At 54.9% G+C, this 135260-nt stretch overlaps 1 protein-coding gene and 4 pseudogenes across 1 annotated transcript; all 5 read left to right on the top strand.

Annotated features, from left to right (window-relative positions):
- The first annotated feature begins 23801 nt into the window (after positions 1–23801).
- On the top strand, positions 23802–24614 carry LOC140400223 (uncharacterized; annotated as a pseudogene).
- Positions 24615–33194: 8580 nt separating this feature from the next.
- LOC140400222 (uncharacterized) lies at positions 33195–34033 on the top strand (annotated as a pseudogene).
- Positions 34034–36180: 2147 nt separating this feature from the next.
- On the top strand, positions 36181–83932 carry LOC140400221 (uncharacterized; annotated as a pseudogene).
- A 5279-nt stretch (positions 83933–89211) lies between these two features.
- On the top strand, positions 89212–103304 carry LOC140400220 (uncharacterized; annotated as a pseudogene).
- A 142-nt stretch (positions 103305–103446) lies between these two features.
- Positions 103447–104761, top strand: LOC140400219 (uncharacterized; the record flags this gene model as incomplete). The annotated part of the gene is made up of 3 exons (XM_072489689.1): positions 103447–103793; positions 103827–104345; positions 104419–104761. Coding segments are annotated over 3 exons (1209 nt in total), but the record flags the coding sequence as incomplete, so codon positions are not given.
- Between the last annotated feature and the right edge of the window lie 30499 nt (positions 104762–135260).

Raw genomic sequence — 135260 nt, 5'->3', positions numbered from 1 at the left:
ACCCCCCCCCCCCCCGCCCCCCGCCCCCCCCCCCCCACCCCCCGGTGGAGGCGGAGCATCCCGGAGGCCCCGGAGAATACCGGGCCCGCGAATGATACGCCAACGGCGTTTGCTCTGCCGGCGCTGTGGAGATTTGAGCGGTCGCCCACTTTGCGAGGACTGGGCGGTACAAGGTTTGCGCAGCGGAACCGGGGGGGGGGGGGGGGTGGAGGCACGTCATTCCTCCTGCAGGGAAGAGCTTTAATTCAGCGGCGAGCGATTTCAAAAGGAAGCTGGGTGGGGGCTGGAGGGAAATAAACCGGCCGGGATTGAGCCGGAGGGCGGGGGAAAGGATGGGAGTGACGGGGTTGGTGTACAGAGGGCTAGCACTGACAGGATGGGCAAAATGGCCGCCTTCTGCATTGTAAGGGCACCAGGAATCACTCCAAACGTCTCACTGGGATTACTGAACACTGGACAGCACAATGCCACATTTGAAGGGATTTAGTTTGTATCAATGCATTTTCAGACAGTTCAAAGAAAGAGTGCGGTATTTTAAACTGAGCCACGCCCAGTAGGTGGGGATTAGAGAGCCGATGACAATATATTACTCATGACGGACTTGTGGGATGATGGGTAGGGCTGGGCGAGTGGGGTTTAAAATCCCCCCCCCCCCCCCCCCACCTCACGTCACTGACCCGAACCCAACACCGGTGCGAGTTCACATTTACAGCAGAGAACCAGGAGGGGATACAGGGTACAGGCAAAACTCTTTTGAGGCTCCAGCTGTCACCAAAACCCAAGGCCTGCGGGCGGGTGGGCCCTGCCCCTGGGGATTCTGGGGGCGGGGGGGGGTCCCTGAGGAGGGGCCTGCTAACCGGGGCTGGCTTGCATCATCGTACGGTCAGTCGATGCGAGAGGCCATGGAAAGGCGGTCAAGGTGATCTGTTCAAACGAGGTGTTCCGACCACATATTACAACAGGATACGAGGTGAACATCGTAATGTTTGGAATGTCCTTTAGGCACATCGCGAGTGGGAGACAGAGCTCCCTCTACACTGTTGGGCTAAACGACTTGAACTTGTGCCCCCTTGTAATTATCAATTCATCCCAGGGAAAAAGCCTCCAACTGTTCACCCTATCCATACCCCAAATAATTTTATTAACTTCTATCAGGTCGCCCCTCAGCCTCCGCCTCTCTAAGAACAATCCCAGTTTATTCAATCTCTCCTCATAGCTAATACCCTCCACACCAGGCAGCATCCTGGTAAACCTTTTCTGTACTCTCTCCAAAGCCCCCACGTCCTTCTGGTAGTGCGGTGACCAGAATTGGACACAGTCTTCCAAATGTGGCCTAACCAACGTTCTATATAACTGTAACATAATTCACGAGCACTTATACTCGATACTCGTCCGGTGAAGGCAAACATGCCATATTCTTTCTTTACCACCACTTCCACCTGTGCTGCCACTTTTAAGGATCTGTGGACCTGCCCAGCTCTCTCTGGGTCTCTCCGCTCCTGATGGTTCTGCCATTTATTTTATAGCTCCCACCGGAATTGGATCTACCAAAAATGCATCACCTCACATTTGTCCGGGTTAAATTCCATCTGCCATTTCTCTGCCCAATTTTGCAGCCTATCGATATCCTGTTGTATTCTCTGACAATCTTCATCACTATCCGCAACTCCTGCAATCTTCGTATCATCCGCAAACTTGCTAATCAGACCCGCTACGTTTTCTTCCAAGTCATTTATGTATATTACAAAGAGCAGAGGTCCCAGTACCGATCCCTGCGGAACAGGGGAGAATAATCGCTCTCTTGGTCCAGCAGTGACCCGTTGATGGAATACTAGTCAACTGGGACCTAAACCAGTATAAATCGCCAATGCTCAGAATCCTACAGAACGGTGGTTCCTCGGATGCAGACTCAATCCCTCGAGGGTGACAAGAGCGGAGGGAGGGCAAGAGGGAGGGGTGGGTTAACCACCCTCTCAGACAGACCCCAAGCGACGAAGAACCGTCGCTCTTCCTCAGTGCTACACCAAGGCCCAACACTGCCAACACCGCCAAGGCCCAACACCACCTGCCGCCTGAAATTCCCAAGCCTCTCCTTTGCCTCCCACCCCACCCCCAATCGTCCCAGCTCCCTCTACACTGTCCCCATCAAAATTTGGTTGTTGTAATACCAAAAATATCTCAATAAAATGTTTATTTAAAAAAATAGAAGATTTGGTCGAGCTGTCCGAAATCGCGAGGATCCTGGGATTATATTCACTGGAGTTGAGGAGGTTGAGGGGAGATCTAATGGAAACTTACAAGATAATGAATGGCTTAGATAGGGTGGACGTAGGGAAGTTGTTTCCATTAGCAGGGGAGACTAGGACCCGGGGGCACAGCCTTAGAATAAAAGGGAGTCACTTTAGAACAGAGATGAGGAGAAATTTCTTCAGCCAGAGAGTGGTGGGTCTGTGGAATTCATTGCCACAGAGGGCGGTGGAGGCCGGGACGTTGAGTGTCTTTCAGACAGAAGTTGATAAATTCTCGATTTCTCGAGGAATTAAGGGCTATGGAGAGAGAGCGGGTAAATGGAGCTGAAATCAGCCATGATTGAACGGTGGAGTGGACTCGATGGGTCGAATGGCCTTACATCCGCTCCTAGGTCTTATGGTCTTTTGGGTGGGGGCAGTCTGGGTAGGGAGAAACTGTGGGATTGGGTGAAAGGGTCGGGAACGAGGGGGCACAGATTTGAGGTAGCAGGAGCAATGGAGACATGGCGCGAGGGCGGAGATGGTGGCGAATTCCTCTTTATTGATGGGCCTGCGCACCCTTAATCTTCACAGACACCAGCCTGCTCTCCGCCAGAGGTGTCGGGGCAACTATCCTGATGTTCCCTGGACATGGCACCCATCTCATTATCGACCAGGGTGCAGCAGCCGACACGCCCCAACACTCTGTCGCCACGCCCACACACGGTCACCGCGCCATGGCACTGCCAGCACGCCGAGTGTGAGAGTGCCAGGATCGGCAGAACGAACAGTCACCCTCACGGGACGTTCACACAGGGCCTGCACTCACACTGGCTGAGAGAGAGAGAGAGAGGGGGGGAAGAGGGAGAGAAAGAAGTGCCTCAAACGGAATATCCAGGAAGGCAGCAAGCGGAATTACACACAATCGACAGATGGAGCCTCATCTGCGGCAATCCAAAAATAAAACTGTCACCAAGAGTGGGATTGTAACCAATCCGCCAGGAAATTAAAAATCAGGAACCCACCCACTTGCACGAACACCCACATCCAGACTGCAGAGAAGGAAGGTCTCCTGTCCTGGGAGTGTTTGATGGGGACAGTGTAGAGGGAGCTTTACTCTGTATCTAACCCCGTGCTGTACCTGTCCTGGGAGTGTTTGATGGGGACAGTGTAGAGGGAGCTTTACTCTGTATCTAACCCCGTGCTGTACCTGTCCTGGGAGTGTTTGATGGGGACAGTGTAGAGGGAGCTTTACTCTGTATCTAACCCCGTGCTGTACCTGTCCTGGGAGTGTTTGATGGGGACAGTGTAGAGGGAGCTTTACTCTGTATCTCACCCCGTGCTGTACCTGTCCTGGGAGTGTTTGATGGGGACAGTGCAGAGGGAGCTTTACCCTGTATCTAACCCCGTGCTGTACCTGTCCTGGGAGTGTTTGATGGGAACAGTGCAGAGGGAGCTTTACTCTGTATCGAACCCCGTGCTGTACCTGTCCTGGGAGTGTTTGATGGGGACAGTGCAGAGGGAGCTTTACTCAGTATTTAACCCCGTGCTGTACCTGTCCTGGGAGTGTTTGATGGGGACAGTGTAGAGGGAGCTTTACTCAGTATTTAACCCCGTGCTGTACCTGTCCTGGGAGTGTTTGATGGGGACAGTGCAGAGGGAGCTTTACTCAGTATTTAACCCCGTGCTGTACCTGTCCTGGGAGTGTTTGATGGGGACAGTGAAGAGGTTTGTGTACATTTGTCAATTCGGAGAAGTCTGGACATTGTCTAACAGACTGAATTGTTACTTTGGGGTCTCCGTTTTTTCCTGATCACCTCCTCAGGATCTATTCCCGATTAAAAATTGGAAGTGAGCACCAGCTGTGTTGCATTAATGGAATGAAGGCGAGATAAGTACCTCAGTAAATAATGCAAGCACAATGTAGGTCAGCTGCATAGTCACCTGCTCACCAGAAACCACAGATGACTGCAACGTTCAAAACGATGAAAAAAGCAAGGCCGGGAATCAGACAGGCATTCATCCTGCCAGGTCCAGATCACTGCTTCGGCATTCCCAAACTAATCCCACTGCCCCGCTCTCTCCCCATAGCCCTGTATCAATCCCAAACTAATCCCACTGCCCCACTCTCTCCCCATAGCCCTGTATCAATCCCAAACTAATCCCACTGCCCCGCTCTCTCCCCATAGCCCTGTATCAATCCCAAACTAATCCCACTGCCCCACTCTCTCCCCATAGCCCTGTATCAATCCCAAACTAATCCCACTGCCCCACTCTCTCCCCATAGCCCTGTATCAATCCCAAACTAATCCCACTGCCCCACTCTCTCCCCATAGCCCTGTATCAATCGCCAAACTAATACCACATCCCGGCTCTCTCCCCATAGCCCTGTATCAATCCCAAACTAATCCCACTGCCCCGCTCTCTCCCCATGGCCCTGTATCAATCCCAAACTAATCCCCCTGCCCCACTCTCTCCCCATAGCCCTGTATCAATCCCAAACTAATCCCACTGCCCCGCTCTCTCCCCATAGCCCTGTATCAATCCCAAACTAATCCCACTGCCCCGCTCTCTCCCCATAGCCCTGTATCAATCCCAAACTAATCCCACTGCCCCGCTCTCTCCCTATAGCCCTGTATCAATCCCAAACTAATCCCACTGCCCTGCTCTCTCCCCATAGCCCTGTATCAATCCCAAACTAATCCCACTGCCCCGCTCTCTCCCCATAGCCCTGTATCAATCCCAAACTAATCCCACTGCCCCGCTCTCTCCCCATAGCCCTGTATCAATCCCAAACTAATCCCCCTGCCCCACTCACTCCCCATAGCCCTGTATCAATCCCCAAACTAATCCCACTGCCCCGCTCTCTCCCCATAGCCCTGTATCAATCCCAAACTAATCCCCCTGCCCCACTCACTCCCCATAGCCCTGTATCAATCCCCAAACTAATCCCACTGCCCCGCTCTCTCCCCATAGCTCTGTATCAATCCCAGACTAATCCCACTGCCCCGCTCTCTCACCATAGCCCTGTATCAATCCCAAACTAATCCCACTGCCCCGCTCTCTCCCCAAAGCCCTGTATCAATCCCAAACTAATCCCACTGCCCCGCTCTCTCCCCATAGCCCTGTATCAATCCCAAACTAATCCCACTGCCCCGCTCTCTCCCCATAGCCCTGTATCAATCCCAAACTAATCCCACTGGCCCGCTCTCTCCCCATAGCCCTGTATCAATTCCAATCTAATCCACTGCCCCGCTCTCTCCCCATAGCCCTGTGTCAATCCCAAACTAATCCCACTGCCCCGCTCTCTCCCCATAGCCCTGTATCAATCCCAAACTAATCCCACTGCCCCGCTCTCTCCCCATAGCCCTGTATCAATCCCAAACTAATCCCACTGCCCCACTCTCTCCCCATAGCCCTGTATCAACCCCAAACTAATCCCACTGCCCCGCTCTCTCCCCATAGCCCTGTATCAATCTCAAACTAATCCCACTGCCCCGCTCTCTCCCCATAGCCCTGTATCAATCCCAAACTAATCCCACTGCCCAGCTCTCCCCATGGCCCTGTATCAATCCCAAACTAATCCCACTGCCCCCACTCTCTCCCCATAGCCCTGTATCAATCCCAAACTAATCCCACTGCCCCGCTCTCTCACCATAGCCCTGTATCAATCCCAAACTAATCCCACTGCCCCGCTCTCTCCCCATAGCCCTGTATCAATCCCCAAACTAATCCCACTGCCCCACTCTCTCCCCATAGCCCTGCATCAATCCCAAAATAATCCCACTGCCCCGCTCTCTCCCCATAGCCCTGTATCAATCCCAAACAAATCCCACTGCCCCACTCTCTCCCCATAGCCCTGCATCAATCCCAAAATAATCCCACTGCCCCGCTCTCTCCCCATAGCCCTGTATCAATCCTAAACTAATCCCACTGCCCCACTCTCTCCCCAAAGCCCCGTATCAATCCCAAACTAATCCCACTATCCTGCTCCCTCCCCATAGCCCTGTATCAATCCCAAACTAATCCTACTGCCCCGCTCTCTCCCCATAGTCCTGTATCAATCCCAAACTAATCCCACTGCCCCGTTCTCTCCCCATAGCCCTGTATCAATCCCCAAACTAATCCCACTGCCCCGCTCTCTCCCCAAAGCCCTGTATGAATCCCAAACTAATCCCACTGTCCCGCTCTCTCCCCATAGCCCTGTATCAATCCCAAACTAATCCCACTGCCCCGCTCTCCCCATGGCCCTGTATCAATCCCAAACTAATCCCACTGCCCCACAAAGATAATGTTGTGGAGAATGCTGAGCCCCAGGCTAATAGAATAGATGGCATTGAGGTACGTAGGGAAGAGGTGTTGGCAATTCTGGACAGGCTGAAAATAGATAAGTCCCCGGGACCTGATGGGATTTATCCTAGGATTCTCTGGGAGGCCAGGGAAGAGATTGCTGGACCTTTGGCTTTGATTTTTATGTCATCATTGGCTACAGGAATAGTGCCAGAGGACTGGAGGACAGCAAATGTGGTCCCTTTGTTCAAAAAGGGGAGCAGAGACAACCCCGGCAACTATAGACCGGTGAGCCTCACGTCTGTAGTGGGTAAAGTCTTGGAGGGGATTATAAGAGACAAGATTTATAATCATCTAGATAGGAAAAATATGATCAGGGATAGTCAGCATGGCTTTGTGAAGGGTAGGTCATGCCTCACAAACCTTATTGAGTTCTTTGAGAAGGTGACTGAACAGGTAGACGAGGGTAGAGCAGTTGATGTGGTGTATATGGATTTCAGCAAAGCGTTTGATAAGGTTCCCCACGGTAGGCTATTGCAAAAAATACGGAGGCTGGGGATTCAGGGTGATTTAGAGATGTGGATCAGAAATTGGCTAGCTGAAAGAAGACAGAGGGTGGTGGTTGATGGGAAATGTTCAGAATGGAGTACAGTCACAAGTGGAGTACCACAAGGATCTGTTCTGGGGCCGTTGCTGTTTGTTATTTTTATCAATGACCTAGAGGAAGGCGCAGAAGGGTGGGTGAGTAAATTTGCAGACGATACTAAAGTCGGTGGTGTTGTCGATAGTGTGGAAGGATGTAGCAGGTTACAGAGGGATATAGATAAGCTGCAGAGCTGGGCTAAGAGGTGGCAAATGGAGTTTAATGTAGAGAAGTGTGAGGTGATTCACTTTGGAAGGAATAACAGGAATGCGGAATATTTGGCTAATGGTAAAGTTCTTGAAAGTGTGGATGAGCAGAGGGATCTAGGTGTCCATGTACATAGATCCCTGAAAGTTGCCACCCAGGTTGATAGGGTGGTGAAGAAGGCCTATGGAGTGTTGGCCTTTATTGGTAGAGGGATTGAGTTCCGGAGTCAGGAGGTCATGTTGCAGCTGTACAGAACTCTGGTACGGCCGCATTTGGAGTATTGCGTACAGTTCTGGTCACCGCATTATAGGAAGGACGTGGAGGCTTTGGAGCGGGTGCAGAGGAGATTTACCAGGATGTTGCCTGGTATGGAGGGAAAATCTTATGAGGAAAGGCTGATGGACTTGTGGTTGTTTTCGTTGGAGAGAAGAAGGTTAAGAGGAGACTTAATAGAGGCATACAAAATGATCAGGGGGTTGGATAGGGTGGACAGTGAGAGCCTTCTCCCGCGGATGGATATGGCTGGCACGAGGGGACATAACTTTAAACTGAGGGGTAATAGATATAGGACAGAGGTCAGAGGTAGGTTCTTTACGTAAAGAGTAGTGAGGCCGTGGAATGCCCTACCTGCTACAGTAGTGAACTCGCCAACATTGAGGGCATTTAAAAGTTTATTGGATAAACATATGGATGATAATGGCATAGTGTAGGTTAGATGGCTTTTGCTTTGGTGCAACATCGTGGGCCGAAGGGCCTGTACTGCGCTGTATTGTTCTATGTTCTATGTAATCCCACTGCCCCGCTCTCTCCCCATAGCCCTGTATCAATCCCAAACTAATCCCACTGCCCCGCTCTCTCCCCATAGCACCGTATCAATCCCAAACTAATCCCACTGCCCCGCTCTCCCCATAGCCCTGTATCAATCCCAAACTAATCCCACTGCCACACTCGCTCCCCGAAACCCTGTATCAATCCCAAACTAATCCCACTGCCCCACTCTCTCCCCATAGCCCTGTATCAAACTCAAACAAATCCCACTGCCCCGCTCTCTCCCCATAGCCCTGTATCAATCCCCAACCTAATCCCAGTGCCCCGCTCACTCCCCATAGCCCTGTATCAATCCCAAACAAATGCCACTGCCCCTCTCTCACCCCATAGGCCAGTATCAATCCCCAAACTAATCCCACTGCCCCACTCTCTCCCCATAGCCCTGTATCAATCCCCAAACTAATCCCACTGCCCCGCTCTCTCTTCATAGCCCTGTATCAATCCCAAACTAATCCCACTGCCCCGCTCTCTCCCCATAGCCCTGTATCAATCCCACTGCCCCATTCTCTCCCCATAGCCCTGTATCAATCCCAAACTAATCCCACTGCCCCGCTCTCTCACCATAGCCCTGTATCAATCCCAAACTAATCCCACTGCCCCGCTCTCTCCCCATAGCCCTGTATCAATCCCCAAACTAATCCCACTGCCCCACTCTCTCCCCATAGCCCTGCATCAATCCCAAAATAATCCCACTGCCCCGCTCTCTCCCCATAGCCCTGTATCAATCCCAAACAAATCCCACTGCCCCACTCTCTCCCCATAGCCCTGCATCAATCCCAAAATAATCCCACTGCCCCGCTCTCTCCCCATAGCCCTGTATCAATCCTAAACTAGTCCCACTGCCCCACTCTCTCCCCAAAGCCCTGTATCAATCCCAAACTAATCCCACTGCCCCGCTCTCTCCCCATAGCCCTGTATCAATCCCACTGCCCCATTCTCTCCCCATAGCCCTGTATCAATCCAAAACTAATCCCACTGCCCCATTCTCTCCCCATAGCCCTGTATCAATCCCCAACCTAATCCCACTGCCTCGCTCACTCCCCATAGCCCTGTATCAATCGCCAAACTAATCCCACTGCCCCGCTCTCTCTTCATAAACCTGTATCAATCCCAAACTAATCCCACTGCCCCGCTCTCTCCCCATAGCCCTGTATCAATCCCACTGACGCATTCTCTCCCCATAGCCCTGTATCAATCCCAAACTAATCCCACTGCCCCATTCTCTCCCCATAGCCCTGTATCAATCCCCAACCTAATCCCACTGCCCCGCTCACTCCCCATAGGCCTGTATCAATCCCAAACTAATCCCACTGCCCCGCTCTCTCCCCATAGGCCTGTATCAATCCTGAAACTAATCCCACTGCCCCACTCACTCCCCATAGCCCTGTATCAATTCCAAACTAATCCCATTGCCCCGCTCTCTCCCCATAGCCCTGTGTCAATCCCAAACTAATCCCACTGCCCCGCTCTCTCCCCATAGCCCTGTATCAATCTCAAACTAATCCCACTGTCCCACTCTCTCCCCATAGCCCTGTATCAATCCCAAACTAATCCCACTGCCCCGCTCTCTCCCCACAGCCCTGTATCAATCCCAAACTAATCCCACTGCCCCGCTCTCTCCCAATAGCCCTGTATCAATCCCCAAACTATTCCCACTGCCCCACTCTCTCCCCATAACCCTGTATCAATCCCCACACTAATCCCACTGCCCCACTCTCTCCCCATAACCCTGTATCAATCCCCAAACTAATCCCACTGCCGCGCTCTCTCCCCATAGCCCTGGATCAATTCCAAACTAATCCCACTGCCCCGTTCTCTCCCCATAGCCCTGTATCAATCTCAAACTAATCCCACTGTCCCACTCTCTCCCCATAGCCCTGTATCAATCCCAAACTAATCCCACTGCCCGCTCTCTCCCCATAGCCCTGTATCAATCCCAAACTAATCCCACTGCCCCGCTCTCTCCCCATAGCCCTGTATCAATCCCAAACTAATCCCACTGCCCCGCTCTCTCCCAATAGCCCTGTATCAATCCCAAACTAATCCCACTGCCCGCTCTCTCCCCATAGCCCTGTATCAATCCCCAAACTCTTCCCACTGCCCCCCTCTCTCTCCATAGCCCTGTATCAATCCCAAACTAATCCCACTGCCCCATTCTCTCCCCATAGCCCTGTATCCATCCCCAACCTAATCCCACTGCCCCGCTCACTCCCCATAGCCCTGTATCAATCCCAAACTAATCCCACTGCCCCACTCTCTCCCCATAGCCCTGTATCAATCCCAAACTAATCCCACTGCCCCGCTCTCCCCATAGCCCTGTATCAATCCCAAACTAATCCCACTGCCCCACTCTCTCCCCATAGTCCTGTATCAATCCCCAACCTAATCCCACTGCCCCGCTCACTCCCCATAGCCCTGTATCAATCCCAAACTAATCCCACTGCACGGCTCTCTCCCCATAGCCCTGTATCAATCCCAAACTAATCCCACTGCCACACTCTCTCCTTCATAGCTCTATCAATCCCCAAACTAATCCCACTGCCTCACTCTGTCCCCATAGCCCTGTATCAATTCCAAACTAATCCCACTGCCCACTATCTCCCCATAGCCCTGTATCAATCCCAAACTAATCCCACTGCCCCGCTCTCTCCCCATAGCCCTGTATCAATCCCAAACTAATCCCACTGCCCCGCTCTCTCCCCATAGCCCTGTATCAATCCCACTGCCCCATTCTCTCCCCATAGCCCTGTATCAATCCAAAACTAATCCCACTGCCCCATTCGCTCCCCATAGCCCTGTATTAATCCCCAACCTAATCCCACTGCCCCGCTCACTCCCCATAGCCCTGTATCAATCCCAAACTAATGCCACTGCCCCGCTCTCTCCTCAGAGCCCTGTATCAATCCCAAACTAATCCCACTGTCCCTCTCTCTCCCCATAGCCCTGTATCAATCCCAAACTAATCCCACTGCCCCACTCTCTCCCCATAGCCCTGTATCAATCCCAAACTAATTCTACTGCCCAACTCTCTCCCCATAGCCCTGTATCAATCCCAAACTAATCCCACTGCCCCGCTCTCTTCCCATAGCCCTGCATCAATCCCCAAACTAATCCCACTGAACCGCTCTCCCCATAACCCTGTATCAATCCCAAACTAATCCCACTGCCCCGCTCTCTCCCCATAGCCCTGTATCAATCCCACTGCCCCATTCTCTTCCCATAGCCCTGTCTCAATCCCCAAACTAATCCCACTGAACCGCTCTCCCATAACCCTGTATCAATCCCAAACTAATCCCACTGCCCCGCTCTCTCCCCATAGCCCTGTATCAATCCCACTGCCCCATTCTCTCCCCATAGACCTGTATCAATCCCAAACTAATCCCACTGCCCCATTCTCTCCCCATAGCCCTGTATCAATCCCCAACCTAATGCCACTGCCCCGCTCTCTCCCCATAGGCCTGTATCAATCCCCAAACTAATACCACTGCCCCACTCTCTCCCCATAGCCCTGTATCAATTCCAAACTAATCCTATTGCCCCGCTCTCTCCCCATGGCCCTGTATCAATTCCAAATTAATGCCAGTGCCCACTCTCTCCCCATAGCCCTGTAACAACCCCAAACTAATCCCACTGCCCCGCTCTCTCCCCATAGCCCTGTATCAATCCCCAAACTAATCCCACTGCCCCACTCCCTCCCCATAGCCCTGTATCAATCCCAAACTAATCGCACTGCCCCGCTCTCTCCCCATAGCCCTGTATCAATCCCAAACTAATCGCACTGCCCCGCTCTCTCCCCATAGCCCTGTATCAATCCCAAACTAATCCCACTGCCCCACTCTCTCCCCATAGCCCTGTATCAATCCCCAAACTGATCCCACTGCCCCACTCTCTCCCCATAGCCCTGTATCAATCCCAAACTAATCCCACTGCCACACTCTCTCCCCATAGCCCTGTATCAATCCCAAACTAATCCCACTGCCCCGTTCACTCCCCATAGCCCTGTATCAATCCCAAACTAATCCCACTGCCCCGCTCTCTCCCCATAGCCCTGTATCAATCCCAAACTAATCCCACTGCCACACTCTCTCCTCATAGCTCTGTATCAATCCCAAACTAATCCCACTGCCCCACTCTCTCCCCATGGCCCTGTATCAATCCCAAACTAATCCCACTGACCCACTCTCTCCCCATAGCCCTGTATCAATCCCAAACTAATCCCACTGCCACACTCTCTCCCCATAGCCCTGTATCAATCCCAAACTAACCCCACTGCCCCGCTCTCTCTTCATTGCCCTGTATCAATCCCAAACTAATCCCACTGACCCACTCTCTCCCCATAGCCCTGTATCAATCCCAAACTAACCCCACTGCCCCGCTCTCTCTTCATTGCCCTGTATCAATCCCAAACTAATCCCACTGCCCCGCTCTCTCCCCATAGCCCTGTATCAATCCCAAACTAATCCCACTGCCACACTCTCTCCTCATAGCTCTGTGTCAATCACAAACTAATCCCACTGCCCCACTCTCTCCCCATGGCCCTGTATCAATCCCAAACTAATCCCACTGACCCACTCTCTCCCCATAGCCCTGTATCAATCCCAAACTAATCCCACTGCCCCACTCTCTCCCCATAGCCCTGTATCAATCCCAAACTAATCCCACTGCCCCACTCTCTCCCTATAGCCCTGTATCAATCCCAAACTAATCCCACTGCCCCACTCTCTCCCCATAGCCCTGTATCAATCCTAAACTAATCACACTGCCCCACTCTCTCCCCATAGCCCTGTATCAATCCTCAAACTAATCCCACTGCCCCACTCTCCCCAGAGCCCTGTATCAATCCCCAAACTAATCCCACTGCCCCGCTCTCTCCCCATAGCCCTGTATCAATCTCAAACTAATCCCACTGCCCCACTCTCTCCCCATAGCTCTGTATCAATCCCAAACTAATCCCACTGCCCCACTCTCTCCCCATAGCCCTGTATCAATCGCAAACTAATCCCACTGCCCCACTCTCTCCCCATAGCCTTGTATCAATCCCCAAACTAATCCCACTGCCCGCTCTCTCCCCATAGCCCTGTATCAATCCCAAACTAATCCCACTGCCCCGCTCTCTCCCCATAGCCCTGTATCAATCCCAAACTAATCCCACTGCCCCGCTCTCTCACCATAGCCCTGTATCAATCCCAAACTAATCCCACTGCCCCGTTCTCTCCCCATAGCCCTGTATCAATCCCCAAACTAATCCCACTGCCCCGCTCTCTCCCCATAGCCCTGTATCAATCCCAAACTAATCCCACTGGCACGGTCTCTCCCCATAGCCCTGTATCAATCCCAAACTAATCCCACTGCCCCGCTCTCTCCCCACAGCCCTGTATCAATCCCCAAACTAATCCCACTGCCCCGCTCTCTCCCCATAGCCTTGTATCAATCCCCAAACTAATCCCACTGCCCGCTCTCTCCCCATAGCCCTGTATCAATCCCAAACTAATCCCACTGCCCCGCTCTCTCCCCATAGCCCTGTATCAATCCCAAACTAATCCCACTGCCCCGCTCTCTCACCATAGCCCTGTATCAATCCCAAACTAATCCCACTGCCCCGTTCTCTCCCCATAGCCCTGTATCAATCCCCAAACTAATCCCACTGCCCCGCTCTCTCCCCATAGCCCTGTATCAATCCCAAACTAATCCCACTGGCACGGTCTCTCCCCATAGCCCTGTATCAATCCCAAACTAATCCCACTGCCCCGCTCTCTCCCCACAGCCCTGTATCAATCCCTAACTAATCCCACTGCCCCACTCTCTCCCCACAGCCCTTATCTCAGTATTTCTGTATCAATGTCTGCAGGTCTCAGAGCATTGCACTGGCAAACCGGTCGGATCGTGAGCCACAAACCGCAATGGGGAATCTGCCAGAAGACCATTAAACATAGCAGCAGAATGCGGCCACTCGGCCCATCGAGTCTGCTCCGCCATCCAATCATGGCTGATATGGCGATTTGACAGAAGTGGAAATGGGTGGCGATGCAGGGACAGTCGGCCAATCCAGCACTCAAACGTCAGCCAATCGGATGGTCGCGGGGAAGCTGGGTGTCATTGGCTCTGCTGATTCCGAGGGCCCCTCTGCATTCAATCCCGGGATGTGGGGATCGCTGGGCGAGGCCCAGCATTTATGGCCCATCCCTAACTGCCCCTTGAGGAGGCGGTGGGTGAGCCGCCATCTTGAACCCGCTGCAGTCCCGTGTAGGTACACCCACAGTGCTGTTAGGGAGGGAGTGACCCCAGCGGCAGTGAAGAACCAGGGGGAGGCCATTCGGCCCCTCGAGCCCGTCGACCATTCGAGCCGATCGCGACTGATCCCACCTCGGCCTCGCCATCGCCACCGTGCCCGCTCCCCGTGACCCTTCACCCCGTGACCCTTCACCCCAGCTCCTGATCCCACAGATTCACTGCCCTTGGAGTGAAGTAGCTCGTCCTCACTTGGTTTGAAATCTGCCGCCCCGCAGCCTAAAACCACGGTCCCTCACCCTGGAATGTCCAACACGGGGAGACATCTCCCCACGTCGATCCCATCTCCTTGCACGTCAATCAGATCCCCTCTCGTACTCCCGAGCGGAGATTTAGTTCCAAGTCAGGACGGGTGTGTGAGTACGAGGGGAAAGTTCAGGAGGTGGCTCTCCCGCGTGTCTGCTGCCCTCGTCCTGATCGTGGCCGCGGGTTTGGGGAAGGTGCTAAGGGTAGCATGAACCTTAATAATAATAATCTTTATTGTCACAAGTGGGCTCACATTAACACGGCAATGACGTTACTGTGAAAATCCCCTCGTCGCCACATTCCGCCGCCTGTTCGGGTACACTGAGGGAGAATTCAGAATGTCCAATTCAGCTAACAGCACGTCTGTCGGGACTTGTGGGAGGAAACCGGAGCACCCGGAGGAAACCCACGCAGACACGGGGAGGACGTGCAGACTCCGCACAGACAGTGACCCGAGCCGGGAATCGAACCTGGGACCCTGGAGCTGTGAAACAACAGTGCTAACCACTGTGCTACCGTGCTGTGCCCACAGCAGAACCTCCTTACTTTTTTCGCTCAGTATTAACGATCTCAGAAAGCTTTTAAAACAGTTACCCTCCCCCCTCCCTCCCCTCCCGTCTCAACGTCCAGCGGGTCCCGCGCCTCACGACCTTCCCGGAGGCCGTTTGTCGCGGACACTTGTGTCCACGTGTCCAAAGAGGTTCACCCCCACGCCTGAACAATCAGGCGCTGGAGGGTTTGAGTCACACACACGCCGGGGGTCTGTGTGGAGTGCGACGGGGGTGGGGGGGGGGGGGGAGAGAGAGAGAGAGAGAGAGAGAGAGAGAGCGAGCGGTGAGGCCGGGGAATGCGAAACCCGGCCTAACTCCTTCTGACTTGCCACTCACCAGCCCTGCCCAGTTCCTGACAGGTTAGTCATCGGCTGTGAGGCAATCTCGACCGTCGCACACTCAGCCCGTTGCTGGGAGCAGCTCTGGCCTCCGGCCTGTGAACAGGATGTAGAGGCTCTGAGGGAGGTCGAGAGAGTGGTGGGGGGGGGGGGGGGGGGGGGGGGGGGCACGTCAGGTAGAGCAGGTGGGCCGAACGGCCTGTTTCACAGCGCTCCCTCACAGTTGAGAGCGTCCGATAGCCCGGCGAGGTCGTATCCAGGTGACTCCCTGACACCCGGATCAACGCTGGAGAGACGGACCCTCGGCTTAGTCGGGGCAGAGGGTGAAGGACTGGGCCCGAGCACCCAGCCTGCCCCTATCCGGCACCCAGGCCACTTCCATTAAATAAAGCAATTTTCAAAGAAAAAATACACACAAAGGGAGAGTAAACTTGTAAACCTTGGGCAACGCACTCCCCAGTTTTGTCCCACGGCCTTCAAACTATCTTGCATTGATATAGCGCCCACCTTCAACAGACTCAAGCAGCCCAAAGGTGCTTCGCAAGAACGTTAAACAAACACAGAGTTGACCACGAGCGATGCGAGGAGATAATGGGGCGAGGCGAGACGAAAGGTCAACGGGTTCAGGGACAAGGAGCAGCTGGAAAGAGGAGATGGGCGAGGAGGGAGGGAGGGAGAGAGGGGCGGGGAGGGAGAGAGGGGAGGGAGAGAGGGGAGGGAGGGAGGGAGGGAGAGAGGGGAGGGAGGGAGAGAGGGTAGGGAAGAGAGAGAGGGGAGGGAGAGAGGGGAGGGAGGGAGAGAGGGGAGGGAGGGAGGGAGGGGCGGGGAGGGAGAGAGGGGAGGGAGAGAGGGGAGAGAGGGGAGGGAGAGAGGGGAGGGAGAGAGGGGAGGGAGAGAGGGAGAGAGGGGAGGGAGGGAGAGAGGGGAGGGAGCGAGAGGGAGGAAGGGAGAGGGAGGAAGGGAGAGGGGGGGGAAGAGAGAGAGGGGAGGGAGGGGAGGGAAGAGAGAGAGGGGAGGGAGAGAGGGGAGGGGAGGGAGGGAGAGAGTGGAGGGAGAGAGGGGAGGGAGAGGGGAGGGAGAGAGGGGTGGGAGGGAGGGAGAGAGGGGAGGGAGGGAGGGAGAGAGGGGAGGGAGGGAGGGAGGGAGAGAGGGGAGGGAGGGAGGGAGAGAGGGGAGGGAGGGAGGGAGAGAGGGGAGGGGGGGAAGTGGGGAAGGAGGGAGGGAGAGAGGGGATGGAGGGAGGGAGAGAGGGAGGGAGAGAGGGGAGGTAGGGAGGGAGAGAGGGGAGGGAGGGAGAGGGAGGGAGGGAGAGAGGGAGGGAGGGAGAGAGGGAGGGAGGGAGGAAGGGAGGGAGAGAGGGAGGGAGAGAGGGGAGGGAGGGAGGGGAGGGAGGGAGGGGGGGAGGGAGGGAGGGAGGGAGGGAGGGAGGGAGGGGAGGGAGAGAGGGGAGGGAGGGAGGGAGAGAGGGGAGGGAGGGAGAGGGAGGGATGGAGAGAGGGAGGGAGAGAGGGGAGGGAGGGAGGGAGAGAGGGGAGGGAGGGAGGGAGAGAGGGGAGGGAGGGGGGAGGGGGGAAGAGGGGAGGGAGGGAGGGAGAGAGGGGAGGGAGGGAGGGAGAGAGGGGAGGTAGGGAGGGAGAGAGGGGAGGGAGGGAGGCGGGGGGAGGGAGGGAGAGAGGGGAGGGAGGGAGGGAGAGAGGGGAGGGAGAGAGGGAGAGAGGGGAGGGAGAGAGGGAGAGAGGGGAGGGAGAGAGGGAGAGAGGGGCGGGGAGGGAGGGAGGTAAAGGGTGCGAGGGATAGAGAGAGAGCAGGAGGGAGTGAAAGAGAGCGGGACAGGAAGAGGGAAAGAGAGAGCGAGAGAAAGAGGGAGAGAGTGCGAGAAAAAGAGGGAGAGAGCGAGAGAAAGAGGGAGAGAGCGAGAGAAAGAGGGAGAGAGCGAGAGGAACAGGGAGAGACAGCGAGGGAAAGAGGGAGAGAGCGAGAGAAAGAGGGAGAGAGAGCGAGAGAAAAAGGGAGACAGCGAGAGAAAGAGGGAGGGAGGGAGAGAAAGGAGAGCGAGAGAAAGAGGGAGAGAGAGAGAAAAAGAGGGAGCGAGAGAGGGAGAAAAAGAGGGAGCGAGCGAGCGAGAAAAAGAGGGAGAGAGAAAGAAAAAGAGGGAGAGAGAGCAAGAGAAAGGGAGAGAGAGCAAGAGAAAGGGAGAGAGAGCGAGAGACAGAGAGAGACAGAGAGCTAGGGAGAGAGAGCGAGAGAAAGAGGGAGGGAGAGCGAGAGCAAGAGGTAGAGAGCGAGAGAAAGAGGGAGAGAGAGCGTGAGAAAGGGAGAGAGAGCGAGAGAAAGGCGAGAGAGCGAGAGAAAGGAGAGCGAGTGAAAGAGGGAGTGAGAGCGAGGGAAAGAGGGAGAGAGAGCGAGGGATAGAGGGAGAGAGTAAGAGAAAGAGGGAGAGAGTAAGAGAAAGAGGGAGAGAGAGAGAGAAAGCGGGAGAGAGCGAAAGGAGAGAGAGAGAAAGAGGGGGAGACAGCAAAAGAGGGGGAGAGCGCGAGAAAGATGGAGAGAGAGCAATAGAAAGATGGAAAGCAAGAGAAAGAGGGAGAAAGAGCAAGAGAGAGCGAGAGAAAGAGGGAGAGTGATAGAAAGAGGAAGGGAGAGTGATAGAAAGAGGGAGAGAAAGCAGAGAGAAAGTGGGAAAGGGAACGAGAGAAAGAGGGAGAGAGAGCGAGAGAAAGAGGGAGAGGGCGAGAGAGCAAGAGAGAGTGTGAGAGTGCCGAGAAAGAGGGAGAGAGAGCGCGAGAAAGGAGAGAGCGTGAGAAAGGAGAGAGAGCGAGTGAAAGAAGGAGAGCGAGAGAAAGGAGAGCGAGAGAAAGGAGAGAGCGAGAGAAAGGAGAGAGAGCGAGAGAAAGAAGGAGAGAGAGCGAGAGAAAGGAGAGAGCGAGAGAAAGAGAGCGAGAGTAAGAGGGAGAGAGCGAGAGTAAGAGGGAGAGAGACAAGAGTAAGAGGGAGAGAGACAAGAGTAAGAGGGAGAGAGACAAGAGTAAGAGAGAGAGAGACAAGAGTAAGAGGGAGAGAATGAGAGAAAGAGGGAGAGAGACAAGAGTAAGAGGGAGAGAGACAAGAGTAAGAGGGAGAGAGACAAGAGTAAGAGGGAGAGAGACAAGAGTAAGAGAGAGAGAGACAAGAGTAAGAGGGAGAGAGACAAGAGTAAGAGGGAGAGAGACAAGAGTAAGAGGGAGAGAGACAAGAGTAAGAGGGAGAGAGACAAGAGTAAGAGGGAGAGAGACAAGAGTAAGAGGGAGAGAGACAAGAGTAAGAGGGAGAGAGACAAGAGTAAGAGGGAGAGAGACAAGAGTAAGAGGGAGAGAGTGAGAGAAAGAGGGAGAGAGACAACAGTAAGAGGGAGAGAGACAAGAGTAAGAAGGAGAGAGACAAGAGTAAGAGGGAGAGAGACAAGAGTATGAGGGAGAGAGAGTGAGAGAAAGAGGGAGACAGCAAGAAAAGGAGAGAGAGCAAAAGAGGGAGAGAGCGAGAGAAAGTGGGAGAGAGAGTGAGAGTAATTGGGAAAGAGAGAGCGAGAAAGAGGGAGAGAGCGAGAAAAAGGGAGAGAGAGAAAGAGGGAGAGAGATTGAAAGAGGGAGAGGGCGAGAGAAAGAGCGAGCGAGGGAGAAAGAGGGAGAGAGAGCGAGAGAAAGAGCGAGAGAAAGAGGGAGTGAGAGCGAGAGAAAGAGGGACAGAGCGAGAGAAAGAGGGACAGAGCGAGAGAAAGAGGGACAGAGAGGAAGAGAAAGAGGGAGAGAGAGGGAGAGAAAGAGGTAGAGAGCGAAGGAGGGAGAGGGAGAGAAAGAGTGAGTGGGAGCGAGAGAAAAAGAGAGAGAGAGGGAGAGAAAGAGGCAGAGCTCGCGAGAGAAAGAGGGAGAGGGAGAGAAAGAGGGCAGAGAGCGAGAGAAAAAGAGGGAGAGAGAGCGAGAGAAAGATGGAGAGAGCGAGAGAAAGAGGGAGAGAGCGAGAAAAAGGAGAGAGAAAGAGGGAGAGAGAGAGAAAAAAGGAGAGAGAGGGAAAACAAGAGGGAGAGAGCGAGAAAAATGAGAGAGAAAGAAGGAGAGGTTGAAAGAGGGAGAGGGCGAGAGAACAGCGAGAGAGAGAGAGAATGAGGCAGAGAGCGCGAGAGAAAGAGGGAGAGAGAGCGAGAGAAAGATGGAGAGGGAGAGAAAGAAGGAGAGAGCGAGAAAAAGGAGAGAGAGAGCGAGAGAAAGAGGGAGAGAGAGCAAGAGAAAGAGGGAGAGCGAGAGAAAGAGGGAGAGAGAGAGAAAGGAGAGAGAGAGAAAGAGGGAGAGAGATTGAAAGAGGGAGAGGGCGAGAGAAAGAGCGAGCGAGGGAGAGATAGAGAGAGCGAGAGAAAGAGGGAGAGAGAGCGAGAGAAAGAGGGAGAGAGAGCGAGAGAAAGAGGGAGAGAGAGCGAGAGAAAGAGGGAGAGAGAACGAGAGAAAGAGGGAGAGAGCGAGAGAAAGAGGGACAGAGCGAGAGAAAGAGGGACAGAGCGAGAGAAAGAGGGACAGAGCGAGAGAAAGAGGGACAGAGCGAGAGAAAGAGGGACAGAGCGAGAGAAAGAGGGACAGAGCGAGAGAAAGAGGGACAGAGCGAGAGAAAGAGGGAGAGAGAGGGAGAGAAAGAGGTAGAGAGCGAAAGAGGGAGAGAGAGGGAGAGAAAGAGCGAGTGGGAGCGAGAGAAAAAGAGAGAGAGGGGGAGAGAAAGAGGCAGAGCTCGCGAGAGAAAGAGGGAGAGTGAAGGAAAGAGGGCAGAGAGCGAGAGAAAAAGAGGGAGAGAGAGCGAGGGAAAGAGGGAGAGAGCGAGAGAGAGAAAGAGTGAGAGAGCGAAAAGAGATGGAGCGAGAGAAAGATGGAGAGAGCGAGAGAAAGAGGGAGAGAGAGAGAAACAGGGAGAGAGAGGGAGAAAAAGAGGGAGAGAGCGAGAAAAAGGAGAGAGAGGGAAAGAAGGAGAGAGATTGAAAGAGGGTGAGGGCGAGAGAACAGCGAGAGAGAGAGAGAATGAGGCAGAGAGCGCGAGAGAAAGAGGGAGAGAGAGCGAGAGAAAGAGGGAGAGAGAGCGAGAGAAAGAGGGAGTGAGAGCGAGAGAAAAGGGACAGAGGGAGAGAAAGAGGGACAGAGCGAGAGAAAGAGGGACAGAGCGAGAGAAAGAGGGAGAGAGAACGAGAGAAAGTGGGAGAGCGACAGAAAGAGGGAGAGAGAGCGAGAGAAAGAGGGAGAGAGCGAGAGCGAGAAAGGAGAGAAAGCGAGAGAAAGAGGGTGAGATTAAGAGAAAGAGGGGGAGAGCAAGAGAAAGAGGGAGAGAGAGCGAGAGAAAGAGGGAGAGAGAGCGAGAGAAAGAGGGAGAGAGAGCGAGAGAAAGAGGGAGTGAGAGCGAGAGAAAGAGGGACAGAGGGAGAGAAAGAGGGACAGAGCGAGAGAAAGAGGGACAGAGCGAGAGAAAGAGGGACAGAGTGAGAGAAAGAGGGAGAGAGAGGAAGAGAAAGAGGGAGAGAGAGGGAGAGAAAGAGGTAGAGAGCGAAAGAGGGAGAGAGAGGGAGAGAAAGAGCGAGTGGGAGCGAGAGAAAAAGAGAGAGAGAGGGAGAGAAAGAGGCAGAGCGTGCGAGAGAAAGAGGGAGAGTGAGAGAAAGAGGGAAGAGAGCGAGAGAAAAAGAGGGAGAGAGAGCGAGGGAAAGAGGGAGAGAGCAAGAGAAAGAGTGAGAGAGCGAAAAGAGATGGAGCGAGAGAAAGATGGAGAGAGCGAGAGGAAGAGGGAGGGAGAGAGAGAGAAACAGGGAGAGAGGGAGAAAAAGAGGGAGAGAGCGAGAAAAAGGAGAGAGAGAGAGAAAGGAGAGAGATTGAAAGAGGGAGAGAGCGAGAGAAAGAGGGAGAGAGAACGAGGGAAAGTGGGGGAGAGAGCGACAGAAAGAGGGAGAGAGAGCGAGAGAAAGAGGGAGAGAGAGCGAGAGCGAGAAAGGAGAGAAAGCGAGAGAAACAGGGTGAGAGAGTGAGAGAGTGAGAGAAAGAGGACGAGAGAGCGAGAGAAATAGTAAGAGAGAGCGAGAGAAAGAGGGAGAGAGAACGAGAGAAAGAGGACGAGAGAGCGAGAGAAATAGTGAGAGAGAGCGAGAGAAAGAGGGAGAGCGAGAGAAAGAGGGAGAGCGAGAGAAAGAGGGAGAGAGAGCGAGAGAAAGAGGGAGAGAGAGCGAGAGAAAGAGGGAGAGAGAGCGAGAGAAAGAGGGAGAGAGAACGAGAGAAAGAGGGAGAGAGCGAGAGAAAGAGGGAGAGAGAGCGAGAGAAAGAGGGAGAGAGAGCGAGAGAAAGGGGGAGAGCGAGAGAAAGAGGGCGAGAGAGCGAGAGAAAGAGGACGAGAGAGCGAGAGAAAGAGGGAGAGAGAGCGAGAGCGAGAAAGGAGAGAAAACAAGAGAAAGAGGGTGAGATTAAGAGAAAGAGGGAGAGAGCAAGAGAAAGAGGGAGAGAGAGTGAGAGAAAGAGGACGAGAGAGCGAGAGAAATAGTAAGAGAGAGCGAGAGAAAGAGGGAGAGAGAGCAAGAGAAAGAGGGAGAGAGCGCGAGAGAAAGAGGGAGAGAGAGCGAGAGAAAGAGGGAGATAGAGCGAGAGAAAGAGGGCGAGAGAGCGAGAGAAAGAGGACGAGAGAGCGAGAGAAAGAGTAAGAGAGAGCGAGAGAAAGAGGAAGAGAGAGCAAGAGAAAGAGGGAGAGCGAGAGAAAGAGGGAGAGAGAGCGAGAGAAAGAGGGAGAGAGAAAGAGGGAGAGAGAGTGTAAGAAAGGGGGAGAGAGAGCGAGAGAAAGAGGGAGAGAGAGCGAGAGAAAGGTGGAGAGAGAGCGCGAGAGAAAGAGGGAGAGCGCGAGAGAAAGAGGGAGAGAGAGCGAGAGAAAGGAGAGAGAGGGAGAGAAAGGAGAGAGAGGGAGAAAAAGGAGAGACAGCGACAGAAAGGAGAGAGCGAGAGAAAGAGGGAGAGAGAGCGAGAGAAAGAGGGAGAGGGAGGGAGAGAGAGCGCGAGAGAAAGAGGAAGAGAGAGCGAGAGAAAGAGGGAGGGAAAGTGAGCAAAAGAGGGAAAGGGAGCGAGAGAAAGAGGACGAGAGAGCGAGAGAAAGAGGACGAGAGAGCGTGAGAAAGAGGGAGAGAGAGCGAGAGAAAGAGGGAGAGAGAGCGAGAGAAAGAGTAAGAGAGAGCGAGAGAAAGAGGGAGAGCAAGAGAAAGAGGGAGAGAGAGAAAGAGGGAGAGAGCGAAAGGAGAGAGAGCGAGAGAAAGAGGGGGAGACAGCAAAAGAGGGCGAGAGCGCGAGAAAGATGGAGTGCAATAGAAAGGTGGAAAGCAAGAGAAAGAGCAAGAGAGAGCGAGAGAAAAAGAGGGAGAGAGCGAGAGAAGGAGGAAGAGAGAGTGAGGGAAAGAGGGAGAGAGCGAAAGAGCGAGAGAATGAGGGAGAGAAAGAGGGAGAGAGCGAGAGAAAGAGGGAGTGAGAGCGAGAGAAAGAGGGACAGAGCGAGAGAAAGAGGGACAGAGAGGAAGAGAAAGAGGGACAGAGAGGAAGAGAAAGAGGGAGAGAGGGAGCGAAAGAGGTAGAGAGCGAAAGAGGGAGAGAGCGCGAGATAAAGAGGGAGAGAGAGCGAGAGAACGAGGGAGAGAGCGAGAGAAAGTGGGAGAGTGAGAGAAAGAGGGAGAGAGAGCGAGAGAAAGAGGGAGAGAGAGCGAGAGAAAGAGGGAGAGAGAGCGAGAGAAAGAGGGAGTGAGAGTGAGAGAAAGAGGGACAGAGGGAGAGAAAGAGGGAGAGAGAGCGAGAGAAAGAGGGAGAGAGAGCGAGAGAAAGAGGGAGAGAGAGCGAGAGAAAGAGGGAGTGAGAGTGAGAGAAAGAGGGACAGAGGGAGAGAAAGAGGGACAGAGCGAGAGAAAGAGGGACAGAGCGAGAGAAAGAGGGACAGAGTGAGAGAAAGAGGGAGAGAGAGGAAGAGAAAGAGGGAGAGAGAGGGAGAGAAAGAGGTAGAGAGCGAAAGAGGGAGAGAGAGGGAGAGAAAGAGCGAGTGGGAGCGAGAGAAAAAGAGAGAGAGAGGGAGAGAAAGAGGCAGAGCGTGCGAGAGAAAGAGGGAGAGTGAGAGAAAGAGGGAAGAGAGCGAGAGAAAAAGAGGGAGAGAGAGCGAGGGAAAGAGGGAGAGAGCAAGAGAAAGAGTGAGAGAGCGAAAAGAGATGGAGCGAGAGAAAGATGGAGAGAGCGAGAGGAAGAGGGAGGGAGAGAGAGAGAAACAGGGAGAGAGGGAGAAAAAGAGGGAGAGAGCGAGAAAAAGGAGAGAGAGAAAGAGGGAGAGAGAGAGAAACAAGGAGAGAGGGAAAACAAGAGGGAGAGTGCGAGAAGAAGGAGAGAGAGAAAGAAGGAGAGAGATTGAAAGAGGGAGAGAGCGAGAGAACAGCGAGAGAGAGAGAGAATGAGGCAGAGAGCGCGAGAGAAAGAGAGAGAGCGAGAGAAAGATGGAGAGGGAGAGAAAGAGGGAGAGAGCGAGAGAAAGAGGGAGAGAGCGAGAGAAAGAGGGAGAGAGAACGAGGGAAAGTGGGGGAGAGAGCGACAGAAAGAGGGAGAGAGAGCGAGAGAAAGAGGGAGAGAGAGCGAGAGCGAGAAAGGAGAGAAAGCGAGAGAAAGAGGGTGAGAGAGTGAGAGAGTGAGAGAAAGAGGACGAGAGAGCGAGAGAAATAGTAAGAGAGAGCGAGAGAAAGAGGGAGAGAGAGCGAGAGAAATAGTGAGAGAGAGCGAGAGAAAGAGGGAGAGAGAGCGAGAGAAAGAGGGAGAGAGAGCGAGAGAAAGAGGGAGAGAGAGCGAGAGAAAGAGGGAGAGAGAGCGAGAGAAAGAGGGAGAGAGAGCGAGAGAAAGAGGGAGAGAGAGCGAGAGAAAGAGGGAGAGAGAGCGAGAGAAAGAGGGAGAGAGCGAGAGAAAGAGGGAGAGAGCGAGAGAAAGAGGGAGAGAGCGAGAGAAAGAGGGAGAGAGAGCGAGAGAAAGAGGGAGAGAGAGCGAGAGAAAGGGGGAGAGCGAGAGAAAGAGGGCGAGAGAGCGAGAGAAAGAGGACGAGAGAGCGAGAGAAAGAGGGAGAGAGAGCGAGAGCGAGAAAGGAGAGAAAACGAGAGAAAGAGGGTGAGGTTAAGAGAAAGAGGGAGAGAGCAAGAGAAAGAGGGAGAGAGAGTGAGAGAAAGAGGACGAGAGAGCGAGAGAAATAGTAAGAGAGAGCGAGAGAAAGAGGGAGAGAGAGCAAGAGAAAGAGGGAGAGAGCGCGAGAGAAAGAGGGAGAGAGAGCGAGAGAAAGAGGGAGAGAGCGAGAGAAAGAGGGAGAGAGAGCAAGAGAAAGAGGGAGAGCGAGAGAAAGAGGGAGAGAGAGCGAGAGAAAGAGGGAGAGAGAGTGTGAGAAAGGGGGAGAGAGAGCGAGAGAAAGAGGGAGAGAGCGCGAGAGAAAGAGGGAGAGCGCGAGAGAAAGAGGGAGAGAGAGCGAGAGAAAGGAGAGAGAGGGAGAGAAAGGAGAGAGAGGGAGAAAAAGGAGAGACAGCGACAGAAAGGAGAGAGCGAGAGAAAGAGGGAGAGAGAGCGAGAGAAAGAGGGAGAGGGAGGGAGAGAGAGCGAGAGAAAGAGGAAGAGAGAGCGCGAGAAAGAGGGAGGGAAAGTGAGCAAAAGAGGGAGGGAGCGAGAGAAAGAGGACGAGAGAGCGAGAGAAAGAGGACGAGAGAGCGAGAGAAAGAGGGAGAGAGAGCGAGAGAAAGAGGGAGAGAGAGCGAGAGAAAGAGTAAGAGAGAGCGAGAGAAAGAGGGAGAGCAAGAGAAAGAGGGAGAGAGAGAAAGAGGGAGAGAGAGAAAGAGGGAGAGAGCGAAAGGAGAGAGAGCGAGAGAAAGAGGGGGAGACAGCAAAAGAGGGCGAGAGCGCGAGAAAGATGGAGAGCAATAGAAAGGTGGAAAGCAAGAGAAAGAGCAAGAGAGAGCGAGAGAAAAAGAGGGAGAGAGCGAGAGAAGGAGGAAGAGAGAGTGAGGGAAAGAGGGAGAGAGCGAAAGAGCGAGAGAATGAGGGAGAGAGCGAGAGAAAGAGGGAGTGAGAGCGAGAGAAAGAGGGACAGAGCGAGAGAAAGAGGGACAGAGAGGAAGAGAAAGAGGGACAGAGAGGAAGAGAAAGAGGGAGAGAGGGAGCGAAAGAGGTAGAGAGCGAAAGAGGGAGAGAGCGCGAGATAAAGAGGGAGAGAGAGCGAGAGAACGAGGGAGAGAGCGAGAGAAAGTGGGAGAGTGAGAGAAAGAGGGAGAGAGCGAGAGAGCAAGGGAGAGCGAGTGTAAGAGGGAGAGAGCGCGAGAGAAAGAGGGAGAGAGAAAGAGGGACAGAGCGAGAGAAAGAGGGACAGAGCGAGAGAAAGAGGGACAGAGCGAGAGAAAGAGGGACAGAGCGAGAGAAAGAGGGAGAGAGCGAGAGAACGAGGGAGAGCGAGAGAAAGAGGGAGAGAGCGAGAGAGCGAGGGAGAGCGAGTGAAAGAGGGAGAGAGAGCGAGAGAAAGAGGGAGAGAGAGAGAGAAAGAGGGAGAGAGAGAGAGAGAGAGGGAGAGAGCAAGAGAAAGAGGGAGTGGGAGCGAGAGAAAGAGGGACAGAGCGAGAAAAAGAGGGACAGAGAGTAAGAGAAAGAGGGAGAGAGAGGAAGAGAAAGAGCGAGAGAAAAAGAGAGAGAGAGGGAGAGAAAGAGGCAGAGCGCGTGAGAGAAAGAGGGAGAGAGAGCGCGTGAAAGAGGGAGAGCGAGCGCGAGAGAGAGCAAGAGAAAGAGGGAGAGAGAGCGAGAGAAAGAGGGAGAGCGAGAGTGAGAAAGAGGGAGTGTGAGAGTAATTGGGAGCGAGAGTGAGAGAAAGAGGGAGAGAGAGCGAGAGAAAAAGGAGAGAGAGAGAAAAAGGAGAGAGATTGAAAGAGGGAGTGAGAGCGAGAGAAAGAGGGAGTGAGAGCGAGAGAAAGAGGGAGTGAGAGCGAGAGAAAGAGTAAGAGAGAGCGAGAGAAAGAGGGAGAGAGAGCGAGAGAAAGAGGGAGAGCGAGAGAAAGAGGGAGAGAGAGCGAGAGAAAGAGTAAGAGAGAGCGAGAGAAAGAGGGAGAGAGAAAGAGGGAGAGAGAGCAAGAGAAAGGCCGAGAGAGAGTGAGAGAAAGAGGGAGAGAGAGCGAGAGAAAGGTGGAGAGAGAGCGCGAGAGAAAGAGGGAGAGAGAGCGAGAGAGAGCGGGGGAGAGAGCGAGAGAAAGGTGGAAAGAGAGCGCGAGAGAAAGAGGGAGAGCGTGAGAGAAAGAGGGAGAGAGAGGGAGAGAAATAGTAAGAGAGAGCGAGAGAAAGAGGGAGAGAGAGCAAGAGAAAGAGGGAGAGAGCGCGAGAGAAAGAGGGAGAGAGAGCGAGAGAAAGAGGGAGATAGAGCGAGAGAAAGAGGGAGAGAGCGAGAGAAAGAGGGCGAGAGAGCGAGAGAAAGAGGACGAGAGAGCGAGAGAAAGAGTAAGAGAGAGCGAGAGAAAGAGGGAGAGAGAGCGAGAGAAAGAGGGAGAGAGAGCGAGAGAAAGAGGGAGAGAGAGCGAGAGAAAGAGGGAGAGAGAGTGTGAGAAAGGGGGAGAGAGAGCGAGAGAAAGAGGGAGAGAGAGCGAGAGAAAGAGGGAGAGAGAGCGAGAGAAAGAGGGAGAGAGAGCGCGAGAGAAAGAGGGAGAGCGCGAGAGAAAGAGGGAGAGAGAGCGAGAGAAAGGAGAGAGAGGGAGAGAAAGGAGAGAGAGGGAGAAAAAGGAGAGACAGCGACAGAAAGGAGAGAGCGAGAGAAAGAGGGAGAGGGAGGGAGAGAGAGCGAGAGAAAGAGGAAGAGAGAGCGCGAGAAAGAGGGAGGGAAAGTGAGCAAAAGAGGGAGAGGGAGCGAGAGAAAGAGGACGAGAGAGCGAGAGAAAGAGGACGAGAGAGCGAGAGAAAGAGGGAGAGAGAGCGAGAGATAGAGGGAGAGAGAGCGAGAGAAAGAGTAAGAGAGAGCGAGAGAAAGAGGGAGAGCAAGAGAAAGAGGGAGAGAGAGAAAGAGGGAGAGAGAGAAAGAGGGAGAGAGCGAAAGGAGAGAGAGCGAGAGAAAGAGGGGGAGACAGCAAAAGAGGGCGAGAGCGCGAGAAAGATGGAGAGCAATAGAAAGGTGGAAAGCAAGAGAAAGAGCAAGAGAGAGCGAGAGAAAAAGAGGGAGAGAGCGAGAGAAGGAGGAAGAGAGAGTGAGGGAAAGAGGGAGAGAGCGAAAGAGCGAGAGAATGAGGGAGAGAGCGAGAGAAAGAGGGAGTGAGAGCGAGAGAAAGAGGGACAGAGCGAGAGAAAGAGGGACAGAGAGGAAGAGAAAGAGGGACAGAGAGGAAGAGAAAGAGGGAGAGAGGGAGCGAAAGAGGTAGAGAGCGAAAGAGGGAGAGAGCGCGAGATAAAGAGGGAGAGAGAGCGAGAGAACGAGGGAGAGAGCGAGAGAAAGTGGGAGAGTGAGAGAAAGAGGGAGAGAGCGAGAGAGCAAGGGAGAGCGAGTGTAAGAGGGAGAGAGAGCGAGAGAAAGAGGGAGAGAGAGAAAGAGGGAGAGAGCGAGAGAAAGAGGGAGTGAGAGCGAGAGAAAGAGGGAGAGAGCGAGAGAGCAAGGGAGAGCGAGTGTAAGAGGGAGAGAGCGCGAGAGAAAGAGGGAGAGAGAAAGAGGGACAGAGCGAGAGAAAGAGGGACAGAGCGAGAGAAAGAGGGACAGAGCGAGAGAAAGAGGGACAGAGCGAGAGAAAGAGGGAGAGAGCGAGAGAACGAGGGAGAGCAAGAGAAAGTGGGAGAGTGAGAGAAAGAGGGAGAGAGCGAGAGAGCGAGGGAGAGCGAGTGAAAGAGGGAGAGAGAGCGAGAGAAAGAGGGAGAGAGAGAGAGAAAGAGGGAGAGAGAGAGAGAGAGAGGGAGAGAGCAAGAGAAAGAGGGAGTGGGAGCGAGAGAAAGAGGGACAGAGCGAGAAAAAGAGGGACAGAGAGTAAGAGAAAGAGGGAGAGAGAGGAAGAGAAAGAGCGAGAGAAAAAGAGAGAGAGAGGGAGAGAAAGAGGCAGAGCGCGTGAGAGAAAGAGGGAGAGAGAGCGCGAGAGAGAGCAAGAGAAAGAGGGAGAGAGAGCGAGAGAAAGAGGGAGAGCGAGAGTGAGAAAGAGGGAGTGTGAGAGTAATTGGGAGCGAGAGCGAGAGAAAGAGGGAGAGAGAGCGAGAGAAAGATGGAGAGAGCAAGAGAAAAAGGAGAGAGAGAGAAAAAGGAGAGAGATTGAAAGAGGGAGAGGGCGAGAGAAAGAGGGAGTGAGAGCGAGAGAAAGAGGGAGTGAGAGCGAGAGAAAGAGGGAGTGAGAGCGAGAGAAAGAGTAAGAGAGAGCGCGAGAGAAAGAGGGAGAGAGAGCGAGAGAAAGAGGGAGAGAGAGCGAGAGAAAGAGGGAGAGAGAGCGAGAGAAAGAGGGAGAGAGAGCGAGAGAAAGAGGGAGAGAGAAAGGCCGAGAGAGAGTGAGAGAAAGAGGGAGAGAGAGGGAGAGAAAGGAGAGAGAGGGAGAGAAAGGAGAGAGAGGGAGAGAAAGGAGAGACAGCGACAGAAAGGAGACAGCGAGAGAAAGAGGGAGAGAGAGCGAGAAAAAGAGGGAGAGAGGGAGAGAGAGCGAGAGAAAGAGGAAGAGAGAGCGAGAGAAGGAGGGAGGGAGAGTGAGCAAAAGAGGGAGATGGAGCGAGAGGGAGAGAGCGAATGAGGGCGAGAAAGAGGGATGTGAAAGAGGGATGTGAAAGAGGGATGTGAAAGAGGGATGTGAAAGAGGGATGTGAAAGAGGGATGTGAAAGAGGGAGAGAGCGAGGGAGAGAGCGAGGGAGAGAGCGAGGGAGAGAGCGAGGGAGAGAGCGAGGGAGAGAGCGAGGGAGAGAGCGAGGGAGAGAGCGAGGGAGAGAGCGAGGGAGAGAGCGAGGGAGAGAGCGAGGGAGAGAGCGAGGGAGAGAGCGAGGGAGAGAGCGAGGGAGAGAGCGAGGGAAAGCGCGGGAAAGAGGTAGAGAGAGCGAGAGAAAGAAGGAGAGAAAGCGAGAGAAAGAGGGAGAGAGAGCGAGAGAAAGAGGGAGAGAGCGAGAGAAAGAGGGAGAGAGAGTGAGAGAAAGAGGGAGAGGGAGCGAGAGGGAGAGAGCGAGAGAGAAAGAGGTAGAGAAAGAGGGAGAGAGGTAGAGAAAGAGGGAGAGCGAGAGAAAGAGGAAGAGAGAGCGAGAGAAAGAGGAAGAGAGCGCGAGAGAAAGAGGGAGAGATAGAGGGAGAGAGCGAGAGAAAGAGGGAGAGAGAGCGAGAGAAAGAGGGAGAGAGCGCGAGAGGGAGAGAGCGAGAGAAAGAGGGAGAGGGAGCGAGAGAAAGAGGGAGAGAAAGAGGTAGAGAAAGAGGGAGAGAGCGAGAGAAAGAGGGAGAGCGAGAGAAAGAGGAAGAGAGAGCGAGAGAAAGAGGAAGAGAGAGCGAGAGAAAGAGGAAGAGAGAGCGAGAGAAAGAGGGAGAGAGAGCGCGAGAGAAAGAGGGAGAGAGAGCGCGAGAGAAAGAGGGAGAGAGAGCGAGAGAAAGAGGAAGAGAGAGCAAGAGAAAGAGGGGGAGAGAGCGAGAGAAAGAGTGAGAGAGAACGAGAGAAAGAGGGAGAGAAAGCGAGAGAAAGAGGGAGAGAGCGCGAGAGAAAGAGGGAGAGAGAGCGAGAGCAAGAGGAAGAGAGAGCAAGAGAAAGAGGGGGAGAGAGCGAGAGAAAGAGTGAGAGAGAACGAGAGAAAGAGGGAGAGAGAGCGCGAGAGAAAGAGGGAGAGAGAGCGAGAGAACGAGGGAGAGAGAGCGAGAGAAAGTGGGAGTGTGAGAGAAAGAGGGAGAGAGCGAGGGAGAGCGAGTGAAAGAGGGAGAGAGAGCGAGAGAAAGAGGGAGAGAGCGAGAGAAAGAGAGAGTGGGAGCGAGAGAAAGAGGGACAGAGCGAGAGAAAGAGGGACAGAGCGAGAGAAAGAGGGACAGAGCGAGAGAAAGAGGGACAGAGCGAGAGAAAGAGGGACAGAGCGAGAGAGAGGGACAGAGCGAGAGAAAGAGGGACAGAGCGAGAGAAAGAGGGACAGAGAGGAAGAGAAAGAGGGAGAGAGAGGGAGAGAAAGAGGTAGAGAGCGAAAGAGGGAGAGGGAGAGAAAGAGCGAGTGGGAGCGAGAGAAAGAGAGAGGGAGAGAAAGAGGCAGAGCGCGCGAGAGAAAGAGGGAGAGTGAGAGAAAGAGGGAAGAGAGCGAGAGAAAAAGAGGGAGAGAGAGCGAGGGAAAGAGGGAGAGAGCGAGAGAAAGAGTGAGAGAGCGAAAAGAGATGGAGCGAGAGAAAGAGAGAGAGAGAGAAAGAGGGAGAGAGATGAACAGGGAGAGAGGGAGAAAAAGAGGGAGAGATCGAGAAAAAGGAGAGAGTGAAAGAGGGAGAGAGAGAGAAACAAGGAGAGAGAGGGAAAACAAGAGGGAGAGAGCGAGAAAAAGGAGAGAGAGAGAGAAAGAAGGAGAGAGATTGAAAGAGGGAGAGAGCGAGAGAACAGCGAGAGAGAGAGAGAATGAGGCAGAGAGCGCGAGATTAAGAGGGAGAGAGAGCGAGAGAAAGATGGAGAGGGAGAGAAAGAGGGGGAGAGCGAGAGAAAGAGGGAGAGAGAGCGACAGAAAGAGGGAGGGAGAGCGACAGAAAGAGGGAGAGAGAGCGAGAGAAAGAGGGAGAGAGTGAGAGCGAGAAAGGAGAGAAAGCAAGAGAAAGAGGGTGAGATTAAGAGAAAGAGGGAGAGAGAGCGAGAGAAAGAGGACGAGAGAGCGAGAGAAATAGTAAGCGAGAGAGAGGGAGAGAGAGCGAGAGAAAGAGGGAGAGAGAGCGAGAGAAAGAGGGAGAGAGAGCGAGAGAAAGAGGGAGAGAGAGCGAGAGAAAGAGGGAGAGAGAGCGAGAGAAAGAGGGAGAGAGAGCGAGAGAAAGAGGGAGAGAGAGCGAGAGAAAGAGGGAGAGAGCGAGGGAAACAGGGAGAGAGCGAGAGAAAGAGGGAGAGAGAGCGATAGAGAGAGCGAGAGAAAGAGGGAGAGAGAGAGAAAGAGCGAGAGAGAGCGAGAGAAAGGGGTTGAGCGAGAGAAAGAGGGAGAGAGAGCGAGAGAAAGAGGACGAGAGAGCGAGAGAAAGAGTAAGAGAGAGCGAGAGAAAGAGGGAGAGAGAGCGAGAGAAAGAGGGAGAGAGAGCGAGAGAAAGAGGGATAGAGAGCGAGAGAAAGAGGGAGAGAGAGAGAAAGAGGGAGAGAGAGCGAGAGAAAGGGGGAGAGAGAGCGAGAGAAAGAGGGAGAGAGAGCGAGAGAAAGGTGGAGAGAGAGCGCGAGAGAAAGAGGGAGAGTGCGAGAGAAAGAGGGAGAGAAAGGAGAGAGAGGGAGAGAAAGGAGAGAGAGGGAAAGGAGAGAGGGAGAAAAAGGAGAGACAGCGACAGAAAGGAGACAGCGACAGAAAGGAGAGAGCGAGAGAAAGAGGGAGAGAGAGGGAGAGAGAGAGAGAAAGAGGAAGAGAGAGCGAGAGAAAGAGGGAGAGAGAGCGAGAGGGAGAGAGCGAATGAGGGAGAGAAAGAGGGAGAGAAAGAGGGTGAGAAAGAGGGCGAGCAAGAGGGATGTGAAAGAGGGAGTGAGCGAGGGAGAGAGCATGGCAGAGCGTGGGAAAGAGGTAGAGAGAGCGAGAGAAAGAAGGAGAGAAAGCGAGAGAAAGAGGGAGAGAAAGAGGGAGAGAGAGCGAGAGAAAGAGGGAGAGAGAGCGAGAGAAATAGGGAGAGAGCGCGAGAGAAAGAGGGAGAGAGAGAGCGAGCAAAAGAGGGAGATGGAGCGAGAGGGAGAGAGCGAGAGAAGGAGGGGGAGAAAGAGGTAGAGAAAGAGGGAGAGAGCGAGAGAAAGAGGGAGAGCGAGAGAAAGAGGAAGAGAGAGCGAGAGAAAGAGGGAGAGAGAGCGAGAGAAAGAGGGAGAGCGAGAGAAAGAGGAAGAGAGAGCGAGAGAAAGAGGAAGAGAGAGCGAGAGAAAGAGGAAGAGAGAGCGAAAGAGGGAGAGAGCAAGAGAAAGAGGGAGAGAGCGAGAGAAAGAGGGAGAGAGCGAGAGAAAGAGGGAGAGAATAAGAGGGAGCGAGAGAAAGAGGGAGTGAGAGAAAGAGGGAGAGAGAGCGAGCGAAAGAGGGAGAGAGCGAGAGAAAGAGTGAGAGAGCGAGAGAAAGAGGGAGAGAGAGCGCGTGAAAGAGGGAGAGCGAGCGCGAGAGAGAGAAAGAGGGAGAGAGAGCGAGAGAAAGAGGGAGAGCGAGAGTGAGAAAGAGGGAGTGTGAGAGAAAGAGTGTGAGAGCGAGAGAAAGAGGGAAAGAGCGAGAGAAAGAGGGAGAGAGCGAGAAAAAGGAGAGTGAGAGAAAGAGGGAGAGAGATTGAAAGAGGGAGAGGGCGAGAGGAAGAGCGAGCGAGGGAGAAAGAGGGAGAGAGCGAGAGAAAGAGGGCGAAAGAGTGAGAGAAAGAGAGAGAGCGAAAGAGCTCGAGAGCAAGAGAAAGAGGGAGAGAGTGAGAGAAAGAGTGTGAGAGCGAGAGAAAGAGGGAGAGAGCGAGAGAAAGCGGACGGGAACAAGAGAAAGAGGGAGAGACAGTGAGCAAAAGAGGGAGAGGGAGAGAGCGAATGAGGGAGAGAAAGAGGGCGAGAAAGGGGTAGAGAAAGGGGTAGAGAAAGAGGGAGAGAAAGAGGGAGAGAAAGAGGGAGAGCGAGTGAGAGAAAGAGGGAGAGAAAGAGGGAGAGAGTGCGAGAGAAAGAGGGAGAGAGCGAGAGGGAGCGAGAGAAAGAGGGAGCGAGCGAGAGAAAGCGAGAGAAAGGAGAGAGCGAGAGAAAGGAGAGAGCGAGGGAAAGAGGGAGAGAGCGAGAGAAAGAGAGCGAAAGAGGGAGAGAGAGGGAGAGAAAGAGCGAGTGGGAGCGAGAGAAAAAAAGAGAGAGAGGGAGAGAAAGAGGCAGAGCGTGCGAGAGAAAGAGGGAGAGTGAGAGAAAGAGTGAGAGAGAGCGAGAGAAAGAGTGAGAGAGAGCGAGAGAAAGAGGGAGAGAGAGCGAGAGAAAGAGGGAGAGCGAGAGAAAGAGGAAGAGAGAGCGAGAGAAAGAGGAAGAGAGAGCGAGAGAAAGAGGAAGAGAGAGCGAGTGAAAGAGGAAGAGACCGAGAGAAAGAGGGAGAGAGCGAGAGAAAGAGGGAGAGAGCGAGAGAAAGAGGGAGAGAAGAGGGAGCGAGAGGAAGAGGGAGTGAGAGAAAGAGGGAGAGAGAGCGAGCGAAAGAGGGAGAGAGCGAGAGAAAGAGTGAGAGAGCGAGAGAAAGAGGGAGAGAGAGCGCGTGAAAGAGGGAGAGCGAGCGCGAGAGAGAGCGAGAGAAAGAGGGAGAGAGCGAGAGTGAGAAAGAGGGAGTGTGAGAGAGTGTGAGAGCGAGAGAAAGAGGGAGAGAGCGAGAGAAAGAGGGAGAGAGCGAGAAAAAGGAGAGCGAGAGAAAGAGGGAGAGAGATTGAAAGAGGGAGAGGGCGAGAGAAAGAGCGAGCGAGGGAGAAAGAGGGAGAGAGCGAGAGAAAGAGGGTGAAAGAGTGAGAGAAAGAGAGAGAGCGAAAGAGCTAGAGAGCAAGAGAAAGAGGGAGAGAGAGCGAGAGAAAGAGGGAGAGAGAGCGAGAAAGAGGGTGAGAGTGAGAGAAAGAGTGCGAGAGCGAGAGAAAGAGGGAGAGAGCGAGAGAAAGAGTGCGAGAGCGAGAGAAAGAGGGAGAGACCGAGAGAAAGCGGACGAGAACAAGAGAAAGAGGGAGAGACAGTGAGCAAAAGAGGGAGAGGGAGCGAGAGGGAGAGAGCGAATGAGGGAGAGAAAGAGGGCGAGAAAGGGGTAGAGAAAGAGGGCGAGAAAGAGGGCGAGAAAGAGGGCGAGAAAGAGGGAGAGAAAGAGGGAGAGAAAGAGGGAGAGAAAGAGGGAGAGAAAGAGGGAGAGAAAGAGGGAGAGAAAGAGGGAGAGAAAGAGGGAGAGAAAGAGGGAGAGCGAGTGAGAGAACTTTGAAAGTCAAAGAGATCTAGGAGTACAGGTCCACCGATCACTGAAAGGGGCTACACAGGTGGAGAAGGTAGTCAAGAAGGCATACGGCATGCTTGCCTTCATTGGCCGGGGCATTGAGTATAAGAATTGGCAAGTCATGTTGCAGCTGTATAGAACCTTAGTTAGGCCACACTTGGAGTATAGTGTTCAATTCTGGTCGCCACACTACCAGAAGGATGTGGAGGCTTTAGAGAGGGTGCAGAAGAGATTTACCAGAATGTTGCCTGGTATGGAGGGCATAAGCTATGAGGAGCGATTGAATAAACTCGGTTTGTTCTCACTGGAACGAAGGAGGTTGAGGGGCGACCTGATAGAGGTATACAAAATTATGAGGGGCATAGACAGAGTGGATAGTCAGAGGCTTTTCCCCAGGGTAGAGGGGTCAATTACTAGGGGGCATAGGTTTAAGGTGAGAGGGGCAAAGTTTAGAGTAGATGTACGAGGCAAGTTTTTTACGCAGAGGGTAGTGGGTGCCTGGAACTCGCTACCGGAGGAGGTAGTGGAGGCAGGGACGATAGGGACATTTAAGGGGCATCTTGACAAATATATGAATAGGATGGGAATAGAAGGATACGGACCCAGGAAGTGTAGAAGATTGTAGTTTAGTCGGGCAGTATGGTCGGCACGGGCTTGGAGGGCCGAAGGGCCTGTTCCTGTGCTGTACATTTCTTTGTTCTTTGTTCTCTTTGTTCTTTGTTCTTTGAGAGACAGCGACAGAAAGGAGACAGCGACAGAAAGGAGAGAGCGACAGAAAGGAGAGAGCGACAGAAAGGAGAGAGCGACAGAAAGGAGAGAGCGAGAGAAAGAGGGAGAGAGAGCGAGAGAAAGAGGGAGAGAGAGGGAGAGAGAAAGAGGAAGAGAGAGCGAGAGAAAGAGGGAGGGTGAGCAAAAGAGGGAGAGAGAGCGCGAGGGAGAGAGCGTATGAGGGAGAGAAAGAGGGTGAGAAAGAAGTCGAGAAAGAGGGTGAGAAAGAGGGCGAGAAAGAGGGATGTGAAAGAGGGAGAGAGCGAGGGAGAGAGCGAGGGAGAGAGCGAGGCAGAGCGCGGGAAAGAGGTAGAGAGAGCGAGAGAAAGGAGAGAAAGCGAGAGAAAGAGGGAGAGAAAGAGGGAGAGCGCGAGAGAAAGAGTGCGAGAGCGAGAGAAAGAGGGAGAGAGTGAGAGAAAGCGGACGAGAACAAGAGAAAGAGGGAGAGACAGTGAGCAAAAGAGGGAGAGGGAGCGAGAGGGAGAGAGCGAATGAGGGAGAGAAAGAGGGCGAGAAAGGGGTAGAGAAATGGGTAGAGAAAGAGGGAGAGAAAGAGGGAGAGAAAGAGGGAGAGAAAGAGGGAGAGAAAGAGGGAGAGAAAGAGGGAGAGAAAGAGGGAGAGAAAGAGGGAGAGAAAGAGGGAGAGAAAGAGGGAGAGCGAGTGAGAGAAAGAGGGAGAGAGTGCGAGAGAAAGAGGGAGAGAGCGAGAGGGAGCGAGAGAAAGAGGGAGAGAGCGAGAGAAAGCGAGAGAATGGAAAGAGCAAGAGAAAGGAGAGAGCGAGGGAGAGAGCGAGAGAAAGAGGGCGAAAGAGTGAGAGAAAGAGAGAGAGAGCGAAAGAGCTAGAGAGCAAGAGAAAGAGGGAGAGAGAGCGAGAGAAAGAGGGAGAGAGCGAGAAAAAGGAGAGAGAGAGAGAAAGAAGGAGAGAGATTGAAAGAGGGAGAGAGCGAGAGAACAGCGAGAGAGAGAGAGAATGAGGCAGAGAGCGCGAGATAAAGAGGGAGAGAGAGCGAGAGAAAGTGGGAGAGAGAGCGACAGAAAGAGGGAGAGAGAGCGAGAGAAAGAGGGAGAGAGAGCGAGAGCGAGAGCGAGGAGAGAAAGCAAGAGAAAGAGGGTGAGATTAAGAGAAAGAGGGAGAGAGAGCGAGAGAAAGAGGACGAGAGAGCGAGAGAAATAGTAAGCGAGAGAAAGAGGGAGAGAGAGCGAGAGAAAGAGGGAGAGAGAGAGCGAGAGAAAGAGGGAGAGAGAGCGAGAGAAAGAGGGAGAGAGAGCGAGAGAAAGAGGGAGAGAGCGAGAGAAAGAGGGAGAGAGAGCGAGAGAAAGAGGGAGAGAGAGCGAGAGAAAGAGGGAGAGAGAGAGAAAGAGGGAGAGAGAGCGAGAGAAAGGGGGATGAGCGAGAGAAAGAGGGAGAGAGAGCGAGAGAAAGAGGACGAGAGAGCGAGAGAAAGAGTAAGAGAGAGCGAGAGAAAGAGGGAGAGCGAGCGAGAGAAAGAGGGAGAGAGAGCGAGAGAAAGAGGGAGAGAGAGCGAGAGAAAGAGGGAGAGAGAGCGAGAGAAAGAGGGAGAGAGAGTGAGAGAAAGAGGGAGAGAGAAAGAGGGAGAGAGAGCGAGAGAAAGGGGGAGAGAGAGCGAGAGAAAGAGGGAGAGAGAGCGAGAGAAAGGTGGAGAGAGAGCGCGAGAGAAAGAGGGAGAGCGCGAGAGAAAGAGGGAGAGAAAGGAGAGAGAGGGAGAGAAAGGAGAGAGAGGGAAAGGAGAGAGGGAGAAAAAGGAGAGACAGCGACAGAAAGGAGACAGCGACAGAAAGTAGAGAGCGAGAGAAAGAGGGAGAGAGAGCGAGAGAAAGAGGGAGAGAGAGGGAGAGAGAGAGAAAGAGGAAGAGAGAGCGAGAGAAAGAGGGAGGGTGAGCAAAAGAGGGAGAGAGAGCGCGAGGGAGAGAGCAAATGAGGGAGAGAAAGAGGGTGAGAAAGAAGGCGAGAAAGAGGGATGTGAAAGAGGGAGAGAGCGAGGGAGAAAGCGAGGCAGAGCGCGGGAAAGAGGTAGAGAGAGCGAGAGAAAGGAGAGAAAGCGAGAGAAAGAGGGAGAGAAAGAGGGAGAGAGCGAGAGAAAGAGGGAGAGAGAGCGCGAGAAAGAGGGAGAGAGCGCGAGAGGGAGAGAGCGAGAGAAAGAGGGATAGAGAGTGAGCAAAAGAGGGAGAGGGAGCGAGAGGGAGAGAGCGAATGAGGGCGAGAAAGAGGGCGAGAAAGAGGGCGAGAAAGAGGGCGAGAAAGAGGGCGAGAAAGAGGGCGAGAAAGAGGGCGAGAAAGAGGGCGAGAAAGAGGGCGAGAAAGAGGAAGAGAGAGTGAGAGAAAGAGGGAGAGAGCGAGAGAAAGAGGGAGAGCAAGAGAAAGAGGAAGAGAGAGCGAGAGAAAGAGGGAGAGAGAGCGCGAGAGAAAGAGGGAGAGAAAGAGGGAGAGAACGAGAGAAAGAGGGAGAGAGCGCGAGAGGGAGAGAGCGCGAGAGAAAGAGGGATAGAGAGTGAGAGAAAGAGGGAGAGGGAGCGAGAGGGAGAGAGCGAGAGAAAGAGGTAGAGAAAGAGGGAGATAGCGAGAGAAAGAGGTAGAGCGAGAGAAAGAGGAAGAGAGAGTGAGAGAAAGAGGGAGAGAGAGTGAGAGAAAGAGTGAGAGAGAGTGAGAGAAAGAGGAAGAGAGAGCGAGAGAAAGAGGAAGTGAGAGCGAGAGAAAGAGGAAGAGAGAGCGAGAGAAAGAGGGAGAGAGCGAGAGAAAGAGGGAGAGAGTGAAAGAAAGAGGGAGAGAGCGAGAGAAAGAGGGAGAGAGCGAGAGAAAGAGGGAGAGAGCGAGAGAAAGAGGGAGTGTGAGAAAGAGGGAGAGAGAGCGAGCGAAAGAGGGAGAGAGCGAGAGAAAGAGTGAGAGAGCGAGAGAAAGAGGGAGAGAGAGCGCGTGAAAGAGGGAGAGCGAGCGCGAGAGAGAGCAAGAGAAAGAGGGAGAGAGCGAGAGAAAGAGGGAGAGCGAGAGTGAGAAAGAGGGAGTGTGAGAGAAAGAGTGTGAGAGCGAGAGAAAGAGGGAGAGAGCGAGAGAAAGAGGGAGAGAGCGAGAGAAAGAGGGAGAGAGCGAGAAAAAGGAGAGCGAGAGAAAGAGTGAGAGAGCGAGAGAAAGAGGGAGAGAGAGCGCGTGAAAGAGGGAGAGTGAGCGCGAGAGAGAGCAAGAGAAAGAGGGAGACAGCGAGAGAAAGAGGGAGAGCGAGAGTGAGGAAGAGGGAGTGTGAGAGAAAGAGTGTGAGAGCGAGAGAAAGAGGGAGAGAGCGAGAGAAAGAGGGAGAGAGCGAGAAAAAGGAGAGCGAGAGAAAGAGGGAGATAGATTGAAAGAGGGAGAGGGCGAGAGAAAGAGCGAGCGAGGGAGAAACAGGGAGAGAGCGAGAGAAAGAGGGTGAAAGAGTGAGAGAAAGAGAGCGAAAGAGCTAGAGAGCAAGAGAAAGAGGGAGAGAGAGCGAGAGAAAGAGGGAGAGAGAGCGAGAAAGAGGGTGAGAGTGAGAGAAAGACTGCGAGAGCGAGAGAAAGAGGGAGAGAGCGAGAGAAAGCGGACGAGAACAAGAGAAAGAGGGAGAGACAGTGAGCAAAAGAGGGAGAGGGAGGGAGAGAAAGAGGGCGAGAAAGGGGTAGAGAAAGGGGTAGAGAAAGGGGTAGAGAAAGAGGGAGAGAAAGAGGGAGAGAAAGAGGGAGAGAAAGAGGGAGAGAAAGAGGGAGAGAAAGAGGGAGAGAAAGAGGGAGAGAAAGAGGGAGAGAGTGCGAGAGAAAGAGGGAGAGAGCGAGAGGGAGCGAGAGAAAGAGGGAGAGAGCGAGAGAAAGCGAGAGAAAGGAGAGAGCGAGAGAAAGGAGAGAGCGAGGGAAAGAGGGAGAGAGCGAGAGAAAGAGGGCGAAAGAGTGAGAGAAAGAGAGAGAGAGCGAAAGAGCTAGAGAGCAAGAGAAAGAGGGAGAGAGAGCGAGAGAAAGAGGGAGAGCGAGAAAGAGGGAGAGAAAGCGCGAGAAAGGAGAGAGCGTGTGAAAGGAGAGAGCGCGAGAAAGGAGAGCGACAGAAAGGAGAGCGAGAGAAAGGAGAGAGCGAGAGAAAGGAGAGAGCGAGAGAAAGTGGGAGAGCGAGCGAGAGAAAGAGAGGGAGAGTGAGGGAAAGAGGGAGAGAGAGAGAAAGAGGGAGAGAGAGCGAGAGAAAGGGGGATGAGTGAGAGAAAGAGGGAGAGAGAGCGAGAGAAAGAGGACGAGAGAGCGAGAGAAAGAGGACGAGAGAGCGAGAGAAAGAGGACGAGAGAGCGAGAGAAAGAGGGAGAGAGAGCGAGAGAAAGAGGGAGAGAGAGCGAGAGAAAGAGGGAGAGAGAGCGAGAGAAAGAGGGAGAGAGAGCGAGAGAAAGAGGGAGAGAGAGCGAGAGAGAGAGGGAGAGAGAGAGAAAGAGGCAGAGAGAGCGAGAGAAAGGGGGAGAGAGAGCGAGAGAAAGAGGGAGAGAGAGCGAGAGAAAGGAGGAGGGAGAGCGCGAGAGAAAGAGGGAGAGAAAGGAGAGAGAGGGAGAGAAAGGAGAGAGAGGGAGAAAAAGGAGAGACAGCGACAGAAAGGAGGCAGCGACAGAAAGGAGAGAGCGAGAGAAAGAGGGAGGGAGAGCGAGAGAAAGAGGGAGAGAGAGCGAGAGAAAGAGGGAGAGAGAGGGAGAGAGAGAGAAAGAGGAAGAGAGAGCGAGAGAAAGAGGGAGGGTGAGCAAAAGAGTGAGAGAGAGCGAGAGGGAGAGAGCGAATGAGGGAGAGAAAGAGGGTGAGAAAGAGGGAGAGAAAGAGGGTGAGAAAGAGGGCGAGAAGGAGGTATGTGAAAGAGGGAGAGAGCGAGGGAGAGAGCGAGGCAGAGCGCAGGAAAGAGGGAGAGAGAGCGAGAGAAAGAGGGAGAGAGCGAGAGAAAGAGGGAGAGAGAGCGAGAGAAAGAGGGAGAGAGAGTGAGAGAAAGAGGGAGAGAGAGCAAGAGAAAGAGGGAGAGAGCGCGAGAGGGAGAGGGCGAGAGAAAGAGGGATAGAGAGTGAGCAAAAGAGGGAGAGGGAGCGAGAGGGAGGGAGAGAAAGAGGGCGAGAAAGGGGTAGAGAAAGGGGTAGAGAAAGAGGGAGAGAAAGAGGGAGAGAAAGAGGGAGAGAAAGAGGGAGAGAAAGAGGGAGAGAAAGAGGGAGAGAGCGAGAGAAAGAGGGAGAGCAAGAGAAAGAGGAAGAGAGAGCGAGAGAAAGAGGAAGAGAGAGCGAGAGAAAGAGGGAGAGAAAGAGGGAGAGAGCGAGAGAAAGAGGGAGAGAGAGCGAGAGAAAGAGGGAGAGAGCGCGAGAGGGAGAGAGCGCGAGAGAAAGAGGGATAGAGAGTGAGAGAAAGAGGGAGAGGGAGCGAGAGGGAGCGAGCGAGAGAAAGAGGTAGAGAAAGAGGGAGAGAGCGAGAGAAAGAGGGAGAGCGAGAGAAAGAGTGAGAGAGAGCGAGAGAAAGAGGGAGAGAGAGCGAGAGAAAGAGGGAGAGAGAGCGAGAGAAAGAGGGAGAGAGAGCGAGAGAAAGAGGAAGAGAGAGCGAGAGAAAGAGGAAAAGAGAGCGAGAGAAAGAGGGAGAGAGAGCGAGAGAAAGAGGGAGAGAGAGCGAGAGAAAGAGGGAGAGAGAGCGAGAGAAAGAGGGAGCGAGAGCGAGAGAAAGAGGGAGAGAGAGCGAGAGAAAGAGGGAGAGAGAGCGAGAGAAAGAGGGAGAGAGAGCGAGAGAAAGAGGGAGAGAGCGAGAGAAAGAGGGAGAGAATAAGAGGGAGCGAGAGAAAGAGGGAGTGAGAGAAAGATGGAGAGAGAGCGAGCGAAAGAGGGAGAGAGAGCGCGTGAAAAAGGGAGAGCGAGCGCGAGAGAGAGAGAGAGAAAGAGGGAGAGAGCGAGAGAAAGAGGGAGAGAGCGAGAGAAAGAGGGAGAGCGAGAGAAAGAGGGAGAGCGAGAGTGAGAAAGAGGGAGTGTGAGAGAAAGAGTGTGAGAGCGAGAGAAAGAGGGAGAGAGCGAGAAAAAGGAGAGCGAGAGAAAGGGGGAGAGAGAGCGCGAGAGAGGGGGAGCGAGCCGAGAAAGTGGGAGAGCGCACGGGAAAGAGGGAGAGCGCGCGGGAATGAGTGAGAGAGAGAGAACGGGAGAAAGTGGGAGAGAGAGCGACAGAAAGAGGGAGAGAGAGCGAGAGAGGAGAGAAAGCGACAGAAAGAGGGTGAGATTCAGAGAAAGAGGGAGAGAGCAAGAGAAAGAGGGAGAGAGAGTGAGAGAAAGAGTGAGAGAGAGTGAGAGAAAGAGGGGGAGGGAGCGAGAGAATGAGAGCGAGAGAAAGAGGGAGAGAGAGCGAGAGAAAGAGGGAGAGAGAGCGAGAGAAAGGGGGAGAGAGAACACGCGCGAAAAAGAGGGAGAGAGAGAACGCGCAAGAAAGAGGGAGAGAGAGAGAGAGAGAAAGAGGGAGAGAGAGCAAGAGAGAGCGAGAGAAAGTGGGAGAGAGAGCGAAAGAGAGAGAGAGCGAGAATGAGGGAGAGGGAGCGAGAGGGAGAGAGCGAGAGAAAGAGGAAGAGAAAGAGGGAGAGCGCGAGAAAGAGGGAGAGCGCGAGAAAGAGGGAGAGCGCGAGAAAGAGGGAGAGCGAGAGAAAGAGGGAGAGCGAGAGAAAGAGGGAGAGCGAGAGAAAGAGGGAGTGCGGGAGAAAGAGGAAGAGAGAGCGCGAGAGAAGGGGAGCGAGCCGAGAAAGTGGGAGAGCGCGCACGGGAAAGAGGGAGAGAGCGCGGGAATGAGGGAGAGAGAGCGAGAGAAAGAGGGAGAGAGAGCGAGAGAAAGAGGGAGAGAGAGCGAGAGAAAGAGGGAGAGAGAGCGAGAGAAAGGGGGAGAGAGAGCGAGAGAAAGAGGGAGAGAGAGCGAGAGAAAGGTGGAGAGAGAGCGCGAGAGAAAGAGGGAGAGCACGAGAGAAAGAGGGAGAGAAAAGGAGAGAGAGGGAGAGAAAGGAGAGAGAGGGAGAGAAAGGAGTGAGAGGGAGAGAAAGGAGAGACAGCGACAGAAAGGAGACAGCGACAGAAAGGAGAGAGCGAGAGAAAGAGGGAGAGAGAGCGAGAGAGAAAGAGGAAGAGAGAGCGAGAGAAAGAGGGAGGGAGAGTGAGCAAAAGAGGGAGAGAGAGCGAGAGGGAGAGAGCGAATGAGGGAGAGAAAGAGGGCGAGAAAGAGGGCGAGAAAGAGGGCGAGAAAGAGGGCGAGAAAGAGGGCGAGAAAGAGGGCGAGAAAGAGGGATGTGAAAGAGGGAGAGAGCGAGGGAGAGAGCGAGGCAGAGCGCGGGAAAGAGGTAGAGAGAGCGAGAGAAAGATGGAGAGAAAGCGAGAGAAAGAGGGAGAGAAAGAGGGAGAGAGCGAGAGAAAGAGGGAGAGAGAGCGAGAGAAAGAGGGAGAGAGAGCGAGAGAAAGAGGGAGAGAGAGCGAGAGAAAGAGGGAGAGAGCGCGAGAGGGAGAGAGCAAGAGAAAGAGGGATAGAGAGTGAGCAAGAGAGGGAGAGGGAGCGAGAAGGAGAGAGCGAATGAGGGAGAGAAAGAGGGCGAGAAAGGGGTAGAGAAAGAGGTAGATACAGAGGGAGAGAAAGAGGGAGAGAAAGAGGGAGAGAAAGAGGGAGAGAAAGAGGGAGAGAGAGTGAGAGAAAGAGGGAGAGAGCGAGAGAAAGAGGGAGAGAGAGTGAGAGAAAGAGGAAGAGAGAGCGAGAGAAAGAGGGAGAGAGAGCGCGAGAGAAAGAGGGAGAGAGCGAGAGAAAGAGGGAGAGTGAGAGAAAAAGGGAGAGTGAGAGAAAGAGGGAGAGGGAGCGAGAGAGAGAGAGAGAGAGAAAGAGGTAGAGAAAGAGGGAGAGAGCGAGAGAAAGAGGGAAAGCGAGAGAAAGAGGAAGAGAGAGTGAGAGAAAGAGGGACAGAGAGTGAGAGAAAGAGTGAGAGAGAGCGAGAGAAAGAGGGAGAGCGAGAGAAAGAGGAAGAGAGAGCGAGAGAAAGAGGAAGAGAGAGCGAGAGAAAGAGGAAGAGAGAGCGAGAGAAAGAGGAAGAGAGAGCGAGAGAAAGAGGGAGAGAGAGCGAGAGAAAGAGGGAGAGAGCGAGAGAAAGAGGGAGAGAGCGAGAGAAAGAGGGAGAGAGCGAGAGAAAGAGGGAGAGAGCAAGAGAAAGAGGGAGAGAGCGAGAGAAAGAGGGAGAGAATAAGAGGGAGCGAGAGAAAGAGGGAGTGAGAGAAAGAGGGAGAGAGAGCGAGCGAAAGAGGGAGAGAGCGAGAGAAAGAGGGAGAGAGAGCGCGTGAAAGAGGGAGAGAGAGCGCGTGAAAGAGGGAGAGCGAGCGCGAGAGAGAGCGAGAGAGAGAGAAAGAGGGAGAACGAGAGTGAGAAAGAGGGAGTGTGAGAGAAAGAGTGTGAGAGCGAGAGAAAGAGGGAGAGAGCGAGTGAAAGAGGGAGAGAGCGAGAGAAAGGAGAGCGAGAGAAAGAGGGAGAGAGATTGAAAGAGGGAGAGGGCGAGAGAAAGAGCGAGCGAGGGAGAAAGAGGGAGAGAGCGAGAGAAAGAGGGCGAAAGAGTGAGAGAAAGAGAGAGAGCGAAAGAGCTAGAGAGCAAGAGATAGAGGGAGAGAGAGCGAGAGAAAGAGGGAGAGCGAGAAAGAGGGAGAGAAAGCGCGAGAAAGGAGAGAGCGTGTGAAAGGAGAGAGCGCGAGAAAGGAGAGCGACAGAAAGGAGAGCGAGAGAAAGGAGAGAGCGAGAGAAAGGAGAGAGCGAGAGAAAGTGGGAGAGCGAGCGAGAGAAAGAGAGGGAGAGTGAGGGAAAGAGGGAGAGAGAGAGAAAGAGGGAGAGAGAGCGAGAGAAAGGGGGATGAGTGAGAGAAAGAGGGAGAGAGAGCGAGAGAAAGAGGACGAGAGAGCGAGAGAAAGAGGACGAGAGAGCGAGAGAAAGAGGACGAGAGAGCGAGAGAAAGAGGGAGAGAGAGCGAGAGAAAGAGGGAGAGAGAGCGAGAGAAAGAGGGAGAGAGAGCGAGAGAAAGAGGGAGAGAGAGCGAGAGAAAGAGGGAGAGAGAGCGAGAGAAAGAGGGAGAGAGAGCGAGAGAGAGAGGGAGAGAGAGAGAAAGAGGCAGAGAGAGCGAGAGAAAGGGGGAGAGAGAGCGAGAGAAAGAGGGAGAGAGAGCGAGAGAAAGGAGGAGGGAGAGCGCGAGAGAAAGAGGGAGAGAAAGGAGAGAGAGGGAGAGAAAGGAGAGAGAGGGAGAAAAAGGAGAGACAGCGACAGAAAGGAGGCAGCGACAGAAAGGAGAGAGCGAGAGAAAGAGGGAGGGAGAGCGAGAGAAAGAGGGAGAGAGAGCGAGAGAAAGAGGGAGAGAGAGGGAGAGAGAGAGAAAGAGGAAGAGAGAGCGAGAGAAAGAGGGAGGGTGAGCAAAAGAGTGAGAGAGAGCGAGAGGGAGAGAGCGAATGAGGGAGAGAAAGAGGGTGAGAAAGAGGGAGAGAAAGAGGGTGAGAAAGAGGGCGAGAAGGAGGTATGTGAAAGAGGGAGAGAGCGAGGGAGAGAGCGAGGCAGAGCGCAGGAAAGAGGGAGAGAGAGCGAGAGAAAGAGGGAGAGAGCGAGAGAAAGAGGGAGAGAGAGCGAGAGAAAGAGGGAGAGAGAGTGAGAGAAAGAGGGAGAGAGAGCAAGAGAAAGAGGGAGAGAGCGCGAGAGGGAGAGGGCGAGAGAAAGAGGGATAGAGAGTGAGCAAAAGAGGGAGAGGGAGCGAGAGGGAGGGAGAGAAAGAGGGCGAGAAAGGGGTAGAGAAAGGGGTAGAGAAAGAGGGAGAGAAAGAGGGAGAGAAAGAGGGAGAGAGAGAGGGAGAGAAAGAGGGAGAGAAAGAGGGAGAGAGCGAGAGAAAGAGGGAGAGCAAGAGAAAGAGGAAGAGAGAGCGAGAGAAAGAGGAAGAGAGAGCGAGAGAAAGAGGGAGAGAAAGAGGGAGAGAGCGAGAGAAAGAGGGAGAGAGAGCGAGAGAAAGAGGGAGAGAGCGCGAGAGGGAGAGAGCGCGAGAGAAAGAGGGATAGAGAGTGAGAGAAAGAGGGAGAGGGAGCGAGAGGGAGCGAGCGAGAGAAAGAGGTAGAGAAAGAGGGAGAGAGCGAGAGAAAGAGGGAGAGCGAGAGAAAGAGTGAGAGAGAGCGAGAGAAAGAGGGAGAGAGAGCGAGAGAAAGAGGGAGAGAGAGCGAGAGAAAGAGGGAGAGAGAGCGAGAGAAAGAGGAAGAGAGAGCGAGAGAAAGAGGAAGAGAGAGCGAGAGAAAGAGGGAGAGAGAGCGAGAGAAAGAGGGAGAGAGAGCGAGAGAAAGAGGGAGAGAGAGCGAGAGAAAGAGGGAGAGAGAGCGAGAGAAAGAGGGAGAGAGAGCGAGAGAAAGAGGGAGAGAGAGCGAGAGAAAGAGGGAGAGAGAGCGAGAGAAAGAGGGAGAGAGCGAGAGAAAGAGGGAGAGAATAAGAGGGAGCGAGAGAAAGAGGGAGTGAGAGAAAGATGGAGAGAGAGCGAGCGAAAGAGGGAGAGAGAGCGCGTGAAAAAGGGAGAGCGAGCGCGAGAGAGAGAGAGAGAAAGAGGGAGAGAGCGAGAGAAAGAGGGAGAGAGCGAGAGAAAGAGGGAGAGCGAGAGAAAGAGGGAGAGCGAGAGTGAGAAAGAGGGAGTGTGAGAGAAAGAGTGTGAGAGCGAGAGAAAGAGGGAGAGAGCGAGAGAAAGAGGGAGAGAGCGAGAAAAAGGAGAGCGAGAGAAAGGGGGAGAGAGAGCGCGAGAGAGGGGGAGCGAGCCGAGAAAGTGGGAGAGCGCACGGGAAAGAGGGAGAGCGCGCGGGAATGAGTGAGAGAGAGAGAACGAGAGAAAGTGGGAGAGAGAGCGACAGAAAGAGGGAGAGAGAGCGAGAGAGGAGAGAAAGCGACAGAAAGAGGGTGAGATTCAGAGAAAGAGGGAGAGAGCAAGAGAAAGAGGGAGAGAGAGTGAGAGAAAGAGTGAGAGAGAGTGAGAGAAAGAGGGGGAGGGAGCGAGAGAATGAGAGCGAGAGAAAGAGGGAGAGAGAGCGAGAGAAAGAGGGAGAGAGAGCGAGAGAAAGGGGGAGAGAGAACACGCGCGAAAAAGAGGGAGAGAGAGAACGCGCAAGAAAGAGGGAGAGAGAGAGAGAGAAAGAGGGAGAGAGAGCAAGAGAGAGCGAGAGAAAGTGGGAGAGAGAGCGAAAGAGAGAGAGAGCGAGAATGAGGGAGAGGGAGCGAGAGGGAGAGAGCGAGAGAAAGAGGAAGAGAAAGAGGGAGAGCGCGAGAAAGAGGGAGAGCGCGAGAAAGAGGGAGAGCGCGAGAAAGAGGGAGAGCGAGAGAAAGAGGGAGAGCGAGAGAAAGAGGGAGTGCGGGAGAAAGAGGAAGAGAGAGCGCGAGAGAAGGGGAGCGAGCCGAGAAAGTGGGAGAGCGCGCACGGGAAAGAGGGAGAGAGCGCGGGAATGAGGGAGAGAGAGCGAGAGAAAGAGGGAGAGAGAGCGAGAGAAAGAGGGAGAGAGAGCGAGAGAAAGAGGGAGAGAGAGCGAGAGAAAGGGGGAGAGAGAGCGAGAGAAAGAGGGAGAGAGAGCGAGAGAAAGGTGGAGAGAGAGCGCGAGAGAAAGAGGGAGAGCACGAGAGAAAGAGGGAGAGAAAAGGAGAGAGAGAGGGAGAGAAAGGAGAGAGAGGGAGAGAAAGGAGTGAGAGGGAGAGAAAGGAGAGACAGCGACAGAAAGGAGACAGCGACAGAAAGGAGAGAGCGAGAGAAAGAGGGAGAGAGAGCGAGAGAGAGAGAAAGAGGAAGAGAGAGCGAGAGAAAGAGGGAGGGAGAGTGAGCAAAAGAGGGAGAGAGAGCGAGAGGGAGAGAGCGAATGAGGGAGAGAAAGAGGGCGAGAAAGAGGGCGAGAAAGAGGGCGAGAAAGAGGGCGAGAAAGAGGGCGAGAAAGAGGGCGAGAAAGAGGGCGAGAAAGAGGGATGTGAAAGAGGGAGAGAGCGAGGGAGAGAGCGAGGCAGAGCGCGGGAAAGAGGTAGAGAAAGCGAGAGAAAGAGGGAGAGAAAGAGGGAGAGAGCGAGAGAAAGAGGGAGAGAGAGCGAGAGAAAGAGGGAGAGAGAGCGAGAGAAAGAGGGAGAGAGAGCGAGAGAAAGAGGGAGAGAGCGCGAGAGGGAGAGAGCAAGAGAAAGAGGGATAGAGAGTGAGCAAGAGAGGGAGAGGGAGCGAGAAGGAGAGAGCGAATGAGGGAGAGAAAGAGGGCGAGAAAGGGGTAGAGAAAGAGGTAGATACAGAGGGAGAGAAAGAGGGAGAGAAAGAGGGAGAGAAAGAGGGAGAGAAAGAGGGAGAGAGAGTGAGAGAAAGAGGGAGAGAGCGAGAGAAAGAGGGAGAGCAAGAGAAAGAGGAAGAGAGAGCGAGAGAAAGAGGAAGAGAGAGCGAGAGAAAGAGGGAGAGAGAGCGCGAGAGAAAGAGGGAGAGAGCGAGAGAAAGAGGGAGAGTGAGAGAAAAAGGGAGAGTGAGAGAAAGAGGGAGAGGGAGCGAGAGAGAGAGAGAGAGAGAAAGAGGTAGAGAAAGAGGGAGAGAGCGAGAGAAAGAGGGAAAGCGAGAGAAAGAGGAAGAGAGAGTGAGAGAAAGAGGGACAGAGAGTGAGAGAAAGAGTGAGAGAGAGCGAGAGAAAGAGGGAGAGCGAGAGAAAGAGGAAGAGAGAGCGAGAGAAAGAGGAAGAGAGAGCGAGAGAAAGAGGAAGAGAGAGCGAGAGAAAGAGGAAGAGAGAGCGAGAGAAAGAGGAAGAGAGAGCGAGAGAAAGAGGGAGAGAGAGCGAGAGAAAGAGGGAGAGAGCGAGAGAAAGAGGGAGAGAGCGAGAGAAAGAGGGAGAGAGCGAGAGAAAGAGGGAGAGAGCAAGAGAAAGAGGGAGAGAGCGAGAGAAAGAGGGAGAGAATAAGAGGGAGCGAGAGAAAGAGGGAGTGAGAGAAAGAGGGAGAGAGAGCGAGCGAAAGAGGGAGAGAGCGAGAGAAAGAGGGAGAGAGCGAGAGAAAGAGGGAGAGAGAGCGCGTGAAAGAGGGAGAGAGAGCGCGTGAAAGAGGGAGAGCGAGCGCGAGAGAGAGCGAGAGAGAGAGAAAGAGGGAGAACGAGAGTGAGAAAGAGGGAGTGTGAGAGAAAGAGTGTGAGAGCGAGAGAAAGAGGGAGAGAGCGAGTGAAAGAGGGAGAGAGCGAGAGAAAGGAGAGCGAGAGAAAGAGGGAGAGAGATTGAAAGAGGGAGAGGGCGAGAGAAAGAGCGAGCGAGGGAGAAAGAGGGAGAGAGCGAGAGAAAGAGGGCGAAAGAGTGAGAGAAAGAGAGAGAGCGAAAGAGCTAGAGAGCAAGAGAAAGAGGGAGAGAGAGCGAGAGAAAGAGGGAGAGAGAGCGAGAAAGAGGGTGAGAGTGAGAGAAAGAGTGTGAGAGCGAGAGAAAGAGGGAGAGAGCGAGAGAAAGCGGACGAGAACAAGAGAAAGAGGGAGAGACAGTGAGCAAAAGAGGGAGAGGGAGCGAGAGAGCGAATGAGGGAGAGAAAGAGGGCGAGAAAGGGGTAGAGAAAGAGGGAGAGAAAGAGGGAGAGAAAGAGGGAGAGAAAGAGGGAGAGAAAGAGGGAGAGAAAGAGGGAGAGAAAGAGGGAGAGAAAGAGGGAGAGAAAGAGGGAGAGAAAGAGGGAGAGCGAGTGAGAGAAAGAGGGAGAGAGTGCGAGAGAAAGAGGGAGAGAGCGAGAGGGAGCGAGAGAAAGAGGGAAAGAGCGAGAGAGAGCGAGAGAAAGGAGAGAGCGAGAGAAAGGAGAGAGCGAGAGAAAGGAGAGAGCGAGGGAAAGAGGGAGAGAGCGAGAGAAAGAGGGCGAAAGAGTGAGAGAAAGAGAGAGGGAGCGAAAGAGCTAGAGAGCAAGAGAAAGAGGGAGAGAGAGCGAGAGAAAGAGGGAGAGCGAGAAAGAGGGAGAGAAAGCGCGAGAAAGGAGAGAGCGTGAGAAAGGAGAGAGCGCGAGAAAGGAGAGCGAGAGAAAGAAGGAGAACGAGAGAAAGGAGAGAAAGGAGAGAGCGAGAGAAAGTGGGAGAGAGAGCGAGAGAAAGAGAGAGAGAGGGAAAGAGGGAGAGGGGCGAGAGAAAGAGGGAGAGAGAGCAAGAGAAAGAGGGAGAGAGAGCAAGAGAAAGAGGGAGAGAGAGCGAGAGAAAGGGGGAGAGAGAGCGCGAGAGAGGGGGAGCGAGCTGTGAAAGTGGGAGAGAGCGCACGGGAAAGAGGGCGAGAGCGCGGGAATGAGTGAGAGAGAGCGAGAGAAAGAGGGAGAGAGAACGAGAGAAAGTGGGAGAGAGAGCGACAGAAAGAGGGAGAGAGAGCGAGAGAGGAGAGAAAGCGACAGAAAGAGGGTGAGATTCAGAGAAAGCAAGAGAAAGAGGGAGAGAGAGTGAGAGAAAGAGTGAGAGAAAGAGGAGGAGGGAGCGAGAGAATGAGAACGAGAGAAAGAGGGAGAGAGAGCGAGAGAAAGGGGGAGAGAGAGAACGCGCGAAAAAGAGGGAGAGAGAGAACGCGCAAGAAAGAGGGAGAGAGAGAGAAAGAGGGAGAGAGAGCAAGAGAGAGCGAGAGAAAGTGGGAGAGATAGCGAAAGAGGGAGAGAGAGCGAGAATGAGGGTGAGGGAGCGAGAGAGAGAGAGCGAGAGAAAGAGGAAGAGAAAGAGGGAGAGCGCGAGAAAGAGGGAGAGCGCGAGAAAGAGGGAGAGCGCGAGAAAGAGGGAGAGCGCGAGAAAGAGGGAGAGCGAGAGAAAGAGGGAGAGCGAGAGAAAGAGGGAGAGCGAGAGAAAGAGGAAGAGAGAGCGCGAGAGAGGGGGAGCGAGCCGAGAAAGTGGGAGAGAGCGCACGGGAAAGAGGGAGAGAGCGCGGGAATGAGGGAGAGAGAGCGAGAGAAAGAGGGAGAGAGAGCGAGAGAAAGAGGGAGAGAGAGCGAGAGAAAGAGGGAGAGAGAGAGCGAGAGAAAGAGGGAGAGAGAGAGAAAGAGGGAGAGAGAGCGAGAGAAAGGGGGAGAGAGAGCGAGAGAAAGAGGGAGAGAGAGCGAGAGAAAGGTGGAGAGAGAGCGCGAGAGAAAGAGGGAGAGCGCGAGAGAAAGAGGGAGAGAAAGGAGAGAGAGGGAGAGAAAGGAGACAGCGACAGAAAGGAGAGAGCGAGAGAAAGAGGGAGAGAGAGGGAGAGAGAGAAAGAGGAAGAGAGAGCGAGAGAAAGAGGGAGGGTGAGCAAAAGAGGGAGAGAACGCGAGAGGGAGAGAGCGAATGAGGGAGAGAAAGAGGGCGAGAAAGAGGGCGAGAAAGAGGGATGTGAAAGAGGGAGAGAGCGAGGGAGAGAGCGAGGCAGAGCGCGGGAAAGAGGTAGAGAGAGAGAAAGAAGGAGAGAAAGCGAGAGAAAGAGCGAGAGAAAGAGGGAGAGAAAGAGGGAGAGAGCGAGAGAAAGAGGGAGAGAGAGCGAGAGAAAGAGGGAGAGAGAGCGAGAGAAAGAGGGAGAGAGCGCGAGAGGGAGAGAGCAAGAGAAAGAGGGATAGAGAGTGAGCAAGAGAGGGAGAGGGAGCGAGAGGGAGAGAGCGAATGAGGGAGAGAAAGAGGGCGAGAAAGGGGTAGAGAAAGAGGTAGAGACAGAGGGAGAGAAAGAGGGAGAGAAAGAGGGAGAGAAAGAGGGAGAGAGAGTGAGAGAAAGAGGGAGAGAGCGAGAGAAAGAGGGAGAGCAAGAGAAAGAGGAAGAGAGAGCGAGAGGAAGAGGAAGAGAGAGCGAGAGAAAGAGGGAGAGAGAGCGCGAGAGAAAGAGGGAGAGAGCGAGAGAAAGAGGGAGAGAGAGTGAGAGAAAGAGGGAGAGGGAGCGAGAGGGAGAGAGCGAGAGAAAGAGGGAGAGAAAGAGGTAGAGAAAGAGGGAGAGCGAGAGAAAGAGGGAAAGCGAGAGAAAGAGGAAGAGAGAGTGAGAGAAAGAGGGAGAGAGAGTGAGAGAAAGAGTGAGAGAGAGCGAGAGAAAGAGGGAGAGCGAGAGAAAGAGGGAGAGAGAGCGAGAGAAAGAGGAAGAGAGAGCGAGAGAAAGAGGAAGAGGAAGAGAGAGCGAGAGAAAGAGGAAGAGAGAGCGAGAGAAAGAGGGAGAGAGCGAGAGAAAGAGGGAGAGAGCGAGAGAAACAGGGAGAGAGCGAGAGAAACAGGGAGAGAGCGAGAGAAAGAGGGAGAGAATAAGAGGGAGCGAGAGAAAGAGGGAGTGAAGGAAAGAGGGAGAGAGAGCGAGAGAAAGAGTGAGAGAGCGAGAGAAAGAGTGAGAGAGCGAGAGAAAGAGGGAGAGAGAGCGCGTGAAAGAGGGAGAGCGAGCGCGAGAGAGAGAAAGAGGGAGTGTGATAGAAAGAGTGTGAGAGCGAGAGAAAGAGGGAGAGAGCGAGAGAAAGAGGGAGAGAGCGAGAGAAAGGAGAGCGAGAGAAAGAGGGAGAGAGATTGAAAGAGGGAGAGGGCGAGAGAAAGAGCGAGCGAGGGAGAAAGAGGGAGAGAGCGAGAGAAAGAGGGCGAAAGAGTGAGAGAAAGAGAGAGAGCGAAAGAGCTAGAGAGCAAGAGAAAGAGGGAGAGAGAGCGAGAGAAAGAGGGAGAGAGAGCGAGAAAGAGGGTGAGAGCGAGAGAAAGAGGGAGAGAGCGAGAGAAAGCGGACGAGAACAAGAGAAAGAGGGAGAGACAGTGAGCAAAAGAGGGAGAGGGAGCAAGAGGGAGAGAGCGAATGAGGGAGAGAAAGAGGGCGAGAAAGGGGTAGAGAAAGAGGGAGAGAAAGAGGGAGAGAAAGAGGGAGAGAAAGAGGGAGAGAAAGAGGGAGAGAAAGAGGGAGAGAAAGAGGGAGAGAAAGAGGGAGAGAAAGAGGGAGAGAAAGAGGGAGAGAAAGAGGGAGAGAAAGAGGGAGAGAAAGAGGGAGAGCGAGTGAGAGAAAGAGGGAGAGAGTGCGAGAGAAAGAGGGAGAGAGCGAGAGGGAGCGAGAGAAAGAGGGAGAGATCGAGAGAAAGGAGAGAGCGAGAGAAAGGAGAGAGCGAGGGAAAGAGGGAGAGAGCGAGAGAAAGAGGGCGAAAGAGTGAGAGAAAGAGAGAGCGAAAGAGCTAGAGAGCAAGAGAAAGAGGGAGAGAGAGCGAGAGAGCGAGAGAAAGAGGGAGAGAGAGAAAGAGGGAGAGAAAGCGCGAGAAAGGAGAGAGCGCGAGAAAGGAGAGCGAGAGAAAGAAGGAGAGCGAGAGAAAGGAGAGAGCGAGAGAAAGTGGGAGAGAGAGAGTGAGGGAAAGAGGGAGGAGGGGCGAGAGAAAGAGGGAGAGAGAGCGAGAGAAAGAGGGAGAGAGAGCGAGAGAAAGCGGGAGAGAGAGCGCGAGAGAGGGGGAACGAGCCGAGAAAGTGGGAGAGAGCGCACGGGAAAGAGGGAGAGAGCGCGGGAATGAGGGAGCGAGAGCGAGTGAAAGAGGGAGAGAGAACGAGAGAAAGTGGGAGAGAGAGCAACAGAAAGAGGGAGAGAGAGCGAGAGAGGAGAGAAAGCGACAGAAAGAGGGTGAGATTCAGAGAAAGAGGGAGAGAGCAAGAGAAAGAGGGAGAGAGAGTGAGAGAAAGACTGAGAGAGAGTGAGAGAAAGAGGGGGAGGGAGCGAGAGAATGAGAGCGAGAGAAAGAGGGAGAGAGAGCGAGAGAAAGAGGGAGAGAGAGCGAGAGAAAGGGGAGAGAGAGAACGCGCGAGAAAGAGGGAGAGAGAGAACGCGCGAGAAAGAGGGAGAGAGAGAGAGAGAAAGAGGGAGAGAGAGCAAGAGAGAGCGAGAGAAAGTGGGAGAGAGAGCGAAAGAGGGAGAGAGAGCGAGAAAGAGGGAGAGCGCGAGAAAGAGGGAGAGCGCGAGAAAGAGGGAGAGCGAGAGAAAGAGGGAGAGCGAGAGAAAGAGGGAGAGAGAGCGCGAGAGAGGGGGAGCGAGCCGAGAAAGTGGGAGAGAGCGCACGGGAAAGAGGGAGAGAGCGAGGGAATGAGGGAGAGAGAGCGAGAGAAAGAGGGAGAGAGAGCGCGAGAGAAAGAGGGAGAGAGAGCGCGAGAGAAGGAGGAAGAGAGAGCGAGACGAAGAGCGAGAGAAAGAGGAAGAGAGAGCAAGAGAAAGAGGAAGAGAGAGCGAGAGAAAGAGGGGGAGAAAGAGGGAGAGAAAGAGGGAGAGAAAGAGGGAGAGAGTGCGAGAGAAAGAGGGAGAGAGCGAGAGGGAGCGAGAGAAAGAGGGAGAGAGCGAGAGAAAGCGAGAGAAAGGAGAGAGCGAGAGAAAGGAGAGAGCGAGGGAAAGAGGGAGAGAGCGAGAGAAAGAGGGCGAAAGAGTGAGAGAAAGAGAGAGAGAGCGAAAGAGCTAGAGAGCAAGAGAAAGAGGGAGAGAGAGCGAGAGAAAGAGGGAGAGCGAGAAAGAGGGAGAGAAAGCGCGAGAAAGGAGAGAGCGTGTGAAAGGAGAGAGCGCGAGAAAGGAGAGCGACAGAAAGGAGAGCGAGAGAAAGGAGAGAGCGAGAGAAAGTGGGAGAGCGAGCGAGAGAAAGAGAGGGAGAGTGAGGGAAAGAGGGAGAGAGAGAGAAAGAGGGAGAGAGAGCGAGAGAAAGGGGGATGAGTGAGAGAAAGAGGGAGAGAGAGCGAGAGAAAGAGGACGAGAGAGCGAGAGAAAGAGGACGAGAGAGCGAGAGAAAGAGGGAGAGAGAGCGAGAGAAAGAGGGAGAGAGAGCGAGAGAAAGAGGGAGAGAGAGCGAGAGAAAGAGGGAGAGAGAGCGAGAGAAAGAGAGAGCGAGAGAGAGAGGGAGAGAGAAAGAGGCAGAGAGAGCGAGAGAAAGGGGGAGAGAGAGCGAGAGAAAGAGGGAGAGAGAGCGAGAGAAAGGAGGAGGGAGAGCGCGAGAGAAAGAGGGAGAGAAAGGAGAGAGAGGGAGAGAAAGGAGAGAGAGGGAGAAAAAGGATAGACAGCGACAGAAAGGAGGCAGCGACAGAAAGGAGAGAGCGAGAGAAAGAGGGAGGGAGAGCGAGAGAAAGAGGGAGAGAGAGCGAGAGAAAGAGGGAGAGAGAGGGAGAGAGAGAGAAAGAGGAAGAGAGAGCGAGAGAAAGAGGGAGGGTGAGCAAAAGAGTGAGAGAGAGCGAGAGGGAGAGAGCGAATGAGGGAGAGAAAGAGGGTGAGAAAGAGGGCAAGAAAGAGGGTGAGAAAGAGGGCGAGAAGGAGGTATGTGAAAGAGGGAGAGAGCGAGGGAGAGAGCGAGGCAGAGCGCAGGAAAGAGGGAGAGAGAGCGAGAGAAAGAGGGAGAGAGCGAGAGAAAGCGAGAGAGAGAGGGAGAGAGAGTGAGAGAAAGAGGGAGAGAGAGCGAGAGAAAGAGGGAGAGAGCGCGAGAGGGAGAGGGCGAGAGAAAGAGGGATAGAGAGTGAGCAAAAGAGGGAGAGGGAGCGAGAGGGAGGGAGAGAAAGAGGGCGAGAAAGGGGTAGAGAAAGAGGGAGAGAAAGAGGGAGAGAAAGAGGGAGAGAAAGAGGGAGAGAAAGAGGGAGAGAAAGAGGGAGAGAAAGAGGGAGAGAGCGAGAGAAAGAGGGAGAGCAAGAGAAAGAGGAAGAGAGAGCGAGAGAAAGAGGAAGAGAGAGCGAGAGAAAGAGGAAGAGAGAGCGAGAGAAAGAGGGAGAGAAAGAGGGAGAGAGCGAGAGAAAGAGGGAGAGAGAGCGAGAGAAAGAGGGAGAGAGCGCGAGAGGGAGAGAGCGCGAGAGAAAGAGGGATAGAGAGTGAGAGAAAGAGGGAGAGGGAGCGAGAGGGAGAGAGCGAGAGAAAGAGGTAGAGAAAGAGGGAGAGAGCGAGAGAAAGAGGGAGAGCGAGAGAAAGAGTGAGAGAGAGCGAGAGAAAGAGGGAGAGAGAGCGAGAGAAAGAGGGAGAGAGAGCGAGAGAAAGAGGAAGAGAGAGCGAGAGAAAGAGGAAGAGAGAGCGAGAGAAAGAGGGAGAGAGAGCGAGAGAAAGAGGGAGAGAGAGCGAGAGAAAGAGGGAGAGAGAGCGAGAGAAAGAGGGAGAGAGAGCGAGAGAAAGAGGGAGAGAGAGCGAGAGAAAGAGGGAGAGAGAGCGAGAGAAAGAGGGAGAGAGAGCGAGAGAAAGAGGGAGAGAGCGAGAGAAAGAGGGAGAGAGCGAGAGAAAGAGGGAGAGAATAAGAGGGAGCGAGAGAAAGAGGGAGTGAGAGAAAGATGGAGAGAGAGCGAGCGAAAGAGGGAGAGAGCGAGAGAAAGAGGGAGAGAGAGCGCGTGAAAAAGGGAGAGCGAGCGCGAGAGAGAGAAAGAGGGAGAGAGCGAGAGAAAGAGGGAGAGAGCGAGAGAAAGAGGGAGAGCGAGAGAAAGAGGGAGAGCGAGAGTGAGAAAGAGGGAGTGTGAGAGAAAGAGTGTGAGAGCGAGAGAAAGAGGGAGAGAGCGAGAGAAAGAGGGAGAGAGCGAGAAAAAGGAGAGCGAGAGAAAGGGGGAGAGAGAGCGCGAGAGAGGGGGAGCGAGCCGAGAAAGTGGGAGAGCGCACGGGAAAGAGGGAGAGAGCGCGGGAATGAGTGAGAGAGAGAGAACGAGAGAAAGTGGGAGAGAGAGCGACAGAAAGAGGGAGAGAGAGCGAGAGAGGAGAGAAAGCGACAGAAAGAGGGTGAGATTCAGAGAAAGAGGGAGAGAGCAAGAGAAAGAGGGAGAGAGAGTGAGAGAAAGAGTGAGAGAGAGTGAGAGAAAGAGGGGGAGGGAGCGAGAGAATGAGAGCGAGAGAAAGAGGGAGAGAGAGCGAGAGAAAGAGGGAGAGAGAGCGAGAGAAAGGGGGAGAGAGAACACGCGCGAAAAAGAGGGAGAGAGAGAACGCGCAAGAAAGAGGGAGAGAGAGAGAGAGAGAAAGAGGGAGAGAGAGCAAGAGAGAGCGAGAGAAAGTGGGAGAGAGAGCGAAAGAGAGAGAGAGCGAGAATGAGGGAGAGGGAGCGAGAGGGAGAGAGCGAGAGAAAGAGGAAGAGAAAGAGGGAGAGCGCGAGAAAGAGGGAGAGCGCGAGAAAGAGGGAGAGCGCGAGAAAGAGGGAGAGCGAGAGAAAGAGGGAGTGCGGGAGAAAGAGGAAGAGAGAGCGCGAGAGAAGGGGAGCGAGCCGAGAAAGTGGGAGAGCGCGCACGGGAAAGAGGGAGAGAGCGAGGGAATGAGGGAGAGAGAGCGAGAGAAAGAGGGAGAGAGAGCGCGAGAGAAAGAGGGAGAGAGAGCGCGAGAGAAGGAGGAAGAGAGAGCGAGACGAAGAGCGAGAGAAAGAGGAAGAGAGAGCAAGAGAAAGAGGAAGAGAGAGCGAGAGAAAGAGGGGGAGAAAGAGGGAGAGAAAGAGGGAGAGAAAGAGGGAGAGAGTGCGAGAGAAAGAGGGAGAGAGCGAGAGGGAGCGAGAGAAAGAGGGAGAGAGCGAGAGAAAGCGAGAGAAAGGAGAGAGCGAGAGAAAGGAGAGAGCGAGGGAAAGAGGGAGAGAGCGAGAGAAAGAGGGCGAAAGAGTGAGAGAAAGAGAGAGAGAGCGAAAGAGCTAGAGAGCAAGAGAAAGAGAGAGAGAGAGCGAGAGAAAGAGGGAGAGCGAGAAAGAGGGAGAGAAAGCGCGAGAAAGGAGAGAGCGTGTGAAAGGAGAGAGCGCGAGAAAGGAGAGCGACAGAAAGGAGAGCGAGAGAAAGGAGAGAGCGAGAGAAAGTGGGAGAGCGAGCGAGAGAAAGAGAGGGAGAGTGAGGGAAAGAGGGAGAGAGAGAGAAAGAGGGAGAGAGAGCGAGAGAAAGGGGGATGAGTGAGAGAAAGAGGGAGAGAGAGCGAGAGAAAGAGGACGAGAGAGCGAGAGAAAGAGGACGAGAGAGCGAGAGAAAGAGGGAGAGAGAGCGAGAGAAAGAGGGAGAGAGAGCGAGAGAAAGAGGGAGAGAGAGCGAGAGAAAGAGGGAGAGAGAGCGAGAGAAAGAGGGAGAGAGAGCGAGAGAGAGAGGGAGAGAGAAAGAGGCAGAGAGAGCGAGAGAAAGGGGGAGAGAGAGCGAGAGAAAGAGGGAGAGAGAGCGAGAGAAAGGAGGAGGGAGAGCGCGAGAGAAAGAGGGAGAGAAAGGAGAGAGAGGGAGAGAAAGGAGAGAGAGGGAGAAAAAGGATAGACAGCGACAGAAAGGAGGCAGCGACAGAAAGGAGAGAGCGAGAGAAAGAGGGAGGGAGAGCGAGAGAAAGAGGGAGAGAGAGCGAGAGAAAGAGGGAGAGAGAGGGAGAGAGAGAGAAAGAGGAAGAGAGAGCGAGAGAAAGAGGGAGGGTGAGCAAAAGAGTGAGAGAGAGCGAGAGGGAGAGAGCGAATGAGGGAGAGAAAGAGGGTGAGAAAGAGGGCAAGAAAGAGGGTGAGAAAGAGGGCGAGAAGGAGGTATGTGAAAGAGGGAGAGAGCGAGGGAGAGAGCGAGGCAGAGCGCAGGAAAGAGGGAGAGAGAGCGAGAGAAAGAGGGAGAGAGCGAGAGAAAGCGAGAGAGAGAGGGAGAGAGAGTGAGAGAAAGAGGGAGAGAGAGCGAGAGAAAGAGGGAGAGAGCGCGAGAGGGAGAGGGCGAGAGAAAGAGGGATAGAGAGTGAGCAAAAGAGGGAGAGGGAGCGAGAGGGAGGGAGAGAAAGAGGGCGAGAAAGGGGTAGAGAAAGAGGGAGAGAAAGAGGGAGAGAAAGAGGGAGAGAAAGAGGGAGAGAAAGAGGGAGAGAAAGAGGGAGAGAAAGAGGGAGAGAAAGAGGGAGAGAGCGAGAGAAAGAGGGAGAGCAAGAGAAAGAGGAAGAGAGAGCGAGAGAAAGAGGAAGAGAGAGCGAGAGAAAGAGGAAGAGAGAGCGAGAGAAAGAGGGAGAGAAAGAGGGAGAGAGCGAGAGAAAGAGGGAGAGAGAGCGAGAGAAAGAGGGAGAGAGCGCGAGAGGGAGAGAGCGCGAGAGAAAGAGGGATAGAGAGTGAGAGAAAGAGGGAGAGGGAGCGAGAGGGAGAGAGCGAGAGAAAGAGGTAGAGAAAGAGGGAGAGAGCGAGAGAAAGAGGGAGAGCGAGAGAAAGAGTGAGAGAGAGCGAGAGAAAGAGGGAGAGAGAGCGAGAGAAAGAGGGAGAGAGAGCGAGAGAAAGAGGAAGAGAGAGCGAGAGAAAGAGGAAGAGAGAGCGAGAGAAAGAGGGAGAGAGAGCGAGAGAAAGAGGGAGAGAGAGCGAGAGAAAGAGGGAGAGAGAGCGAGAGAAAGAGGGAGAGAGAGCGAGAGAAAGAGGGAGAGAGAGCGAGAGAAAGAGGGAGAGAGAGCGAGAGAAAGAGGGAGAGAGCGAGAGAAAGAGGGAGAGAGCGAGAGAAAGAGGGAGAGAATAAGAGGGAGCGAGAGAAAGAGGGAGTGAGAGAAAGATGGAGAGAGAGCGAGCGAAAGAGGGAGAGAGCGAGAGAAAGAGGGAGAGAGAGCGCGTGAAAAAGGGAGAGCGAGCGCGAGAGAGAGAAAGAGGGAGAGAGCGAGAGAAAGAGGGAGAGAGCGAGAGAAAGAGGGAGAGCGAGAGAAAGAGGGAGAGCGAGAGTGAGAAAGAGGGAGTGTGAGAGAAAGAGTGTGAGAGCGAGAGAAAGAGGGAGAGAGCGAGAGAAAGAGGGAGAGAGCGAGAAAAAGGAGAGCGAGAGAAAGGGGGAGAGAGAGCGCGAGAGAGGGGGAGCGAGCCGAGAAAGTGGGAGAGCGCACGGGAAAGAGGGAGAGAGCGCGGGAATGAGTGAGAGAGAGAGAACGAGAGAAAGTGGGAGAGAGAGCGACAGAAAGAGGGAGAGAGAGCGAGAGAGGAGAGAAAGCGACAGAAAGAGGGTGAGATTCAGAGAAAGAGGGAGAGAGCAAGAGAAAGAGGGAGAGAGAGTGAGAGAAAGAGTGAGAGAGAGTGAGAGAAAGAGGGGGAGGGAGCGAGAGAATGAGAGCGAGAGAAAGAGGGAGAGAGAGCGAGAGAAAGAGGGAGAGAGAGCGAGAGAAAGGGGGAGAGAGAACACGCGCGAAAAAGAGGGAGAGAGAGAACGCGCAAGAAAGAGGGAGAGAGAGAGAGAGAGAAAGAGGGAGAGAGAGCAAGAGAGAGCGAGAGAAAGTGGGAGAGAGAGCGAAAGAGAGAGAGAGCGAGAATGAGGGAGAGGGAGCGAGAGGGAGAGAGCGAGAGAAAGAGGAAGAGAAAGAGGGAGAGCGCGAGAAAGAGGGAGAGCGCGAGAAAGAGGGAGAGCGCGAGAAAGAGGGAGAGCGAGAGAAAGAGGGAGTGCGGGAGAAAGAGGAAGAGAGAGCGCGAGAGAAGGGGAGCGAGCCGAGAAAGTGGGAGAGCGCGCACGGGAAAGAGGGAGAGAGCGCAGGAATGAGGGAGAGAGAGCGAGAGAAAGAGGGAGAGAGAGCGAGAGAAAGAGGGAGAGAGAGCGAGAGAAAGGGGGAGAGAGAGCGAGAGAAAGAGGGAGAGAGAGCGAGAGAAAGGTGGAGAGAGAGCGCGAGAGAAAGAGGGAGAGCGCGAGAGAAAGAGGGAGAGAAAAGGAGAGAGAGGGAGAGAAAGGAGAGAGAGGGAGAGAAAGGAGTGAGAGGGAGAGAAAGGAGAGACAGCGACAGAAAGGAGACAGCGACAGAAAGGAGAGAGCGAGAGAAAGAGGGAGAGAGAGCGAGAGAGAGAGAAAGAGGAAGAGAGAGCGAGAGAAAGAGGGAGGGAGAGTGAGCAAAAGAGGGAGAGAGAGCGAGAGGGAGAGAGCGAATGAGGGAGAGAAAGAGGGCGAGAAAGAGGGCGAGAAAGAGGGCGAGAAAGAGGGCGAGAAAGAGGGCGAGAAAGAGGGCGAGAAAGAGGGATGTGAAAGAGGGAGAGAGCGAGGGAGAGAGCGAGGCAGAGCGCGGGAAAGAGGTAGAGAGAGCGAGAGAAAGATGGAGAGAAAGCGAGAGAAAGAGGGAGAGAAAGAGGGAGAGAGCGAGAGAAAGAGGGAGAGAGAGCGAGAGAAAGAGGGAGAGAGAGCGAGAGAAAGAGGGAGAGAGCGCGAGAGGGAGAGAGCAAGAGAAAGAGGGATAGAGAGTGAGCAAGAGAGGGAGAGGGAGCGAGAAGGAGAGAGCGAATGAGGGAGAGAAAGAGGGCGAGAAAGGGGTAGAGAAAGAGGTAGATACAGAGGGAGAGAAAGAGGGAGAGAAAGAGGGAGAGAAAGAGGGAGAGAGAGTGAGAGAAAGAGGGAGAGAGCGAGAGAAAGAGGGAGAGCAAGAGAAAGAGGAAGAGAGAGCGAGAGAAAGAGGAAGAGAGAGCGAGAGAAAGAGGGAGAGAGAGCGCGAGAGAAAGAGGGAGAGAGCGAGAGAAAGAGGGAGAGTGAGAGAAAAAGGGAGAGTGAGAGAAAGAGGGAGAGTGAGAGAAAGAGGGAGAGGGAGCGAGAGAGAGAGAGAGAAAGAGGTAGAGAAAGAGGGAGAGAGCGAGAGAAAGAGGGAAAGCGAGAGAAAGAGGAAGAGAGAGTGAGAGAAAGAGGGAGAGAGAGTGAGAGAAAGAGTGAGAGAGAGCGAGAGAAAGAGGGAGAGCGAGAGAAAGAGGGAGAGCGAGAGAAAGAGGAAGAGAGAGCGAGAGAAAGAGGAAGAGAGAGCGAGAGAAAGAGGAAGAGAGAGCGAGAGAAAGAGGAAGAGAGAGCGAGAGAAAGAGGGAGAGAGCGAGAGAAAGAGGGAGAGAGCAAGAGAAAGAGGGAGAGAGCGAGAGAAAGAGGGAGAGAATAAGAGGGAGCGAGAGAAAGAGGGAGTGAGAGAAAGAGGGAGAGAGAGCGAGCGAAAGAGGGAGAGAGCGAGAGAAAGAGGGAGAGAGAGCGCGTGAAAGAGGGAGAGAGAGCGCGTGAAAGAGGGAGAGCGAGCGCGAGAGAGAGCGAGAGAGAGAGAAAGAGGGAGAACGAGAGTGAGAAAGAGGGAGTGTGAGAGAAAGAGTGTGAGAGCGAGAGAAAGAGGGAGAGAGCGAGTGAAAGAGGGAGAGAGCGAGAGAAAGGAGAGCGAGAGAAAGAGGGAGAGAGATTGAAAGAGGGAGAGGGCGAGAGAAAGAGCGAGCGAGGGAGAAAGAGGGAGAGAGCGAGAGAAAGAGGGCGAAAGAGTGAGAGAAAGAGAGAGAGCGAAAGAGCTAGAGAGCAAGAGAAAGAGGGAGAGAGAGCGAGAGAAAGAGGGAGAGAGAGCGAGAAAGAGGGTGAGAGTGAGAGAAAGAGTGTGAGAGCGAGAGAAAGAGGGAGAGAGCGAGAGAAAGCGGACGAGAACAAGAGAAAGAGGGAGAGACAGTGAGCAAAAGAGGGAGAGGGAGCGAGAGAGCGAATGAGGGAGAGAAAGAGGGCGAGAAAGGGGTAGAGAAAGAGGGAGAGAAAGAGGGAGAGAAAGAGGGAGAGAAAGAGGGAGAGAAAGAGGGAGAGAAAGAGGGAGAGAAAGAGGGAGAGAAAGAGGGAGAGAAAGAGGGAGAGCGAGTGAGAGAAAGAGGGAGAGAGTGCGAGAGAAAGAGGGAGTGAGCGAGAGGGAGCGAGAGAAAGAGGGAAAGAGCGAGAGAGAGCGAGAGAAAGGAGAGAGCGAGAGAAAGGAGAGAGCGAGAGAAAGGAGAGAGCGAGGGAAAGAGGGAGAGAGCGAGAGAAAGAGGGCGAAAGAGTGAGAGAAAGAGAGAGGGAGCGAAAGAGCTAGAGAGCAAGAGAAAGAGGGAGAGAGAGCGAGAGAAAGAGGGAGAGCGAGAAAGAGGGAGAGAAAGCGCGAGAAAGGAGAGAGCGTGAGAAAGGAGAGAGCGCGAGAAAGGAGAGCGAGAGAAAGAAGGAGAACGAGAGAAAGGAGAGAAAGGAGAGAGCGAGAGAAAGTGGGAGAGAGAGCGAGAGAAAGAGAGAGAGAGGGAAAGAGGGAGAGGGGCGAGAGAAAGAGGGAGAGAGAGCAAGAGAAAGAGGGAGAGAGAGCGAGAGAAAGGGGGAGAGAGAGCGCGAGAGAGGGGGAGCGAGCTGTGAAAGTGGGAGAGAGCGCACGGGAAAGAGGGCGAGAGCGCGGGAATGAGTGAGAGAGAGCGAGAGAAAGAGGGAGAGAGAACGAGAGAAAGTGGGAGAGAGAGCGACAGAAAGAGGGAGAGAGAGCGAGAGAGGAGAGAAAGCGACAGAAAGAGGGTGAGATTCAGAGAAAGAGGGAGAGAGCAAGAGAAAGAGGGAGAGAGAGTGAGAGAAAGAGTGAGAGAGAGTGAGAGAAAGAGGAGGAGGGAGCGAGAGAATGAGAACGAGAGAAAGAGGGAGAGAGAGCGAGAGAAAGGGGGAGAGAGAGAACGCGCTAAAAAGAGGGAGAGAGAGAACGCGCAAGAAAGAGGGAGAGAGAGAGAAAGAGGGAGAGAGAGCAAGAGAGAGCGAGAGAAAGTGGGAGAGAGAGCGAAAGAGGGAGAGAGAGCGAGAATGAGGGTGAGGGAGCGAGAGAGAGAGAGCGAGAGAAAGAGGAAGAGAAAGAGGGAGAGCGCGAGAAAGAGGGAGAGCGCGAGAAAGAGGGAGAGCGCGAGAAAGAGGGAGAGCGCGAGAAAGAGGGAGAGCGCGAGAAAGAGGGAGAGCGCGAGAAAGAGGGAGAGCGCGAGAAAGAGGGAGAGCGAGAGAAAGAGGGAGAGAGAGCGCGAGAGAGGGGGAGCGAGCCGAGAAAGTGGGAGAGAGCGCACGGGAAAGAGGGAGAGAGCGCGGGAATGAGGGAGAGAGAGCGAGAGAAAGAGGGAGAGAGAGCGAGAGAAAGAGGGAGAGAGAGCGAGAGAAAGAGGGAGAGAGAGAGCGAGAGAAAGAGGGAGAGAGAGAGCGAGAGAAAGAGGGAGAGAGAGAGAAAGAGGGAGAGAGAGCGAGAGAAAGGGGGAGAGAGAGCGAGAGAAAGAGGGAGAGAGAGCGAGAGAAAGGTGGAGAGAGAGCGCGAGAGAAAGAGGGAGAGCGCGAGAGAAAGAGGGAGAGAAAGGAGAGAGAGGGAGAGAAAGGAGAGAGAGGGAGAGAAAGGAGAGAGAGGGAGAGAAAGGAGACAGCGACAGAAAGGAGAGAGCGAGAGAAAGAGGGAGAGAGAGGGAGAGAGAGAAAGAGGAAGAGAGAGCGAGAGAAAGAGGGAGGGTGAGCAAAAGAGGGAGAGAACGCGAGAGGGAGAGAGCGAATGAGGGAGAGAAAGAGGGCGAGAAAGAGGGCGAGAAAGAGGGATGTGAAAGAGGGAGAGAGCGAGGGAGAGAGCGAGGCAGAGCGCGGGAAAGAGGTAGAGAGAGAGAAAGAAGGAGAGAAAGCGAGAGAAAGAGCGAGAGAAAGAGGGAGAGAAAGAGGGAGAGAGCGAGAGAAAGAGGGAGAGAGAGCGAGAGAAAGAGGGAGAGAGAGCGAGAGAAAGAGGGAGAGAGCGCGAGAGGGAGAGAGCAAGAGAAAGAGGGATAGAGAGTGAGCAAGAGAGGGAGAGGGAGCGAGAGGGAGAGAGCGAATGAGGGAGAGAAAGAGGGCGAGAAAGGGGTAGAGAAAGAGGTAGAGACAGAGGGAGAGAAAGAGGGAGAGAAAGAGGGAGAGAAAGAGGGAGAGAAAGAGGGAGAGAAAGAGGGAGAGAGAGTGAGAGAAAGAGGGAGAGAGCGAGAGAAAGAGGGAGAGCAAGAGAAAGAGGAAGAGAGAGCGAGAGAAAGAGGAAGAGAGAGCGAGAGAAAGAGGGAGAGAGAGCGCGAGAGAAAGAGGGAGAGAGCGAGAGAAAGAGGGAGAGAGAGTGAGAGAAAGAGGGAGAGGGAGCGAGAGGGAGAGAGCGAGAGAAAGAGGGAGAGAAAGAGGTAGAGAAAGAGGGAGAGCGAGAGAAAGAGGGAAAGCGAGAGAAAGAGGAAGAGAGAGTGAGAGAAAGAGGGAGAGAGAGTGAGAGAAAGAGTGAGAGAGAGCGAGAGAAAGAGGGAGAGCGAGAGAAAGAGGGAGAGAGAGCGAGAGAAAGAGGAAGAGAGAGCGAGAGAAAGAGGAAGAGAGAGCGAGAGAAAGAGGAAGAGAGAGCGAGAGAAAGAGGGAGAGAGCGAGAGAAAGAGGGAGAGAGCGAGAGAAACAGGGAGAGAGCGAGAGAAACAGGGAGAGAGCGAGAGAAAGAGGGAGAGAATAAGAGGGAGCGAGAGAAAGAGGGAGTGAAGGAAAGAGGGAGAGAGAGCGAGCGAAAGAGGGAGAGAGCGAGAGAAAGAGTGAGAGAGCGAGAGAAAGAGGGAGAGAGAGCGCGTGAAAGAGGGAGAGCGAGCGCGAGAGAGAGAAAGAGGGAGTGTGATAGAAAGAGTGTGAGAGCGAGAGAAAGAGGGAGAGAGCGAGAGAAAGAGGGAGAGAGCGAGAGAAAGAGGGAGAGAGATTGAAAGAGGGAGAGGGCGAGAGAAAGAGCGAGCGAGGGAGAAAGAGGGAGAGAGCGAGAGAAAGAGGGCGAAAGAGTGAGAGAAAGAGAGAGAGCGAAAGAGCTAGAGAGCAAGAGAAAGAGGGAGAGAGAGCGAGAGAAAGAGGGAGAGAGAGCGAGAAAGAGGGTGAGAGTGAGAGAAAGAGTGTGAGAGCGAGAGAAAGAGGGAGAGAGCGAGAGAAAGCGGACGAGAACAAGAGAAAGAGGGAGAGACAGTGAGCAAAAGAGGGAGAGGGAGCAAGAGGGAGAGAGCGAATGAGGGAGAGAAAGAGGGCGAGAAAGGGGTAGAGAAAGGGGTAGAGAAAGAGGGAGAGAAAGAGGGAGAGAAAGAGGGAGAGAAAGAGGGAGAGAAAGAGGGAGAGAAAGAGGGAGAGAAAGAGGGAGAGCGAGTGAGAGAAAGAGGGAGAGAGTGCGAGAGAAAGAGGGAGAGAGCGAGAGGGAGCGAGAGAAAGAGGGAGAGAGCGAGAGAAAGCGAGAGAAAGGAGAGAGCGAGAGAAAGGAGAGAGCGAGGGAAAGAGGGAGAGAGCGAGAGAAAGAGGGCGAAAGAGTGAGAGAAAGAGAGAGCGAAAGAGCTAGAGAGCAAGAGAAAGAGGGAGAGAGAGCGAGAGAGCGAGAGAAAGAGGGAGAGAGAGAAAGAGGGAGAGAAAGCGCGAGAAAGGAGAGAGCGCGAGAAAGGAGAGCGAGAGAAAGAAGGAGAGCGAGAGAAAGGAGAGAGCGAGAGAAAGTGGGAGAGAGAGAGTGAGGGAAAGAGGGAGGAGGGGCGAGAGAAAGAGGGAGAGAGAGCGAGAGAAAGAGGGAGAGAGAGCGAGAGAAAGCGGGAGAGAGAGCGCGAGAGAGGGGGAACGAGCCGAGAAAGTGGGAGAGAGCGCACGGGAAAGAGGGAGAGAGCGCGGGAATGAGGGAGCGAGAGCGAGTGAAAGAGGGAGAGAGAACGAGAGAAAGTGGGAGAGAGAACGAGAGAAAGAGGGAGAGAGAGCGAGAGAGGAGAGAAAGCGACAGAAAGAGGGTGAGATTCAGAGAAAGAGGGAGAGAGCAAGAGAAAGAGGGAGAGAGAGTGAGAGAAAGACTGAGAGAGAGTGAGAGAAAGAGGGGGAGGGAGCGAGAGAATGAGAGCGAGAGAAAGAGGGAGAGAGAGCGAGAGAAAGAGGGAGAGAGAGCGAGAGAAAGGGGAGAGAGAGAACGCGCGAGAAAGAGGGAGAGAGAGAACGCGCGAGAAAGAGGGAGAGAGAGAGAGAGAAAGAGGGAGAGAGAGCAAGAGAGAGCGAGAGAAAGTGGGAGAGAGAGCGAAAGAGGGAGAGAGAGCGAGAAAGAGGGAGAGCGCGAGAAAGAGGGAGAGCGCGAGAAAGAGGGAGAGCGAGAGAAAGAGGGAGAGCGAGAGAAAGAGGGAGAGAGAGCGCGAGAGAGGGGGAGCGAGCCGAGAAAGTGGGAGAGAGCGCACGGGAAAGAGGGAGAGAGCGAGGGAATGAGGGAGAGAGAGCGAGAGAAAGAGGGAGAGAGAGCGCGAGAGAAAGAGGGAGAGAGAGCGCGAGAGAAGGAGGAAGAGAGAGCGAGACGAAGAGCGAGAGAAAGAGGAAGAGAGAGCAAGAGAAAGAGGAAGAGAGAGCGAGAGAAAGAGGGGGAGAGAGAGAGAGAGAGAGAAAGAGGGAGAGAGAGCGAGAGAAAGAGGGAGAGAGAGCGAGAGAAAGAGGGAGAGAGAGCGAGAGAAAGAGGGAGAGAGAGAGAGAGAGAGAAAGAGGGAGAGAGAGCGAGAGAAAGAGGGAGAGAGAGCGAGAGAAAGAGGGAGAGAGAGCGAGAGAAAGAGAGAGAGAGAGAGCGAGAGAAAGAGGGAGACAGAGCGAGAGAAAGAGGGAGACAGAGCGAGAGAAAGAGGAAGAGAGAGCGAGAGAAAGAGGAAGAGAGCGCGAGAGAAAGAGGAAGAGAGCGCGAGAGAAAGAGGGAGAGAGAGCGCGAGAGAAAGAGGAAGAGAGAGCGAGCGAAAGAGGAAGAGAGAGCGAGAGAAAGAGGAAGAGAGAGCGAGAGAAAGAGGAAGAGAGAGCGAGAGAAAGAGGAAGAGAGAGCGAGAGAAAGAGGAAGAGAGAGCGAGAGAAAGAGGAAGAGAGAGCGAGAGAAAGAGGAAGAGAGAGCGAGAGAAAGAGGAAGAGAGAGCGAGAGAAAGAGGAAGAGAGAGCGAGACAAAGAGGAAGAGAGAGAGAGAGAAAGAGGGAGAGAGAGCGAGAGAGAGAGGGAGAGAGAGTGAGAGAAAGAGGGAGTGTGAGAGAAAGAGGAAGAAAGAGCGAGAGAAAGAGGGAGAGCGAGAGAAAGAGGAAGAGAGAGCGAGAGAAAGAGGAAGAGAGAGCGAGAGAAAGAGGGAGAGAGCGAGAGAAAGAGGGAGAGATTAAGAGGGAGCGAGCGAGAGAAAGAGGGAGAGAGAGCGCGTGAAAGAGGGAGAGCGAGCGCGAGAGAGAGACTGAGAGAAAGAGGGAGAGAGAGCGAGAGAAAGAGAGAGAGCGAGCGTGAGTAAGAGGGAGTGTGAGAGTAATTGGGAGAGAGAGCGAAAGAAAGGGGGAGAGAAAGAGGGAGAGAGGGAGAGAAAGAGGGAGAGAAAGAGGGAGAGAAAGAGGGAGAGAAAGAGGGAGAGAAAGAGGGAGAGAAAGAGGGAGAGAAAGAGGGAGAGAAAGAGGGAGAGAAAGAGGGAGAGAAAGAGGGAGAGAAAGAGAGAGAGAAAGAGGGAGAGAAAGAGGGAGAGAGCAAGAGAAAGAGGGAGAGAAAGAGGGAGGTAAAGAGGGAGAGAAAGAGGGAGAGAAAGCGGGAGAGAAAGAGGGAGAGAAAGAGGGAGAGAAAGAGGGAGAGAAAGCGGGAGAGAAAGAGGGAGAGAGAGCGAGAGAAAGAGGGAGAGAGCTGGAGAAAGAGCGAGAGAAAGAGTGGGAGAGCGAAAGAGCTAGAGACCGAGAGAAAGAGGGAGAGTGCCGAGAAAGAGGGAGTGAAAGCGCGAGAAAGGCGAGAGCGAGAGAAAGGAGAGCGAGAGAAAGAAGGAGAGAGAGCGAGAGAAAGAAGGAGAGAGAGCGAGAGAAAGGAGAGAGAGCGAGAGAAAGAATGAGAGAGAGCGAGAGAAAGAAGGAGAGAGAGCGAGAGAAAGAGAGCAAGAGGGAGGGAGAGTGATAGAAAGAGGGAGAGAAAGCAGAGAGAAAGTGGGAAAGGGAACGAGGGAAAGAGGGAGAGAGAGTGAGAAAGAGGAATAGAGAGTGAGAGAAAGAGGGAGAGAGAGCGAGAGAATGAGGAAGAGAGAGCGAGAGAATGAGGAAGAGAGAGCGAGAGAAAGAGGGAGAGCGAGAGAAAGAGGGAGAGAGAGCGAGGGAAAGGAGAGAGAGCGCGAGGGAAAGGAGAGCGAGAGAAAGGAGAGCGAGAGAAAGGAGAGCGAGAGAAAGGAGGAGAGCGAGAGAAAGGAGGAGAGCGAGAGAAAGAAGGAGAGCGAGAGAAAGAAGGAGAGCAAGAGAAAGAAGGAGAGCAAGAGAAAGGAGAGCGAGAGAAAGGAGAGAGAGCGAGAGTAAGAGGGAGAGGGCGAGAGAAAGACGGAGAGAGAGCGAGAGAAAGAGGTAGTGAGAGAAAGAGGGAGGGAGAGAGAAAGATGGAGAGAGAGCGATAGAAAAGGGGAGAGAAAGAGGGAGAGAGGGAGAGAAAGAGGGAGAGAAAGAGGGAGAGAAAGAGGGAGAGAAAGAGGGAGAGAAAGAGGGAGAGAGAGCGCGAGAAAGGAGAGAGCGTGAGAAAGGAGAGAGCGAGGGAAAGGAGAGAGCGAGAGAAAGGAGAGAGAGCGCGAGAGAAAGAAGGAGAGAGAGCGAGAGAAAGGAGAGAGCGAGAGAAAGAGAGCGATAGTAAGAGGGAGAGAGCGAGAGTAAGAGGGAGAGAGCGAGAGTAAGAGGGAGAGAGCGAGAGTAAGAGGGAGAGAGCGAGAGTAGGAGGGAGAGAGCGAGAGTAGGAGGGAGAGAGCGAGAGTAAGAGGGAGAGAGCGAGAGTAAGAGGGAGAGAGACAGAGGGACAGAGCGAGAGAAAGAGGGACAGAGCGAGAGAAAGAGGGACAGAGCGAGAGAAAGAGGGACAGAGCGAGAGAAAGAGGGACAGAGCGAGAGAAAGAGGGACAGAGCGAGAGAAAGAGGGACAGAGAGGAAGAGGGAGAGAGAGCTCGAGAAAGAGAGAGGGAGAGAGCGCGAGAGGCAGAGAGCGGGAGAGAGAGCGAGAGAAAGAGGGAGAGAGAGTGAGAGAAAGAGGGAGAGGGAGAGAAAGATGGAGAGAGAGCGAGAGAAAAAGGGGGAGAGTGAGAGAAAGAGGGAGAGAGTGAGAGAAAGAAGGACAGAGAGTGAGATAAAGAGGGAGAGTGCGAGAGAAAGAGGGAGAGGGAGCGCGAGAAAGAGAGGGAGAGAGCGCGAGAGAGAGGGAGAGAAAGAGGGAGAGCGAGTGAGAGAAAGAGGGAGAGCGAGTGAGAGAAAGAGGGAGAGGGAGCGAGAGAAAGAGGGAGAGGGAGCGAGAGAAAGAGGGAGAGGGAGCGAGAGAAAGAGGGAGAGGGAGAGGGCAAAAGAGGGAGAGAAAGAGGTAGAGAAAGGTAGAAAAATAAGGGAGAGAAAGAGGGAGAGAAAGAGGGAGAGAAAGAGGGAGAGAAAGAGGGAGAGAAAGAGGGAGAGAAAGAGGGAGAGAAAGAGGGAGAGAAAGAGGGAGAGAAAGAGGGAGAGAAAGAGGGAGAGAAAGAGGGAGAGAAAGAGGGAGAGAAAGAGGGAGAGAAAGAGGGAGAGAAAGAGGGAGAGAAAGAGGGAGAGAAAGAGGGAGGGAAAGAGGGAGGGAAAGAGGGAGGGAAAGAGGGAGGGAAAGAGGGAGGGAAAGAGGGAGAGAAAGAGGGAGAGAGCAAGAGAAAGAGGGAGAGAGAGCCCGGGAAAGAGGTAGAGAGAGCGAGAGAAAGAAGGACAGAAAGCGAGATAAAGAGGGAGAGAAAGCGAGAGAAAGAGTGAGAGAGAGTGAGAGTAATTGGAAAATAGAGAGAAAGAAGGAGAAAGAGCGAGGGAAAGGAGTGAGCAAGAGAAAGAAGAGAGAGCGAGAGAAAGAGGGAGAGAGAGTGAGAAAGAGGGAGAAAGAGCGAGAGAAAGCGAAAGAGCTACACAGCGAGAGAAAGAGAGAGTGAGAGAAAGAGTGAGAGAGAACGAGAGAAAGAGAGAGAGTGATAGAAAGAGGGAGGGAGAGTGATAGAAAGAGGGAGAGAAAGCAGAGAGAAAGTGGGAAAGGGAACGAGAGGGAGAGAGAGCGAGAAAGAGGAATAGAGAGTGAGAGAAAGAGGGAGAGAGAGCGAGAGAATGAGGAAGAGAGAGCGAGAGAAAGAGGGAGAGAGAGCGAGAGAAAGAGGGAGAGAGAGCGAGGGAAAGGAGAGAGAGCGCGAGAGAAAGGAGGAGAGAGCGCGCGAGAAAGAGGGAGAGAGAGCGAGAGAAAGAGGGAGAGAGGGCGAGAGAGCAAGAGAAAGTGTGAGAGTGCCGAGAAAGAGGGAGAGAGAGCGCGAGAAAGGAGAGAGCGTGAGAAAGGAGAGAGCGAGAGAAAGGAGAGAGCGAGAGAAAGGAGAGAGCGAGAGAAAGGAGAGAGCGAGAGAAAGGAGAGAGAGCGAGAGAAAGGAGAGAGAGCGAGAGAAAGAAGGAGAGAGAGCGAGAGAAAGGAGAGAGCGAGAGAAAGAGAGCGATAGTAAGAGGGAGAGAGCGAGAGTAAGAGGGAGAGAGCGAGAGTAAGAGGGAGAGAGCGAGAGTAGGAGGGAGAGAGCGAGTAAGAGGGAGAGAGCGAGAGTAAGAGGGAGAGTGCCGAGAAAGAGGGAGAGAGAGCGCGAGACAGGAGAAAGAGCAAGAGAAAGGAGAGCGAGAGAAAGAAGGAGAGCGAGAGAAAGAAGGAGAGCGAGAGAAAGGAGAGCGAGAGAAAGGAGAGCGAGAGAAAGGAGAGCGAGAGAAAGAAAGAGAGCGAGAGAAAGAGAGCGAGAGTAAGAGGGAGAGAGCGAGAGAAAGAGGGAGAGAGAGCGAGAGAAAGAAGGAGGGAGAGCGAGAGAAAGAGAGCAAGAGTAAGAGGGAGAGAGCAAGAGAAAGAGGGAGGGAGAGAGAAAGATGGAGAGCTAGCGAGAGAAAAGGGGGGAGAGTGAGAGAAAGAGGGAGAGAGTGAGAGAAAGGAGGACAGAGAGTGAGAGAAAGAGAGAGAGTGCTAGAGAAAGAGGGAGAGTGAGCGCGAGAAAGAGAGAGGGAGAGGGAGCGCGAGAAAGAGAGAGGGAGAGGGAGCGCGAGAAAGAGGGAGAGGGAGCGCGAGAAAGAGGGAGAGGGAGCGAGAGAAAGAGGGAGAGGGAGCGAGAGAAAGAGGGAGAGGGAGCGAGAGAAAGAGAGAGCGAGAGGGCAAAAGAGGGAGAGAAAGAGGGCGAGAAAGAGGTAGAGAAAGAAGGTAGAGAAAGAGGTAGGGAAAGAGGGAGAGAAAGAGGGAGAGAAAGAGGGAGAGAAAGAGGGAGAGAAAGAGGGAGAGAAAGAGGGAGAGAAAGAGGGAGAGAAAGAGGGAGAGAAAGAGGGAGAGAAAGAGGGAGAGAAAGAGGGAGAGAAAGAGGGAGAGAAAGAGGGAGAGAAAGAGGGAGAGAAAGAGGGAGAGAGGGAGAGAAAGAGGGAGAGAAAGAGGGAGAGAGGGAGAGAAAGAGGGAGAGAGGGAGAGAGAGCGCGGGAAAGAGGGAGAGAGAGCGCGGGAAAGAGAGCGAATGAGGGAGAGAAAGAGGGTGAGAAAGAGGGCAAGAAAGAGGGTGAGAAAGAGGTATGTGAAAGAGGGAGAGAGCGAGGGAGAGAGCGAGGCAGAGCGCAGGAAAGAGGGAGAGAGAGCGAGAGAAAGAGCGAGAGAAAGAGGGAGAGAGCGAGAGAAAGAGGGAGAGAGAGCGAGAGAAAGAGGGAGAGAGAGTGAGAGAAAGAGGGAGAGAGAGCGAGAGAAAGAGGGAGAGAGCGCGAGAGGGAGAGGGCGAGAGAAAGAGGGATAGAGAGTGAGCAAAAGAGGGAGAGGGAGCGAGAGGGAGAGAGCGAATGAGGGAGAGAAAGAGGGCGAGAAAGGGGTAGAGAAAGAGGGAGAGAAAGAGGGAGAGAAAGAGGGAGAGAAAGAGGGAGAGAAAGAGGGAGAGAAAGAGGGAGAGAAAGAGGGAGAGAAAGAGGGAGAGAAAGAGGGAGAGAAAGAGGGAGAGAAAGAGGGAAAGAGGGAGAGAAAGAGGGAGAGAGGGAGAGAAAGAGGGAGAGAGGGAGAGAAAGAGGGAGAGAGGGAGAGAAAGAGGGAGAGAGAGCGCGGGAAAGAGGTAGAGAGAGCAAGAGAAAGAAGGAGAGAAAGCGAGATAAAGAGGGAGAGAAAGCGAAAGAAAGAGGGAGAGACCGGGAGAAAGAGGGAGAGTGCCGAGAAAGAGGGAGAGAGAGCGCGAGAAAGGAGAAAGAGCGAGAGATAGGAGAGCGAGAGAAAGGAGAGCGAGAGAAAGAAGGAGAGCGATAGAAAGGAGGAGAGCGAGAGAAAGGAGAGCGAGAGAAAGAAGGAGAGCGAGAGAAAGAAGGAGAGCGAGAGAAAGAAGGAGAGCGAGAGAAAGAAGGAGAGCGAGAGAAAGAAGGAGAGCAAGAGAAAGGAGAGCGAAAGGAGAGCGAGAGAAAGAGAGCGAGAGTAAGAGGGTGAGGGCGAGAGAAAGAGGGAGAGAGAGCGAGAGAAAGAGGTAGTGAGAGAAAGAGGGAGGGAGAGTGAGAGAAATAGGGAGAGTGCGAGAGAAAGAGGGAGAGAGAGTGCGAGAAAGAGGGAGAGAGCGAGAGAAAGAGTCGGAGAGCGAGAATAAGAGTGAGCGAGCGAGAGAAAGAGGGAGTGAGAGAAAGAGGGAGTGAGAGAAAGAGGGAGTGAGAGAAAGAGGGAGAGAGAGCGAAAGAGGGAGAGAGCGAGAGAAAGAGTGAGAGAGCAAGAGAAAGAGGGAGAGAGAGCCGAGAAAGGGGGAGAGAGAGAGAAAGAGGGAGAGAGAGCGAGAGAAAGAAGGAGAGAGAGCGAGAGAAAGCGAGCAAGAGTAAGAGGGAGAGAGCGAGAGAAAGAGGGAGGGAGTGAGAGAGAAAGAGGGAGAGAGAGCTCGAGAAAGAGAGAGGGAGTGAGCGCGAGAGGCAGAGAGCGCGAGAGAGAGGGAGAGAGAGCGTGAGAAAGAGGGAGAGAGAGAGTGAGAGAAAGAGGGAGAGGGAGAGAAAGATGGAGAGAGAGCGAGAGAAAAAGAGGGAGAGTGAGAGAAAGAGGGGGAGAGTGAGAGAAAGAAGGACAGAGAGTGAGATAAAGAGGGAGAGTGCGAGAGAAAGAGGGAGAGTGAGCGCGAGAAAGAGAGAGGGAGAGAGCGCAAGAGAGAGCGAGAGAAAGAGGGAGAGAGAGTGAGAGAAAGAGGGAGAGGGAGCGAGAGAAAGAGGGAGAGGGAGCGGGAGAAAGAGGGAGAGGGAGCGAGAGAAAGAGGGAGAGAGAGTGAGCGAAAGAGCGAGAGGGAGAGGGCAAAAGAGGGAGAGAAAGAGGTAGAGAAAGGTAGAGAAATAAGGTAGAGAAATAAGGTAGAGAAATAAGGTAGAGAAAGAGGGAGAGAAAGAGGGAGAGAAAGAGGGAGAGAAAGAGGGAGAGAAAGAGGGAGAGAAAGAGGGAGAGAAAGAGGGAGAGAAAGAGGGAGAGAAAGAGGGAGAGAAAGAGGGAGAGAGGGTGGGAAAGAGGGAGAGAGGGTGGGAAAGAGGGAGAGAGAGCACGGGAAAGATATAGAGAGAGCGAGAGAAAGAGGGAGAGAGAGTGAGAGAAAGAGGGAGAGTGAGCGCGAGAAAGAGAGAGGGAGAGAGCGCGAGAGAGAGCGAGAGAAAGAGGGAGAGAGAGTGAGCGAGAGGGAGAGGGCAAAAGAGGGAGAGAAAGAGGGCGAGAAAGAGGTAGAGAAATAAGGTAGAGAAAGAGGTAGGGAAAGAGGGAGAGAAAGAGGGAGAGAAAGAGGGAGAGAAAGAGGGAGAGAAAGAGGGAGAGAAAGAGGGCGAGAAAGGTAGAGAAATAAGGTAGAGAAAGAGGGAGAGAAAGAGGGAGAGAAAGAGGGAGAGAGCAAGGGAAAGAGGGAGAGAGAGCCCAGGAAAGAGGTAGAGAGAGCGAGAGAAAGAAGGAGAGAAAGCGAGATAAAGAGGGAGAGAAAGCGAGAGAGTGAGAGAGAGTGAGAGTAATTGGGAACGAGAGAGAACGAAGGAGAAAGAGCGAGGGAAAGTGAGCAAGAGAAAGGAGAGAGAGCGAGAGAAAGAGGGAGAGAGAGCGAGAAAGAGGGAGAAAGAGCGAGAGAAAGCGAAAGAGCTACATAGCGAGAGAAAGAGAGAGCGAGAGAAAGAGTGAGAGAGAACGAGAGAAAGAGGGAGAGTGATAGAAAGAGGGAGGGAGAGTGATAGAAAGAGGGAGAGAAAGCAGAGAGAAAGTGGGAAAGGGAACGAGAGAAAGAGGGAGAGAGAGTGAGAAAGAGGAATAGAGAGCGAGAGAAAGAGGGAGAGAGAGCGAGGGAAAGGAGAGAGAGTGCGAGAGAAAGGAGGACAGAGCGCGCGAGAAAGAGGGAGAGAGAGCGAGAGAAAGAGGGAGAGAGAGCGAGAGAAAGAGGGAGAGAGGGCGAGAGAGCAAGAGAAAGTGTGAGAGAGCGTGAGAAAGAAGAGAGAGCGAGAGAAAGAGGGAGAGAGGGCGAGAGAGCAAGAGAAAGTGTGAGAGAGCGTGAGAAAGAAGAGAGAGCGAGAGAAAGGAGAGCGAGAGAAAGGAGAGAGCAAGAGAAAGGAGAGAGCGAGAGAAAGGAGAGAGCGAGAGAAAGGAGAGAGCGAGAGAAAGGAGAGAGCGAGAGAAAGGAGAGAGCGAGAGAAAGGAGAGAGCGAGAGAAAGGAGAGAGCGAGAGAAAGGAGAGAGCGAGAGAAAGAAGGAGAGAGAGCGAGTGAAAGGAGAGAGAGCGAGAGAAAGAAGGAGAGCGAGAGAAAGAAGGAGAGCGAGAGAAAGGAGAGCGAGAGAAAGGAGAGCGAGAGAAAGGAGAGCGAGAGAAAGGAGAGCGAGAGAAAGGAGAGAGCAAGAGAAAGGAGAGAGCAAGAGAAAGGAGAGAGCAAGAGAAAGGAGAGAGCGAGAGAAAGGAGAGAGAGCGACAGAAAGAAGGAGAGAGAGCGAGAGAAAGGAGAGAGCGAGAGAAAGAGAGCGAGAGCGAGAGGGAGAGAGCGAGAGCGAGAGGGAGAGAGCGAGAGCGAGAGGGAGAGAGCGAGAGCAAGAGGGAGAGAGCGAGAGCAAGAGGGAGAGAGCGAGAGTAAGAGGGAGAGAGCGAGAGTAAGAGGGAGAGAGCGAGAGTAAGAGGGAGAGAGCGAGAGTAAGAGGGCGAGAGCGAGAGTAAGAGGGAGAGAGCGAGAGTAAGAGGGAGAGAGCGAGAGTAAGAGGGAGAGAGCGAGAGTAAGAGGGAGAGAGAGCGAGAGAAAGAGGTAGTGTGAGAAAGAGGGAGAGTGCGAGAGAAAGAGGGAGAGAGAGCGCGAGAAAGAGAGAGGGAGAGAGCGCGAGAGAGTGGGAGAGAGAGCGAGAGAAAGAGGGAGAGAGAGTGAGAGAAAGAGGGAGAGGGAGCGAGAGAAAGTGGGAGAGGGAGAGAAAGATGGAGAGAGAGCGAGAGAAAGAGGGGGGGAGAGTGAGAGAAAGAGGGAGAGAGTGAGAGAAAGAGGGAGAGAGACAAGAGTAATTGGGAAAGAGCGAGAAAGAGGGAGAGAAAGCGAGAGAAAGAACATAGAACATAGAACGATACAGCGCAGTACAGGCCCTTCGGCCCACGATGTTGCACCGAAACAAAAGCCATCTAACCTACACTATACCATTATCATCCATATGTTTATCCAATAAACTTTTAAATGCCCTCAATGTTGGCGAGTTCACTACTGTAGCAGGTAGGGCATTCCACGGCCTCACTACTCTTTGCGTAAAGAACCTACCTCTGACCTCTGTCCTATATCTATTATCCCTCAGTTTAAAGCTATGTCCCCTCGTGCCAGCCATTTCCATCCGCGGGAGAAGGCTCTCACTGTCCACCCTATCCAACCCCCTGATCATTTTGTATGCCTCTATTAAGTCTCCTCTTAACCTTCTTCTCTCCAACGAAAACAACCTCAAGTCCATCAGCCTTTCCTCATAAGATTTTCCCTCCATACCAGGCAACATCCTGGTAAATCTCCTCTGCACCCGCTCCAAAGCCTCCACGTCCTTCCTATAATGCGGTGACCAGAACTGTACGCAATACTCCAAATGCGGCCGTACCAGAGTTCTGTACAGCTGCAACATGACCTCCTGACTCCGGAACTCAATCCCTCTACCAATAAAGGCCAACACTCCATAGGCCTTCTTCACAACCCTATCAACCTGGGTAGCAACTTTCAGGGATCTATGTACATGGACACCTAGATCCCTCTGCTCATCCAGTAATTGGGAGAGAGAGTGAGAGAAAGAGGGAGAGAGAGCGAGAGAAAGAGGGTGAGAGTGAGAGAAAGAGTGTGAGAGCGAGGGAAAGAGGGAGAGAGCGAGGGAAAGAGGGAGAGAGCGAGAGAAAGAGGGAGAGAGCGAGAGAAAGAGGGAGAGAGTGAGAAAAAGGAGAGAAAGAGGGAGAGAGATTGAAAGAGGGAGAGGGCGAGAGAAAGAGCGAGCGAGGGAGAGAAAGAGGGAGAGAAAGAGGGAGAGAAAGAGGGAGAGAAAGAGGGAGAGAAAGAGGGAGAGAAAGAGGGAGAGAAAGAGGGAGAGAAAGAGGGAGAGAAAGAGGGAGAGAAAGAGGGAGAGAGCACGGGAAAGAGGTAGAGAGAGCGAGAGAAAGAGAGAGTGGACTTCCGGGTGCGGCGATGACCAGCTGAGTCGCACGTTTCAGCAGCTCCCTGTGAAACGGACTTTTGGGCTCTTGATAGGAGCCCCAACGGCAATTTTAACGGCTAAAAACACCGTGCGGTAAACCAGGAGGGTGTTCCCCCTGGACACGGATGGAAAAAGGAGAGGAAAGTGGCCGGATTGCAGCGGATCCTTTGGAACAACGGCAAGGAAGGCAAGCAAAAACCAAGATGGCGTCGGAAGGTGGCAGTTTCATATGGGGCCCTGAACAACAAGAGTTCTTGAAATGCTGCGTGGAGGAGATAAAAAAGGAAATGAAGAAAGAGTTGTTGGCCCCGATACTACAGGCGATCGAAGGGCTAAAGGAGGAACAAAAGACCCAGGAGCAGGAGCTTCGGGTCGTGAAGGCGAAAGCAGCAGAGAATGAAAACGACATACAGGGCCTGGTGGTGAAGTCGGAGATACAGGAGGCACACCAGAAACGATGTGTGGAGAGGTTGGAGGCACTGGAAAACAACGCAAGGAGGAACAACCTGAGGATTCTTGGCCTTCCTGAAGGTGTGGAGGGGGCGGACGTCGGGGCATATGTGAGCACGATGCTGCATTCGTTAATGGGAGCGGAGGCCCCGACGGGTCCGTTGGAGGTGGAGGGAGCATACCGAGTGATGGCGCGAGGACCGAGAGCAGGAGAAACTCCCAGAGCCATAGTGGTGAGATTCCTCCGTTTTAAGGATAGAGAAATGGTCCTTAGATGGGCGAAGAAAACTCGGAGCAGTAAATGGGAGAACGCGGTGATCCGCATTTATCAAGACTGGAGTGCGGAGGTGGCGAGAAGGAGGGCGAGCTTTAATCGGGCCAAGGCGGTACTTCACAAAAGGAAGATAAAATTTGGAATGCTGCAACCGGCAAGACTGTGGGTCACATATCAAGGGAGGCACCACTACTTTGAGACGGCGGATGAAGCGTGGACTTTTATTGTAGAAGAAAAACTGGAATGAGTGGATTATGAAAAAGAACGTTTGGACAAAGTGGTGGGGCGAATGGGGGGGGCGAAGAGGGGTTTTATGTTCTAATCCTGTGGTCTGGTAACTTTTCTTTCTCCCACAGGTGGTGATGGGGGGAGGTGGGGAGGGAGAGGAGATGGGGCGTTGGCCATGGGAGGCGGGGCCGAGGGAGAGGCGCGGGCTTGGTTCCCGCGCTATGATAATTATGGCGGGAATAGAGAAGCAGGAAGGAGGGGGCGTCGCACGGTGCGAGCCGTGGTCACGGGGGGAAGCCGAGGTCAGCCAGAGTTTGCTGACTTCTGGGAGCAACATGGGGGGAGTAATTACGCTAGCGGGGGGTCTAGCGGGGGGGGTGGGAGGGGGGAATTACTGGGTTGCTGCTGCTGGGGAAAGGGGGGAGTGGTACGGGAGAGGATGGGCGGGGGGGCACCGCCTGGGGGAGATACAGCTGCGTGGGAACTGGGTGAGAAGCTGGAAAAAGATGATGGCTAACCGGCAAGGGGGGGGGGGTGGGAAGCCCCCCAACTCGGCTGATCACGTGGAACGTGAGAGGGCTCAACGGGCCGATAAAGAGGGCACGAGTACTCGCACACCTTAAGAAACTTAAAGCAGATGTGGTTATGTTACAGGAAACGCACCTGAAACTGATAGACCAGGTTAGGCTGCGTAAAGGATGGGTGGGGCAGGTGTTCCATTCGGGGCTAGATGCGAAAAACAGGGGGGTGGCTACATTAGTGGGGAAGCGGGTAATGTTCGAGGCAAAGACTATAGTGGTGGATAACGGGGGCAGATACGTGATGGTGAGTGGCAAATTACAGGGAGAGATGGTGGTTTTGGTAAACGTGTATGCCCCGAACTGGGATGATGCCAACTTTATGAGGCGAATGCTAGGACGCATCCCGGACCTAGAGACGGGAAAGCTGATAATGGGGGGAGACTTTAACACGGTGTTGGAACCAAGGCTGGATAGGTCGAAGTCCAGGACTGGTAGGAGGCCGGCAGCAGCCAAGGTGCTTAAGGATTTTATGGAGCAGATGGGAGGTGTGGACCCGTGGAGATTCAGTAGACCTAGGAGTAAGGAGTTCTCGTTTTTCTCCTATGTCCATAAAGTCTATTCGCGCATAGACTTTTTTGTGTTGGGTAGGGCATTGATCCCGAAGGTGAGGGGAACGGAATATACGGCTATAGCCATTTCGGATCATGCCCCACACTGGGTAGACTTGGAGATAGGGGAGGAAACAGGAGGGTGCCCACCCTGGAGAATGGACATGGGACTAATGGCGGATGAGGGGGTGTGCCTAAGGGTGAGGGGATGTATTGAAAAGTACTTGGAACTCAATGACAATGGGGAGGTTCAGGTGGGAGTGGTCTGGGAGGCATTGAAGGCGGTGGTTAGGGGGGAGCTGATATCAATAAGGGCACATAAAGGGAAGCAGGAGAGTAAGGAACGGGAGCGGTTGCTGCAAGAACTTTTGAGGGTGGACAGACAATATGCGGAAGCACCGGAGGAGGGACTGTACAGGGAAAGGCAAAGGCTGCATGTGGAATTTGACTTGCTGACTACAGGCACTGCAGAGGCACAATGGAGGAAGGCGCAGGGTGTACAGTATGAATATGGGGAGAAGGCGAGCAGATTGCTGGCACACCAATTGAGGAAAAGGGGAGCAGCGAGGGAAATAGGGGGAGTGAGGGATGAGGAAGGAGAGATGGAGCGGGGGGCGGAGAGAGTGAATGAAGTGTTCAAGACATTTTATAAAAAATTGTATGAAGCTCAACCCCCGGATGGGAGGGAGAGAATGATGGATTTTTTGGATCGGCTGGAAATTCCCAAGGTGGAAGAGCAGGAAAGGGAGGGACTGGGAGCACAGATCACGGTAGAAGAAGTGGTGAAAGGAATTAGGAACATGCAGACGGGAAAGGCCCCGGGACCGGACGGATTCCCAGTTGAATTTTACAGAAAGTATTTGGACTTGCTCGCCCCGGTACTGACGAGGACCTTTAACGAGGCAAAGGAAAGGGGACAACTGCCCCCGACTATGTCTGAAGCAACGATATCGCTTCTCTTAAAGAAGGAAAAGGATCCGCTACAATGCGGGTCCTACAGACCAATTTCCCTCCTAAATGTGGATGCCAAGGTCCTGGCCAAGGTAATGGCAATGAGAATAGAGGAATGTGTCCCGGGGGTGGTTCACGAGGACCAAACTGGGTTTGTGAAGGGGAGACAGCTGAACACGAATATACGGAGGCTGTTAGGGGTAATGATGATGGCCCCACCAGAGGGTGAAACGGAGATAGTAGTGGCGATGGATGCCGAGAAAGCATTTGATAGAGTGGAATGGGATTATCTGTGGGAGGTGTTGAGGAGATTTGGTTTTGGAGAGGGGTATGTTAGATGGGTGCAGCTGTTGTATAGGGCCCCAGTGGCGAGTGTGGTCACGAATGGACGGGGATCGGCATATTTTCGGCTCCATAGAGGGACAAGGCAGGGATGTCCTCTGTCCCCATTATTGTTTGCACTGGCGATTGAGCCCCTGGCGATAGCGCTGAGAGGTTCCAAGAGATGGAGGGGAATACTTAGGGGAGGAGAAGAACACCGGGTATCTTTATATGCGGATGATCTGCTACTATATGTGGCGGATCCGGCGGAGGGGATGCCAGAAATAATGCGGATACTTGGGGAGTTTGGGGATTTTTCAGGGTATAAATTGAACATGGGGAAAAGTGAGTTGTTTGTGGTGCATCCAGGGGAGCAGAGTAGAGAAATAGAAGACCTACCGTTGAGGAAGGTAACAAGAGACTTTCGTTACCTGGGGATCCAGATAGCTAAGAATTGGGGCACATTGCACAGGCTAAATTTAACGCGGTTGGTGGAACAGATGGAGGAAGATTTCAAGAGATGGGATATGGTAGCACTGTCAATGGCAGGGAGGGTGCAGGCGGTTAAGATGGTGGTCCTCCCGAGATTCCTCTTTGTGTTTCAGTGCCTCCCGGTGGTGATCACGAAGGCTTTTTTTAAAAGGATAGAAAAGAGCATCATGGGTTTTGTTTGGGCCGGGAAGACTCCGAGAGTGAGGAAGGGATTCTTACAGCGTAGTAGGGATAGGGGGGGGCTGGCATTACCGAGCCTAAGTGAGTATTATTGGGTCGCTAATATTTCAATGGTGAGTAAGTGGATGGGAGAGGAGGAGGGAGCGGCGTGGAAGAGATTAGAGAGGGCGTCCTGTAGGGGGACCAGCCTGCAGGCTATGGTGACAGCCCCATTGCCGTTCTCACCGAGGAACTACACCACGAGCCCGGTGGTGGTAGCTACACTGAAGATTTGGGGACAGTGGAGACGACATAGGGGAAAGATCGGAGCATTGGGGGGGTCCCCGATAAGAAACAACCATAGGTTTGCCCCGGGGGGAATGGATGGGGGATATGGAATGTGGCAAAGAGCAGGAATAACGCAACTGAAAGATCTATTTGTGGACGGGAAGTTCGCAAGTCTGGGAGCGCTGACCGAGAAATATGGGTTGCCCCAAGGGAATGCATTCAGGTACATGCAATTGAGGGCTTTTGCGAGGCAACAGGTGAGGGAATTCCCGCAGCTCCCGACACAAGAGGTGCAGGACAGAGTCATCTCAAAGAAATGGGTGGGGGATGGTAAGGTGTCGGATATATATAGGGAAATGAGGGACGAAGGGGAGACTATGGTGGACGAACTAAAAGGGAAATGGGAAGAAGAGCTAGGGGAGGAGATCGAGGAGGGGCTGTGGGCAGATGCCCTAAACAGGGTAAACTCGTCGTCCTCGTGCGCCAGGCTAAGCCTGATTCAGTTTAAGGTATTACACAGGGCACATATGACTGGAACACGGCTCAGTAAATTTTTTGGGGTGGAGGATAGGTGTGCGAGGTGCTCGAGAAGCCCAGCGAATCATACCCATATGTTTTGGTCATGCCCGGCACTACAGGGGTTTTGGGTGGGGGTGACAAAGGCGCTTTCAAAAGTAGTAGGAGTCCGGGTCGAACCAAGCTGGGGGTTGGCTATATTTGGGGTTGCACAAGAGCCGGGAGTGCAGGAGGCGAGAGAGGCCGATGTTTTGGCCTTTGCGTCCCTAGTAGCCCGGCGCAGGATATTGCTAATGTGGAAAGAAGCCAAGCCCCCGGGGGTGGAGACCTGGATAAATGACATGGCGGGGTTTATAAAGCTAGAGCGGATTAAGTTCGTCCTAAGGGGGTCGGCTCAAGGGTTCACCAGGCGGTGGCAACCGTTCGTCGAATATCTTGCGGAAAGATAGATGGGGGAAAAAAGAAGGCAGCAGCAGCCCAGGATTTGGGGGGGGGGGGTGGGAGAGAGAGAGAGAGAGAGAGAGGGATGGGGGGGGGGGGGGTATAGCCTGTGACAAGGCAGTTGCCAATTAGGGCTAGTTTTCATTCTTGTTATTTAATATTTATTTATTTGTTGTTTTTTGTTTATATAAAAAAGGTCATTATTATCTGTATTGTTATAATGTTGTGTAAAGGATGCACAATGTACTGTGTTGGTTGACCAAAAATTTTCAATAAAATATTTATTTTAAAAAAAAAGAGAAAGAGAGAGTGAGAGAGTGAGAGAAAGAGGGAGAGAAAGAGGTAGAGAAAGAGGGAGAGAGGTAGAGAAAGAGGGAGAGCGAGTGAAAGAGGGAGAGCGAGAGAAAGATGGAGAGCGAGAGAAAGAGGGAGAGCGAGAGAAGGAGGAGAGAGCGAGAGAAAGAGGGAGAGAGAGCGGGAGAAAGAGGGAGAGAGAGCGAGAGAAAGAGGTAGTGAGAGAAAGAGGGAGGGAGAGTGAAAGAAAGAGGAAGAGAGAGCGAGAGAAAGAGGAAGAGAGCGAGAGAAAGAGGGAGAGAGAGCGAGAGAAAGAGGGAGAGAGAGCGAAAGAAAGAGGGAGAGAGAGCGAAAGAAAGAGGGAGAGAGCGGGAGAAAGAGGGAGAGTGCCGAGAAAGAGGGAGAGAGAGCGTGAGAAAGGAGAGAGCGAGAGAAAGGAGAGAGCGAGAGAAAGGAGAGAAAGCGAGAGAAAGGAGAGCGAGAGAAAGAAGGAGAGAGAGCGAGAGAAAGAAGAGTGAGAGAAAGGAGAGAGAGCGAGAGAAAGGAGAGAGAGCGAGAGAAAGGAGAGAGAGCGAGAGAAAGGAGAGAGAGCTAGAGAAAGGAGAGAGAGCTAGAGAGCGAGAGAAAGGAGAGAGCGAGAGAAAGGAGAGAGCGAGAGAAAGAGAGCGAGAGTAAGAGGGAGAGAGCGAGAGAAACAGGGAGAGACAGCGAGAGAAAGAGGTAGTGAGAGAAAGAGGGAGGGAGAGTGAGAGAAAGAGGGAGAGAGCGCGAGAAAGAGAGAGGGAGAGAGCGAGAGAAAGAGGGAGAGAGCGAGAAAAAGGAGAGAGAGAAAGAGGGAGAGAGATTGAAAGAGGGAGAGGGCGAGAGAAAGAGCGAGCGAGGGAGAAAGAGCGAGAGAAAGAGGGAGAGAGAGCGAGAGAATGAGGAAGAGAGAGAGAGAAAGAGGGAGAGAGAGCGAGAGAAAGAGGGAGAGAGAGCGAGAGAAAGAGGGAGAGAGAGCGAGAGAAAAAGGGAGAGAGAGAGCGAGAGACAGAGGGAGAGAGAGAGCGAGAAAGAGGGAGAGAGAGCGCGAGAAAGGAGAGAGCATGAGAAAGGAGAGCGAGAGAAAGAAGGAGAGCGAGAGAAAGGAGAGAGCGAGAGAAAGGAGAGAGCGAGAGAAAGGAGAGAGCGAGAGAAAGGAGAGAGCGAGAGAAAGAGGGAGAGAGAGCGAGATTAAGAGGGAGAGCGTGAGAGAGTGAGAGAAAGAGGGAGAGAGAGCGAGAGAAAGAGGGAGAGCGAGAGAAAGAGGGAGAGAGCAAGAGAAAGAGGGAGAGAGCAAGAGAAGAAGGGGGAGAGTGAGAGAAAGAAGGACAGAGAGTGAGAGAAAGAGGGAGAGTGCGAGAGAAAGAGGGTGAGTGAGCGCGAGAAAGAGAGAGGGAGAGAGCGCAAGAGAGAGCGAGAGAGAGCGAGAGAAAGAGGGAGAGAGAGTGAGAGAAAGAGTGAGAGGGAGAGGGCAAAAGAGGGAGAGAAAGAGGTAGAGAAAGGTAGAGAAATAAGGTAGAGAAAGAGGTAGGGAAAGAGGGAGGGAAAGAGGGAGAGAAAGAGGGAGAGAAAGAGGGAGAGAAAGAGGGAGAGAAAGAGGGAGAGAAAGAGGGAGAGAAAGAGGGAGAGAAAGAGGGAGAGAAAGAGGGAGAGAAAGAGGGAGAGAAAGAGGGAGAGAAAGAGGGAGAGAAAGAGGGAGAGAAAGAGGGAGAGAAAGAGGGAAAGAAGGAGGGAAAGAAGGAGAGAAAGAGGGAAAGAGGGAGAGAAAGAGGGAGAGAGCAAGAGAAAGAGGGAGAGTGCAAGAGAAAGAGGGAGAGAGAGCGCGGGAAAGAGATAGAGAGAGCGAGAGAAAGAGGGAGAGAGTGAGAGAAAGAGGGAGAGGGAGCGAGAGAAAGAGGGAGAGGGAGAGAAAGATGGAGAGAGAGTGAGAGAAAGAGGGAGAGTGCGAGAGAAAGAGGGAGAGTGAGAGCGAGAAAGAGAGAGGGAGAGAGGGCGAGAGAGAGCGAGAGAAAGAGGGAGAGAGAGTGAGCGAAAGAGCGAGAGGGAGAGGGTAAAAGAGGGAGAGAAAGAGAGAGGGAGAGAGCGCGAGAGAGAGGGAGAGAGAGCGAGAGAAAGAGGGAGAGAGACAAGACTAATTGGGAAAGAGAGCGAGAGAAAGAGGGAGAGAGAGCGAGAGAAAGATCATAGAACATAGAACGATACAGCGCAGTACAGGCCCTTCGGCCCACGATGTTGCACCGAAACAAAAGCCATCTAACCTACACTATGCCATTATCATCCATATGTTTATCCAATAAACTTTTAAATGCCCTCAATGCTGGCGAGTTCACTACTGTTGCAGGTAGGGCATTCCACGGCCTCACTACTCTTTGCGTAAAGAACCTACCTCTGACCTCTGTCCTATATCTATTACCCCTCAGTTTAAAGCTATGTCCCCTCGTGCCAGCCATTTCCATCCGCGGGAGAAGGCTCTCACTGTCCACACTATCCAACCCCCTGATCATTTTGTATGCCTCTATTAAGTCTCCTCTTAACCTTCTTCTCTCCAACGAAAACAACCTCAAGTCCGTCAGCCTTTCCTCATAAGATTTTCCCTCCATACCAGGCAACATCCTGGTAAATCTCCTCTGCACCCGCTCCAAAGACTCCACGTCCTTCCTATAATGCGGTGACCAGAACTGTACGCAATACTCCAAATGCGGCCGTACCAGAGTTCTGTACAGCTGCAACATCCATAGGCCTTCTTCACAACCCTATCAACCTGGGTGGCAACTTTCAGGGATCTATGTACATGGACACCTAGATCCCTCTGCTCATCCAGTAATTGGGAGAGAGAGCGAGAGAAAGAGGGAGAGAGAGCGAAGAAAGAGGGTGAGAGTGAGAGAAAGAGTGTGAGAGCGAGAGAAAGAGGGAGAGAGCGAGAGAAAGAGGGAGAGAGCGAGAGAAAGAGGGAGAGAGCGAGAGAAAGAGGGAGAGAGCGAGAAAAAGGAGAGAGAGAGAAAGAGGGAGAGAGATTGAAAGAGGGAGAGGGCGAGAGAAAGAGCGAGCGAGGGAGAAAGAGGGAGAGAGAGCGAGAGAAAGAGGGAGAGAGAGAGCGAGAGAATGAGGAAGAGAGAGAGAGAGAGAAAGAGGGAGAGAGCGAGAGAAAGAGGGAGAGAGAGCGAGAGAAAGAGGGAGAGAGAGAGCGAGAGACAGAGGGAGTGAGTGCCGAGAAAGAGGGAGAGAGTGCCGAGAAAGAGGGAGAGAGAGCGCGAGAAAGGGGAGAGCATGAGAAAGGAGAGAGAGCGAGAGAAAGAAGGAGAGCGAGAGAAAGGAGTGAGCGAAAGAGGGAGCGGGAGCGAGAGGGAGAGGGCGAAAGAGGGAGAGAAAGAGGGCGATAAAGAGTTAGAGAAAGGTAGAAAAATAAGGTAGAGAGAGAGGTAGAGAGAGAGGTAGAGAGAGAGGGAGAGAGAGAGGGAGAGAGAGAGGGAGAGAGAGAGGGAGAGAGAGAGGGAGAGAGAGAGGGAGAGAGAGAGGGAGAGAGAGAGGGAGAGAGAGAGGGAGAGAGAGAGGGAGAGAGAGAGGGAGAGAGAGAGGGAGAGAGAGAGGGAGAGAAAGAGGGAGAGAAAGAGGGAGAGAAAGAGGGAGAGAAAGAGGGAGAGAGCAAGAGATAGAGGGAGAGAGCAAGAGAAAGAGGGAGAGAGCAAGAGAAAGAGGGAGAGAGAGCGCGGGAAAGAGGTAGAGAGAGCGAGAGAAAGTGAGATAAAGAGGGAGAGAAAGCGAAAGAAAGAGGGAGAGAGCCGAGAAAGAGGGAGAGTGCCGAGAAAGAGGGAGAGAGAGCGAGAGAAAGGAGAAAGCGAGAGAAAGGAGAGCAAGAGAAAGGAGGGCGAGAGAAAGGAGGAGAGCAAGAGAAAGGAGGAGAGCGAGAGAAAGAAGGAGAGCGAGAGAAAGAAGGCGGGAGAGCAAGAGAAAGGAAAGAGAGCGAGAGAAAGGAGAGAGAGCGAGAGAAAGGAGAGAGAGCGAGAGAAAGAGAGCGAGAGTAAGAGGGAGAGAGCGAGAGAAAGAGGGAGGGAGAGCGCGAGAAAGAGAGAGTGAGAGAGCGAGAGAAAGAGGGAGAGAAAGAGGTAGAGAAAGAGGGAGAGAGCGAGAGAAAGAGGGAGAGCGAGTGAAAGAGGGAGAGCGAGAGAAAGATGGAGAGCGAGAGAAAGAGGGAGAGCGAGAGAAAGAGGAAGAGAGTGCGAGAGAAAGAGGGAGAGAGAGCGAGAGAAAGAGGGAGAGAGAGCGAGAGGAAGAGGGAGGGAGAGTGAAAGAAAGAGGAAGAGAGAGCGAGAGAAAGAGGAAGAGAGAGCGAGAGAAAGAGGAAGAGAGAGCGAGAGAAAGAGAGAGAGAGCGAGAGAAAGAAGGAGAGAAAGCGAGATAAAGAGGGAGAGAGAGCGAAAGAAAGAGGGAGAGAGCGGGAGAAAGAGGGAGGGTGCCGAGAAAGAGGGAGAGAGAGCGTGAGAAAGGAGAGAGCGTGAGAAGGAGAGAGCGAGAGAAAGGAGAGAGAGAGAGAAAGGAGAGAAAGCGAGAGAAAGGAGAGCGAGAGAAAGGAGAGCGAGAGAAAGGAGAGCGAGAGAAAGGAGAGCGAGAGAAAGGAGAGAGAGCGCGAGAGAAAGGAGAGAGAGCGAGAGAAAGGAGAGAGAGCTAGAGAGCGAGAGAAAGGAGAGAGCGAGAGAAAGGAGAGAGCGAGAGAAAGAGAGCGAGAGTAAGAGGGAGAGAGCGAGAGAAACAGGGAGAGACAGCGAGAGAAAGAGGCAGTGAGAGAAAGAGGGAGGGAGAGTGAGAGAAAGAGGGAGAGAGCGCGAGAAAGAGTGAGGGAGAGAGCATGAGAGGCAGAGAGCACGAGAGAGCGAGAGAAAGAGCGAGAGAAAGAGTGGGAGATCGAAAGAGCTAGAGAGCGAGAGAAAGAGGGAGAGTGCCGAGAAAGAGGGAGAGAGAGCGTGAGAAAGGAGAGAGAGCGTGAGAGAGAGAGAGAGCGAGAGAAAGGAGAGAGAGCGAGAGAAAGGAGAGAGAGCGAGAGAAAGGAGAGAGAGCGAGAGAAAGGAGAGAGAGCGAGAGAAAGCAGAGAGAGCGAGAGAAAGCAGAGAGAGCGAGAGAAAGGAGAGCGAGAGAAAGGAGAGAGAGCGAGAGAAAGGAGAGCGAGAGAAAGGAGAGAGAGCGAGAGAAAGAAGAGCGAGAGAAAGGAGAGCGAGAGAAAGAAGGAGAGCGAGAGAGAGCGAGAGAAAGGAGAGAGAGCGAGAGAAAGGAGAGAGAGCGAGAGAAAGGAGAGAGAGCGAGAGAAAGGAGAGAGAGCGAGAGAAAGGAGAGAGAGCGAGAGAAAGGAGAGAGAGCGAGAGAAAGGAGAGAGCGAGAGAAAGAGGGAGAGAGCGAGAGAAAGAGGGAGAGAGCGAGAGAAAGAGGTAGTGAGAGAAAGTGGGAGGGAGAGTGAGAGAAAGAGGGAGCGTGCGAGAGAAAGAGGGAGAGAGAGCGCGAGAAAGAGAGAGGGAGAGAGCGAGAGAGGCAGAGAGTGCGAGAGAGGGAGAGAGAGCGAGAGAAAGAGGGAGAGGGAGAGAAAGATGGAGAGAGAGTGAGAAAGAGGGAGAGAGCGAGAGAAAGAGGGAGAGAGCGAGAGAAAGAGGGAGAGAGCGAGAGAAAGAGGGAGAGAGCGAGAGAAAGAGGGAGACAGCAAGAAAAGGAGAGCAAAAGAGGGAGAGAGCGAGAGAAAGTGGGAGAGTGAGAGAGAAAGAGGTAGTGAGAGAAAGTGGTAGTGAGAGAAAGTGGGAGGGAGAGTGAGAGAAAGAGGGAGAGTGCGAGAGAAAGAGGGAGAGAGAGCGCGAGAAAGAGTGAGAGGGAGCGAGAGAAAGAGGGAGAGAAAGATGGAGAGAAAGCGAGAGAAAGAGGGAGAGAGACAAGAGTAAGAGGAAGAGTGAGAGAAAGAGGGAGACAGCAAGAAAAGGAGAGAGAGCAAAAAGAGGGAGAGAGCGAGAGAAAGTGGGAGAGAGAGTGAGAGTAATTGGGAAAGAGAGAGCGAGAAAGAGGGAGAGAAAGGGGGAGAGAAAGAGGGAAAGAGGGAGAGAAAGAGAGAAAGAGGGAGAGCGAGAGAAAGAGGGAGAGCGAAAGAAAGGGGAGAAAGCAAGAGAAAGAGGGAGCGAAAGCGAGAGAAAGAGGGAGAGAGAGCGAGAGAAAGAGGGAGAGAGAGAGCGAGAGAAAGAGGAAGAGAGAGCGAGAGAAAGGAGAGAGTGCGAGAGAAAGAGGGAGAGAGAGCGAGAGAAAGAGGGAGAGAAAGCGAGAGAAAGAGGGAGAGAGAGTGAGGGGGAGAGAAAGAAGGAGAGAAAGCAAGAGAAAGAGGGTAAGAGCAAGAGAAAGAGAGCGAGAGAAAGAGGGAGAGTGAGAGAGAGGGAGCGAGAGGGAGAGAGCGAGAGAAAGAGGGAGAGCGAATGAAAGAGGGAGAGAGAGCAAGAGAAAGGGGGAGAGAGAGCGCAAGAGAAAGAAAAAGAGAGAGCGAGAGGGAGCGAGAGCGAGCGAAAGAGGGAGAGAGCGAGAAAAAGAGTGAGAGAGCGAGAGAAAGAGGAAGAGAGCGGGAGAAAGAGGGAGAGCGAGAGAAAGAGGGAGAGCGAGAGAAAGAGGGCGATAGAGCAAGAGAAAGAGGGAGAGAGAGCGAGAGAAAGAGGTAGTGAGAGAAAGAGGGAGGGAGAGTGAGAGAAAGAGGGAGGGAGAGTGAGAGAAAGAGGGAGAGCGAGAGAAAGAGGGAGAGCGAGAGAAAGAGGGAGAGAGAGAGAGAAAAAGGGAGAGAGAGAGAAAGAGGGAGAGCGAGAGAAAGAGGGAGAGAGAAAGAGGGGAGAGCGAGAGAAAGAGGGAGAGAGAGCGAGAGAAAGAGGTAGTGAGAGAAAGAGGGAGGGAGAGCGCGAGAAAGAGAGAGCGAGAGAAAGAGGGAGAGAAAGAGGTAGAGAAAGAGGGAGAGAGCGAGAGAAAGAGGGAGAGCGAGTGAAAGAGGGAGTGGAGAGAGCGAGAGAAAGAGCGAGAGAAAGAGGTAGAGAAAGAGGGAGAGAGCGAGAGAAAGAGGGAGAGCGAGTGAAAGAGGGAGAGCGAGAGAAAGATGGAGAGCGAGAGAAAGAGGGAGAGCGAGAGAAAGAGGAAGAGAGTGCGAGAGAAAGAGGGAGAGAGAGCGAGAGAAAGAGGGAGAGAGAGCGAGAGGAAGAGGGAGGGAGAGTGAAAGAAAGAGGGAGGGAGAGTGAAAGAAAGAGGAAGAGAGAGCGCGAGAAAGAGGAAGAGAGAGCAAGAGAAAGAGGGAGAGAGAGCGAGAGAAAGGAGAGGAAGCGAGATAAAGAGGGAGAGAGAGCGAAAGAAAGAGGGAGAGAGCAGGAGAAAGAGGGAGAGTGCCGAGAAAGAGGGAGAGAGAGCGTGAGAAAGGAGAGAGCGAGAGAAAGGAGAGAGCGAGAGAAAGGAGAGAAAGCGAGAGAAAGGAGAGAAAGCGAGAGAAAGGAGAGCGAGAGAAAGGAGAGTGAGAGAAAGGAGAGAGAGGGGCGAGAGAAAGGAGAGAGAGCGAGAGAAAGGAGAGAGCAGAGCTAGAGAGCGAGAGAAAGGAGAGAGCGAGAGAAAGGAGAGAGAGCGAGAGAAAGAGAGCGAGAGTAAGAGGGAGAGAGCGAGAGAAACAGGGAGAGACAGCGAGAGAAAGAGGCAGTGAGAGAAAGAGGGAGGGAGAGTGAGAGAAAGAGGGAGAGAGCGCGAGAAAGAGTGAGGGAGAGAGCATGAGAGGCAGAGAGCACGAGAGAGCGAGAGAAAGAGTGGGAGATCTAGAGAGCGAGAGAAAGAGGGAGAGTGCCGAGAAAGAGGGAGAGAGAGTGTGAGAAAGGAGAGAGAGCGTGAGAAAGGAGAGAGAGCGAGAGAAAGGAGAGAGAGCGAGAGAAAGGAGAGAGAGCGAGAGAAAGGAGAGAGAGCGAGAGAAAGGAGAGAGAGCGAGAGAAAGGAGAGAGAGCGAGAGAAAGAGCGAGAGAAAGGAGAGCGAGAGAAAGAAGGAGAGCGAGAGAGAGCGAGAGAAAGGAGAGAGAGCGAGAGAAAGGAGAGAGAGCGAGAGAAAGGAGAGAGAGCGAGAGAAAGGAGAGAGAGCGAGAGAAAGGAGAGAGAGCGAGAGAAAGGAGAGAGCGAGAGAAAGGAGAGAGCGAGAGAAAGGAGAGAAAGAGGGAGAGAGCGAGAGAAAGAGGTAGTGAGAGAAAGTGGGAGGGAGAGTGAGAGAAAGAGGGAGCGTGCGAGAGAAAGAGGGAGAGAGAGCGCGAGAAAGAGAGAGGGAGAGAGCGAGAGAGGCAGAGAGTGCGAGAGAGGGAGAGAGAGCGAGAGAAAGAGGGAGAGGGAGAGAAAGATGGAGAGAGAGTGAGAAAGAGGGAGAGAGCGAGAGAAAGAGGGAGAGAGCGAGAGAAAGAGGGAGACAGCAAGAAAATGAGAGCAAAAGAGGGAGAGAGCGAGAGAAAGTGGGAGAGAGAGTGAGAAAGAGGTAGTGAGAGAAAGTGGTAGTGAGAGAAAGTGGGAGGGAGAGTGAGAGAAAGAGGGAGAGTGCGAGAGAAAGAGGGAGAGAGAGCGCGAGAAAGAGTGAGAGGGAGCGAGAGAAAGAGGGAGAGAAAGATGGAGAGAAAGCGAGAGAAAGAGGGAGAGAGACAAGAGTAAGAGGAAGAGTGAGAGAAAGAGGGAGACAGCAAGAAAAGGAGAGAGAGCAAAAGAGGGAGAGAGCGAGAGAAAGTGGGAGAGAGAGTGAGAGTAATTGGGAAAGAGAGAGCGAGAAAGAGGGAGAGAAAGGGGGAGAGAAAGAGGGAAAGAGGGAGAGAAAGAGAGAAAGAGGGAGAGCGAGAGAAAGAGGGAGAGCGAAAGAAAGGGGAGAAAGCAAGAGAAAGAGGGAGCGAAAGCGAGAGAAAGAGGGAGAGAGAGCGAGAGAAAGAGGGAGAGAGAGAGCGAGAGAAAGAGGAAGAGAGAGCGAGAGAAAGGAGAGAGTGCGAGAGAAAGAGGGAGAGAGAGCGAGAGAAAGAGGGAGAGAAAGCGAGAGAAAGAGGGAGAGAGAGTGAGGGGGAGAGAAAGAAGGAGAGAAAGCAAGAGAAAGAGGGTAAGAGCAAGAGAAAGAGAGCGAGAGAAAGAGGGAGAGTGAGAGAGAGGGAGCGAGAGGGAGAGAGCGAGAGAAAGAGGGAGAGCGAATGAAAGAGGGAGAGAGAGCAAGAGAAAGGGGGAGAGAGAGCGCAAGAGAAAGAAAAAGAGAGAGCGAGAGGGAGCGAGAGCGAGCGAAAGAGGGAGAGAGCGAGAAAAAGAGTGAGAGAGCGAGAGAAAGAGGAAGAGAGCGGGAGAAAGAGGGAGAGCGAGAGAAAGAGGGAGAGCGAGAGAAAGAGGGCGATAGAGCAAGAGAAAGAGGGAGAGAGAGCGAGGGGAAGAGGTAGTGAGAGAAAGAGGGAGGGAGAGTGAGAAAAAGAGGGAGAGCGAGAGAAAGAGGGAGAGCGAGAGAAAGAGGGAGAGCGAGAGAAAGAGGGAGAGAGAGAGAGAAAGAGGGAGAGAGAGAGAGAAAGAGGGAGAGAGAGAGAAAGAGGGAGAGCGAGAGAAAGAGGGAGAGCGAGAGAAAGAGGGAGAGAGAAAGAGGGAGAGCGAGAGAAAGAGGTAGTGAGAGAAAGAAGGAGGGAGAGTGAAAGAAAGAGGGAGAGAAAGCGAGAGAAAGAGGGAGAGTGAGTGAAAGAAAGAGGGAGAGAGCGGGAGAAAGAGGGAGTGCCGAGAAAGAGGGAGAGAGAGCGTGAGAAAGGAGAGAGCAAGAGAAAGGAGAGAGAGCGAGAGAAAGGAGAGCGAGAGAAAGGAGAGCGAGAGAAAGGAGAGAGAGCGAGAGAAAGGAGAGAGAGCGAGAGAAAGGAGAGAGAGTTAGAGAGCGAGAGAAAGGAGAGAGCGAGAGAAAGGAGAGAGCGAGAGTAAGAGAGAGAGAGCGGTAGTGAGAGAAAGAGGGAGGGAGAGTGAGAGAAAGAGGGAGAGAGCGCGAGAAAGAGAGAGGGAGAGAGCACGAGAGGCAGAGAGCACGAGAGAGAGGGAGAGAGGGAGAGAGAGCGAGAGAAAGAGCGAGAGAAAGAGTGGGAGAGCGAAAGAGCTAGAGAGCGAGAGAAAGAGGGAGAGTGCCGAGAAAGAGGGAGAGAGAGCGTGAGAAAGGAGGGAGCGAGAGAAAGGAGAGAGAGCGAGAGAAAGGAGAGAGAGCGAGAGAAAGGAGAGCGAGAGAAAGAAGAGCAAGAGAAAGAGCGAGAGAAAGGAGAGCGAGAGAAAGGAGAGAGAGCGAGAGAAAGAGAGCGAGAGCGAGAGATAGAGGGAGAAAGCGAGAGAAAGAGGTAGTGAGAGAAAGTGGGAGGGAGAGTGAGAGAAAGAGGGAGAGCGAGAGAAAGAGGGAGAGAGAAAGAGGGAGAGAGAGAGAGAAAGAGGGAGAGAGAAAGAGGGAGAGAGAGAGAGAAAGAGGGAGAGAGAAAGAGGGAGAGAGAGAGAGAAAGAGGGAGAGAGAGAGAGAAAGAGGGAGAGAGAGTGAGAGAAAGAGGGGGAGGGAGCGAGAGAATGAGAGCGAGAGAAAAAGGTAGTGAGAGAAAGTGGGAGGGAGAGCGAGAGAAAGAGGGAGAGCGAGAGAAAGAGGGAGAGAGAAAGAGGGAGAGAGAGAGAAAGAGGGAGAGAGAAAGAGGGAGAGAGAGAGAGAAAGAGGGAGAGAGAGAGAGAAAGAGGGAGAGAGAAAGTGGAAGAGAGAGCGAGAGAAAGAGGGAGAGAGCGAGAGAAAGAGGGAGAGAGAGAGAGAAAGAGGGAGAGAGAGTGAGAGAAAGAGGGAGAGAGCGAGAGAAAGAGGGAGAGAAAGTGAGAGAAAGAGGGAGAGGGAGCGAGAGGGAGAGAGCGAGAGAAAGAGGTAGAGAAAGAGGTAGAGAAAGAGGGAGAGAGAGCGAGAGAAAGAGGGAGAGAGAGCGAGAGAAAGAGGGAGAGAGAGCGAGAGAAAGAGGGAGAGAGAGCGAGAGAAAGAGGGAGAGAGAGCGAGAGAAAGAGGGAGAGAGAGCGAGAGAAAGAGGGAGAGAGAGCGAGAGAAAGAGGGAGAGAGAGCGAGAGAAAGAGGGAGAGAGAGCGAGAGAAAGAGGGAGAGAGAGCGAGAGAAAGAGGGAGAGAGAGCGAGAGAAAGAGGGAGAGAGAGCGAGAGAAAGAGGGAGAGAGAGCGAGAGAAAGAGGGAGAGAGAGCGAGAGAAAGAGGGAGAGCGAGGGAAAGAGGGAGAAAGAGGGAGAGAGAGCGAGAGAAAGAGGGAGAGAGAGCGAGGGAAAGAGGGAGAGAGAGCGAGAGAAAGAGGGAGAGAGAGCGAGAGAAAGAGGGAGAGAGAGCGAGAGGGAGAGAAAGAAGGAGAGAAAGCAAGAGAAAGAGGGTAAGAGCGAGAGAAAGAGGGAGAGAGCGAGAGAAAGAGGGAGAGAGAGAAAGAGGGAGAGGGAGCGAGAGGGAGAGAGCGAAAGAGGGAGAGCGAGAGAAAGAGGGAGAGCGAAAGAAAGAGGGAGAGAGAGCAAGAGAAAGGGGGAGAGAGAGCGAGAAAAAGAGTGAGAGAGCGAGAGAAAGAGGGAGAAAGAGCGAGAGAAAGAGGGCGATAGAGCGAGAGAAAGAGGGAGAGAGAGCGCGTGAAAGAGGGAGAGCGAGCGCGAGAGAGAGAGAGAGAGAGAAAGAGGGAGAGAGAGCGAGAGAAAGAGGGAGGCGAGCGTGAAAAAGAGGGAGTGTGAATGTAATTGGAAGAGAGAGCGAGAGAAAGGGGGAGAGAGAGAGCGAGAGAAATAGAGAGAGAGAGCAAGAGAAAGAGGGAGGGAGAGCGAGAGAAAGAGGGTGAGAGAGCGAGAGAACGGGGGAGAGAGAGCGAGAGAAAGGGGGAGAGAGAGCGAGAGCGAGAAAGGAGAGACAGCGAGAGAAAGAGGGTGAGAGCGAGAGATAGAGGGAGAGAGAGCGAGAGAAAGAGGGAGAGAGAGCGAGAGCGAGAAAGGAGAGAAAGCGAGAGAAAGAGGGAGAGAGCGAGAGAAAGAGTGAGCGAGCGAAAGAGGGAGAGAGCGAGAGAAAGAGCAATAGAGAGTGAGAGAAAGAGGGGGAGGGAGCGAGAGAATGAGAGCGAGAGAAAAAGGGAGAGAGAGCGAGAGAAAGGAGAGCGAGAGAAAGGGGGAGAGACCGCGAGAGAGAGGGAGAGAGGGAGAGAAAGAGGGAGAGAGGGAGAGAAAGAGGGAGAGAGAGCGAGAGAAAGAGGGAGAGAGAGCGAGAGAAAGAGGGAGGGAGAGCGAGAGAAAGAGGGAGGGAGAGCGAGAGAAAGAGGGAGGGAGAGCGAGAGAAAGAGGGAGAGCAAGAGAAAGAGTGAGAGAGCGAGAGAAAGAAGGCGAGAGAGAGTGCGATAAAGAAGGCGAGAGAGCGCGAGAAAGGAGAGAGAGCGAGAGAAAGTAGGAGAGCAAGAGAAAGGGGGAGAAAGAGCGAGAGTAAGAGAGAGAGAGCGAGGGAAAGGAGAGGGAGAGTGATGGAAAGAGCTAGAGGGTGCGAGAGAAAGAGAGCGAGAGAAAGAGAGAGTGTGAGAGAGCGAGAGATAGAGGGAGAGAGAGCGAGAGAAAGAGGGAGAGATTGCGAGAGATAGAGGGAGGGGGGAGAAAGATGGAGAGAGAGCGAGAGAAAGTGGGAGGGAGAGTGAGAGAAAGAGGGAGGGAGAGTGAGAGAAAGAGGGAGGGAGTGAGAGAAAGAGGGAGACAAGGGAAAGAGGGAGAGTGAGAGAAAGAGGGAGACAGCAAGAGAAAGGAGAGAGAGCGAAAGAGGGAGAGAGTGCGAGAGAAAGAGGGAGAGAGAGCAAGAGTAATTGGGAAAGAAAGCGAGAGAAAGAGGGATAGAGAGCAAGAGAAAGCGAGGGAAAGAAAGAGGGATAGGGAGCAAGAGAAAGCGAGGGAAAGATAGAGGGAGAGCGAGAGAAAGAGGGAGAGAGAGAGAAAGAGGGAGAGAGAGAGAGAAAGAGGGAGAGAGAGAGAGAAAGAGGGAGAGCGAGCACGAGAAAGAGGGAGAGAGAGCGAGAGAAAGAGGGAGAGAGAGCGAAAGATGGAGTGCGAGAGTAATTGGGAGAGAGAGCGAGAGAAAGAGGGAGAGAGCGAGAGAATGAAGTAGTGCGAGAGAAAGGAGAGAGAGAGAGAGAAAGAGGGAGAGAGCGAGCGAAAGAGGGAGAGAGTGAGCGAAAGAGGGAGAGTGAGCGAAAGAGGGAGACTGAGCGAAAGAGGGAGACTGAGCGAAAGAGGGAGACTGAGCGAAAGAGGGAGAGTGAGCGAAAGAGGGAGAGCGAGAGAAAGAGGGAGAGAGAGAGAAAGAGGGAGAGAGAAAGAGGGAGAGAGAGAGAAAGAGGGAGAGCGAGCACGAGAAAGAGGGAGAGAGAGCGAGAGAAAGAGGGAGAGAGAGCGAGAGAAAGAGGGAGAGAGCGCGAAAGAGGGAGTGCGAGAGTAATTTGGAGAGAGAGCGAGGGAAAGAGGGAGAGAGCGAGAGAATGAAGTAGTGCGAGAGAAAGGAGAGAGAGAGAGGGAGAGAGGGAGAGAAAGAGGGAGAGAGGGAGAGAAAGAGGGAGAGAGAGCGAGAGAAAGAGGGAGAGAGAGCGAGAGAAAGAGGGAGGGAGAGCGATAGAAAGAGGGGGAGAGAGCGAGAGAAAGAGGGAGAGAGCGAGAGAAAGAGGGAGAGAGCGAGAGAAAGAGGGAGAGAGCGAGCGAAAGAGGGAGAGAGCGAGCGAAAGAGGGAGAGTGCGAGCGAAAGAGGGAGAGTGCGAGCGAAAGAGGGAGAGTGAGCGAAAGAGGGAGAGTGAGCGAAAGAGGGAGAGTGAGCGAAAGAGGGAGAGTGAGCGAAAGAGGGAGAGTGAGCGAAAGAGGGAGAGTGAGCGAAAGAGGGAGAGAGCGAAAGAGGGAGAGAAAGAGGTATAGAAAGGTGGAGAAAGAGGGAGAGAGAGCGCGGGAAAGAGGGAGGGAGAGCGAGAATGAGGGAGAGAGAGAGTGAGAGGGAGAGAAAGAAGGAGAGAAAGCAAGTGAAAGAGGGTAAGAGCGAGTGAAAGAGGGAGAGAGCGAGAGAAAGAGTGAGAGAAAGAGGTAGAGAAAGAGGGAGAGAGGTAGAGAAAGGGGGAGAGAGAGAAAGAGGGAGTGCGAAAGAGGGAGAGGGCAAAAGAGGGAGACCGAAAGAGGGGACGAGAGAAAGAGGGAGAGAGAGCAAGAGCGAGAGAAAGAGGGCGAGAGAGCGAGAGAAAGAGGGAGAGACAGCGAGAGAAAGAGGGCGAGAGAGAGAGAGAAAGAGGGAGAGAGAGCGAGAGAAAGAGGGAGAGAGAGCGAGAGAAAAAGAGGGAGAGACAGCGAGAGAAAGAGGGAGAGAGAGCGAGAGAAAGAGGGAGAGAGAAACAGGGAGTGCAAAAGAGGGAGAGGGCTAAAGAGGGAGACTGGAAGAGGGAACGAGAGAAAGAGGGAGAGAGAGCAAGAGCGAGAGAAAGAGGGAGAGAGAGCGAGAGAACGTGGGGGAGAGAGCGAGAGAAAGAGGGCGAGACAGCGAGAGAAAGAGGGCGAGAGAGCGAGAGAAAGAGGGCGAGAGAGCGAGAGAAAGTGGCGGAGAGAGCGAGAGAAAGTGGGCGAGAGAGCGAGAGAAAGTGGGCGAGAGAGCGAGAGAAAGTGGGAGAGAGAGCGAGAGAAAGAGGGAGAGAGAGCGAGAGAAAGAGGGAGAGAGAGCGAGAGAAAGCGGGAGAGAGAGCGAGAGAAAGATGGAGAGAGAGCGAGAGAAAGCGGGAGAGAGAGCGAGAGAAAGCGGGAGAGAGAGCGAGAGAAAGAGGGAGAGAGAGCGAGAGAAAGAGGGAGAGAGAGTGAGAGAAAGAGGGAGAGAGAGCGAGAGAAAGAGGGAGAGAGAGCGAGAGAAAGAGGGAGAGAGAGCGAGAGCGAGAAAGGAGAGAAAGCGAGAGAAAGAGGGTGAGAGCGAGAGGAAGAGGGAGAGAGCGAGAGAAAGAGTGAGCGAGCGAAAGAGGGAGAGAGCGAGAGAAAGAGCAATAGAGAGTGAGAGAAAGAGGGGGAGGGAGCGAGAGAATGAGAGCGAGAGAAAAAGGGAGAGAGAGCGAGAGAAAGGAGAGCGAGAGAAAGGGGGAGAGACAGACCGCGAGAGAGAAGGAGGGAGAGAAAGAGGGAGAGAGAGCGAGAGAAAGTGGGAGAGAGAGCGAGAGAAAGTGGGAGAGAGAGCGAGAGAAAGAGGGAGGGAGAGCGAGAGAAAGAGGGAGGGAGAGCGAGAGAGAGGGGGAGAGAGAGCAAGAGAAAGGGTGAGAGAGCGAGAGAAAGAAGGCGAGAGAGTGCGATAAAGAAGGCGAGAGAGCGCGAGAAAGGAGAGAGAGCGAGAGAAAGTAGGAGAGCGAGAGAAAGGGGGAGAAAGAGCGAGAGTAAGAGAGAGAGAGCGAGGGAAAGAAGGAGAGCGAGAGAAAGAGGGAGAGTGATGGAAAGAGCTAGAGAGTGCGAGAGAAAGAGAGAGCGAGAGAAAGAGAGAGTGTGAGAGAGCGAGAGAAAGAGGGAGAGAGATGGAGAGATTGCGAGAGAAAGAGGGAGGGGGGAGAAAGATGGAGAGAGAGCGAGAGAAAGAGGGAGGGAGAGTGAGACAAAGAGGGAGACGAGAGAAAGAGGGAGAGTGAGAGAAAGAGGGAGACAGCAAGAGAAAGGAGAGAGAGCGAAAGAGGGAGAGAGTGTGAGAGAAAGAGGGAGAGAGAGCAAGAGTAATTGGGAGAGAGAGCGAGAGAAAGAGGGATAGAGAGCGAGGGAAAGGAGAGAAAGCGAGGGAAAGATAGAGGGAGTGCGAGAGTAATTGGGAGAGAGAGCGATAAAAAGAGGGAGAGAGCGAGAGAAAGAAGGAGTGCGAGAGAAAGGAGAGAGGGAGAGGGAGAATGAGCGAGAGAAAGAGGGAGAGAGCGAAAGAGTTAGAGAGCGATAGAAAGAGGGAGAGAGAGCGAGAGAAAGAGGGAGAGAGCGAGAGAAAGAGGGAGAAAGCGAGAGAAAGAGGGAGAGAGCGAGAGAAAGAGGGAGAGAGCGAGAGAAAGAGGGAGAGAGCGAGAGAAAGAGGGAGAGTGAGCGAAAGAGGGAGAGAGCGAAAAAGGAGAGAAAGAGGGTGAGAAAGAGGTAGAGAAAGAGGTAGAGAAAGAGGTAGAGAAAGAGGTAGAGAAAGAGGTAGAGAAAGAGGTAGAGAAAGAGGTAGAGAAAGAGGTAGAGAAAGGTAGAGAAAGGTAGAGAAAGAGGGAGAGAGAGCGCGGGAAAGAGCTAGAGAGAGCGAGAGATAGAACGAGAGAAAGAGGGAGAGGGAGAGAGAGAAAGAGGGAGTGCGAAAGAGGGAGAGGGCAAGAGGGAGACCGAAAGAGGGAACGAGAGAAAGAGGGAGAGAGAGCAAGAGCGAGAGAGAGGGCGAGAGAGCGAGAGAAAGAGGGCAAGAGAGCGAGAGAAAGAGGGACAGAGAGCGAGAGAAAGAGGGAGAGAGCGAGAGAAAGAGGGAGAGAGCGAGAGAAAGAGGGAGAGAGAGTGAGAGAAAGTGGGCGAGCGAGAGAAAGAGGGCGAGAGAGCGAGAGAAAGAGGGAGAGACAGCGAGAGAAAGAGGGCGAGAGAGAGAGAGAAAGAGGGAGAGAGAGAGCGAGAGAAAGAGGGAGAGAGAGCGAGAGAAAAAGAGGGAGAGAGAGCGAGAGAAAAAGAGGGAGAGACAGCGAGAGAAAAAGAGGGAGAGACAGCGAGAGAAAGAGGGAGAGAGAAAGAGGGAGTGCAAAAGAGGGAGAGGGCTAAAGAGGGAGACTGGAAGAGGGAACGAGAGAAAGAGGGAGAGAGAGCAAGAGCGAGAGAAAGAGGGCGCGAGAGCGAGAGAAAGAGGGAGAGAGAGCGAGAGAAAGAGGGAGAGAGAGCGAGAGAAAAAGAGGGAGAGACAGCGAGAGAAAGAGGGAGAGAGAGCGAGAGAAAGAGGGAGAGAGAAAGAGGGAGTGCAAAAGAGGGAGAGGGCTAAAAGAGAGAGCGAGAGAAAAAGAGGGAGAGACAGCGAGAGAAAGAGGGAGAGCGAGCACGAGAAAGAGGGAGAGAGAGCGAGAGAAAGAGGGAGAGAGAGCGAGAGAAAGAGGGAGAGAGCGAGAGAAAGAGGGAGAGAGCGAGAGAAAGAGAGAGTGAGCGAAAGAGGGAGAGAGTGAGCGAAAGAGGGAGAGAGTGAGCGAAAGAGGGAGATTGAGCGAAAGAGGGAGAGTGAGCGAAAGAGGGAGAGTGAGCGAAAGAGGGAGAGTGAGCGAAAGAGGGAGAGTGAGCGAAAGAGGGAGAGCGAGCGAAAGAGGGAGAGCGAGAGAAAGAGGGAGAGAGAGAGAAAGAGGGAGAGAGAGTGAAAGAGGGAGAGCGAGCACGAGAAAGAGGGAGAGAGAGCGAGAGAAAGAGGGAGAGAGAGCGAGAGAAAGAGGGAGAGAGAGCGAAAGAGGGAGTGCGAGAGTAATTGGGAGAGAGAGCGAGAGAAAGAGGGAGAGAGCGAGAGAATGAAGTAGTGCGAGAGAAAGGAGAGAGAGAGAGGGAGAATGAGCGAGAGAAAGAGGGAGAGAGCGAAAGAGTTAGAGAGCGATAGAAAGAGGGAGAGAGAGCGAGAGAAAGAGGGAGAGAGAGCGAGAGGAAGAGGGTGAGAGCGAGAGAAAGAGGGAGAGAGCGAGCGAAAGAGGGAGAGAGCGAGCGAAAGAGGGAGAGAGTGAGCGAAAGAGGGAGAGTGAGCGAAAGAGGGAGAGTGAGCGAAAGAGGGAGAGTGAGCGAAAGAGGGAGAGTGAGCGAAAGAGGGAGAGTGAGCGAAAGAGGGAGAGAGCGAAAGAGGGAGAGAAAGAGTGAGAGAAAGAGGTAGAGAAAGAGGGAGAGAGGTAGAGAAAGGGGGAGAGAGATAAAGAGGGAGTGCGAAAGAGGGAGAGGGAAAAGAGGGAGACCGAAAGAGGGGACGAGAGAAAGAGGGAGAGAGAGCAAGAGCGAGAGAAAGAGGGCGAGAGAGCGAGAGAAAGAGGGCGAGAGAGCGAGAGAAAGAGGGAGAGACAGCGAGAGAAAGAGGGCGAGAGAGAGAGAGAAAGAGGGAGAGAGAGCAAGAGAAAGAGGGAGCGAGAGCGAGAGAAAAAGAGGGAGAGACAGCGAGAGAAAGAGGGAGAGAGAGCGAGAGAAAGAGGGAGAGAGAAAGAGGGAGTGCAAAAGAGGGAGAGGGCTAAAGAGGGAGACTGGAAGAGGGAACGAGAGAAAGAGGGAGAGAGAGCAATAGCGAGAGAAAGAGGGCGCGAGAGCGAGAGAACGTGGGGGAGAGAGCGAGAGAAAGAGGGCGAGACAGCGAGAGAAAGAGGGCGAGAGCGAGAGAAAGAGGGAGAGAGAGCGAGAGAAAGAGGGGGAGAGAGCGAGAGAAAGTGGGCGAGAGAGCGAGAGAAAGTGGGAGAGAGAGCGAGAGAAAGTGGGAGAGAGCGAGAGAAAGAGGGAGAGAGCACGAGAGAAAGAGGGAGAGAGAGCGAGAGAAAGATGGAGAGAGAGCGAGAGAAAGCGGGAGAGAGAGCGAGAGAAAGCGGGAGAGAGAGCGAGAGAAAGCGGGAGAGAGAGCGAGAGAAAAAGGGAGAGAGAGCGAGAGAAAGAGGGAGAGAGAGCGAGAGAAAGAGGGAGAGAGAGCGAGAGAAAGAGGGAGAGAGAGCGAGAGAAAGAGGGAGAGAGAGCGAGAGAAAGAGGGAGAGAGAGCGAGAGAAAGAGGGAGAGAGGGAGAGAGAGCGAGAGAAAGAGGGAGAGAGAGCGAGAGCGAGAAAGGAGAGAAAGCGAGAGAAAGAGGGTGAGAGCGAGAGGAAGAGGGAGAGAGCGAGAGAAAGAGTGAGCGAGCGAAAGAGGGAGAGAGCGAGAGAAAGAGCAAGAGAGTGAGAGAAAGAGGGGGAGGGAGCGAGAGAATGAGAGCGAGAGAAAAAGGGAGAGAGAGTGAGAGAAAGGAGAGCGAGAGAAAGGGGGAGAGACAGACCGCGAGAGAGAAGGAGGGAGAGAAAGAGGGAGAGAGAGCGAGAGAAAGTGGGAGAGAGAGCGAGAGAAAGTGGGAGAGAGAGCGAGAGAAAAAGAGGGAGAGACAGCGAGAGAAAGAGGGAGAGAGAGCGAGAGAAAGAGGGAGAGAGAAAGAGGGAGTGCAAAAGAGGGAGAGGGCTAAAGAGGGAGACTGGAAGAGGGAACGAGAGAAAGAGGGAGAGAGAGCAAGAGCGAGAGAAAGAGGGCGCGAGAGCGAGAGAACGTGGGGGAGAGAGCGAGAGAAAGAGGGCGAGACAGCGAGAGAAAGAGGGCGAGAGAGCGAGAGAAAGAGGGAGAGACAGCGAGAGAAAGAGGGCGAGAGAGAGAGAGAAAGAGGGAGAGAGAGCGAGAGAAAGAGGGAGAGAGAGCGAGAGAAAGAGGGAGAGAGAGCGAGAGAAAAAGAGGGAGAGACAGCGAGAGAAAGAGGGAGAGAGAGCGAGAGAAAGAGGGAGAGAGAAAGAGGGAGTGCAAAAGAGGGAGAGGGCTAAAAGAGAGAGCGAGAGAAAAAGAGGGAGAGACAGCGAGAGAAAGAGGGAGAGAGAGCACGAGAAAGAGGGAGAGAGAGCGAGAGAAAGCGGGAGAGAGAGCGAGAGAAAGCGGGAGAGAGAGCGAGAGAAAGCGGGAGAGAGAGCGAGAGAAAAAGGGAGAGAGAGCGAGAGAAAGAGGGAGAGAGAGCGAGAGAAAGAGGGAGAGAGAGCGAGAGAAAGAGGGAGAGAGAGCGAGAGAAAGAGGGAGAGAGAGCGAGAGAAAGAGGGAGAGAGAGCGAGAGAAAGAGGGAGAGAGGGAGAGAGAGCGAGAGAAAGAGGGAGAGAGAGCGAGAGCGAGAAAGGAGAGAAAGCGAGAGAAAGAGGGTGAGAGCGAGAGGAAGAGGGAGAGAGCGAGAGAAAGAGTGAGCGAGCGAAAGAGGGAGAGAGCGAGAGAAAGAGCAAGAGAGTGAGAGAAAGAGGGGGAGGGAGCGAGAGAATGAGAGCGAGAGAAAAAGGGAGAGAGAGTGAGAGAAAGGAGAGCGAGAGAAAGGGGGAGAGACAGACCGCGAGAGAGAAGGAGGGAGAGAAAGAGGGAGAGAGAGCGAGAGAAAGTGGGAGAGAGAGCGAGAGAAAGTGGGAGAGAGAGCGAGAGAAAAAGAGGGAGAGACAGCGAGAGAAAGAGGGAGAGAGAGCGAGAGAAAGAGGGAGAGAGAAAGAGGGAGTGCAAAAGAGGGAGAGGGCTAAAGAGGGAGACTGGAAGAGGGAACGAGAGAAAGAGGGAGAGAGAGCAAGAGCGAGAGAAAGAGGGCGCGAGAGCGAGAGAACGTGGGGGAGAGAGCGAGAGAAAGAGGGCGAGACAGCGAGAGAAAGAGGGCGAGAGAGCGAGAGAAAGAGGGAGAGACAGCGAGAGAAAGAGGGCGAGAGAGAGAGAGAAAGAGGGAGAGAGAGCGAGAGAAAGAGGGAGAGAGAGCGAGAGAAAGAGGGAGAGAGAGCGAGAGAAAAAGAGGGAGAGACAGCGAGAGAAAGAGGGAGAGAGAGCGAGAGAAAGAGGGAGAGAGAAAGAGGGAGTGCAAAAGAGGGAGAGGGCTAAAAGAGAGAGCGAGAGAAAAAGAGGGAGAGACAGCGAGAGAAAGAGGGAGAGAGAGCACGAGAAAGAGGGAGAGAGAGCACGAGAAAGAGGGAGAGAGAGCGAGAGAAAGAGGGAGAGAGAGCGAGAGAAAGAGGGAGAGAGAGCGAGAGAAAGAGGGAGAGAGCGAGAGAAAGAGAGAGTGAGCGAAAGAGGGAGAGAGTGAGCGAAAGAGGGAGAGTGAGCGAAAGAGGGAGAGTGAGCGAAAGAGGGAGAGTGAGCGAAAGAGGGAGAGTGAGCGAAAGAGGGAGAGTGAGCGAAAGAGGGAGAGTGAGCGAAAGAGGGAGAGTGAGCGAAAGAGGGAGAGTGAGCGAAAGAGGGAGAGTGAGCGAAAGAGGGAGAGTGAGCGAAAGAGGGAGAGCGAGAGAAAGAGGGAGAGCGAGAGAAAGAGGGAGAGAGAGAGAAAGAGGGAGAGAGAGAGAAAGAGGGAGAGAGAGAGAAAGAGGGAGAGAGAGAGAAAGAGGGAGAGCGAGCACGAGAAAGAGGGAGAGAGAGCGAGAGAAAGAGGGAGAGAGAGCGAGAGAAAGAGGGAGAGAGAGCGAAAGAGGGAGTGCGAGAGTAATTGGGAGAGAGAGCGAGAGAAAGAGGGAGAGAGCGAGAGAATGAAGTAGTGCGAGAGAAAGGAGAGAGGGAGAATGAGCGAGAGAAAGAGGGAGAGAGCGAAAGAGTTAGAGAGCGATAGAAAGAGGGAGAGAGAGCGAGAGAAAGAGGGAGAGAGAGCGAGAGAAAGAGGGAGAGAGAGCGAGAGAAAGAGGGAGAGAGAGCGAGAGAAAGAGGGAGAGAGAGCGAGAGAAAGAGGGCGAGAGAGCGAGAGAAAGAGGGAGAGAGAGCGAGAGAAAGAGGGAGAGAGAGCGAGAGAAAAAGAGGGAGAGACAGCGAGAGAAAGAGGGAGAGAGAGCGAGAGAAAGAGGGAGAGAGAAAGAGGGAGTGCAAAAGAGGGAGAGGGCTAAAAGAGAGAGCGAGAGAAAAAGAGGGAGAGACAGCGAGAGAAAGAGGGAGAGCGAGCACGAGAAAGAGGGAGAGAGAGCGAGAGAAAGAGGGAGAGAGAGCGAGAGAAAGAGGGAGAGAGCGAGAGAAAGAAGGAGAGAGCGAGAGAAAGAGTGAGCGAAAGAGGGAGAGAGTGAGCGAAAGAGGGAGAGTGAGCGAAAGAGGGAGAGTGAGCGAAAGAGGGAGAGTGAGCGAAAGAGGGAGAGTGAGCGAAAGAGGGAGAGTGAGCGAAAGAGGGAGAGTGAGCGAAAGAGGGAGAGTGAGCGAAAGAGGGAGAGTGAGCGAAAGAGGGAGTGTGAGCGAAAGAGGGAGAGTGAGCGAAAGAGGGAGAGTGAGCGAAAGAGGGAGAGTGAGCGAAAGAGGGAGAGTGAGCGAAAGAGGGAGAGTGAGCGAAAGAGGGAGAGTGAGCGAAAGAGGGAGAGTGAGCGAAAGAGGGAGAGTGAGCGAAAGAGGGAGAGTGAGCGAAAGAGGGAGAGCGAGAGAAAGAGGGAGAGCGAGAGAAAGAGGGAGAGAGAGAGAAAGAGGGAGAGAGAGAGAAAGAGGGAGAGAGAGAGAAAGAGGGAGAGAGAGAGAAAGAGGGAGAGCGAGCACGAGAAAGAGGGAGAGAGAGCGAGAGAAAGAGGGAGAGAGAGCGAGAGAAAGAGGGAGAGAGAGCGAAAGAGGGAGTGCGAGAGAAATTGGGAGAGAGAGCGAGAGAAAGAGGGAGAGAGCGAGAGAATGAAGTAGTGCGAGAGAAAGGAGAGAGAGAGGGAGAATGAGCAAGAGAAAGAGGGAGAGAGCGAAAGAGTTAGAGAGCGATAGAAAGAGGGAGAGCGAGAGAAAGAGGGAGAGAGAGCGAGAGAAAGAGGGAGAGAGCGAGAGAAAGAGGGAGAGTGCGAGAGAAAGAGGGAGAGAGCGAGCGAAAGAGGGAGAGAGTGAGCGAAAGAGGGAGAGTGAGCGAAAGAGGGAGAGTGAGCGAAAGAGGGAGAGTGAGCGAAAGAGGGAGAGTGAGCGAAAGAGGGAGAGAGAGCGAAAGAGGGAGAGAGAGCGAAAGAGGGAGAGAGCGAAAGAGGGAGAGAAAGAGGGTGAGAAAGAGGTATAGAAAGGTGGAGAAAGAGGGAGAGAGAGCGCGGGAAAGAGGGAGGGAGAGCGAGAATGAGGGAGAGAGAGAGTGAGAGGGAGAGAAAGAAGGAGAGAAAGCAAGTGAAAGAGGGTAAGAGCGAGTGAAAGAGGGAGAAAGCGAGAGAAAGAGTGAGAGAAAGAGGTAGAGAAAGAGGGAGAGAGGTAGAGAAAGGGGGAGAGAGAGAAAGAGGGAGTGCGAAAGAGGGAGAGGGCAAAAGAGGGAGACCGAAAGAGGGGACGAGAGAAAGAGGGAGAGAGAGCAAGAGCGAGAGAAAGAGGGCGAGAGAGCGAGAGAAAGAGGGCGAGAGAGCGAGAGAAAGAGGGAGAGACAGCGAGAGAAAGAGGGCGAGAGAGAGAGAGAAAGAGGGAGAGAGAGCAAGAGAAAGAGGGAGAGAGAGCGAGAGAAAAAGAGGGAGAGACAGCGAGAGAAAGAGGGAGAGAGAGCGAGAGAAAGAGGGAGAGAGAAAGAGGGAGTGCAAAAGAGGGAGAGGGCTAAAGAGGGAGACTGGAAGAGGGAACGAGAGAAAGAGGGAGAGAGAGCAAGAGCGAGAGAAAGAGGGCGCGAGAGCGAGAGAACGTGGGGGAGAGAGCGAGAGAAAGAGGGCGAGACAGCGAGAGAAAGTGGGAGAGAGAGCGAGAGAAAGAGGACGAGAGAGTGAGAGAAAGAGGGAGAGAGAGCGAGAGAAAGAGGGAGAGAGAGCGAGAGAAAGATGGAGAGAGAGCGAGAGAAAGATGGAGAGAGAGCGAGAGAAAGCGGGAGAGAGAGCGAGAGAAAGCGGGAGAGAGAGCGAGAGAAAGAGGGAGACAGAGCGAGAGAAAGAGGGAGAGAGAGCGAGAGAAAGAGGGAGAGAGAGAGAGAGAAAGAGGGAGAGAGAGCGAGAGCGAGAAAGGAGAGAAAGCGAGAGAAAGAGGGTGAGAGCGAGAGGAAGAGGGAGAGAGCGAGAGAAAGAGTGAGCGAGTGAAAGAGGGAGAGAGCGAGAGAAAGAGCAATAGAGAGTGAGAGAAAGAGGGGGAGGGAGCGAGAGAATGAGAGCGAGAGAAAAAGGGAGAGAGAGCGAGAGAAAGGAGAGCGAGAGAAAGGGGGAGAGACAGACCGCGAGAGAGAAGGAGGGAGAGAAAGAGGGAGAGAGTGCGAGAGAAAGTGGGAGAGAGAGCGAGAGAAAGTGGGAGAGAGAGCGAGAGAAAGAGGGAGGGAGAGCGAGAGAAAGAGGGAGGGAGAGCGAGAGAGAGGGAGAGAGAGCAAGAGAAAGAGTGAGAGAGCGAGAGAAAGAAGGTGAGAGAGAGTGCGATAAAGAAGGCGAGAGAGCGCGAGAAAGGAGAGCGAGAGAAAGTAGGAGAGCGAGAGAAAGGGGGAGAAAGAGCGAGAGTAAGAGAGAGAGAGCGAGGGAAAGAAAGAGAGCGAGAGAAAGAGGGAGAGTGATGGAAAGAGCTAGAGAGTGCGATAGAAAGAGAGAGAGAGCGAGAGAAAGAGAGAGAGAGAGCGAGCGAGAGAAAGAGGGAGAGAGATGGAGAGATTGCGAGAGAAAGAGGGAGGGGGGAGAAAGATGGAGAGAGAGCGAGAGAAAGAGGGAGGGAGAGTGAGAGAAAGAGGGAGACGAGAGAAAGAGGGAGAGTGAGAGAAAGAGGGAGACAGCAAGAGAAAGGAGAGCGAAAGAGGGAGAGAGTGAGAGAGAAAGAGGGAGAGAGAGCAAGATTAATTGGGAGAGAGAGCGAGAGAAAGAGGGATAGAGAGCGAGAGAAAGGAGAGAAAGCGAGGGAAAGATAGAGGGAGAGCGAGAGAAAGAGGGAGAGAGAGCGCGTGAAAGAGGGAGAGCGAGAGAAAGAAGGAGTGCGAGAGAAAGGAGAGGGGGAGAGGGAGAATGAGCGAGAGAAAGAGGGAGAGAGCGAAAGAGTTAGAGAGCGATAGAAAGAGGGAGAGAGAGCGAGAGAAAGAGGGAGAGAGCGAGAGAAAGAGGGAGAGAGCGAGAGAAAGAGGGAGAGAGCGAGAGAAAGAGGGAGAGAGCGAGAGAAAGAGGGAGAGAGCGAGAGAAAGAGGGAGAGTGAGCGAAAGAGGGAGAGAGCGAAAGAGGGAGAGAAAGAGGGAGAGAAAGAGGGTGAGAAAGAGGGTGAGAAAGAGGTAGAGAAAGAGGTAGAGAAAGAGGTAGAGAAAGAGGTAGAGAAAGAGGTAGAGAAAGAGGTAGAGAAAGAGGTAGAGAAAGAGGTAGAGAAAGAGGTAGAGAAAGAGGTAGAGAAAGAGGGAGAGAGAGCGCGGGAAAGAGCTAGAGAGAGCGAGAGATAGAACGAGAGAAAGAGGGAGAGAGAGCGAGAGAAAGAGGGAGAGAGAGCGAGAAAGAGTGAGAGAAAGAGGTAGAGAAAGAGGGAGAGAGAGAAAGAGGGAGAGCGAAAGAGGGAGAGGGCAAGAGGGAGACCGAAAGAGGGAACGAGAGAAAGAGGGAGAGAGAGCAAGAGCGAGAGAGAGGGTGAGAGAGCGAGAGAAAGAGGGCAAGAGAGCGAGAGAATGAGGGAGAGAGAGCGAGAGAAAGAGGGAGAGAGCGAGAGAAAGAGGGAGAGAGCGAGAGAAAGAGGGAGAGAGAGAGAGTGAGAGAAAGAGGGCGAGAGAGAGAGAGAAAGAGGGAGAGAGAGCGAGAGAAGGAGGGAGAGAGAGAGCGAGAGAAAGAGAGGGAGAGACAGCGAGAGAAAGAGGGAGAGAGAGCGAGAGAAAGAGGGAGAGAGAAAGAGGGAGTGCAAAAGAGGGAGAGGGCTAACGAGGGAGACAGGAAGAGGGAACGAGAGAAAGAGGGAGAGAGAGCAAGAGCGAGAGAAAGAGGGCGCGAGAGCGAGAGAACGTGGTGGAGAGAGCGAGAGAAAGAGGGCGAGAGAGCGAAAGAAAGAGGGAGAGAGAGTGAGAGAAAGAGGGGGAGAGAGCGAGAGAAAGTGGGCGAGAGAGCGAGAGAAAGTGGGCGAGAGAGCGAGAGAAAGAGGGAGAGAGAGCGAGAGAAAGAGGGAGAGAGAGCGAGAGAAAGAGGGAGAGAGAGCGAGAGAAAGAGGGGGAGAGAGCGAGAGAAAGTGGGAGAGAGAGCGAGAGAAAGAGGGAGAGAGAGCGAGAGAAAGAGGGAGAGAGAGCGAGAGCGAGAAAGGAGAGAAAGCGAGAGAAAGAGGGTGAGAGCGAGAGAAAGAGCAATAGAGAGTGAGAGAAAGAGGGGGAGGGAGCGAGAGAATGAGAGCGAGAGAAAGAGGGAGAGAGAGCAAGAGCGAAAGAGGGCGCGAGAGCGAGAGAACGTGGGGGAGAGAGCGAGAGAAAGAGGGCGAGACAGCGAGAGAAAGAGGGCGAGAGAGCGAGAGAAAGAGGGCGAGAGAGCGAGAGAAAGAGGGAGAGAGAGTGAGAGAAAGAGGGAGAGAGAGCGAGAGAAAGAGGGGGAGAGAGCGAGAGAAAGAGGGGGAGAGAGCGAGAGAAAGTGGGCGAGAGAGCGAGAGAAAGAGGGAGAGAGAGCGAGAGAAAGAGGGAGAGAGAGCGAGAGAAAGAGGGGGAGAGAGCGAGAGAAAGTGGGAGAGAGAGCGAGAGAAAGAGGGAGAGAGAGCGAGAGAAAGAGGGAGAGAGAGCGAGAGCGAGAAAGGAGAGAAAGCGAGAGAAAGAGGGTGAGAGCGAGAGAAAGAGCAATAGAGAGTGAGAGAAAGAGGGGGAGGGAGCGAGAGAATGAGAGCGAGAGAAAAAGGGAGAGAGAGCGAGAGAAAGGGGGAGAGACAGACCGCGAGAGAGAAGGAGGGAGAGAAAGAGGGAGAGAGAGCGAGAGAAAGTGGGAGAGAGAGCGAGAGAAAGTGGGAGAGAGAGCGAGAGAAAGAGGGAGAGAGAGCAAGAGAAAGAGTGAGAGAGCGAGAGAAAGAAGGCGTGAGAGAGTGCGATAAAGAAGGCGAGAGAGCGTGAGAAAGGAGAGCGAGAGAAAGTAGGAGAGCGAGAGAAAGGGGGAGAAAGAGCGAGAGTAAGAGAGAGAGAGTGAGGGAAAGAAGGAGAGCGAGAGAAAGAGGGAGAGTGATGGAAAGAGCTAGAGAGGGCGAGAGAAAGAGAGAGAGAGAGCGAGAGAAAGAGAGAGTGTGAGAGAGCGAGAGAAAGAGGGAGAGAGAGGGAGAGATTGCGAGAGAAAGAGGGAGGGGGGAGAAAGATGGAGAGAGAGCGAGAGAAAGAGGGAGGGAGAGTGAGAGAAAGAGGGAGACGAGAGAAAGAGGGAGAGTGTGAGAAAGAGGGAGACAGCAAGAGAAAGGAGAGAGAGCGAAAGAGGGAGAGAGTGTGAGAGAAAGAGGGAGAGAGAGCAAGAGTAATTGGGAGAGAGAGCGAGAGAAAGAGGGATAGAGAGCGAGAGAAAGGAGAGAAAGCGAGGGAAAGATAGAGGGAGAGCGAGAGAAAGAGGGAGAGAGAGCGTGTGAAAGAGGGAGAGCGAGCGAAAGAGGGAGTGCGAGAGTAATTGGGAGAGAGTGCGAGAAAAAGAGGGAGAGAGCGAGAGAAAGAAGGAGTGCGACAGAAAGGAGAGAGGGAGAGGGAGAATGAGCGAGAGAAAGAGGGAGAGAGCGAAAGAGTTAGAGAGCGAGAGAAAGAGGGAGAGAGAGCGAGAGAAAGAGGGAGAGAGCGAGAGAAAGAGGGAGAAAGCGAGAGAAAGAGGGAGAGAGCGAGAGAAAGAGGGAGAGTGAGCGAAAGAGGGAGAGAGCGAAAGAGGGAGAGAAAGAGGGTGAGAAAGAGGGTGAGAAAGAGGGTGAGAAAGAGGGTGAGAAAGAGGTAGAGAAAGAGGTAGAGAAAGAGGTAGAGAAAGAGGTAGAGAAAGAGGTAGAGAAAGAGGTAGAGAAAGAGGGAGAGAGAGCGCGGGAAAGAGCTAGAGAGAGCGAGTGATAGAAGGAGAGAAAGCGAGAGAAAGAGGGAGAGAGAGAGTGAGAGGGAGAGAATGAGGGAGAGAAAGCAAGAGAAAGAGGGTAAGAGCGAGAGAAAGAGGGAGAGAGGGAGAGAAAGAGTGAGAGAAAGAGTGAGAGAAAGAGTGAGAGAAAGAGTGAGAGAAAGAGTGAGAGAAAGAGTGAGAGAAAGAGGTAGAGAAAGAGGTAGAGAAAGAGGGAGAGAAAGAGGGAGAGAAAGAGGGAGAGGGAGTGCGAAAGAGATGGAGAGGGCAAGAGGGAGACCGAAAGAGGGAACGAGAGAAAGAGGGAGAGAGAGCAAGAGTGAGAGAGAGGGCGAGAGAGCGAGAGAAAGAGGGCAAGAGAGCGAGAGAAAGAGGGAGAGAGAGCGAGAGAAAGAGGGAGAGAGCGAGAGAAAGAGGGAGAGAGAGTGAGCGAAAGAGGGAGAGTGAGCGAAAGAGGGAGAGAGCGAAAGAGGGAGAGAGCGAAAGAGGGAGAGAAAGAGGGTGAGAAAGAGGTAGAGAAAGGTAGAGAAAGAGGGAGAGAGAGCGCGGGAAAGAGCTAGAGAGAGGGAGAGAAAGGAGAGAAAGCGAGAGAAAGCGAGAGAAAGAGGGAGAGCGAGAATGAGGGAGAGAGAGAGAGAGAGAGAGAGTGAGAGGGAGAGAAAGAAGGAGAGAATGCAAGAGAAAGAGGGTAAGTGCGAGAGAAAGAGGGAGAGAGCGAGAGAAAGAGTGAGAGAAAGAGGTAGAGAAAGAGGGAGAGAGGTAGAGAAAGAGAAAGAGGGAGTGCGAAAGAAGGAGAGGGCAAAAAAGGGAGACCGAAAGAGGGAACGAGAGAAAGAGGGAGAGAGAGCAAGAGCGAGAGAGAGGGCGAGAGAGCGAGAGAAAGAGGGCAAGAGAGCGAGAGAAAGAGGGAGAGAGAGCGAGAGAAAGAGGGAGAGAGCGAGAGAAAGAGGGAGAGAGCGAGAGAAAGAGGGAGAGAGAGTGAGCGAAAGAGGGAGAGTGAGCGAAAGAGGGAGAGAGCGAAAGAGGGAGAGAAAGAGGGTGAGAAAGAGGTAGAGAAAGGTAGAGAAAGAGGGAGAGAGAGCGCGGGAAAAAGCTAGAGAGAGGGAGAGAAAGAAGGAGAGAAAGCGAGAGAAAGCGAGAGAAAGAGGGAGAGAGAGGGAGAGAGAGCGAGAATGAGGGAGAGAGAGAGAGAGAGAGTGAGAGGGAGAGAAAGAAGGAGAGAAAGCAAGAGAAAGAGGGTAAGAGCGAGAGAAAGAGGGAGAGAGCGAGAGAAAGAGTGAGAGAAAGAGGTAGAGAAAGAGGGAGAGAGGTAGAGAAAGAGAAAGAGGGAGTGCGAAAGAGGGAGAGGGCAAAAGAGGGAGACCGAAAGAGGGAACGAGAGAAAGAGGGAGAGCAAGAGCGAGAGAAAGAGGGCGAGAGAGCGAGAGAAAGAGAGCAAGAGAGAGGGAGAGAGAGCGAGAGAAAGAGGGTGAGAGAGCGAGAGAAAGAGGGCCAGAGAGCGAGAGAAAGAGGGAGAGAGAGCGAGAGAAAGAGGGAGAGAGAGCGAGAGAAAGAGGGAGAGCGAGAGAAAGAGGGAGAGAGAGCGAGAGAAAGAGGGAGAGAGAGCGAGAGAAAGAGGGAGAGAGAAAGAGGGAGTGCGAAAGAGGGAGAGGGCAAAAGAGGGAGACTGGAAGAGGGAACGAGAGAAAGAGGGAGAGCAAGAGCGAGAGAAAGAGGGCGAGAGAAAGAGGGCGAGAGAGCGAGAGAAAGAGGGCGAGAGAAAGTGGGCAAGAGAGAGAGAGAAAGTGGGAGAGAGAGCGAGAGAAAGAGGGAGAGAGAGCGAGAGAAAGAGGGAGAGAGAGCGAGAGAAAGAGGGAGAGAGAGCGAGAGAAAGAGGGAGAGAGCGAGAGAAAGAGGGAGAGAGCGAGAGAAAGAGGGAGAGAGCGAGAGAAAGATGGAATGCGAAAGAGGGAGAGGGCAAAAGAGGGAGACCGGAAGAGGGAACGAGAGGAAAGAGGGAGAGAGAGCAAGAGCGAAAGAAAGAGGGCACGAGAGCGAGAGAAAGTGGGGGTGAGAGCGAGAGAAAGTGGGGGTGAGAGCGAGAGAAAGAGGGCGAGAGAGCGAGAGAAAGAGGGCGAGAGAGCGAGAGAAAGAGGGCGAGAGAGCGAGAGAAAGAGGGCGAGAGAGCGAGAGAAAGAGGGCGAGAGAGCGAGAGAAAGAGGCCGAGAGAGCGAGAGAAAGAGGGCGCGAGAGCGAGAGAAAGAGGGCGAGAGAGCGAAAGAGGGCGAGAGAGCGAGAGAAAGAGGGCGAGAGAGCGAGAGAAAGAGGGCGAGAGAGCGAGAGAAAGAGGGCGACAGAGCGAGAGAGAGCGAGAGAAAGAGGGGGAGAGAGCGAGAGAAAGTGGGAGAGACAGCGAGAGAAAGAGGGAGAGAGAGCGAGAGAAAGAGGGAGAGAGAGCGAGAGAAAGAGGGAGAGAGCGAGATCAAGAGGGAGAGAGAGCGAGATCAAGAGGGAGAGAGAGCGAGATCAAGAGGGAGAGCGAACGAGAGAAAGAGGGAGAGAGAACGAGAGAAAGAGGGAGAGAGTGCGAGAGAAAGAGGGCGAGAGAAAGAGGGCGAGAGTGCCTGACTCAGCCTGGGCTCTCAGTTCTGATGTTCCTCCCGATATCTCCTTGAACAATTCCCAGGAATTCAGGAGCTCAGGGCCCCAGGTGGATGAGGACAAGGCCATCAATGATGGAGGGATGAAAATGGTGGGATTGGAAGTAAAAGGTGGGAATTTCCGAATGTGGGCAGTGCAGGTCAGTGAGTCCAGAGGACCCCTCGATCCTTTCCAAGTAATACATTGCTCAGATTGCATTGAAACATCTGTGGAGGGCCTTGGCCACCATGTAGATACAAAGAGAGTTCAGGGAGAAAAATGTGTCAGGGAGGCGGGCATAAAGTGGGACTGAGAGCGGGGAGGGAAGGGTGGCAGGAGGGAGGGAGGGAGGGAGGGAGGAAGGGGCACAGGAGGGAGGAAGAGCGAGGGAGGCGGGACAAGGAGGATGAAATGCGGGAGGGGAGTGTTGTGAGGTTGTATCAGCACACTGACCTTTCAGGAGAGGGAGTGGTGTGAGCTCCACCTGGCTGCTCTGGTACCTGAACTGGGATGAGCCGTGCGACCTCCGCTGGCGGGCGCGACGCACCGACTTCCGGCTAAACCCATCGACCTTCTCCGCTGCCGTTACCGGCGAGGTTACCTTGGGCTCCATCAGAAGTGGGTACCACGCGGGTCCGAGGGATGGCAACGGTCTCTCACCACTCCGGGGGGGGGGGGGGCAGGAAAAGCCCGTCGGGGGCCAGCTGCTTACTCCCCGACCAATCCCATTCCCAGCTTCCGGAAGAAAATAAATCCCACAACACTGGCCTCAAGTGTGCTGCCTTCTCCCGCGCGGAATCACAAACGAACTCCCGTCCTCATAAAACTCCAGCGTTCCCAACTTCAGGCCTATTCCAGAATTCCAAGAAGTTCCTAAAATTCGGTCCTCATCATGGATTATTCCTCACCTGCTTCTTCCGTTTCCTCCCCCCCCCCCCCCCCCCACCTCCTTCACTCAGAATTCCTGACAGCTTGGGAATGTTTCCGTTGCGTTTTCGGGCAAAACGTTCCCCGTCTGCGGCCAGAGTTTGCCGCCGATCGTTGCGCTCTTCCTTAATTTTCCCAGGATTCCGGCTATTCCCGAGATTCCCCGTGGTTTATCCTACCCTGGATTCCTGCACGGGCCTGTGCCACACTGCAGTCTCCTGAAATTTCCACGATCCTTTGCCGAGATTATCGTGTCAGAGCCAATCCTTGTACAGGGCTCCGGAATTGGGATTTAACGCAGTAACTGTACTTGGAATTAGTTCATTAAAGTAATCCCGTATCCGCTACCGATCAGTTCAGTATTCCCACTCCTTAGATCGGGATTAGTAAATATTCCCGCCCCTGTAATCAAGATATATTCCCAGTCTTGAGAGTTCAGATTAGCTCAATATTCCCAGTCTTGTAGTTGTGATTAGCACATTCTCCCTCCTGGGATTATCTGAATATTCCCACTTTTGTAGTCAGGATTAGTCAATATTCCTCGTCTTGTAGTTGGGATTAACAGGATATTCCAGCTCCTGTATTCAGGATCAATCAATATTCCCAGTCTTGTAGTTGCAATGAATACAATATTCCCACTCCTGTAGTCGGAATGCACTGAATATTCCCAGTCTTGTACTTGGTAATTAGTTGCGGTCTGGATCAAGCAATATTCCCAGTCTTGTAGCAGGGACCAACACAATATTCCCAGTCTTGCAGCAGGGATCAGGACAATATTCCCAGTCCTGTAGCAGACAATCAGCACAACATTCCCAGTCCTGTAGTGGGGAATCAGCACAACATTCCCAATCTTGTAGCGGGAATCAGCACAACATTTCCAGGCTTTTGGCAGGGATGAAGACAATATTCCCAGTCCTGTAGCAGGGAATCAGCACATTCCCAGTCCTGTAGCAGGGAATCAGCACAACATTCCCAGTCCTGTAGCAGGGATGAAGACAGTATTCCCAGTCCTGTAGCCGGAGGGTCTGAACACTCCCAGTCTGGCAGTGAGGTGGGGGGGGGATCTTTCCCAGTGGGGGTGTGGATGGATATTCCCAGTCTGGGAGCTGGGTATTCCTGACCTCCTGCTGTGCGCTGGGGCTCTCAGCTGGGCGGGGCGGCTGGCATTGCCCCGTCACCCCCTCAGCCTGCGGGGTGGGGTTGGGGGTGAGGGGGTGCTGCCTGTGTGTGGGGTGGAGGGTGGGGCGGGGTTCCGGGCTCTGCAGGGGTTGGGGATCAGGACGCCGCTCCCGCCGCCGCCGCCACAATGTTGCACTGCAGCCCCCGCGCGCTGACACAATGTAACCCGGGCCCCGCCCCGCCCACATCCACGTGACCCCCCCGGCCGCGCCCGCCCATTGGCCGCTATATCCGGCACCTGCGCCGCAGTCGCATTACCTCATCGGCCTCCGCGCCGGCGCGGCCGAGGCCCCGCCCCCTTGCCGCCTTGCCTGCTGGGAGTTGTAGTTCTTTCCCCTCCTTCTGCTGCTCCCTGAGCTTCCCCTCAGGTAGGGAGGGGGGTAGAGGGAGGGGGGTTGCCAACCCTCCAGGATCACTCCCCTCCACCCCCTCCATCCAAAAGAGAGGCTGACCTCCCTCCTCACACTTTGGGGGTTGAGGAGAGGGGGTCAGGACTCGAGGGGGAGATGGTTTTCTATTCCCTCCCCTCATCCTCCCCCTCATCCTCCCCCCTCCCCTGAACCTCCCTCCCCACCCCCTCCTCCAACACCCCTCACCCTCCCTCCTCCAACACCCCCCACCCCCCCTCCAACACCCTCCTCCAACACCCCCACCCCTCCTCCAACACCCCTCACCCCTCCTCCAACTACCCCCCACCCCTCCTCCAACACCCCCCACCCCCCCTCCAACACCCCCCTCCCCTCCTCCAACACCCCCACCCCTCCTCCAACACCCTCCTCCAACCCCCCACCCCCTCCTCCAACACCCCTCACCCCTCCTCCAACACCCCCCCACCCCTCCTCCAACACCCCCCCCCCCCCTCCAACACCCCCCTCCCCTCCTCCAACACCCCCCTCCCCCCCTCCACACCCCCCCCCCCCTCCTCCAACACCCCCCTCCCCCTCCTCCAACACCCCCCACCCCTCTCAACACCCTCCTCCAACACCCCCCCTCCCCTCCTCCACACCCCCCACCCCTCCTCCAACACCCCCCACCCCCCTCCAACACCCCCCTCCCCACTCCAACACCCCCCTCCCCCCTCCCAACACCCCCCTCCCCTCCTCCAACACCCCCCCTCCCCCTCCCACACCCCCCACCCCACCCTCCAACACCCTCCTCCACCACCCCCCCCACCCCCCCTCCAACACCCCCCCCCCCTCCTCCAACACCCCCCACCCCTCCTCCAACACCCACCTCCAACACCCCCCACCCCCCCCTCCAACACCCCCCTCCCCCCTCCAACACCCCCCACCCCCCTCCAACACCCCCCACCCCCCCCACACCCCCTCCCCTCCTCCAACACCCCCCTCCCCTCTCCCAACACCCCCCACCCCTCCTCCAACACCCCCCCACCCCTCCTCCAACACCCCTCCTCCAACACCCCCCACCCCCCCTCCACACCCCCCTCCCCTCCTCCAACACCCCCCTCCCCTCCTCCAACACCCCCCACCCCTCCTCCAACACCCTCCTCAACACCCCCCACCCCCCCTCCAACACCCCCCTCCCCTCCTCCAACACCCCCACCCCTCCTCCAACACCCCCTCCCCTCCTCCAACACCCCCCACCCCTCCTCCAACACCCCCACCCCCTCCTCCAACACACCCCACCCCTCCTCCAACACCCCCCCCCTCCTCCAACACCCCCTCCCCTCCTCCAACACCCCCCACCCCTCCTCCAACACCCCCACCCCACCTCCAACACACCCCACCCCTCCTCCAACACCCCCCTCCCCTCCTCCAACACCCCCCTCCCCTCCTCCAACACCCCCCACCCCTCCTCCAACACCCCCCCCCGCCTCCACACCCCCCCACCCCTCCTCCAACACCCCCACCCCCTCCTCCAACACCCCCCTCCCCTCCTCCAACACCCCCCCCCCACCCCTCCTCCAACACCCCCCCTCCCCTCCTCCAGCACCCCCCTCCCTCCTCCAACACCCCCCACCCCTCCTCCAACACCCCCCTCCCCTCCTCCAACACCCCCCACCCCTCCTCCAACACCCCCCTCCCCTCCTCCAACCCCCCCCACCCCTCCTCCAACACCCCCCACCCCCTCCTCCAACACCCCCCTCCCCTCCTCAGCACCCCCCTCCCCTTCCTCCAACACCCCCCACCCCTCCTCCACACCCCCCCTCCCTCCTCCAACCCCCCCACCCCCCTCCAACACCCCCACCCCCTCCTCCAACACCCCCCCCCCCCCTCCCAACACCCCCCTCCCCTCCTCCAACACCCCCCTCCCCTCCTCCCACCACCCCCCACCCCTCCTCCAACACCCCCCCACCCCTCCTCCAACACCCCCACCCCCTCCTCCAACACCCCCCACCCCCCCTCCAACACCCCCCCCCCCTCCTCCAACACCCCCCACCCCTCCTCCAACACCCCCCACCCCTCCTCCAACCCCCCCACCCCTCCTCCAACACCCCCCACCCCTCCTCCAACACCCCCTCCCCTCCTCCAACACCCCCCCTCCCCTCCTCCAACACCCCCCTCCCCTCCTCCAACACCCCCCTCCCCCTCCTCCAACACCCCCCCCCCCTCCTCCAACACCCCCACCCCTCCCCACACCCCCCACCCCTCCTCCAACACCCCCCACCCCCTCCTCCAACACCCCCCACCCCTCCTCCAACACCCCCCTCCCCTCCTCCACACCCCTCACCCCCTCCTCCAACACCCCCCCTCCCCTCCTCTAACACCCCCCCACCCCTCCTCCAACACCCCCCTCCCCTCCTCCAACACCCCCCTCCCCCCTCCAACACCCCCCACCCCTCCTCCAACACCCTCCTCCAACACCCCCCACCCCTCCTCCAACCCCCCACCCCTCCTCCAACACCCCCCCACCCCTCCTCCAACACCCCCCACCCCTCCTCCAACACCCCCCACCCCTCCACCAACACCCACCTCCAACACCCCCCACCCCTCCTCCAACACCCCCCACCCCTCCTCCAACACCCCCCCACCCCTCCTCCAACACCCTCCTCCAACACCCCCACCCCTCCTCCAACACCCCCACCCCTCCTCCAACACCCCCCACCCCTCCTCCAACACCCTCCTCCATCACCCCCATCCCTCCTCCAACACCCCCCCACCCCTCCTCCAACACCCCTCATCCCTCCTCCAACACCCCTCCCCCCTCCCCCTGAACCTCCCCCCCCTCCCCTCCTCCAACACCCCCCACCCCTCCTCCAACACCCCCCACCCCTCCTCCAACACCCCTCACCCCTCCTCCAACACCCCCCACCCCCCCCCTCCAACACCCCCCTCCCCTCCTCCAACACCCCCCCTCCCCTCCTCCAACACCCCCCACCCCTCCTCCAACACCCCCCACCCCTCCTCCAACACCCCCCTCCCCTCCTCCAACACCCCCCTCCCCTCCTCCAACACCCCCACCCCTCCTCCAACACCCCCCTCCCCTCCTCCAACACCCCCACCCCTCCTCCACACCCCCCTCCCCTCCTCCAACACCCCCCTCCCCTCCTCCAACACCCCCCACCCCCCCTCCAACACCCCCCTCCCCTCCTCCAACACCCCCACCCCTCCTCCAACACCCCCCTCCCCTCCTCCAACACCCCTCACCCCTCCTCCAACACCCCCCTCCCCTCCTCCAACACCCCCCACCCCTCCTCCAACACCCCCCACCCCCCTCCAACACCCCCCACCCCCCCTCCAACACCCCCCCTCCCCTCCTCCAACACCCCCCACCCCTCCTCCAACACCCCCCCACCCCCCCTCCAACACCCCCCACCCTTCCTCCAACACCCCCCCTCCCCTCCTCCAACACCCCCCACCCCTCCTCCAACACCCCCCCACCCCCCCCTCCAACACCCCCCCCCCCCTCCTCCAACACCCCCCACCCCTCCTCCAACACCCCCCCACCCCTCCTCCAACACCCCCCCCACCCCTCCTCCAACACCCCCCACCCCACCTCCAACACCCCCCACCCTCCTCCAACACCCCCCACCCCTCCTCCAACACCCCCACCCCTCCTCCAACACCCCCCCACCCCCTCCTCCAACACCCCCCACCCCTCCTCCAACACCCCCACCCCTCCTCCAACACCCCACCCCTCCTCCAACACCCCCACCCCTCCTCCAACACCCCCACCCCTCCTCCAACACCCCCCACCCTTCCTCCAACACCCCCCCACCCTCCTCCAACACCCCCCACCCCACCCCTCCTCCAACACCCCCCACCCCTCCTCCAACACCCCCCTTCCCTCCTCCAACACCCCCACCCCTCCTCCAACACCCCCCACCCCCTCCTCCAACACCCCCCACCCCCCTCCAACACCCCCCACCCCTCCCCCCTCCAACACCCCCACCCCTCCTCCAACACCCCCCTCCCCTCCTCCAACACCCCCCTCCCCTCCTCCAACACCCCCCACCCCTCCTCCAACACCCCCCACCCCTCCTCCAACACCCCCCACCCCTCCTCCAACACCCCCCACCCCTCTTCCAACACCCCCACCCCTCCTCCAACACCCCCCACCCTTCCTCCAACACCCCCCACCCCTCCTCCAACACCCCCCACCCCTCCTCCAACACCCCCACCCCTCCTCCAACACCCCCCTCCCCTCCTCCAACACCCCCCTCCCCTCCTCCAACACCCCCCTCCCCTCCTCCAACACCCCCACCCCTCCTCCAACACCCCTCAAATCCTCCAGCACCCCCACCCCTCCTCCAACACCCCCCTCCCCACCTCCAACACCCCCCACCACTCCTCCAACACCCCCCTCCCCACCTCCAACACCCCCCTCCCCTCCTCCAACACCCCCCTCCCCTCCTCCAACACCCCCACCCCCTCCTCCAACACCCCTCAAATCCTCCAGCACCCCCCCACCCCTCCTCCAACACCCCCACCCCTCCTCCAACACCCCCACCCCTCCTCCAACACCCCTCAAATCCTCCAGCACCCCCTCACCCCTCCTCCAACACCCCCCACCCCTCCTCCAACACCCCCACACCTCCTCCAACACCCCTCACCCCTCCTCCAACACCCCCCACCCCTCCTCCAACACCCCCACCCCTCCTCCAACAACCCCCACCCCTCCTCCAACACCCCCACCCCTCCTCCAGCACCCCCCACCCCTCCTCCAACACCCCCCACTCCTCCTCCAACACACCACACCCCTCCTCCAACACCCCCCACCCCTCCTCCAACACCCCCACCCCTCCTCCAACACCCCCCACCCCTCCTCCAACACCCCCCACCCCTCCTCCAACACCCCCCACCCCTATTCCAACACCCCCACCCCTCCCCCAACACCCCCCCTCCCCTCCTCCAACACCACCCACCCCTCCTCCAACACCCCCCTCCCCTCCTCCAACACCCCCTCCCCTCCTCCAACACCCCCCACCCCTCCTCCAACACCCCCCACCCCTCCTCCAACACCACCACCCCTTCTCCAACACCCCTCAAGTCCTCCAGCCCCCCCCCACCCCTCCTCCAACACCCTCCACCCCTCCTCCAGCACCCCCCACCCCTCCTCCAACACCCTCACCCCTCCTCCAGCACCCCCACCCCTACTCCAACACCCCCCACCCCTCCTCCAACACCCCCACCCCTCCTCCAGCACCCCCCACCCCTCCTCCAACACCCCCACCCCTCCTCCAACACCCCCACCCCTCCTCCAACACCCCCCACCCCTCCTCCAGCACCCCCACCCCTCCTACAACACCCCCCACCCCTCCTCCAACACCCCCAACCCTCCTCCAACAACCCCCACCCACCACTCTGAACCTCCCTCCTCATCCCTCCTCCAACACCCCCCACCCCTCTTCCAACACCCCTCAACTCTCCTCCAACACCCCCCACCCCTCCTCCAACACCCCTCAACCCTCCTCCAACACCCCTCAACCATCCAACACCCCTCACCCCTCCAACACCCCCCACCCCTCCTCCAACACCCCTCAACGGTCCTCCAACACCCCACCCCTCCTCCAACACCCCTCAACCCTCCAACACCCCTCACCCCTCCGACACCCCCCCACCCCTCAACCCTCCGACACCCCTCACCCCTCCAACACCCCTCAACCTCCCCCCCAACCGCGCCCTCAACCTCCTCCCTCATCCTCCCCCCTGAACCTCCCTCCTCACCCCTCCTCCAACACCCCTCACCCCTCCTCCAACACCCCTCCCCCCTCCCGCCTGAACCTCCCTCCAACACCCCTCACGCTCCTCCAACACCTCTCACCCCTCCGACACCCCTCACCCCCTCCAACACCCCTCAACCATCCAACACCCCTCAACCCTCCAACACCCCTCAACCCTCCAACACCCCTCAACCCTCCAACACCCCTCACCCCCTCCAACGCCCCTCACCCCTCCAACACCCCTCAACCTCCCCCCAACCTCCCCTCAACCTCCTCCGTCATCCTCCACCCTGAACCTCCCTCCTCACCCCTACGCCAACACCCCTCACCCCTCCGACACCCCTCACCCCTCCAGCACCCCTCACCCCCTCCTCCCAACCTCCCCCTCAACCTCCTCCCTCATCCTCCCCCCTGAACCTCCCTCCTCACCCCTCCTCCAACACCCCTCACCCCTCCTCCTCCAACACCCCTCACCCCTCCGACACCCCTCACCCCTCCAACACCCCTCAACCCTCCAACACCCCTCAACCCTCCAACACCCCTCACCCCTCCAACACCCCTCAACCTCCCCTCCAACCTCCCCTCAACCTCCTCCGTCATCCTCCACCCTGAACCTCCCTCCTCACCCCTACGCCAAAACCCCTCACCCCTCCGACAACCCTCAACCCTCCAACACTCCTCACCCCTCCGACACCCCTCATCCTCCACCCTGAACCTCCCTCCTCACCCCTCCTCCAACACCCCTCACCCCTCCTCCAACACCCCTCACCCCTCCGACACCCCTCATCCTCCACCCTGAACCTCCCTCCTCACCCCTCCTCCAACACTCCTCACCCCTCCGACACCCCTCATCCTCCACCCTGAACCTCACTCCTCACCCCTCCTCCAACACCCCTCAACCCTCCAACACCCCTGAACCCTCCAACACCCCTCTTCATCCCCCCAACCACCCCTTCAACCTCCTCCCTCATCCTCCCCCCTGAACCTCCCTCCTCACCCCTCCTCCAACACTCCTCAACCCTCCAACACCCCTCACCCTCCCCACTGAACCACCCTCCTCACCCCTACACCAACACTCCCCACCCCTCCGACACCCCTCATCCTCCCCCCTGAACCATCTCCTCACCCCTCCTCCAACACCCCTCAACCCTCCAATACCCCTCAACCCTCCAACACCCCTCTTCCTCCACCCCAACCTCCCCCCTCAACCTCCTCCCTCATCCTCCCCCCTGAACCTCCCTCCTCACCCCTCCTCCAACACCCCTCACCCCTCCGACACACCTCACCCTTCCAACACCCCTCACCACACCGACATCCCTCATCCTCCCCCCTGAACCTCCCTCCTCACCCCTCCTCCAACAACCCTCACCCCTCCGACACCCCTCAACCCTCCAACACCCCTCAACCCTCCAACACCCCTCAACCCTCCAACACCCCTCAACCTCCCCCTCACATCTCCACCAATACTCCTCATCCTCTCCCCACCTCTCCCCGCTCATCCTCCCCCCTCACCCCTCCGACTCCCCTCAACCTCCCCCTCAACCTCCTCCTCACATCTCCTCCAACACCCCTCATCCTCCCCACTCACCCCTCCGACACCCATCAACCTCCCCACACACATCTCCACCAACACCCCTCAACCTCCCCCTCACATCTCCTCCAACACCCCTCAACCTCCCCCCGCACATCTCCTCCAACATCCCTCAACCTCCCCCCGCACATCTCCTCCAACACCCCTCAACCTCCCCCCGCACATCTCCTCCAACACCCCACAACCTCCCCCTCAACCTCCCCCCGCACATCTCCACCAACACCCCTCAACCTCCCCTGCACACCACCTCCAACATCCCTCATCCTCCCCCCGCACATCTCCTCCAAAACCCCTCAACCCCCCCCTGCACATCTCCTCCAACACCCCTCACCCCACCAACACCCCTCATCCTCCCCTGAACCTCCCTCCTCACCACTCCTCCAACACCCCTCAACCCTCCAACAACCCTCAACCCTCCAACAACCCTCTTCATCCCCCCAACCTCCCCTTCAACCTCCTCCCTCATCCTCCCCCTGAACCTCCATCCTCACCCCTCCTCCAACACCCCTCACCCCTCCGACACCCCTCACCCTTCCAACACCCCTCATCACACCGACATCCCTCATCCTCCCCCCTGAACCTCCCTCCTCACCCCTCCACCATCAACACTCACCCCTCCGACACCCCTCACCCCTCCAACACCCCTCACCACACCGACATCCCTCATCCTCCCCCCTGAACCTCCCTCCTCACCCCTCCTCCATCAACACTCACCCCTCCGACACCCCTCACCCTTCCAACACCCCTCAACCCTCCAACACCCCTCAACCCTCCAACACCCCTCAACCTCCCCCTCACATCGCCACCAATACTCCTCATCCTCTCCCCACCTCTCCCCGCTCATCCTTCACACTCACCCCTCAGACACCCCTCATCCTCCCCCCTCAACCTCCCCCTTCACATCTCCACCAACACCCCTCATCCTCCCCCTCACCCCTCCGACTCCCCTCAACCTCCCCCTCAACCTCCCCTTGCACATCTCTTCCAACACCTCTCAACCTCCTCCTCACATCTCCTCCAACACCCCTCATCCTCCCCCACTCATCCTCCCCACTCACCCCTCCGACACGCCTCAACCTCCCCACACACATCTCCTCCAACACCCCTCAACCTCCCCCTCACATCTCCTCCAACACCCCTCATCCTCCCCCCCACACATCTCCTCCAAAACCCCTCAACCTCCCCCCTGCACATCTCCTCCAACACCCCTCAACCTCCCCCCTCACCCCTCCGACACCCCTCAACCTCCCCCCGCACATCTCCTCCAACACCCCTCAACTTCTCCCCGCACATCTCCTCCGACACCCCTCAACCTCCTCCCGCACATCTCCTCCAACACCCCTCAACCTCCCCCGCACATCTCCTCCAACACCCCTCAACCTCCCCCCTCACATCTCCTCCAACACCCCTCAACCTCCCCCCGCACATCTCCTCCAACACCCCTCAACCTCCCCCGCACATCTCCTCCAACACCCCTCAACCTCCCCCCGCACATCTCCTCCAACACCCCTCATCCTCCCCCGCACATCTCCTCCAATACCCCTCAACCTCCCCCCACACATCTCCTCCAACACCCCTCAACCTCCCCCCGCACATCTCCTCCAACACCCCTCATCCTCCCCCGCACATCTCCTCCAACACCCCTCATCCTCCCCCCGCACATCTCCTCCAACACCCCTCATCCTCCCCCCGCACACCTCCTCCAACATCCCTCAACCTCCCCCCGCACATCTCCTCCAACACCCCTCAACCTCCCCCCTCAACCGCCCCCCGCACATCTCCTCCAACACCCCTCAACCTCCCCCCGCACATCTCCTCCAACACCCCTCAACCTTCCCTGCACACCACCTCCAACATCCCTCAACCTCCCCCCGCATATCTCCTCCAACACCCCTCAACCTCCTCCCGCACATCTCCTCCAACACCCCTCAACCTCCCCCCGCACATCTCCTCCAACTTCCCTCATCCTCCCCCCCGCACATCTCCTCCAACACCCCTCAACCTCCCCCCTGCACATCTCCTCCAACACCCCTCAACCTCCCCCCTCACCCCTCCGACACTCCTCAACTTCCCCCTCACATCTCCTCCAACACCCCTCAACCTCCCCCGCACATCTCCTCCAACACCCCTCAACCTCCTCCCGCACATCTCCTCCAACACCCCTCAACCTCCCCCCGCACATCTCCTCCAACATCCCTCATCCTCCCCCCCGCACATCTCCTCCAACACCCCTCAACCTCCCCCCGCACATCTCCTCCAACACCCCTCAACCTCCCCCTCAACCTCCCCCCGCACATCTCCTCCAACACCCCTCAACATTCCCCCGCACATCTCCTCCAACACCCCTCAACCTCCCCCCCGCACATCTCCTCCAACATGCCTCAACCTCCCCCCTCACCCCTCCAACACCCCTCAACCTCCCCCCTCACATCTCCTCCAACACCCCTCAACCTCTCCCCGCACATCTCCTCCAACACCCCTCAACCTCCATCTCACATCTCCTCCAACACCCCTCAATCTCCCCCCCGCACATCTCCTCCAACACCCCTCAACCTCCCCCCTCAACCGCCCCCCGCACATCTCCTCCAACACCCCTCAACCTCCTCCCGCACATCTCCTCCAACACCCCTCAACCTCCCCCCGCACATCTCCTCCAACATCCCTCATCCTCCCCCCCGCACATCTCCTCCAACACCCCTCAACCTCCCCCCTGCACATCTCCTCCAACACCCCTCAACCTCCCCCCTCACCCCTCCGACACCCCTCAACTTCCCCCTCACATCTCCTCCAACACCCCTCAACCTCCCCCGCACATCTCCTCCAACACCCCTCAACCTCCCCTGCACACCCCCTCCGACACCCCTCAACCTCCCCCCTCACATCTCCGCCAACACCCCTCAACCCTCCAACACCCCTCACCCTCCCCCTGAACCTCCCTCCTCACCCCTCCTCCAACACCCCTCACCACACCGACATCCCTCATCCTCCCCCTGAACCTCCCTCCTCACCCGTCCTCCAACACCCCTCAACCCTCCAATACCCCTCAACCCTCCAACACCCCTCTTCCTCCACCCCAACCTCCCCCCTGAACCTCCTCCCTCATCCTCCCCCCTGAACCTCCCTCCTCACCCCTCCTCCAACAACCCTCACCCCTCCGACACCCCTCACCCCTCCAACACCCCTCAACCCTCCAACACCCCTCAACCCTCCAACACCCCTCAACCTCCCCCTCACATCTCCACCAATACTCCTCATCCTCTCCCCATCTCTCTCCGCTCATCCTTCACCCTCACCCCTCAGACACCCCTCATCCTCCCCCCTCAACCTCCCCCTTCACATCTCCACCAACACCCCTCATCCTCCCCCTCACCCCTCCGACTCCCCTCAACCTCCCCCTCAACCTCCCCTTGCACATCTCTTCCAACACCTCTCAACCTCCTCCTCACATCTCCTCCAACACCCCTCATCCTCCCCCACTCATCCTCCCCACTCACCCCTCCGACACGCCTCAACCTCCCCACACACATCTCCTCCAACACCCCTCAACCTCCCCCTCACATCTCCTCCAACACCCCTCATCCTCCCCCCCACACATCTCCTCCAAAACCCCTCAACCTCCCCCCTGCACATCTCCTCCAACACCCCTCAACCTCCCCCCTCACCCCTCCGACACCCCTCAACCTCCCCCCGCACATCTCCTCCAACACCCCTCAACTTCTCCCCGCACATCTCCTCCGACACCCCTCAACCTCCTCCCGCACATCTCCTCCAACGCCCCTCAACCTCCCCCGCACATCTCCTCCAACACCCCTCAACCTCCCCCCTCACATCTCCTCCAACACCCCTCAACCTCCCCCCGCACATCTCCTCCAACACCCCTCAACCTCCCCCGCACATCTCCTCCAACACCCCTCAACCTCCCCCCGCACATCTCCTCCAACACCCCTCATCCTCCCCCGCACATCTCCTCCAACACCCCTCAACCTCCCCCCACACATCTCCTCCAACACCCCTCAACCTCCCCCCGCACATCTCCTCCAACACCCCTCATCCTCCCCCGCACATCTCCTCCAACACCCCTCATCCTCCCCCCGCACATCTCCTCCAACACCCCTCATCCTCCCCCCGCACACCTCCTCCAACATCCCTCAACCTCCCCCCGCACATCTCCTCCAACACCCCTCAACCTCCCCCTCAACCGCCCCCCGCACATCTCCTCCAACACCCCTCCACCTCCCCCCGCACATCTCCTCCAACACCCCTCAACCTTCCCTGCACACCACCTCCAACATCCCTCAACCTCCCCCCGCATATCTCCTCCAACACCCCTCAACCTCCTCCCGCACATCTCCTCCAACACCCCTCAACCTCCCCCCGCACATCTCCTCCAACATCCCTCATCCTCCCCCCCGCACATCTCCTCCAACACCCCTCAACCTCCCCCCTGCACATCTCCTCCAACACCCCTCAACCTCCCCCCTCACCCCTCCGACACCCCTCAACTTCCCCCTCACATCTCCTCCAACACCCCTCAACCTCCCCCGCACATCTCCTCCAACACCCCTCAACCTCCCCTGCACACCCCCTCCGACACCCCTCAACCTCCCCCCTCACATCTCCGCCAACACCCCTCAACCCTCCAACACCCCTCACCCTCCCCCTGAACCTCCCTCCTCACCCCTCCTCCAACACCCCTCACCACACCGACATCCCTCATCCTCCCCCTGAACCTCCCTCCTCACCCGTCCTCCAACACCCCTCAACCCTCCAATACCCCTCAACCCTCCAACACCCCTCTTCCTCCACCCCAACCTCCCCCCTGAACCTCCTCCCTCATCCTCCCCCCTGAACCTCCCTCCTCACCCCTCCTCCAACAACCCTCACCCCTCCGACACCCCTCACCCCTCCAACACCCCTCAACCCTCCAACACCCCTCAACCCTCCAACACCCCTCAACCTCCCCCTCACATCTCCACCAATACTCCTCATCCTCTCCCCATCTCTCTCCGCTCATCCTTCACCCTCACCCCTCAGACACCCCTCATCCTCCCCCCTCAACCTCCCCCTTCACATCTCCACCAACACCCCTCATCCTCCCCCTCACCCCTCCGACTCCCCTCAACCTCCCCCTCAACCTCCCCTTGCACATCTCTTCCAACACCTCTCAACCTCCTCCTCACATCTCCTCCAACACCCCTCATCCTCCCCCACTCATCCTCCCCACTCACCCCTCCGACACGCCTCAACCTCCCCACACACATCTCCTCCAACACCCCTCAACCTCCCCTCACATCTCCTCCAACACCCCTCATCCTCCCCCCCACACATCTCCTCCAAAACCCCTCAACCTCCCCCCTGCACATCTCCTCCAACACCCCTCAACCTCCCCCTCACCCCTCCGACACCCCTCAACCTCCCCCCGCACATCTCCTCCAACACCCCTCAACTTCTCCCCGCACATCTCCTCCGACACCCCTCAACCTCCTCCCGCACATCTCCTCCAACACCCCTCAACCTCCCCCGCACATCTCCTCCAACACCCCTCAACCTCCCCCCTCACATCTCCTCCAACACCCCTCAACCTCCCCCGCACATCTCCTCCAACACCCCTCAACCTCCCCCGCACATCTCCTCCAACACCCCTCAACCTCCCCCCGCACATCTCCTCCAACACCCCTCATCCTCCCCCGCACATCTCCTCCAACACCCCTCAACCTCCCCCCACACATCTCCTCCAACACCCCTCAACCTCCCCCCGCACATCTCCTCCAACACCCCTCATCCTCCCCCGCACATCTCCTCCAACACCCCTCATCCTCCCCCCGCACATCTCCTCCAACACCCCTCATCCTCCCCCCGCACACCTCCTCCAACATCCCTCAACCTCCCCCAGCACATCTCCTCCAACACCCCTCATCCTTCCCACGCACATCTCCTCCAAAACCCCTCAACCTCCCCCCACACATCTCCTCCAACACCCCTCAACCTCCCCCTCACCCCTACGACACCCCTCAACCTCCCCCCGCACATCTCCTCCAACACCCCTCAACCTCCCCCCGCACATCTCCTCCAACACCCCTCAACCTCCCCCTCACCCCTCCAACACCCCTCAACCTCCCCCCACACATCTCCTCCAACACCCCTCAACCTCCCCCTCACCCCTCCGACACCACTCAACCTCCCCCCGCACATCTCCTCCAACACCCCTCAACCTCCCCCTCACCCCTACAACACCCCTCAACCTCCCCCCGCACATCTCCTCCAACACCCCTCAACCTCCCCCCGCACATCTCCTCCAACACCCCTCAACCTCCCCCTCACCCCTCCGACACCACTCAACCTCCCCCCGCACATCTCCTCCAACACCCCTCATCCTTCCCACGCACATCTCCACCAACACCCCTCATCCTGCCCCTCATCCTCCCCCTCACATCTCCTCCAACACCCCTCATCCTCCCCCTCATCCTCCCCCTCACATCTCCTCCAACACCCCTCATCCTCCCCCTCATCCTCCCCCTCACATCTCCTCCAACACCCCTCATCCTCCCCCTCATCCTCCCGCTCACATCTCCTCCAACACCCCTCATCCTCCCCCTCATCCTCCCCCTCATCCTCCCCCTCACATCTCCTCCAACACCCCTCATCCTCCCCTTTCATCCTCCCCCTCACATCTCCTCCAACACCCCTCATCCTCCCCCTCACCCTCCCCCTCACACCTCCTCCGACACCCCTCATCCTCTGCCCTCGGTTCTGCTCCAACACCCCTCAACCTCCCCCCTCATCCTCCCCCTCACATCTCCTCCAACACCCCTCATCCTCCCCCTCATCCTCCCCCTCACATCTCCTCCAACACCCCTCATCCTCCCCCTCATCCTCCCCCTCACATCTCCTCCAACACCCCTCATCCTCCCCCTCATCCTCCCGCTCACATCTCCTCCAACACCCCTCATCCTCCCCCTCATCCTCCCCCTCATCCTCCCCCTCACATCTCCTCCAACACCCCTCATCCTCCCCTTTCATCCTCCCCCTCACATCTCCTCCAACACCCCTCATCCTCCCCCTCACCCTCCCCCTCACACCTCCTCCGACACCCCTCATCCTCTGCCCTCGGTTCTGCTCCAACACCCCTCAACCTCCCCCCTCAACCTCCCCCCGCACATCTCCTCCAACACCCCTCAACCTCCCCCTCACCCCTACAACACCCCTCAACCTCCCCCCGCACATCTCCTCCAACACCCCTCAACCTCCCCCCGCACATCTCCTCCAACACCCCTCAACCTCCCCCTCACCCCTCCGACACCACTCAACCTCCCCCCGCACATCTCCTCCAACACCCCTCATCCTTCCCACGCACATCTCCACCAACACCCCTCATCCTGCCCCTCATCCTCCCCCTCACATCTCCTCCAACACCCCTCATCCTCCCCCTCATCCTCCCCCTCACATCTCCTCCAACACCCCTCATCCTCCCCCTCATCCTCCCCCTCACATCTCCTCCAACACCCCTCATCCTCCCGCTCACATCTCCTCCAACACCCCTCATCCTCCCCCTCATCCTCCCCCTCATCCTCCCCCTCACATCTCCTCCAACACCCCTCATCCTCCCCTTTCATCCTCCCCCTCACATCTCCTCCAACACCCCTCATCCTCCCCCTCACCCTCCCCCTCACACCTCCTCCGACACCCCTCATCCTCTGCCCTCGGTTCTGCTCCAACACCCCTCAACCTCCCCCCTCAACGTCCACCCTCACATCTCCTCCAACACTCCTCATCCTCTCCCCGCTCATCCTCCCCCCTCCGGCACCTCTCATCCTCCCCCCTTCCCCCCCTCATTCTCCCCCTCCGCCCTCATCCTCCCCACCTTATCCTCACCCCTCCTCCGACATCCCTCATCTGCCCCCTCACCCCTCTTCTGACCCCCCTCATCCGCTCCCCCCTCACCCTCACCCTCATCCTCCCCCTTCATTCTCACCCCTTTCCCCCCCAATCCTCCTTTCCTTCCCCCCTCATCCTCACCACCTTTTCCCCCTCCCCCCTCACCCGCCCCGCCGTTCTCCCTGTTGCTCTCTTTAGTTGGCTCTGAATATGGCGGTCAATATGGTCGCCTTCCGTAATCCTAATTACGTTTTGCTCTAGAGTCGCCAGGTATCTCTCGATACCGCCGCAAGGTTCAAACCCGAATACTGATCAAAGAGTCGGTACACCAGTTAGTTAGTTCAAAGCCAATACTATTTATTTACACACACCGTAAGATCTACTCATGCACGAAACTCTACAGACTAAACTATCACTACTGCTAAAGCCTATACTTAACTTCGGGCGCCCACTCAGTCAGAGGAACAATGGCCGTTGTTCGGTTCTGAGGCTGCTGGGGTCGAAGTGGTGAAGGGGAACAGCTAAGGTCGTCCGTCTGGTAACAAGCGTTGACCTTGGGCTGACTTGCTTCTGGTGCAGCTGGTGGACGGGTCTCTCCTCGGTGAGAGCCGAGTCCAAGAGAACGGTTCTCTCTTGGGGGCTCCTTCTTATACCCGAAGGGGCTTCGCGCGCTTTTGGGCGGGCCTTGAACTTGGCCCCAATCAATCGGGCCGTTTCTTGATCACCCGCATTGATCCTGACCAATAAAGGGGTGGGTGCCCTGATGGCCGGGCGTGTCCTAGGTGGCCGTTGGCCTGGCTTTGTTTTCTGCTTTCGGTTTGGGGAACTGGCGCCGCGCGGCCTGGGCCCAGATCGGTTACTTAAGTATCTCTCTTTGTTCCCGGAGATGGGCCATCCATAGGCTAACGGGCCTACAGTTTAAGTCCAGTCTGGGAGCTGCGGCTCCAATATGCAGACAGGCTCTGAACCTGCTTGTTTTCTTAACATTGTCCATTTTTCCCTGCAATCTTTGCAAATGTCCATTTTGTATTCTGGAAGTGGCCATCCCAGATGGCTACATCCCGCCACCCCGCCCTCCCTCTTGCCCTCCCGCTCCTTCCGCCGCTCTCGTACCAAAAGGCCAATGGGGTGAGTGCTGGAGAATCAGCGTTGCCGGGTCGTCCTTAGGGTCCCTTGCGCAGGAGGTCGTTCAGTCCATTCGGGTCGGCACCCCGCCCCACCTCCCGCGCACTGATCGTGGGTGATCCACCGAACCCGCACGTCTTTGGACAATAAGGGGCAATTTAGCACGGCCAATCCACCTAACCTGCACATCTTTGGACACTAAGGGGAAATTTAACGTAGTCAATCCACCTAACCTGCACATCTTTGGACACTAAGGGACAATTTAGCACGGCCAATCCACCCAACCTGCACATCTTTGGACACTAAGGGACAATTTAGCACGGCCAATCCACCCAACCTGCACATCTTTGGACACTAAGGGACAATTTAGCACGGCCAATCCACCTAACCTGCACATCTTTGGACACTAAGGGACAATTTAGCACGGCCAATCCACCCAACTTGCACATCTTTGGACACAAAGGGACAATTTAGCACGGCCAATCCACCTAACCTGCACAGCTTTGGACACTAAGGTGCAATTTAGCACGGCCAATCCACCCAACCTGTACATCTTTGGACACTGAGGGACAATTTAGCACGGCCAATCCACCTAACCTGCACATCTTTGGACACTAAGGGGCAATTTAGCACGGGCAATCCACCGAACCTGCACATCTTTGGATACTAAGGGGCAATTTAGCACGGCCAATCCACCTAACCTGCACATCTTTGGACACTAAGGGGCAATTTAGCACGGCCAATCCACCTAACCTGCACATCTTTGGACACTAAGGGGCAATTTAGCACGGCCAATCCACCCAACCTGCACATCTTTGGACACTAAGGGGCAATTTAGCACGGCCAATCCACCTAACCTGCACATCTTTGGATACTAAGGGGCAATTTAGCACGACCAATCCACCTAACCTGCACATATTTGGATACTAAGGGGCAATTTAGCATGACCAATCCACCTAACCTGCACATCTTTGGACACTAAGGTGCAATTTAGCACGGCCAATCCACCTAACCTGCACATCTTTGGATACTAAGGGGCAATTTAGCACGGCCAATCCACCTAACCTGCACATATTTGGATACTAAGGGGCAATTTAGCACGACCAATCCACCTAACCTGCACATCTTTGGACACTAAGGGACAATTTAGCACGGCCAATCCACCTAACCTGCACATCTTTGGATACTAAGGGGCAATTTAGCACGACCAATCCACCTAACCTGCACATCTTTGGACACTAAGGGACAATTTAGCACAGCCAATCCACCTAACCTGCACATCTTTGGATACTAAGGGGCAATTTAGCACGGCCAATCCACCTAACCTGCACATCTTTGGATACTAAGGGGCAATTTAGCACGGCCAATCCACCTAACCTGCACATCTTTGGATACTAAGGGGCAATTTAGCACGACCAATCCACCTAACCTGCACACCTTTGGACACTAAGGGACAATTTAGCACGGCCAATCCACCTAACCTGCACATCTTTGGACACTAAGGGACAATTTATCACGGCCAATCCACCTAACCTGCACATCTTCGGGCACGAAGAAGCAGTTCTGTTGTTTTTCTGCCTCCAGGCAGTGTCCTATTGCATCCCCCCAAACCCCCCCCCCCCCACCAACACCCCGACTCCCTCCGTCCCCACCACACCACCTTCCTTTCCCTTGTGTTGGTACAGAGGCGAGGGTATCTTGTCTCTCCAGCGCAAAGTTTAGTGCGTGTACCGTTTGTTTTTTTGTGCAACTGTGTTGTGAACTGTTTTAATAATCAAGAGTATCCCCCCCCCCCCATACACTGGTACTGAGGGGGGGGTACCCTGTTTCTCCAACATAAAATTTGTGTTTGTGTCATTTGGCCTTGTATATATTTTTTTACTGTGTTCATGAAAAGATACGGCCAATCTACCTAACCTGCACATCTTTGGACTGTGGGAGGAAACCGGAGCACCCGGAGGAAACCCACGCACACACGGGGGAGTAAGTGCAAACTCCACATAGACAGTGACCCGAGGCCGGATTCGAACCTGGGACCCTGGAGCTGTGAGGCAGCAGTGCTAGCCGCTGTGCCACCTAAATTAACTTAATTGAATGTCTTTGGTAAATCCAAGAACATGACATCTACACTTTATCCACCTTGTTTGTTGTTCCTCAAAGGAGTCCAATAAATTAGTTAAACATAGGGCAGCACGGTGGCTCAGTGGGTTAGCCCTGCACCTCATGGCGCCGAGGACCCGGGTTCGATCCCGGCTCTGGGTCACTGTCCGTGTGGAGTTTGCACATTCTCCCCGCGTCTGCGTGGGTCTCGCCCCCACAACCAAAGATGTGCAGGGCAGGTGGATTGGCCACGCTAAATTGCCCCTTAATTGGAAAAAATGAATTGCGTACACTAAAATAAATAAATAAATAAATTAGTTAAACATGATTTCCCTTACCACGTTCATATGTTTTGGTCCTGTCCAAAGCTGGAGGATTACTGGAAGGAGGTTTTTCGGGTAACCTCTAAAGTGGTGCACGTGAAACTGGACCCGGGCCCCCGGGGAGGCCATATTCGGGGTGTCAGACCAGCCAGGGTTGGAAACGGGTGCGGAGGCAGATGCTGTAGCCTTCGCCTCGTTGATCGCCCGAAGGTGGATCCTGTTAGGGTGGAGATCAACCTCTCCACCCTGTGCCCTGGCGTGGTGGGGGGACCTGCTGGAATTCTTAACGCTTGAAAAGGTCAAATTTGAACTGAGGGGAAGGATGGAGGGGTTCTACAATTCATGGGCGTTATTCATTATGCACTTTGGAGAATTGGATTACATCCATTAAGTGGAACATTAAGGGGGGTGCTGGGAGGGTTGGGGGGGAGGGGGACTGTATGTGTTGATAGTGACTTTGTGGGTAGCACGGTAGCATAGTGGTTAGCACAATTGCTTCACAGCTCCAGGGTCCCAGGTTCAATTGCCGGCTTGGGTCACTGTCTGTGCAGAGTCTGCACCTTCTCCCCGTGTGTGCGTGGGTTTCCTCCGGGTGTTCCGGTTTCCTCCCACAGTCCAAAGATGTGCAGGTTAGGTGGATTGGCCATGATAAATTGCCCTTAGTGTCCAAAATTGCCCTTCGTGTTGGGTGGGGTTACTGGGTTATGGGGAGAGGGTGAGGGTGTGGACCTTGGGTAGGGTGCTCTTTCCAAGAGCCGGTGCAGACCCGAGGGGCCGAATGGCCTCCTTCTGCACTGTAAATTCTATGATTCTATGGGTGATTCCTGATTCCTTTTTGTCATTTGTTTATGTGAACATGCGGGCTAATGTTTGGGGGTTTGGTGGGAGGATAGGATCGTTGTTATTGATATGGGGATTGGCATTACATTCGTTACTGATTATTGTTTATTGTTGGGTGTAAATTTGGGAGAAAATGTGAAAAAGGAGGCGAATAAATATATATATTTTTTAAAAACATGATTTCCCTTGCTCGAAGCCATAAGTATTACGATTTTCAAAATGTCCTGCAGACATCTTCTTAATATTGGATTCTAGCGTTTTTCCCGATGACAGGTGTTAAGCTAAGTGGCCGATAGATTCCTGCTTTCTGTCCAGCTCCTTCCTTGAATAGGGATTGTGGTAGTAGAGGTATTACGGTACCTGGTAATGATGGAACATCATAGGTAGAAATTGTATGTTACCTATTGGTCAAGCTGTATGGTAGCTCCGTCCTGCTAGGCGGTGTATAAGAGCCAGTGCCGCCCCAGCAGCCTTCATTCTGCACCTGAGCTGCTGGGGGAAACATCTAGCTTATTAAAGCCTTCAGTTGGACCACAACCTCGCTTTAGTGGTCATTGATCGTGCATCAATTTAATAAGTTAGATTTAAAAGGATGGAGCTCCGAATCAAGCCGGAGTGTCTGCAACTCAGTCCCCACGCGGCGAACTCAGCGGCAATCTTCAAGCACTGGCCGGCGTGTTTTAAAGGATATCTCGGGATGGCCGAAAACACACCCACGGGAGAACAGAAAATGCAAGTCCTGCATTCGAGGGTGAGCCCGGAAATTTACACCCTCATCGAGGAAGCGGAAGACTTCGATGCGGCAATAGTGCTGCTAAAAGGACATTATATTCGCCCGGTAAACCAGGTCTACGCCCGACATCTGCTAGCGACGAGGCGATAAATCCCTGGGGAATCGCTGGAAGAATTCTACCGTGCAC

This window comes from Scyliorhinus torazame, chromosome 24 (genome assembly GCF_047496885.1).
Source record: "Scyliorhinus torazame isolate Kashiwa2021f chromosome 24, sScyTor2.1, whole genome shotgun sequence".
Lineage (NCBI taxonomy): Eukaryota > Metazoa > Chordata > Chondrichthyes > Carcharhiniformes > Scyliorhinidae > Scyliorhinus > Scyliorhinus torazame.
The sequence above is the reverse complement of the archived record's forward strand: the minus strand, read 5'-3'. Positions and strand labels throughout refer to the sequence as shown.